The sequence below is a fragment of the Tasmannia lanceolata genome, unplaced genomic scaffold, assembly GCF_043159265.1.
Source record: "Tasmannia lanceolata isolate RefF3 unplaced genomic scaffold, GAP_Taslan_0.1 ptg000023l, whole genome shotgun sequence".
NCBI lineage: Eukaryota > Viridiplantae > Streptophyta > Magnoliopsida > Canellales > Winteraceae > Tasmannia > Tasmannia lanceolata.
The window spans coordinates 1803616-1918300 of record NW_027518700.1 but is presented as its reverse complement, the minus strand read 5'-3'; the positions used below and the strand labels follow the sequence as shown (position 1 = coordinate 1918300).

At 38.7% G+C, this 114685-nt stretch overlaps 7 protein-coding genes and 1 pseudogene across 12 annotated transcripts; 6 read left to right on the top strand and 2 right to left on the bottom strand.

Annotated features, from left to right (window-relative positions):
* The first annotated feature begins 845 nt into the window (after positions 1 to 845).
* On the top strand, positions 846 to 2234 carry LOC143856420 (ethylene-responsive transcription factor WIN1-like). 2 transcript variants are annotated; one of them, XM_077366627.1, is made up of 3 exons: positions 846 to 1075; positions 1183 to 1361; positions 1523 to 2234. In XM_077366627.1, the coding sequence occupies exons 2-3, from the start codon at positions 1282 to 1284 to the stop codon at positions 2055 to 2057; spliced, it is 615 nt and encodes a 204-aa protein (XP_077222742.1). In that variant the 5' UTR covers positions 846 to 1075; positions 1183 to 1281; the 3' UTR covers positions 2058 to 2234. The 2 variants fall into 2 exon arrangements, with proteins under 2 accessions (XP_077222742.1, XP_077222741.1); XM_077366626.1 differs by lacking the exon at positions 846 to 1075 and having other exon boundaries at positions 1114 to 1361.
* Positions 2235 to 15154: 12920 nt separating this feature from the next.
* Positions 15155 to 30984, top strand: LOC143856173 (long chain acyl-CoA synthetase 8-like). The gene is made up of 12 exons (XM_077366279.1): positions 15155 to 15244; positions 16393 to 17035; positions 19500 to 19580; positions 20191 to 20463; positions 21995 to 22126; positions 22220 to 22393; positions 22525 to 22754; positions 24669 to 24786; positions 28876 to 29007; positions 29085 to 29219; positions 29308 to 29514; positions 30654 to 30984. Exons 2-12 carry the CDS (start codon positions 16487 to 16489, stop codon positions 30810 to 30812), a joined length of 2190 nt encoding a protein of 729 aa, XP_077222394.1. The 5' UTR covers positions 15155 to 15244; positions 16393 to 16486; the 3' UTR covers positions 30813 to 30984.
* Positions 30985 to 32259: 1275 nt separating this feature from the next.
* Positions 32260 to 42207, top strand: LOC143855652 (indole-3-glycerol phosphate synthase, chloroplastic-like). Of its 2 annotated transcripts, none has more exons than XM_077365721.1 (10): positions 32260 to 32507; positions 33787 to 34007; positions 34102 to 34278; positions 35261 to 35335; positions 35440 to 35484; positions 35621 to 35785; positions 36506 to 36584; positions 37418 to 37500; positions 40656 to 40724; positions 41956 to 42207. In XM_077365721.1, the coding sequence occupies exons 1-10, from the start codon at positions 32411 to 32413 to the stop codon at positions 42037 to 42039; spliced, it is 1095 nt and encodes a 364-aa protein (XP_077221836.1). In that variant the 5' UTR covers positions 32260 to 32410; the 3' UTR covers positions 42040 to 42207. The 2 variants fall into 2 exon arrangements, with proteins under 2 accessions (XP_077221836.1, XP_077221835.1); XM_077365720.1 differs by having other exon boundaries at positions 32350 to 32507; positions 33807 to 34007.
* Positions 42208 to 44269: 2062 nt separating this feature from the next.
* Positions 44270 to 52171, top strand: LOC143856557 (SAWADEE protein). Of its 2 annotated transcripts, none has more exons than XM_077366808.1 (7): positions 44270 to 44666; positions 45499 to 45744; positions 46214 to 46256; positions 46339 to 46657; positions 47791 to 47869; positions 48150 to 48330; positions 51942 to 52171. In XM_077366808.1, exons 1-6 carry the CDS (start codon positions 44331 to 44333, stop codon positions 48327 to 48329), a joined length of 1203 nt encoding a protein of 400 aa, XP_077222923.1. In that variant the 5' UTR covers positions 44270 to 44330; the 3' UTR covers position 48330; positions 51942 to 52171. The 2 variants fall into 2 exon arrangements, with proteins under 2 accessions (XP_077222923.1, XP_077222924.1); XM_077366809.1 differs by lacking the exon at positions 51942 to 52171 and adding an exon at positions 47985 to 48028 and having other exon boundaries at positions 48150 to 48283.
* A 2574-nt stretch (positions 52172 to 54745) lies between these two features.
* Positions 54746 to 56427, top strand: LOC143856754 (stemmadenine O-acetyltransferase pseudogene; annotated as a pseudogene).
* Positions 56428 to 58824: 2397 nt separating this feature from the next.
* Positions 58825 to 67684, top strand: LOC143856283 (transmembrane emp24 domain-containing protein p24beta2-like). Its single transcript, XM_077366465.1, has 5 exons — positions 58825 to 58978; positions 60614 to 60823; positions 66349 to 66535; positions 66621 to 66728; positions 67380 to 67684. The coding sequence occupies exons 2-5, from the start codon at positions 60614 to 60616 to the stop codon at positions 67511 to 67513; spliced, it is 639 nt and encodes a 212-aa protein (XP_077222580.1). The 5' UTR covers positions 58825 to 58978; the 3' UTR covers positions 67514 to 67684.
* Positions 67685 to 70011: 2327 nt separating this feature from the next.
* LOC143856452 (protein NOI4-like) lies at positions 70012 to 75839 on the bottom strand. The gene is made up of 3 exons (XM_077366679.1): positions 75688 to 75839; positions 70975 to 71172; positions 70012 to 70413 (listed from the first exon to the last, which is right to left on the bottom strand). The coding sequence occupies exons 1-3, from the start codon at positions 75691 to 75693 to the stop codon at positions 70390 to 70392; spliced, it is 228 nt and encodes a 75-aa protein (XP_077222794.1). The 5' UTR covers positions 75694 to 75839; the 3' UTR covers positions 70012 to 70389.
* A 1428-nt stretch (positions 75840 to 77267) lies between these two features.
* UPL1 (LOW protein: E3 ubiquitin ligase-like protein) lies at positions 77268 to 107728 on the bottom strand. Of its 3 annotated transcripts, none has more exons than XM_077365782.1 (16): positions 107479 to 107728; positions 98534 to 98629; positions 98224 to 98430; positions 89825 to 97696; positions 88877 to 89194; positions 87203 to 87404; positions 86810 to 87096; positions 86434 to 86726; positions 84746 to 85883; positions 84495 to 84641; positions 84090 to 84170; positions 83667 to 83892; positions 83408 to 83547; positions 81691 to 81797; positions 81387 to 81557; positions 77268 to 77707 (listed from the first exon to the last, which is right to left on the bottom strand). In XM_077365782.1, the coding sequence occupies exons 1-15, from the start codon at positions 107509 to 107511 to the stop codon at positions 81455 to 81457; spliced, it is 11250 nt and encodes a 3749-aa protein (XP_077221897.1). In that variant the 5' UTR covers positions 107512 to 107728; the 3' UTR covers positions 77268 to 77707; positions 81387 to 81454. The 3 variants fall into 3 exon arrangements, with proteins under 3 accessions (XP_077221897.1, XP_077221898.1, XP_077221899.1); XM_077365783.1 differs by having other exon boundaries at positions 77268 to 77686; XM_077365784.1 differs by having other exon boundaries at positions 89825 to 97693.
* Between the last annotated feature and the right edge of the window lie 6957 nt (positions 107729 to 114685).

Genomic DNA, 114685 nt, shown 5'->3' with positions numbered 1-114685 from the left:
ATCAGAGCACTAGGATCATCCTACGGAAATGATTTTTTGGGCACAACCTATTTTCGTTATGGCCCATCACATGGACGGTTTGGATCATCCTATTATAGTGTGGGAATAAAAACAACAACAGAAATAAAAAAACTGGGTGGACCGCGGGCCGTACTGATGTGGTCCGGGTTCACCAAATTGTGACCTGTAAAATTCCGGTTCATTTTTTACCCGGCCCGTATGACCCATACCGGTATAGGATGGGTGAAACGCAGCCTGGCCTACCCCGTTTGCCGGGCCTAATGTAATTGCCGGGCCTAATGTAAGTTCACCATTTCCTCGTGCGACTTTACCTAATACAATGAGGTGTGGCCTTTATGGCATAACGGGTCCCACCATTGACATTAGCTTAGAAAGTCTTTTCTTTTGGCCCAATAATTACATTAATCATGCATTCCTAATAGCCATGTTTGCAGCTTGAGAATTCAAGTGAGCAATTTTCCAGTGTTTTCTGCAATTCATTGGGATTCAAGCTCACTAGCTTGTCTTCTTTGCCTTTTTTAAAAAATCTAAAAATCCTCCCCTCCTCATTTTCTTTACCTCTCGCCTGTTGGTGATCGCTTCCTTAGTAATTTAGTATAGCCACCTCTAATAGATATCCTATGTTAAACAACCCTAATACCTAATAAAGTTTACTTTTTGCAAGATTGACACATGTGTTGGCTGACCATGAAAAAAAAATCATGGAATATTTTCTCACCTAAGAGAGAGTCAGAGAGATGAGATGATGGCGTGGTGAGTGAGGGGAGCATGGGATGAGGAAAAACATGGAAAACAAAATTCCTATTGTAAACAATATAATTTTTTTTCCTTTTTAGGGGTTGAGCCTCTAGCTCATTGGTAAAAGAATTTGTTCCTCAGCCAAGAGGTCGGGGTTTGATCCCAGTTTACCTACCAAAGAAAAAACCATACCGCATGCTCTTAGGCTAGCAAGAGAGTGTAGCTAGGGAGGCTAGAATTTTCGATTCTCTTCCTCCTTGAATGGGGTCATGGGGATGTGTCATAGGCATGTACTGAGTTATCATGCTAGACTTAGGTGGTATTTTAATTACTCAAGTACTGAAGCTTTTATTTCACCGACAATATTTCTTTCTTGTATGACTTTTCAGACCCCTTCAGATTAATCTGTCCTCTTTGTTTCAGCTCTGCAACATTGTACTTTGTTTAAGATCCCGGAACAAAGCCAAATCGCTCTGGACCCTCTCTCTCTCTCTACTGATATTTTTAGTCTTTTCATACAACATGGTACAATCAAAGAAGTTCAGAGGGGTGAGGCAACGCCACTGGGGCTCTTGGGTATCAGAAATTCGCCACCCATTACTGTAAGTGCACTCTAAATATCCAACTATATGTACTTAAATTGAATTATCATAAGCTTTTGTATTTGTTAATTCTTTTCGAATTATCATAAGCTTGAAAATGTGAAGCCATTCTATATAATCCTAACCAACTTCATGTCATGTTCTTTTTAACTGTGTCATAGGAAGAGGAGGGTGTGGCTCGGCACGTTCAAGACCGCAGAGGAGGCCGCTCGAGCCTATGACGAGGCCGCCGTGCAAATGAGCGGTTGCAATGCAAAGACCAACTTCCCAATTGTTCGGAATCCTGCCGGAGAGACAATTTCCAGCGACAATTCCCCAACTTCTCCTGCGGGTCTATCTTCTATCCTCAATGCGAAGCTCCGGCGGTGTTGTATGGCCCCATCACCATCGCTCATGTGCCTGAGGCTGGATACTGAGAACTCCCACATAGGGATATGGCAGAAGCGTGCAGGGCCCCAATCGGATTCCAAATGGGTGATGAGGGTCGAGCTCGGGAAGAAGAGTGATCAAATTATGGCAATGTCGCATTCACCGGAGATAACGGCAACTCCGGCAAGTGGCGCCAGAGAGGGCGTGGAGGAGGAGGAGGAGAGAATTGCCTTACAAATGATAGAAGAGCTCTTGAATCGGAACTGTCCAAGTCCTCCTCCTTCTCCACCTGAATTGTTGGAAGGAGAGGGTTGCTTTCATATGTAGCCCCCATCATATAGCTTTTCTTATGCTGGGTAGTTCAGAGTAATAAGTGTTAATACAGTTGTTTGATGTTCTGTATACCTATGTAAAAGAACAAGCTAAGTTTCGAAATTATATACTATATAGTTTTTCCGTTGGGACACATGCAAGTAAGAAGTTATTGACCTTATCTTCTTTACATATCTCTATTTGTTCGCTTTCGTCTTCTTGTTTAATTTTCTAATTCACTTTTCCAATATGGCCTCTTTGCTTTTTTCGCGGGAACCCCAACAAACGGTAGCAACGTGGGAACTACAAGATTTTCCGAGGGATTTTCACAAGCTACTTGTTAACGAGATGGTGCCCAAGTCCTTATAAGCCCTTTCACATTCATTCACTTTTCCAATGTGAGATTTTTGCTTTTTTCGCGTCAACAGGTTTGGTCTCATCAACTTGAAAAAGGCTTGACAGTAGTCACCCCGAAAGAAGATTTAGGGCGTCTATGGTGGCATTGAAATAGGTCCTTACTTGCAAATAATTTTGTTTTAAATTAATCTCATTTGCAAATCGAACACAAAAGGCTATTTGGAAGCAATATATCACACACATTTGTCTGTTTGGGTGATGAATCACTACCAGAATATAAGAAATCTGCACAATAATAATAATTATTATATTTGACTAATTGATGATTTATATTCATTCCGTTAGATCTGCGGTCTTTATCATGGAGTGTTGGTTTAATCGATGTGCAACCAATTGCCTCTATGTTGCTGCTTCTAGATTTGATAAATGATTAGTTGCCTTCTTACGGGCAATTAGTCGATTCTTCAAAAGAGACCCAACAAATGACACAAAGCAAAGCATGATTGCTTTGAAATTCCTTTTCATAACCAGACATACCCATTTGTATAGCTCAAGTTACTCTAATTATAACTTCAATGGCTAATGAAGGAATGTTAATTGACACTAAAAATGGTTGGGGACTATCTTTGCTATGAAATCTTTCTAATAGTTTACAATATCATTGAGATTGATACAACACCTAGAATATAAACACATTCCCCAACCCCACATCCTAGATTCAATAGAAATTGATAGATAAGGGAAGGCTTTAATGTATGAGCCTCCTTGGTTGGAGTAGGGTTCCCATTTTTGCTCCAACATAGCTCATGTGAAGGGGATTCGGATCAGGGAGAGTGGACTCTTGACAAAGTGCTAGAAGACAAAATATGAGTGGGGACAACTTAGGTAGTTGGTTAATCATCAATGTGCTATATTTATTATTCAGAACGATGCCTTTTTAGTTCTATGCTCAGAAACATAATGCATCAACACTAAAAGGGTAATTTGCTAGTGTTGGTTGAGAGAAAAGTGGCACTTAATTTGGTTATCTTTAGGTGTACTGGCTAAGTAATTAATTACATAGTAGTAATAAAATTCAGCCGGTTTGGAGAGGCCAAAAGGGCATCCAAGACAGGTTTTTCCCATTCAATATTCACTTCCACGCCTCTATTATAGATCAAGCATTCATTATTTTAATTTTTACGATGAGTACATTGTAAAATTTAAAGTGTATTTTTGGAAACTTATTTCGTTTACTTCAAATTCTATTTTTTATTTTTAGGGATTTGCTAGCGTCCAATTCAGCTGGTCTGTTGCATGTCAGATGAGCCACCTCATGAATGAAGACAAAAGCTGCTGTAAAGTGAGCTTGTGTGGCTGGTCTGACATGCAACAGACCATTTGCGATGGACGCTAGCAAATCCCTTATTTTTATTAGGGAAATGATATATGCGCTAAGGTGTTTCGATAAACAGGCCCTCCACTTGTTTGTCGTGTAGTATTTAAAGCGATTTCAGAGGATATTACGGTTCTCAAAGAGCTCTTTAAACCCTTTAAATACTACACGACAAACAAGTGGAGTGCATGTTTATTGAAACACTTGGCGCATATATCATTTCCCTTTTAATATTGAGAGATGTAGTGAGGACAAAATTGTACAAAATTGTAATTTTGTGTGGACAAAATTGTAATTTTGTGTACATGGATATTTTGGTCATTTTGTTGGGCTAAATTGCACATGTTTGCTCCATCTTTTCCTCAGTCTTCCCACTTGCCTCTTATTTCAAATTCAAACTCTACTTGAAACTCCAAACCCGCCACCACTTCCCTAAGCAATTTAGTCTCCAGATTTTCAGACCCACCACTACTTCCCTATATGGGTGCAACTTGGGTCTGGTCGGGCTGAGCTTTTGTTGAAAAAATGAGTTGGAATCAACCCAAGCCTGACCAAATTTTACGGTAAAAACTCAACCCAAATTCCAAAGAGTCGACCTGAGTTGCACCCCTACTTCCCTAAGCCGTTAACTCTATTTTTCATTGACTAAGCTAATCTTCATTTACTTATTTTTGTTGGAATTTTTTGTAGAGATTCTCAACAAGGAAGACCTCCATTGAGGCTTGCTTGTGTGTAAGCTTGTGATTTGAAGCAAAGTGCCAAACTTACACCATTTCTTTATGTTTTGAAGGTTTCTTTTTCCTATTGTTCTTATCTTGTAGTGCTGTTATGCTATCATGCATATATTGGAGTGCATCTTGTTGATGTTTGTTCTTCTTCTACTTCTGGTGTGGATCTTGGGCTAGTGTAAACTTCAGTTTCACCATTTGAGAAGTGGATATTCCGATGTTGCGAAATCCATCTCTTTATATACATGTCAGGTATATTGTAGAAAACATATATGGGATTGAAACACATATTGTGTAATTTATTTATTTATTTTAGTAGAATCAATCACTCATGATATGGATGTGTAAATTTTTCTAATATATTATGTGTGCAAAACCAAAAGATCTCTTAATAAAAAAAATAGGATCAAATTTGATGTGCAAAAATGACAAGAAGAGGTCCAAGAAACACAAACGCGCATAACAAAACAAATACAAGAGTTAAGTAGTTCGGTTATGTGCTGTGAAAACAACCATTTACTCATTCACAACCAATTACTCGAAAAGCTTAAGCTGTTGGAGACCAGTCCCCCTGATGCGTGGCCCCTCATTTTAGGTTTGGCCTACATGTGGCACATGTCGCCCCTCTTTTGGGTTTGGCCATCACATGTGGAATTTTGTTGTTAAGGAGGTTTGAACTCAGGACCTTTGGCTCTGATACCATGTGAAACAACCAGTTACTCCAAAAGCTTAAGCTGTCGGAGAAGACGTTTTGTAATCTTTTATACTTTAACATGTGCCTAGGTCCACTTGAGAAGAGAGTCTCACTATCTCGATATCAAGGTTACAAAATCTTGTTTATACTTTTTCTCCGAGCTAAGAAAAATACCGAAACTTTACATCCCGCAACCAAAGCCTAATATGCGGCTTATATACGGGTGCAAGTTTGGCCCTGTCAGTGACCCGCACTGAGCCCGAACAGGGTCAGGGCTGGATTTTCCAATCCTGAGGACGGGTCAGGGTTCATTTTTTTAGACCTTGACTCAGGTCGGGTCGGGTTCTGGGTTAATGCCTCGGGTACCCTGACCCGGCCCGACCCTAAGTTTTCTATTATAGAATTGAACCATCTGTGCATTATTCTTTTGCTAATGTTTTCTATTATCTTGGATTGATGTTTCTTTAGATTATTATTATTAATTGTCTCTGTTGCCCGTCATGTTGTTGAATTCATATTGTCTTATTTTGTTCCCTTTCTCTGTTTATTGATCATTTTGTTCTATATGATAAGTGGTTGCTTTATTTTTGGCACTCTTAACAGGTATTTGCACTAGGGTCAATTAGGGCCGGCCCGGCCCAGTCATGCAATGCAACATTGTCCATGGCAAAGCATGTACCACTACTATTTTTTAGAAAAGGAACTAAATTGTTATAAGATATATGCGTAAAAAAAATTTTACACCCCATTTTAAAGTAGAAAATGGGTGTAAATTTTGTTTTATGCCCATTTTATTTTACGAAAGAAACGTGGCCTATAAATTGGATAAAAGATATGGAGTAATGTGTTAAGACAGAGTCCATAAAATAAATTAAATTGAAAATATTTCGTCACTATTAATTGGATAAAAAAGATTTGTAGTTGAGAGAGAAGAGTTATAGAGAAAGGGAATGCAGAGTACAAAAAAAAAGAGAGTAATGAGGGAGATATTTATGGGGAGAGGTGTGTTTACAAAGAGAGTAGGAGAGAGAGGTATACCGTACTCAGCAACCAATTAAAAAGAGAAGAAAAATAAGTGAAAAATTTATACATAAAACATTCACAAAGATAATAGAAGAAAAATAGGGGCACAAAGTGTTGAAGTATAAATGATTAAATAATATCAGCTCATAAAGCTTAAGCTTGGGAGATATTTATGGGGAGAGGTGTGTTTACAAAGAGAGTAGGAGAGAGAGGTATACCGTACTCAGCAACCAATTAAAAAGAGAAGAAAAATAAGTGAAAATTTTATACATAAAACATTCACAAAGATAATAGAAGAAAAATAGGGGCACAAAGTGTTGAAGTATAAATGATTAAATAATATCAGCTCATAAAGCTTAAGCTTCTGGAGTAACTGGTTGTTTCGATCTTCGAATGAAGTAAGCACAAGTAATTTTTTTTTTTTTTTTAAATACACTTTTTTATGGTGTTTACCTTCTCCGAAGATCTAAACCATTCATTGTTGGCTCCACTAAGGGTTCATGTTCAGAGAGAGAGAGAGAGAGAGAGAGAGAGAGAGAGAGAGAGTAGAGTATTGGTTGTCACAATAAGTATGGGTGAATAATTCAGGTGTTGGGCCCCACCTAGGCATCATGTTGAGAGAGAGAGAGAGAGAGAGAGAGAGAGAGAGAGAGAGAGTGAGTACTGGTTGTACCGATGTCGTATCAAAAGGAGGCAAATTTATCAACCCCCAAAACATATAACTTGAATAAATCGTATTCAGTTTTTATTTAGAGCGGCCCTTGATTTATGATAATATCCCTCTATATCAACCATAGTCCTTAATTTTTTACGAAATCATGAAAAGAAAAAAATCCCAAGAATATTTTTTCTTGCTATCTAAACAGGGCCGAGTGAGGAGAGGGTGGGAAAAGGCTGATAAACAAGGAAAACAAAAGCCCTACTCAAGCCATAAGGCGGGTATAAAATGTCTCTAGCTTCATAAAAAAAAAAATTTTATGCAGAGTACGGGGGAAGTCCAATATTTTTAAAAGAACTACCGTATGGGCCACTTCATAGGATGATTTGAACCATTCATTTGTTGGGCCACAAGGTAAATTGGTTGTACCCCAGAAAGCCATCTCCATATGATGATCCTAATCCTGCGATAGAAGTTTCCTCTCTACAAATCCAAGGATATATTACAAAGAAGTCAATCGGTGCTTATAAAGAGCACTTACATGATAAACATAGAATCAAATCTAGATAACTATGGAAAGATATTATTCCAACTCAATCTAGTTGCCTAATCTATCTAGATTACCCAAACTAACCAACTTGCCTAATCTACCTCCAAGATGATCCAATGGTTAGACTTTCTCATATCAGATCTGACAAATCTTAACACGCCCCCTCAAACGTATATAGATTGAAAATCAATATACGTTTGCTTACAATAAAAATTCCCAAATTGATTACAATAAAATGTCCCCAACACATTTAGTGGGCATAATGCCAAATCTTCTTGTGTAATGCACACCACGCAGATGAAGAAGGTCTTGATTGATGCTTCTTGCCAAATGTACGCCAAAGCTGGTTGCCGAAAGGAAGCCACAATGGGCTAGATGTGACTCAAGGCCTCGATGGGCGAGTCTACATAAAATGGGTCACTATGGACCGTACCAATGCCAAAATTGGCAAAATTCCTCTATGGGCAAGAAACCCTCTCAGGCACGCACTCCAAGGGTCCGAGAATACATCTCAATGGACTGAAGCACCTCAACTGAGTAGAGTAGCTACTATTTCAGGCACGTACCCTAAGGGTCCGAGGCATATTCCTCAATGGACTAAAGCACCTCAACTGAAATAGTTTGGAGAATGAAGAATTAGAAGAAAAAAGGAGGTAAAAAAAGGAACGGCAACTAAGCGGCTTAAGGAAACAATTATTGGCAAACATCAAAGTCATATGAAGAAATTGGACTATATGTAGAAAGAGGGGTGTAAATATCAAAATGAATAAAAAGGCAATGTGCTATTATCAACACAAGAGGTGGGCTTATTTCAAAGGATAAAACCAGGGATGTAGGTTTAGAATAGATGATCTAATCCAAAGGGAAAATGGAATAGAAAGCAGGCGTAGAGATCTAGACAGGATCCTATTTTGATTAAAAACAGAGGAAGGCTGACTTGCAAGATAGTGGGTTAAATAAATGCAAGGGAAATAAGAGAAAAGATTAGGTGTGCATGCATCAAAATAGAAGGTTGCACTTTCAGCCTTTTCTTTCCTCATTGAACGACGCAGTACCATAGCAAAAGCAGTTTTATGGTTCCAAGAATTCCCGCACCTGCAACTGCAAGCACGTCTCTTTCCAAAGCAAAGCTGCACGTCTCTGCAAGGAGTCGGGCACACTCCGGCTCAGCGGATCGGGATTACTTTGAACGGCAAAGGAAGCAGCGGCTAGGAATGGAGGATGAAGAGGCCGAAAGTCCAATAGAAGTGGAAGAGCACAGAAAGAGATGGGTGCCAAATGCCCACAAGCTGTTTGTGAGTAGGTCAAAGAGAGATACTGAAACATGGGTTGGATTTGCAGCAGAGGGAGTGGATGGTTACCTGGCGGATGGCTAGATCAGCCATCCGCCGGAGAACGGAAACACTTGTTAAGGTCAGGCCAGAATCGTAGGCTTTGATACAGTGATGATTTATGGGGTACAAACTATTTACTTTGTGGCCAAACAAATGAACTGTTTGGATCATCCCATGAAGTGGGACCCACTGTACTTTTGCTAGCGTCCATTGCAAAAGGCATTTTGCGGATGGTCTGTTGCATGTGACAGCAGCCACACAGGCTGCCTTTTCAGCAGATTTTGTCCTCATTAATGAGGTGGCTGCTGTCACATGCAACAGACCATCTACGGAATGCCTTTTGCGATGGACACTAGAAAATCCCTTAAAAAAAATTGGACTTCTAGCCATGGTTTAAAATTTCGGTTTCAGTACCGGTTTCGGACACTGAAAATTTGAAATTTCTACTAAAATTTCGACCGAAATTCTGAAATTTCGGAATTTCGGTCAAAATTTGGTAATAATTTAAAAAGCTTATTTAATTCATTCCAAAATTTCGGAACAAAATTTTGTAACATTTCTTTTTTTTTAAAATAACATTTTCTCGAAATTTCGGACTGAAATTCTCGAAATTCAAAATTTTTGAAATTTTGGCCGAAATTCGAAATTTCGCCAAATTTCGGTTTCGGTTTCGGTTTCAGTCCCCAAGTCAAAATTTAAAACCAAGCTTCTACCCAAGGTTTTTAAATTTCGGTTTCAGTACCTATTTTGGATGATTTCGGTCCGAAATTCGGTATAAAGCTTCGAAATTTGGGACTGAAATTTCAAATTTTTAGACTGAAATTCCGAAATTTAGGCCGAAATTTTGTAACATTTTTATTTTTTTTAAAAGCCATTTTCTCAAAATTTCAGTTCCGAAATTTAAAACCATGCTTCTAGCTCACACAACATATAAATTCTCGCACAAAAATACAGAGAAATCAAGATGGCTACTGATGTTGGCACAACCATGTTTTGATAATTGCAATAAGTCAGCTTGTCTTTTATTATTTAAACAGCTGACAAAAGGTTATTACAGTTCCCAAAAAGCTATCACAGCCCAATTAAAAACGAAAAGAGAAGCTGAGTTTGTGCAATTATAAAAACATAATAGTGCCAATATCAGTAGCCATAAGGATTTGTAACCAAAGTAATCTGAATGTTTTGCCACTTTCTTTAAATGTTTGGCATTGAGAAGATTTGGATCGAATTGAGTATCATGTCATTCAAATTTTGGCCACTCTGTAGAATACATTACCTAAATATGTAGAAACTTATAGTTTTCAATAATTCTAGTTTGATATGAGAATTGGATGCAGCATGCCATTGAGAATATAGAACTTGGTTTCTGTTGCCTTCTTCAAAAAAAAAGAATATAGAACTTGGTCACTATGAGTTGAGAAATTTGCATTGTTGTTAATTTTAGTTTGATATTAAGGATTTGAAATACTGAATTTCATGTGAATTGGATCACTGCAGAATTTCAAAGCATTTGATTGTTATGGATTTAGTACTTCTTTTTCTTCTTTCCTTAAATTCCTTTTCATTTTAGTTATTTTAATATTAGTATTCAAAATTTACATATCCCTGAAAATAGCATTATGCTGACTGTTGCATCATTGACATTGTCGAAATTGAATGCTTAGGGTTATTCCATGATACAATTATTTATTATTTCTGTTTTTTAATAAGTGCCCAGTTTTGATTTAGTCGAAAATCTGGCAAACTATTCAGAGGTTTTAAAACTGTTTGGACCCTTATCTTGAGGGCTGATTAAGATCTCTCTGCTTCCAAAAATGGCGTCCTTTTCGGTCGAGGAGTTTGTAGGGGATGGAGTTCTCAAAGAACTTGTTCCAAAGCTTTTGGCAGAAGGTTGGGATGATGTACCTACCTTGAAGATGATGAATTCACAAGATATGGATATGATGAAGATGACTCAGCACCAAAAGGTCATTTTGCACTCAAAACATTTGTTTGAATTTGGGCATTTGAATATGACCATCTTAACTTGATGGAACAGTTTCTTTAATTCCTTATCAAAATAGACTTTCCCCATTTGTTTTTGTCAAAGATGGTTTGTGATTTGTTCTATTATGATTTTTATTCTTCTGATTTTTTTTTTTCACTTTTCAAAGATGTCATATGAGGGTGATTTTATTCTTTGATGGGATGGTTTCTATCTATCACCTCCTTAGAATGAAAATGAAACTTTCCATGATTGATTTATCTTGGTATTATCCTATTTTGTTTCAGGCTTTCATCAGGGATAAAATGAATTTCTTTCTCAATTGTTATGTTGCTGCTTGTTTTCTCTTCTTTGCATTCATATGTTGAACATGATAGTCTTTCTTGATAAAAACAGTTTCAGCCTTCAACTTGTAGGTCAACACTGTTGAGAAAATCCGTTGGGCAAATTTTGATCCATGCACAAAGAAACAGAAAAGTAAAATAGAAACAAGCCACAAGATGCACACCAAGATTTTATGTGGTTTGAAGTATGCCCACATGTACGGGCGAGAAGATGATCTTCAACTATAAGAAAGAAAATAATACAAGGATTACAATGGATTATAGCCCCAAATCCACAAACCGCAAACCTTACTCTTTCTTCTCAACCAAAACCATACACAAGAGAAACCTGAGAATTTTCGATTCTCGGGTTATGGCCTATCACATGGACGCTTTGGATCATCCTATTATCATGTGGGAATAAAAAAAAAACGGGTGACGTGCAGGTCCACTTGGCTCGTACAGGTGGTGTCCGGGTTCACCAAATTGTGACCAATAAAATTCTGGGTCATTTATGACCCGGCCCGTACCACTCGTTTGCCGGGTCTAGTGCCTAGAAAATCTTCTTCATGGGATGATGCTGCCTCTTCCATCTGTAGAGGTTTAAAATGGACTACACTGCATAAAAAACCCTACTACTATTGAGAATTTTCTAGGCACGCCTATCGATGTTGGGGACCAACAAATGAATGGTTTGGATCACCCAAACAATTTGGCCCGGATGCATTAATTTTAGAAAATCTCGAGGGCTTGTGAGAGCTTTATTAATTTCTCTCGCCATCTTGCGGAGATTTTCCCGATTGCTGCCGAGAAAGTCTCGAGGTCAGTTCTTTAAATGCGAAAGCAACGGTTTTAACTAGGCCAACACGAAAGTCTGGAGCTCGTGCCGCGTGCCACTTCGAGAGTTGAAATACGAGATATCGTCCCCTCTTACAAGGCATCCGCTCACGTGACTATCACTACACTCTGACGTCACTCCTTCTCAAAGTAACGCGTGTTAGACCAAAGTGCTCGAGACGCGATTTGAACTAGAAAAGTGAGATATTCAGGTTACAAAGTTACAAACCTACAATTAGGGAAGTGATATATTCGCCCCTTTTTTCACTTGAGACAACCTCCTCTAGCCGAAAAAGGGGCGAATATATCATTTTCTTTATAATAAATGCCTCCACGGTTGGTCAAAAATAACGCAAACAAGAGAAAAGTACAGAATGGCGAGGAATTACGGATTTGGGGCACCTTTTCAAACAAGAATGAAACATGAGCGATTCTTCAAAACCGGGTGGTTAAAAGACCTTGATACCCTTTTAACATCATCAGGACCAAGAATGAGTCCTCGTATGTTGGTCCTCATCATTCACCTTTTCAGTATTTTACTATTTTCTTTTGGAGAGCAAATCTCTTGTATTTAATGCATGAGACCACATTTACGTTTGGCGCACTGCACAAGGCTTCTTTTCGTTCGTTTCAATGAGTATTTGAACAAAAAGAAGCTTGGGTTCGTTTGGATCATGGCTATCGAAAATACTGCAGACGGAGGGATGCTTGACATGTCGTAAAAAAACTTTTTCGAACTGTGGCGCCTTTATTGACAGCTGGTTTGGGTCGGATTTGAAATTTCCTTTTGAGCCCAGAGTCCCCTGGGTTCGTTTAAATCTTGGTCGTCACCAATATGCATAGATGGTCGGATCCACGACACGTGGACATCAATATGGAACAATGACGTCTTCTAATAATACCGCCTCTTTGTATGAGATTCCGTTGGCGTTCCCCATTATTTACGCCAGCGTACCCATTATTTTCGCCGACGTATCCCTGAATTCCGCCAGCGTACACCCTATTTCTGCTTACACCTTATTTCTGTCGGCGTACCCCTTAATATTCCGGAGGTGTACTCTAGAATCTGGCGACATACTCGATACGTTTGGAACACATGTTTGAACCTAGATAATCCGGTGGCGTACTTGATATCTTTGAATGATGGGTGTTTCTTGAATCCGGCGTACTTGATATTCCGGAGGCGTACTCTAGAATCCGGTTGCATTCTCAACCAAAAGAGACGTGAGAAATAATAAAATATTCAATAACGTCGCCATTCTAAGCCAAAAGAGATGTATTCAATAACGTTACCATTATAAGCCAAAGAGAAAGTAAGGACCAAAAGAAAAGTGAAAAGATTCTAAGTCAAAAGAGACGTATTCAATGACGTTACCGTTCTAAGCCAAAAGAGAAGTGAGAAAAGATTCTAATCCAAAAGAGACGTATTCAATAACGTTACCGTTATAAGCCAAAAGAGAAATGAGGAATACAAGAGAAATGAAAAGATTCTAAGCCAAAAGAGACGTATTTTAAGCCAAAAGAGAAGTGAGGACCAAAAGAGAAGTGAAAAGATTCTAAGCCAAAAGAAATGTATTCAATAATGTTACTGTTCTAAGCCAAAAGAGTAGTTAATTTAATAGGATTTGGCCATAACAATTAGATCATTCGAACATGATTAGAAATTATATTCTAAGATTTTAAATCGTGTCGGACAAAACTTACACATAGCCATAGAACATCCTAGATTAGATCGGGGACTGCTAATGGATAAAGCTTCGTATTACAAATAAAGAGCACTTATAGAGACTATTTTAATCCTATAAAATTCATAACCAAAACTATTTTCCCTCCTTTTGAACAAAAGCAGTGCCGTGTCACTCGAGTCTTTCTCTCTATCTTCTTTATTCTCTCTATCTTCTTTATTCTCTCTCAATTCTTTCCTTGATTGAACTATAATCAGTTAAATATTAACCTAACCCTAAAGGCAAGATGCTTTTATACAGTCCAAATTATTATTTTTATATATAAGAATTATTTTACTTATTCAAACTTTAGACTAGTCACAAATATGAGAGTGATTTGATAGAATAAAATGACAATATTTTGATAATGGCCCGAACTCTCCTTGTCTTTTATTATTTAACTGGCTGCCTAGAGTTTTTTGGGAATTGTAATAGCCTTTTTTTTATGGGTAATTGTAATAGCCTTTAACAACGGGTTAAACATTAAAAAACAAAACGAGTTCTGCGCATCATCAAAACAGTGCAGTCAGGTGCGGAGCCAGGAATTTACACTTGGAGGGGCCAGACTAATTTACACTGGCCTCCATTGGTCATTGGGGGGCCATGGCCATTAAACTAACCAGGTAGGCACGCATGCATGTATTCACCTGTCGTGAAGCATAAAAGGGATTTTGCAAGTCATTGGGCGCGGGGGCATAACCCCCCTCATGCTATATGTGCCTCCGCCCCTGAGTGCAGTGCCAATATCAATAGCCCACGATAATAGTGACACTGTATCCTATTTTTTTCCTCAAATTTTTATTGATAACGTAGTTAGAAACGTACAACACTTTGATTAAGGGAGATGATATTTTCACCCTAGTACGCATTCAGCCGAGGGCGATGGCACTTGAAAGGAAAGGAGAACAATCGCCCCCCTTAATTTTTTGGGGAAAAAAAATATACCTTTATTTTTTAATATTTTTTTATACTTACCCCCTTTTAAAATAATATGCCCCCGTTTCCAATCATCCCTAAGATAAAAAAAATTACTATAATTTTTGCTCCCCTTGTGCAAAATTTATGGCATCCCCCCTGCATTCAGCCCCTTATAACAAGAACGGTGGGCAACTTTAACTCTTTTTGACGTCAAATCATGTAAAAAGGGGGCGAATGCGTACTGCAGAGGGGTGAAAAAATCATCTACCTTGATTAATGATTTAATGGTATAAGTCCTGAACCAGACACTTAAAGTGGATCCGATAACGCTATGATAAATGATCCGACTGATGAGAGGATCCGAATAATCATGACCCAAACTCAGGTAAATCCGATAGGTGCAATTTTCTGGTATTTTTCTTATAGGGGAAGTGATAAATTCGCACCCCATGTGAGATAATTCGCACCCCTTAAAACATGAAATGTGGCGGATAAGGCTCCCGCTTTTATTATTGTGACGAGGGTTTTTTCGTAGTTCTGAGTTGAAATCAGGGCATTTTAACTTTCAACATAACATAACTCGTTTTTTGTATAAAGCATCCTACGCCACCTTTCGTCTTCTTTACACTCTGAGTCCCTTCTTATTAATCAAAGGAAGTAGAGATCACATAATTACTCAATCTCCGTTTTTCCAAAGGTAAAACCCTAATCTCATTTTCGCTTCTCCAGATCTTTTCCAAACCTCAAATTTTGAATTTTGCTCCATCTTTTTCTCTTCTTTCTCTCCCGATTCGGCTAAGAAATAGTTAGAATTCGTTCATTTTGGTAATTAGGGTTGATTTTACTTTCATATGGTACTTTCCGAGGTTCTGAATGAGTTCTATTTAGCTTGAAATCTTTTGATTTTTCTAGGAGGGCTAACAGGAAAAAATTTCATCTTTTTAAATAGTTTAGTTAATTAATAAGGCTTTTCTATCCTCATTATTTCTGTAATGTTTTTGAGATTGCTATTCATTTGATCCTTAACAAAATGCAAAGTTAATGACTTAAGCTAGTATCAAAATGTTATACAGGTGATTCTTACTCCTTATTTCATTATATGTGAGATGGATCAAAATATTCAGGAATATCAAACTTATTTTGGTTCATCTTGAGAAAATAGTAACACACCAATTCAAGTATTTTTGTTTTTGGACATAGCCTCATGGGTCTGATCAAAATTTTTTTTTTGGGGGTGAGTGGGTGGGGGTGATGGGATTGATACAACTCCTAAAAAGCTATCAACAGCCTATCAGAAAGTGTCTAATGAGATAGGGAGTGTCATTATCAAAACAAGTGTGTAGAAATATCATTTCTCAGTTCAGTTTCTGTTATTCAGTTTATGGTCACTTTACATTCTGCGAGTTTTTCTTGAGACGACGTCTGGTTTCAATGTATTCAGTATATACACAAATTGTATGTTGTGTAGCGACCATAAACGATTAGTTTCAGTGATTGATTAGCTTCGCTGACTTAAAATTGATCTTTATCACTTGCTTCCTAAATAATGTCATTGTAGTGTTCTTTAATGAATTACTCCCTCTGTCTATTTGCAGTTGCTAGCATGTCAATTGTGCGAATGATTTCCAATCTTTATGGTCATAATATAATCCATTTCCATAAATTTCATGATGAAACTCACTTTGTTAGGCCTCTCATAGGATAGATTGTTCCTGATTGTTTTAATCAATTATGATTCTTTTGACTTATTGAATTAAAGTTTAGCAATTCATTTCATGAAGGTATATGGATTTAGTGTTTCTAATATGTTATTAATTGATGTTTGTGTGAATTGGATTGAAACAGGGACTCATTTATAGTAAATTCTGATCGGTCATCAGAATTCTATTTGGTGGCCATTTGGAAAGATATGGTCTTTGAGAATTTGTAACTGTACACAATGGGAGATTGTGATGGAAACCATTTGAACTCACCGTTGCTGAAAAGCTTGGATGAAGGAAATTACATATTTTCCGGGAAAGGCTATGGGTTGTATGGGATCGTCGGTGCAATTATTCTTGGCCTTAGTATACCTTTATTTCTGTCCTCAGTATTCAGCAGTAAGAAAAAGGTTAAACAAAGAGGAGTGCCAGTAGAGGTTGGTGGTGAGGAAGGTTTTACAGTGCGTAATGCGAGATTTCCCACATTGGTTGAATTTCCTTGGGAAGGGGTTACAACTATGGCTGCTCTTTTTGAGCAGTCTTGCAGAAAACATGCAGAGGATCGTTTTCTTGGATCAAGGAAGCTCATTAGCAGGGAACTATTGACAGCTAGCGATGGGAGGAACCTTGAGAAGCTGCACCTGGGGGAGTATGAGTGGCAAACTTATGGAGAAACATTTGTGCGTGCTTGCAACTTCATTTCTGGTCTAGTCAAGCTGGGTCATAATGTGGATAGCCGCTCTGCAATTTTTGCTGAAACCAGGGCAGAGTGGTTCACTGCTCTTCAGGTGGTCTTGTCGATCTTTCTATTGGATTAAAATAACATTCTTGTTTATGTTTGTTTTTTGAATCTGTTTGATATGTATAAAGATGTTAGTTTTGTTTAAGTGACATGCTTAGTTATTTGTTTATGTACGTTTGTGCCAAATGACAGATTATGTCGCTTGAATAGTTTTTGTTGCAACCTTTTCTCCCTCCTATTTTGTTGGATGCTTTAATGACGATCTCGTATAGACTGAAACTATCAATTACTCCAAAAGCTTAAGCTGTTGGAGATGGCGTTACTTAATCTTTTATACCTTAGCACTCCCCTTCACGTGTGGCCCCTCTTTTTAGGGTTGGCCTACACGTGGCACATGTGGCCCCTCTTTTGGGTTGGCCATTACATGTGAATTTTTAATATCAAGGAGTTTTGAACTCAGGACCTTTTGCTCTGATACCATGTGAAACAACCAATTACTCCAAAAGCTTAAGCTGTTGGAGAAGGTGTTATTTGATCTTTCATACTTTAACAGACTGACAGCAAGAAGAAACAGTTGCAACAGAAACTATTCAAGCAACATAATCCTGATATAGGTGAAGGATTGCTGTCAGTCTTATACTGCACATTATACTGATGATATTTGTTTTCCAACCTCTAGCATTGGTTTCTAGTGTTTTTTAGTTGCATCCAATGTTTAAAAAATCAAATCTAGGACATGTACTATACACGATATTTGCATCAAATGCAATGCACAGTTCTGGGAGATTGTATCAGCAATATGCTATGCTATCTGTAGGGTATGATGACCTGCTGATATGTTGCATATTCAGTGGATAATGATCATTTGATCTAGATCCACATTTTACAGTATGTTTTTTACCATCATATTGTGATGTTAAGGATAAAGTTCTCACACGTGAATCTTTCTTGTTAAAATTAGGAGTTCAAAACAGTATTTACAATGGCTTTTGAGGCATAGCTTTGCCTCATGCCTCAAGGTGAGATGCGCCTCACTTACGCAGCTTGCTTACAAAATGTCGTGTAGTAGGTGGGTGATAAGATTTGTATCCTTTCTGAGAGACGGAATACCCAAGGAAAACACATGAAAGCTTTGGGATCTAGCTTAGTATGGGAAGGACCAAGAATATTAACATAACATGTGCATCCAAATACCTCCGGGGAACAAGAAAAAGAGAACGATCAGAAAATCTTGAGGAGATTCATTCCAATTAGAAGAGCCCACTCCATCTCCAACAAATGTTTGTTCTTTCTCTCGGCCACCACATTTTGTTGAGAAGTTCTAGCATGATGTATGATTTTCTTTCCCATTTTCATCACAAATGGATTTCAATCCAAAGCAATATTCCTCTTCATTGTCCGAACTAAGAACTTTGATTCCTTGAGAAACTAAGGATCATAGCATGATTTGTTTTCAAAAATGGAATATACTTCATCGTTATTACACATCAAAGAAACCCATGTACTTCTAGTGCAAATGTAATCATCCACAAATGTGATGAAGTAACTATATCTCATTCCAAAAGTAATAGGAATGGGTCCCAACACATCAGAATACACAAAAGAAAAAGGGAGCAGAGTTTTTGTTAGCATGTTATCGGCCCCATGTTGGTCTCATCGGTCCCATATCAATCGTATCGGCTGATATACCTTGCATATCGGTTGTATCAACCAATATACTAAGATTTTCTGTGAGCCCTTATACAGGGATTCATATTGTATCAGACCCTCCTAATACGGATCTGTATTGGCTGATACCATGCCGCAAAATTTCAAACCAGATGAGGATGCATCTGCGTATTTTAGGTGCTTATGTAAACTTTGAATCTTCAGGTAGCACTGTTGAATCCATGAATCCTAATTTTTAAGATTCTCAAGTTTGACAGTACATGTTCATATTGCATTCTGACAGCCCTACCTGTACCTGTTCAAAATAGATTTGATATCGCGTTACAGATTGACCAAAGAAGGATGTCACAGCCCTTTCTAATAAAGGTGGTGGGTGTTTTTTTTAGGGTGTGTGTTTGGGGGTGGGGGGGATGGCAGATTGTATTGAATCAAACTGCAATTGTATCATTTTTCTCCTCACATTTTATGATGTGATGGATGAATGGTACCATATAGAGCTGTATTTCATATTTCTAACTATAATATTTAGTTTTAAAAATCATAGTTACTGTTTATTCATGCTAACTAATTTCTTTTTATCCACTTGCTATGGTTTAACTAATTTCTTATAGGGTATCCTTCAGGGCCTCATCTCCAACTATGGCTTTTCTCATTCATCTGGAAATGTATAAGAGAGTGCTAAGTCTCATCTTTTTGTAAATGAGTAGGAATTTGTACATGCCAAGTTAACAGATTTGTTTCCTTGATTTCGTTTTCTTGAAGAAGATAATGATTTAGTAAGAAAAAATATTACAGATTTACATCAAACAGCAGAGATTTATGTACTTGTTTTCTGATGTCAGGGATGTTTCCGTCAAAACATTACAGTTGTTACAATCTATGCTTCTCTCGGAGAGGATGCTCTTGTTCACTCACTCAACGAGGTGGGAACTTCTATCCATGTCCAATTATATTGCTTGTATGTTTCAATTTGGTATGCTATCCTTGAACTTTGGTATTACTTAGGATGTTACTGCAGAACCAATCACTTTTCTATTCAAAACTATAGAAAGCATTTCTATTTGTATTTATACATAAGAATGAGTGATCTAGACCTCTGTAATATTGCGGGCAACTTGTTTCAATAGTTTAGTATGTCACTCATTTTAACCGAAATTTCCTGGCTTTCCTTTGTCGTTCTCTGCAAATGCTAGAAACAGCTCTCCACAGTACAGATATTGTAGTTTTCTCTCTTGCCCTCGAGAATGATAGCCTTTTGGCTGCAAAAAAGGTCTGTATGTTTTCTATGTTTATCATGTAATCGAATACAGCATACCTCTCGTGTATGGGTTTCAGCTTGTTTAGTGGTACGTACAACCCAAGGGGTGCACATAACCATGCTAACTGTACCTCTATGTCCTGGTTTTGTGTAACATATTTTTTTCTGTTCTAAATTAGATTCATTAATTTGATGAATCACTGCATGTGAAGTATTTCATTATCCTGTTTTTCCTTATGCCATGGCTAATCTGATCCATAACTCTTATTTGGCAGACCAAAGTATCTACTTTGATCTGTGATTCCAAGCAATTGAAAAGAATAGCTGGAATAAGCTCAAGATTAGAGACAGTAAAGCAGCTTGTTTACTTTGAAGATGATGGAATTACAATTGATCCTGATTTCTCCTCTAATATGAGCCATTGGAAAATAGCTTCTTTTTCTGAAGTCGAAAGGCTTGGGAAAGAAAATCCTGCTCATCCAAGACTACCTGCCAAAGATGATATTGCTGTCATTATGTATACCAGTGGCAGCACTGGGCTACCTAAGGTCTGCTCCATTTGTTTCTTCCCTTATCTTTCACAAACTATTGTTTATTGATCTCTAGCACATATAAATGGCCCAGAAACTTGGCTAGTTACATTTTTTTTTCCTTTTCTTTCTTCTTTCTTCTTTTTCTTTTTTCCTCTTTTTTTTTTTTTTTTGGGGGGGGGGGGGGAGAGGTCGCTATTCGTCAAGGGGCCCAGCATATGAATGGTTTGGGTCATCAAATTGATTGGTGGCACCCATTACTGTTTCTTGTTGAAACTTTTCCAAGGAAAAATACTTGTGGACACCATCTAAGGGTCGCATGGTGCTTCCATGAGGTCCTTTCCAGGTTGAGTGTCGGACCTTATTGCTTGGATCCTATTTCACTGTTAAGTTGTCCAAGAGAATTACATTATCATTATTTCAATTGTTACATTTGCAGGCCTCTAATAAGGAAAAGGGGGACGTGTGTGGTTGTTAAACATATTTTCACCTATGGCATTATGTCCATGGTTTTAAATTTCGGTTTCGGCTAAAATTTCGGACTTATTAGAAACCGAAATTTCAGCCGAAATCCTGAAATTTCGGGCAAAATTTGGTATTAACGTACGAAATCCCGTATTTTTTGGGATGTTGAAATTCTTTAAGGGAATAAAAAATTAATATTCTATTATAAATTTCGACGAAATTCCCGAAATTTTTGAAAATTCGAACGAAATTTGGTAAATTTCTGGAATTTCGATTTCTGTACGTTTCGGTTTCGTTCCCCACCGAAATCTCGGATTTTGGTCGAAATTTAAAACCATGATTTTGTCTTCATATGAACACGAACACACACTTGCAATTCCACTGATGTTTAGTTATATCTCTTTGCTTGTCTACTTAATAGTTCCCGTTTGTTGCTGGTGAGCTTGCATTTTGCAAGCTTTTTGTGCACATTATAATTTTTTGCCTTGGCTGGCATGCCCGAGCTCAGATCAAACCCGTTTGGTTGCACAAAAACTTGGCAGGCGTTGGACTTTGGCTTGGATGCTCACAATCCATTCCATGTTTGGTTGCCAAAATACTAATAGCATTGTGCTCCCCTTTGACTCCCTTGGATGTCTCCCATGCAATAATTACATGTCCGGTGAGGTGGCTTCCTTGTCCCCTCCTTATGACTTTTAAACCAAATTCTTCCAAGAGCAAGGAATCTTGCTTGAATTTTCTAGGGAATGATGCTCTCTCTCTCTCTCTCTTCTCTCCCTATATTGGTAATGACACCTCCTACTTATTCTCCTACTCTCCGAGTGTATGTCGCGCAACCAAACACTACTCACACTATTCTCCGAGGTTTTTTCAGACAAATCAAATGCTTGTCTCCTCCCTTTTAAATTCTTATTCCACTACTCTCCGAGCCACCCCCACACAACCAAACATAGCCTGAAAATGTGCTTTGCTTTCTTTGTCTCTTTCCATTCTTTAAGGACAAGTAGATATGTTTTCATACTTTCATGGCTCAAGTTGCATGCTTCCTCCCACTCCCTAATATGTGTCATTGTTTATTCTGCAGGGAGTCCTTATGACTCATGGAAACATTGTGGCAACTGCAGCCGCAGTTATGACTATCATTCCTGGCTTAGGCAGCAATGATGTTTACTTGGCATACTTGCCCCTAGCTCATGTTTTAGAACTAGCAGCGGAGGTTATCTTACTCGAACCCTTCTTGTACTAATTTAAAAGCATAAACATTTATTTCTAAATAAATTCAGTGAATGAATATTCTTTGGTTGTCCAGTCTATTATGTTATCCTCAGGTTGTGCAATAGGTTATGGTTCGCCTTTGACTTTATCTGATTCATCAAATAAGATCAAGAAAGGAACCCAAGGAGATGCTCCTGTGTTAAAGCCAACCCTTATGGCAGCTGTTCCGGCTATTATGGATCGTGTTCGAGATGGTGTGATGAAAAAGGTTTGAATTGGCATGCCATAGATTAATGAGCTTCACATTTGCTTTTAGTACCTTTCTACTTTGAATATAAGTATAAATGAGCGTGGATGTTATCCGTTCACTCTGTCAGAACTTATTTTCTTAATCTGTAGGTTGAGGAGAAGGGTGGAATATCCAAGAAGCTTTTTAATATTGGATATAAACGTAGACTTGCAGCTATTGAAGGAAGTTGGTTTGGAGCGTGGGGGCTAGAATCAACTTTATGGGATGCAATTGTTTTCAGGAGGATACGCTCTGTTCTTGGAGGACATATACGTTTCATTCTTAGTGGCGGAGCTCCTTTATCTAGAGACACACAAAGGTTCATCAATATATGCATGGGGTAATCATTTATTTTTATTATTTTATGAAGATACTCGTGAATATTCAACTTTGTTAGACTTTATTTTGATAATACTGAGTTATGTTGGAGTGTTTCTGAGGTCAATAAGGCATGTTAGGTTCTAATGACTTAGCTGTGTGGAACTATGAATTATAGTGTTACATGCATTCACCTTCATCACTGGTGTCACATTTAGAGCATTCCCCATTTTTCAACATACTGAAATTCCAGTTTCCAGGCTCTGGAAATGTTTGTAAAGAATAGTGGCAAAATAGTAAAAAAAATTAAAAATATGAATACTGCACATTCTTTTTTATGAGAAGTTTCAAAACTTTTAGAATTGTAATCAAGCTCCATAAATTCAATTAGAGATTATCTCTGAAAGAGGTATGGTTAAGCTCACATGAACAGCATTAGATATCACACCCCCGCCCCCCCACCAAAAAAAAAAAAAAAAAAAAAAAAAAAAAACACCACCACAGAGAGAGAGAGAGAGAGACCCACGGCCAAAAGAGTCCCTCGATTGATCTGCTCTGAAACCTTAAACTTGAAATCTGGGGGAAAATTGAAGAATTCTACTATTATCCTTGTTAGACAAATATAAACAATAGAAACACTTGGAAACATTTGTGAAGGTGATGATATGAACCATTACAATAACAAAGAGATGAATATTTATGAATGGAAGTGTTAAAGTTGGGTTGAGCCTCTAGCTCAGTTGGTTAAGGCTTTGTCCTCCGACCTTGAGGTCAGAGGTTCAATCCAGCTTACCTACCAAAAAAACTTAAAGTTGAGGGTAGATCACCCAACACACTTCGTATGGAGAGATTAGAGAATATGAGAGAAAAAAGAAAAAAAGGGAGGAAAAGTAGGAGAAATGGAAATGTTGAGAGTGAATACTCCAACCCCATGTCCCACTCATTCATTTATAATAATCACTTGACAGTAATTACATAACATACCATTAGGGTCATCCAATGGTGGGTCTTGTTATACTAAAGTAAAAGGCAAACAATAACGCTGACATATAAATATGATGAGGCTTATGCTAAATTAACTCTCTAACAAAAAAAAAAAAAAACAACTGGACATTATTACAATGAACTTGAGGTTTCAGTTGCTGACTCAAGACCTAAATAGTGTGGCCTACTACACTCTTCAGATGAGAGGAATGAGAATGAAACAATGTATGCTCTGGTTATAGCCACATATGATAAACACATTGAACAAAACTTGATGGTAATCAAACCTTTAAACATTTCGGCTTTGACATTCGAGCAACTACTAGTGTCTATGTATGTGCCATATAATTGGACTTGATATAACCAGGAAGGGTGTTCTGAGATCATCAAAGAATTCCTACAGGCATGAAGAGCGTTAGGATAAACAACGTAGCATATTGTGAAATCAAAAGATGCAAATCACATTCCAGCATGTTAGGTTTTCCAACTCTGACGGGATCGCTTAGCACGAGCAGGTGTTGATAGAGATATTTGGAGATCTTTGACTACCTCCCCCCTTGAGTTTTTCTTTGGTTTTGCTTAGCTTTGTTCTTTAGTTGCTTGGTTTTCCCTTTGTAGTGAGCATCTCGGTCATGCTTTTGCTTTCTTTTTCATTAATAAAATATTCTATCATTCAAAAAAAAAGAGATGTGTATCATATACTTGAGCTACAAACATGAAAACCTTAAGTGAACAATAGAAAGCTGATTGTGAAGTCCAAACTGCGTACCACTAGTTGTTAAAATGTTCATAAATTGATACAGGGCCAAACAATTCGACAGTTGGCAGTACATAATGAGCAATCATATTACTAAATTAACTAGATTTAGTCAGAAATTAAATTCATTTATTTTATTGAAATAATTGACGCAAGTTTTTTCACCAAACTTTGGTATGACATTCCATCCTTCAGTTCTCGAATAGGTCAAGGATATGGCTTAACTGAGACATGTGCTGGGGCAGCTTTCACTGAGTGGGATGACATGACTGTGGGTCGTGTGGGCCCACCTCTTCCCTGTTGCTACATCAAGGTATCCCCTCTTTTACCATTAAAAACAAGGTATCTCCTCTTTTTTGGGGGGAAATTGTTACATTTATAATTATATGTTGGTGGCTGATATGGTTCTAGCAAGTAAAATAATCAGTCTCTCTTTTCGTAGAGAATCAGGTGATGTTATATTGCTTATCTAGAATGTAACACTCATGTTACATTTCTCTTTATATGTTGGTGGTTGATATGGTTCTAGCAAGTAAAAACTTCAGTCTCTCTTTTAAGCGAGAATCAGGTGATGTTATATTGCTTATCTTGGATGTGGTTGAGGGCCTTCTCCTCAGTAATCAGCTTACTCCAAGAGAAATGCTTGTTTTCAAATGTTCTTCTATTTTTCTTGCTCCATAATCGTAGGATTTTATGATTGGAAGACCTTACCAATCTTGAATCAACAAAATTCAGCAGTTGTTAATCGATCTGTTTTTTTTTTTTTTTTAATATTGATGTAATTTTGTTTTAATTGCACATAATATGGCTGCTATTTGGATTATTAAATTTTGAGGAATTTGGAAATTTGTTCCCATCGTTAATTAGTCTCAGTGGCATCAATGTTAGATATTGTGTTTACATGATTTGTTATTTGAGCATCCATAATAGGATTTGCCCTTCAGTATTTGGTATCAGAGTATCCTTGTAGGATTTTTGTCCTCCATCATTCGGTATCAGAGCCCTGTTAAATTTTTTGTTTTGATTAAAGAATAAATACTGAGTTTTGGTATATCAAACCCTCGTAGTGTATTGGTTCTTGGTTACGATTTTTTTTGGGGGAATAGTTAAATTATAAATATAAGAGCATCCATAGTAGGATCTGTCTTGCATAATCTGGTGTCAGAGTATCCATAGGAGGATTCGTCGTACATTATTTGGTATCTGAGTCATGCCTCCAAGAAAGGCATCTAATCTAAGGCAATTGAAGATGGTCCACAAAGTTCTACCTTTGATGTGTTTAGGAAAGTTATATGACAGCAAGAGGAATTGATCAGACAACGTCTCGACAGAAAGGAAGGCTAGTTCGACAAATTGGGGAGGTTTTTGGCCACCACAATGTAGCCAAGAATTACTGTGGATGCTAGGCATGCCCAAATATATAATGTCTATGATTGCATGCCACATACTACTTGAGAGACCATGGCAGTTTGGCAAGAGTGTTATTCATTATGGGAGAAGCAACGTTTACAAACTTAGCATGAATGGTAGAAATTTACTTTGATGCCATCTGAGAGTGACTCCAATGCAGAAAAGGGAAACATTATGTGCCTTTCCAGGCATTAGTTCAAAGATGGGCTAAAAGAGGACTTAGTAGTCCTAGTGCTTGTCTCTAAGGGTGGAATTTTAGGATAACGAAACACATCATATCTGCCTGCACATGTACAGAGTGTTGGAGGAATACCGTAATGTATTTCCAGAGTTTGTCTTCATTTCTACTAGCCATGTGCATGCGCAGTGTACAACATCATATTGACTTAACGCATGATGCTAACTTACTAAACCACTCATACCAGGATGTTGCCTTAGGAGCGTGAGGAGTTGAGGATGTTAGGATAATCCCTAATCATAGATGTGGCCATGCAAGATCAATGGTCCAGATCACATGGTGGAGTGATCAGGGTTGGCAGTTGGCATGAGAAGGTATTTACTACCAATAGTGATTTGGGAATGGGTTGGGCAGTGGATAGGCTTGATGAGGTGTCTCATCCCCTCACCCATTCCCTTCATAAATAGAACACATTGGTCCCCTGTTCATGCACACTCTCTTGAATTGAGTTTTGGTTCGGTTGTGCAATCCACGACGAAATACCGGTGAAACTCTCCGGTCCCCATCAGCGGTGAGCGTGAAGTGAGGAGAGAAGGCTGAAGGGCAGTCCTCTAGCTCGTGTCCCTGGAACACATACTTACCGCAAGCCCAAGCCTCCACCGCCAATGGCATCCGATACGTATCCCGTTAAGTTTCAAAATTAAAGAAACTAAGGAATTGCTTCGATTTTCTCCAAGTTTGATCACCAAAGATCTATTAGAGATGCCCCTAAGGACCATGGAAATCTCACATGTGGTATCTTTGGCCTTCTCTCCTCACTTTACCCTCACCGGTGATGGGGACCAGAGAGTTTCGCTGGTATATCACCATGGATTGCACAACCAAATCAAAACTCAACTCAAGGAGTGTGCATGAGCGGGGGGACCAATGGGTTCTATTTATAGAGGGAATGGGGGAGAGAATGAGACCCCTCATCAAGCCTATCCACTGCCCAACCCATTCCCAAATTACTATTGGTAGTAAATACCTTCCCATGCCAACTGCCATTCACCTTATCACTCCACTATGTGATCTGGACCATTGATCGTGCATGACCACATCTATGATTAGGGATTATCCTAACAGAGGAGACATGTGAAAAAGTTGTTAGCAAAAGGTCGCATTAAAGGGGGTGCTAGCCCTTGTGCATCCCCAGCCTTACCAGTCTCAAAGAAAGATAGTTTGTGGCGTATGTGCATATATAGCGAGGCTATAAATAGGATAACGATGAAGAATTGTTTTCCTATATTGAGGTTGTATGACCTATTGACTTGTTGGATCAAGTTAGCCGAAACTCCGTGTTCTCTAAGATTGATCTTAAGAGCGATTATCATCATATTCACATATGATCTAAGGATGAGTTGCAAACAACCTGCAAAACCAAAGTAGGTTGGTCATACCGTTCAGATTTTCAAATGCACCCTGTGAGAGTGATGAATGAAGTGTTGTGACGCTTCGTAGCCATGTTTTTCGATGACATGCTCATCTACAGTACGAGGATGGAAGCTTTAGGATTTATTGGAGGTTTTGGAGGAACTACAAAGAGAAATTTTTCGCTAACCTTAAGGCACTCATGACGTCTAAGGCAATATGTCTGGTGAAGTGTCTAGTGATGGAATCAAGTTGGATGTTTCAAAAGTGCAAGCAATTGAAAAGTGGCCAGCACCTACGTCTGCTCGTGGGGTAAGATCTTTCCACAGAATCCCTAGTTTTATTAGAGATTTAGAAAAGGATTTAGTACTGTTATGGCTCCCATCACAGATTTGTTGAACATGGGACCATTTGCATGGACTCCTCAAGCTCAAGTCTCTCAAGGAGATCAAGGTGTGCCTCACCAGTGCACCTTGCTTAATTCTTTCTGTCTTTAACAAATTATCTGTGCTTGACTGTGAAGCATCATGTATTGGCGCTGGGATTGTTCTATGCCAAGAAGCCAGACCCTTTAAGAATTTTAGTGAGAAGCTATTGGGCAATGACATCATATTATTAGGCAGTGACGTAATTGTATGTATTTATTTTAATTATATTTCAACTTTGTAGTAATTTCTAATAATTTTCAGGGCATGTGAAATCCCAAATAATAAGCATACATGAGGCAGTTGTTTGTTCTTCACTATTGCGATGCATATAAAATTTTGACTCTGAAGTAATGATGATAGCCAATGAGAACCTAGAGTTTGTGGCTTTTTGCATGATATTAGAGCAGAAAAAAAGGGGGGGTATTGGAGTAACCTTTTTCCTGAGGTCTCTACATAATTTTGTTAAAGATAAGTTGACATCTTTTCAAAATTCAAACCCTTGTATTATCTTAGTGTCCTAAGATTGAGTTAGAACCTTCAGGAAATTTCATTCTCTTTCAGTTGAAACCTTAGTCATCTGGGATTTGCCTAATTACTTTGTTTATGAGTTCATCCATAACAAGTTTGCAAATTAACAACTTACGCTCCTGGTTATTTTAAAAATAAGCTCGCAGAGTGTGCTTGGAGTTTAACTAAAACCTGCTGGCTCAATACTTTCATGTTACATGAGCTGTCTAACTGTAATGAATTTTGGAACTTGGCATTTGTACAAGTTGAGGAATCCTTACAATGTTCTTCTTTTAACTCATTTTATTTTACTCTAATTACTCTCTCATATCGATTGAATTTGTCCCTCCAGTATAAAATGGTTAAATGGCTCTCTCATTTCCATTTCTTCAAAGTGCTGAGAGGATTTAACTTTATGAAGATGATGTACTGTTATTATCATAATACATGTTTTCGTCTGAATTTACAGCTTGTGTCTTGGGGAGAAGGTGGTTATATGACTTCTGACAAACCAATGCCTCGAGGAGAGATTGTAGTTGGAGGATACAGTGTAACTCCGGGTTATTTTAACAATGAAGAGAAAACGAATGAGGTGTACAAAGTAAGACTACCATCTATTTCATAACCTTAATCCTTGATTATGCCCATTACAATCCTTCACGAGTCTGTATGATATAGGTGGATGAGTGGGGGGTTCGATGGTTTTATACTGGTGACATAGGACAATTTCACCCCGATGGATGTCTTGAAATTATTGATAGAAAGAAGGATATAGTAAAACTTCAACATGGAGAGTACATTTCCCTTGGAAAGGTATATGAAACTACCCATTAATACGCAATCAAAGCTATGCATATTTTATGGAAATATTTGAATGGTTTAGTCTCCTATGCTACTACAGGTTGAGGCAGCACTGGTGACAAGCAAGTATGTGGAGAATATCATGGCTTATGCGGATCCGTTCCACAGTTATTCTGTGGCCTTGGTCGCCCCTTCACACCAGGTCCTTGAAAACTGGGCTAAAGCTAATGGGATCGAGTACAAAGATTTTGCAGATTTATGCCAGGAGGATGAAACAGTTCGTGAAGTCCAACAATCTCTTCTGAAGGTTAGTTTGGATAAAGCTTTTTTACCTTTTAATCTATGAGCAGCCTTATACAATGGAACTCTCCGCATATTATTCTGCATTTTGGCGCCTTGATTCTTTTGCCACAAAATTCTCTGTTTTGCTCAAGCTATTGTAGATAAATTCCAATCATGCATTAGATTTATAACTGAATCCCTGGTTCTCATGTATAGTACAATTTCTTGTTAAGACCATTCCAAGAACATCAGAGCTGGGATTAAAAAGCATGATATGTATTTGATTTATCAAAAAATTATTCATCGTATACTATGCATTGAGCATGATTGATGAACTTCTCTGATAAACTGATTATATGACATGTGTAGCATGTATTTTCTTTGAAAGGTTTTAGACTTGTAACTGCCTCCTTATCGTCCACAATTTTACTTGGTAGTGTACTTACATGACCATATTTTGTATTTTTGGAAGTTTGTAAGATGATTTTATGAAACGTGACATGTGCAGTCTGATATAAAATTTGATGCAATCATTTTTATGATGTAGCTTCTACAAGACAACTACCCTGTTTGTTTTAGATTATGACAACCGATTGTGGAGTCCCCAACCGATTATTGGACCGAAAATTGCACTAAATTTGAGTCCAATCGCTGGTTGGGGACTCCACAATTGGTTGTCATAATCTAAAACAAACAGGCCCTAATTCTGCAAGTAGTAAGTCTACAAATTATCAAGGATTAAAGATTCTAGTGTTCAACTAAAAGTCTGCAACACTAACACACAGTCGAGTCAAAAGCTCAAAAGCACAATTCCAAGTTACCTTAAATACGCAGAGCTGTGATTCGACTCCAATTCATCATCATCATCATCTTCGTCTTCTTATCCATCTCTTTCTCTATTGATTTCCACATCCATATCCGTATCTATATCCATGATCTAATGGGAAAAGAGTAAGGAAAAACCCAATGGGATACGACTCATAAACCATCTTAAAAAGCTTGTATAATCTATCTGTCAAGTTTTTCAAATGCTGAACTGGGTTTTTCCAGTACTCAACCTGAATTCTCGGCTTTCTAGCAGGATTTCTTGTAGCGTAGTTTTTTCTCCAGATCTATTTCTGAAGTTGTTGTGTGTGTGTGCGCGCGCGCGCGCGTGTGGTACAGGCAGCAAAAGAAGCAAAGCTTGACAAGTTTGAAATTCCAGCAAAAATCAAGTTAATGCCGGATCCATGGACACCTGAATCAGGATTGGTTACTGCCGCTTTCAAGATAAAGAGGGAGCAGTTGAAGACAAGGTTCAAAGATGAGCTCTCAAAACTCTAGAAGTGAAAGGTTCTTTGCTTCCATTCCACAACTAATCCTTGTTGAATAAATGTTTTGTAATATGTTTGGATCTGAATCACGCTAACTTCATCAAGTTGGGGCCTATACATAGGCCAGAGTTTTCATTAAAAATAATAATAATGGGGCCCACACAATTCAATGATCGAAGCCATTCATTTGTTGGGCGGATGGGCCCCTCCTTAGATAGGACCAGCCCCGAAAATCATCTACATAGGATAGGGCCCACCATTTTACACCCAATTTTGATGGGGTGGGGCCACCATCTCCACGATATCTTAACCATGCATTGGATAGGGCCCACCTTTTTTACACCTCAATGTGTGGTCCCACCCTCTCCATCAGAACCCATGCATAGGGTGGGGCCCACCACTTTACACTATCCCAAGAGAATATCACACACGGATCAGCATCTATATCCCAAGAAACTGCATAAGGAAATATCATATCCTAAGAAAATATCTGCATCTACATCCCAAGAACTCCGATAGGGATGTGTCTATGTTCTGTCTATCCGAGAGCTTCGTGAGACCACTCTTGGTGGGGCCCCACCCACATAATTTCGACAAATCTCTTATCGTAACCGTCCGTTTGTTAGACTGGAAATGAATTACTATAAGCAGCATCCCAATCTCAATGTGTAGATTGAATGGTTGGGATTGTGTGGTTAATACAATTTGTAGGCCATTCCATCTCTTTGGCCCCATCAAAGTTTGTGATTTGATTTGCCTCAATATCCATCACAAAAATGGATGTGGGCCCCACAATGAAAGGGCCACCCTCTTCTACTGTAATTTATGAAAACTCCCGGGTAAGAAAAATAGGACAAATATATCATTTTCCAAAGGTACAAAACTTCCCCCGGGCCACCCCTCTTCTACTATAAAATGGTTGTGGGTCCCACTATGGAGGGCTCACATTCTTGTAGATCATTAAGCAAGTGGACTTCTTTGGGAAAATTTTCTTGAACTTATCTCAAACTACTGATATTGGCACGACCATGTTTTGATACTCACACTAACTCACCTTGTCTTTTCTTTCTTAAGTAGGTAATTCTGTTACTATTTTTTCTTGGATTTTAGCGAGTTTCCATCAACAAATCAGTAGTCCTCATTCCACCGATCCCTGTTTTTTCTTTCTTTTAATTTTGAAAAGGGCAGTGATAAATTCACCCCATTCTATGATGAATTCACCCCGTATTTTTTCAAAATGGACTGTACTGCCCACACCGTAGGATGATCCAAACCGCCCATTTGATGGAAACTTATATAGATCGGACGGTTGGGATCATCCTTTGGAAATGATTATTGGGGCACTACCTACTTACGGTGTGGTCCCTCAAATGGACGGTTTGGATCATCCTATGATGTGGCATTTTTACAAAGAGGGGGTGAATTCATCATAGAAGGGGTGAATTTATCACCTCCCTTTTGAAAAACCCTCAGTGATGGCAAAGATTTTTAGCATACAGGGCACGTTCGTTTCTTCAGTGTCTCCTCTCTCTGTTCTTCTCTGAGCATGGAAGGAACTTGGATTCGGACATCACCTAGGGTTTCTTTTTCGACCGTTTCAACCCTAAAATGCAGACGAGATTTCTTACGTATGATTTCAATTCCAGCAAATTTAATGGAGAACAAACTGCACAAACCTTCTCTATGCTTAATCAGAGCTCACCAGGTTAATAATTCTCAATAATTCTCTTACAATTCAGGGTTTTCTTTTACCACCTACAGAGAAATATGTTTTTGTTTTTCCGTTCTTTTGTTCTCGCGCTATTGATTTTGTTTTATTATAGGATTTGGATTTTCAAGCATGATTTTTAAGGGGTGGATTTGCTTGTATTTTGTCTGGATTTTAGTCTTGGATTATGTTTCAATTGTTTGGGTTGGGTATCTGGATAGGGTTTGGATTTTTTAGGTTTATTTTAGGATGTTGATATTGGCACTACCACTTTTCAATAATTGCACAAACTCAGCTTGTCTTTTCCTTTTAAATTGGCTTCTAATAGAGGTTTATTTTTAAGTCTATTGATATTGGCACTACATGTTTCAATAATTGCACAAACTTAGCTTGTCTTTTCTTTTTAAACTGGCTTCTGATAGTTTTTTGGGAACTGTAATAACTTTTGGCAGCTGTTTAAATAGTAAAAGGCTAGGAGTTAGTGCAATTATCAAAACATGGTAGTGCCAACATCAGTAGCCTTATTTTATTGTTCGAGAACAAGGGAAAATTTTAAAAATCACTTAGAAGTTAGTAAATGTAATGGTAGAATTCGTAAGATTTTTCAGAGATACTGGATGGGTTGTTTCTAAAATAAAATTACCTGTTTCATTATTAATTATAAATGGATTTCAATGAATTCTTTGGATTGATTACCTTCAAATGCAGTTTTGAGAAGTTCGTGGGTATTCATCGATATGTTCACGAATTCATGGTTGCAAATGGCCTGGATCGAAAATGCCTTCTATATTGATCGCATCAAAAGAGAAAAATCAGATTGAATATTCTATTCAGATGAAGATTTGAAATAGTTCTTGATGCTATAATCACAGAAGAAACTCCCTTTAAAGATTCTACAGCTGTTCTTTATTTCTAATTCCATAGCATAAAAGATCCAAGCTTGACCGAACCATATTTTGTCTAACTGCTAAGATTGATAGTCACTTAGGAAATCATGATAGATGATTTCAGGGACCAACCCAGTTCAAAACAAATTCAGCTTCTAACGTATGATATGAGTAAGAAAGATATAGCAAACTTAGGTCCAAACTATGAACAAAAACTAAAGATTGACAGTCTTTTGAGTTTTGACATCTCCCAAAAGCAAAACTCTTGCAGATATAAAGCTGTTTCTAGCAACATAGATGGCACAAAATCTGCCAAAAAATGAACAATTAAGTAAATTGTGTGAGTAGTTATAAACTCATGTCTCATGACAATGATTGACACTGCTCAGTTTTTATGACATCTATCAAGGATGGATCTTCTATACTTTCTCCTTCAAGTGATTCTGATGAATTAGCTGCCAGCAAGGATATTAAAATTAGAAGACGCCCCTTGACAGGGCCTGCTTTGCATTACGTGGGCCCTTTTCAGTTCCGCTCACAGAATGAAGGCAACACTCCTCGCAACATTCTAGAGGAAATACTCTGGAACAAGGATGTTGAAATTGCACAGGTACCCAAATTGAATTTTATCAGTTATAATTTTCATTTACCATCTGTGATGGGTTTTGCGTAATACTTTTATTATATCTTTTCACATTTTCCAGCTGAGAGAGAGAAAACCTTTGTCGATGTTGAGAAAGGCTCTTGACAATGCTCCTCCTGTTCGAGATTTTGTTGGATCCTTGAAGGCTTCCTACCTACGAACCGGGATGCCGGCTTTAATAGCCGAAGTTAAGAAGGCTTCTCCAAGTAGAGGAGTGTTGCGAGAGGATTTTGATCCGGTAAATTTGTTGCTTAGGCTCCTGGTTAGATTACTTGGTTTACTGCTATTGGATTTTCCTGTGAGAAGTTAGTTCTTGAATGGTATCTTTCCCTATTAAATGGCCGCTTTTCTTCTTTTGATAACTTGCATTTGGACAGCATAAATAAACTCACAGATATGTTATTTATTATTCTTCTTTTAGTAGATTATCTATAAACCATGGTCCTGGAAAAAGAATGTCATACCATGAAGATGTACTTTTGGGATATATTTCTTTTCGGATCAATCCCTCTCACTTCCCTTGGATGTTAGAACTTAAGGCGTTCTCTTGAGTGCTTATATTGAGTTTCGCTGAACTGCTTTACCTCACAAATGAAATCTCTTGAAGAACTTATCGGTACTCAGCTACCTGATTTTAAGAGGTAAGGGCTATAATCTCCGAAAGTTATGTAAGTTGATGGGTATTGCATTCACCTTAGTTGCACTAACCTGACAAAAGGCAGTGATTGCTTTCGTCTGTATCTCTTAAACACTAAGACAATAGTTGTGTCAATTTTTCTTGTTTTTTTGTGGAACTACCTCCATTCTTACCACTAAAGATCTAACAAACAAGTAAAAGTGCTGATCAGTAATTTTTAGTTTCCCTGTTGGGAGGGTAATGTACTCCAAGTTCTAGTCTCTTCTTTCCAAAGGAACCAACTAGCATTTGGTCCAAACTCCAAACTGCATTGTATCCCTCCGCTTCCCACCTCCATTTTCCTTCATACCCATAAATCAAAACAATCTTTGATTATGAGGCACAGTCATTTAAAACCTATTTCAAAGCATGAACGATTTGTTGACGGGAATTGCCTTTTCAGTTTCTCCTGCTGCCCAAAAATAAACAAGCCTGCTATCGATGTACTCAGGAGCAAGCTTTATATTCTCACATTACTGTCTTTTACAATTCATTTCCTTCATTTTGAAAGCTTTGCATTCATCCATGAATTGTCAAATAATAGGTTCAAATAGCTCAAGCTTATGAGAAGGGTGGAGCGTCATGCATCAGTGTTCTGACAGATGAAAAATATTTCCAGGTAAATGTTCTTTGTTTGATTTGATTGCAGTATAGGTGATTGGAGCTGAGCCATTCGACATATTCATTTTGCTAATCAAATGTTTTGCTTTCTTACTAATTTAGGGAAGCTTTGACAATCTGGAGGCCGTACGTAGCGCAGGAGTAAAGGTTTACCTGCTTAAATAAATTGCTGTGTTGCTTCTCCTATAGTTAGTATATTAGCTATAATTTAATGGACCCAAATTCCCTTTTCAATTTATTGTTTGTTTTCCAGTAAGTTTTTAACTTGAGTGAGAAAATGCAGTGCCCTCTTCTTTGCAAAGAATTCATTGTTGATGCATGGCAAATTTACTATGCTCGGACAAAAGGTGCAGATGCGATTCTGTTAATTGCCGCTGTGTTACCGGATTCTGACATCCAATATATGACTAAGATCTGCAAAATTCTTGGCATGGTGACATTGGTTGAGGTTTGTAAAATGTTCTCTTGATTCTGCTAGGAGAAGACGTCCATGTCTCAACTTTTAAAGACTATTGTCCTGCATTACTTTCTTCAGTTCATGACCTGTAGTTTTTTTTTGGCAATAAAAGGAAATGAGGTGGTTGATAGTTCATGACCTATAGTTATTTACCTTCTATCATATATCAGGGTATAGGAACTTGATAAAAATATGAAATTCAGGATTTGACTCCAATCGAAGTGGTCCAGAGTCTAGTCCCACCTGGTGAAATCTTGAATTGGGTTGACTGCATATTTATTCTCAAAAAATTTTGGGTTTTATCTTGGTATTTTTCAGTTTTAAATCTCATTGATCAGTTTCTAGCTAGTTAATGCAAGTTTCAGCTAAGTCCTAAGTTAGTTATAGAAGACTTGGTTGACCCTTGGCTTGTCAAGTTTTAACAGCAGACACAATATTATATAAACTTATGCTTTATCTTGTCTTTTCTTTCAAAGATTTTTGAATAGCTCACTAAATGAAGGTTTAATGTGTGGTTTAGCCATGAGGAAGTGGCCGCTTGATTGTCAGAAGATTTAAGGATTGGAACTAAAATTCATCTAATTATTTTTTTATTTTGTCTCCCTACTTTTCCTTCATGTTCAATGAAAATCTATTACTGTTTCTGATTAAAGAGGAATAAATTGTTGCTGTTTGAAATTAATGAATGCTCTTTTACTCTATCTTTTCAAGGTGCATAATAAAATAGAAATGGACCGTGTTCTTGGAATAGATGGCATCCAACTCATTGGCATCAATAACCGGGACCTTGGTAAGCTGTTGATTGCAGGGTATTAAAAAGAAATTTGTATATGCATCTTGCTTGCCACTTTTGTAGAACTGCTGACTTTCTGAAAGTCCATTCCTAGACAGTGTTTTCTTTAAATTAAAATTGGTGGATTAATCGTCTCTTTTCTTTTCTTCAGTTGTCCAATATGTGATTAGTTGTTCCATGGAATTGTTTGTTAACCTCTGATATTAGTGTTGTTATTTGCTTTGCAGAATTGGATATCTATACTATTGGTTCAAAATGTTTTGAGGTTTCACTGAATTCCTATAAAATGACCAATGATAGAAATAACTCCTATAATGTCCAAATCATCGGTTCTGAAATAAGTTTAATTGCAGTTTTGGTATTATTATTTGAAATCTTCCAATCTAAAAGTATCTGATAAATTCCATTTCTCCTAGTGTCAACTCCAGATCAGAGACCAAGGTTTCAAATTCTGATATGTGTGTATATTCCTAGAACTAGCAAAGGAAAATGCAGTGGTGGCATGCCTGAACTTTGTTTAATTTGTTACAGAAACTATGGGCATTCCAAGCAATGTATATCCCTATTTAAAGACACATAAATACCTCCATATTTTAACCAGGAAGTGAGCACTACGCTCTTTATTATGATGAAGTGAACTATAAATGAGCATTATTTATTTTTGAATGGTAAAAACTCCTATTTCTTCATGTATTCTATATTATATACTCATAGTACATGCTTAAGCTATTATGAATGAGCCGCAACAGCAAATCCAAAACTCTTAATGACATGCATTGGGAGCTTTTCTATATATTTTGTACTGAAAATTTGTTTCTCATGTTCCACAGAAACATTTGAACTTGATATCAGTAACACAAAGAAGCTTCTTGAGGGAGAGCGTGGCCAAGCTATACGTGACAGAGACATAATTGTAAGTTGTCTTTATGCCTCCCACAAAGAAACCATTGCCCACTTAATCTGAAGTGTTTGGTGTTAAGAAATTGAATTTTCTTCCTGAGATAATGATCATCATGAATGTTGCTTAGTAACGTACGTTTTGCATGTATTTCGGTCCTTCAAGCTGAGATTAATATTCTAGCTAGGTGTTTGGCGACCAGCAATCCCATAATTTAAGTGCATCTGATTTCAATAAAAAATGCATTTCGTTCTTCCAATTTAATTAGGGAGAGTTCCAATTTTCTGGTAACTAAAGCTTCCTTTGGATCAATAATTCTTTCGTAATTGCTTAGTATCATAAAGAAAAAGAGAAAGGGGGAAAATAAACTGTGAATTCAGGTAACTAAACCACTAGTAATATAAGGTTTTAGTATCTTTCAATTTTGGCACAGCCTCTGCCTTTCAAAAAAATAAAATGGATGAAAGTGCTAAACTGACAATTATATTCGGACAATATTTTAATGTTTCTTTAGCCCTTTTCTGTTTGAATTGTATACACCTAGTCTTTACCAGTTACTGGCACAGCCTCTACCTTTCAAAGTAATAAAATGGAAGAAAGTGCTAAGCTGACAATTATATTCGGAAAATAGTGTAATGTTTCTTTAACCTTTTTCCGAACGAATTCTATACACCTGCAATTCACCCCTCTTGTCCTAATCATCTGTCTCGCTCAATCTCCTAGATTTACTTTTCAATTAATTGCACCTAGCCATCTCATCTCGACTCTTCTAAAATTTCTTCTCAAGTACTTGCATTCGGAAAGAGCTTCAGAAACCAGGTCAGCAACATGCAGAAGAAATGCCAAACTATTCATAAAATGAGGCCTAAAACTTGTTCTTGAATTTTTAAAGGACCCCATTGCACCTTTCTATGGCCTATAGAATTTTTTTTTATAAAAAGGTGACAAATGCATTCAAATCAAAATAGTATAGAGGGACAAGGCATCCCGCAGAGGGCAAATGCCAATACAATAGCTTGAAGGCAAAAGCCCACAAGGAGAAAAAAGAAAAAATTACACCATAGGAATGTCAACCAGAATAGAATCACGGTCCACCCCAAGCTTGGCCAACTCATCGGCAAGAAAATTAGCCGTTCGCCGTCTATGGGTCAGCACAGGATGGGTTGTGTGCACTAAGTCCCTTACCTCATCAATTTTAGACGCAAGCCGCCAAGGCCCACAGCTCTTCTCCCTAGCCCAATCCACAGTATTGGACGAGTCGCCTTCGACAATGAGAGGTCCAAAACCATGATCAACATACCACCGTAGCCCATAAAGAAGAGCTGACACCTCGGCCTCATTCGCGTCACAAATGCCCATTGGTCCAGAGAAGGTCATACGAATAACCCCATTGTGGTCTCGGATTACACCTCCTATGCCTGCCTTTCCCGGATTGCCCTTGGAGCTCTCATCAAAATTAAATTTAAACCACCCCTCCGGTGGTGGTTTCCAAATAGGAGATGGCCGGGTAACGGCCCTCTTTTCCTTAATCACAGCAAGCCAATTCCGGAGGAGCATTCCGGCAGAGTACGGAATACTACCTTTGGTCGAACACCATTTAATGAGAGCAAGTTTAATATCAAGAATGACGTTGTACCAGCTCCTCTCCTTTTCTCTAAAAATCCGATGATTACGCTCGTTCCATATGTGCCATACAATCGCGTATGGGATAGCTTACCATATAGATTCGCCAAGACAACCAAAATAAGCTCCACGCCAATCAATAATAGTATTGTAGATAGATCTCTGTAGCACCCATGAAAACCCAAAAATTTAATAATGCCCATCCAAATATGATGGGAGAACTGGCAGTGAAGGAAAAGATGATCCAGGTTCTCATGCTCTTTTTTGCAAAGGATACACCAGCTTGCCATATGGAAGCCTCGCGACTTTAATCTATCACATGTGTTTATCCTTTATGGAATCCCAAAAGCCGCACAATGGGATCCGGTAATCGAGAGAGTTGAACGGAAGCTAGCATCATGGAAGAAGCGTTACTTATCATTTGGAGGGCACATAACCCTTCTCAAAGCTGCTTTAGCAAACATGCATGTGTATTACATGTCCGTCTTCAAGATTCCTGCCTCTGTAGCCACGAGAATTGAAAAAATGCAGAGAGACTTCCTCTGGGAGCGTAGGGACAATGGGACGAGGCTCAAACATCTGACTGGTTGGAAAAAGGTATGTTGCTCCAAAAGGAATGGCGGACTGGGGATTGGTAGATTGCGACCAAAAGGAGTGGCGGACTGGGGATTGGTAGATTACGACTTCGCAATAAGGCGCTGCTTGGCAAATGGTTCTGGAGGTTTGGCACGGAGAAAGATGCCTTGTGGCACAATGTTATTGGTGGAAAGTATGGTAGCGGATGGGGCGAATGGATTTGTAATGGCGTCTCCAATCGTGGTGGCTCCGGAGTATGGAAATCCATTTCATCCTCTAGGGATGCTTTTTTGCTTTTGGTACGTTTCAAACCTGGTATTGGCAGTTCGGTTCGCTTCTGGATGGATGTGTGGACCGGTGATTGCACTCTGGCTGAGGCGTATCCAGCTTTATTTAGATTGGCTGTGAATCCATCGTCCACAATATCTGAAAATGTTGTTAGAGCCTCGGATGGTAGAAACATTGTATGAGATATTCGTCTTCGACGACATCTAAAAGACTCTGAGATAACTAACTTTGGGGACCTCTTGGCAAAGCTATCTGTAGTGTATTTATCCTCATCGCTTGATGATCGATGGATCTGGACCCCTGACTCTCAGGGTCATTTTTCAGTTAAATCTTTTGTCATGAAGCTCAGTGATGATTGTGATCCTCCCTCCCCAATTGCGAAAATCTGGAAATGCATCGCACCACCTCGTGTTATTGCCTTCGTGTGGTCACTACTACATATGGCCTATAAAATTTTATATCATTGAAACGTCAATTATTTACTTGAGCTTCTTGAGCAACTCATTCTTAAATTCCTCTCTTAGCAGTCTTCTCTAAATATCTAACTTATATAGAAAGTTTAGGCTTCAGATTTTTTTTCTGCCAGTTAGCATAAATAGGGGTTTCTCGCATTTAGTTGTCATCTCTTTCCTGGTATTGGTAACATGCAATTATCCAATTCATTTCTTCTTCTACTTTTTCAGGTGGTTGGGGAATCTGGGTTGTTTACTCCCCATGATATTGCTTATGTGCAAGAAGCTGGAGTTAAAGCGGTAAGCCTTGTGATTGCATTTAGGTATCCTGCATAGATAAATGGTTGTATGTGCCTTCATATAATATATGTGCACATAGGTGCTTGTCGACGTAAGTATACACACACAAGATGTGCATTCATGTACATGCACATGGTTATGCATACTAATTGCTGTTAATTAGGATTAAAAACTTGAAACTCTCATTTAAACTTGCTGAGGGCCTCACTTCAAATTGACTTGGAACTTTGTTGGGTTTTGATCAAGTTTCCCGTGTTTAAGATCCTTATCTTATTTCTGTTTTTCTGAGATTTTCAAAACCTTAGGTATACGGTTCTATGGTGCTTTTGACCATAGTTGCCTGTGGGAAGCGAGTGCTAGAAGTGATGCGAGAAGCACGGGGTCTAGAAAAGAAAGAAAATACGGGGAGCAACAAGCTCCAAAAAAAGAAGATATGTGTACGGAATGTCATCCAAAGGCATGCAATAAGCCTAATTGGAAGTGAACAAGAAGCCCATAGAAAGAAATAGGGTTATAGTAGGTCGAGGAAGGGTTAACATAGGTTAGGGGTTTACAAGTAGTAAAGAGTACTTTGCGGCTAATTATATTACAATTTTTAGGGATTTATAATTTTACATGTTTTATTCATGTAGATTTAATGTTAGGTTTTCAGAAAAAAAATCACCAAATTTTTATTTAGAATTTAAGACGTGTTTTTAAATTTTAAATACACTCAGTTTTTAAACACACCCCTTCAACAGTATTAAAAGGAGAAAATACTCTTTTAAGGAAAAAACAATCACGTAAGCACTCTTAATCATAAGCTTCCCTTAAATTTGAGAAGTGAGAAGAATTTAGCTTTTGAAGCGAGCTTCCACCCAACTAGGAAGCATCCCAACTAAAAAGCTTCCAGGAACTATGCTTTTGAGTTCCGAATATTCAATTGAGTTTTTTATTCAGAAGTTTTTTGAGTAGGCAATTGAATTCTCTCATTGTTTATGGATCTGAGTTAGCCACATAATTTGACTGTTGCCTTGTGTGGATTCTAATGCTATTGGAGTACCCAATTCAGGCTTGAAGACTTTGGCATTGGAAGTTATGATATGGTCACACTTTATTTATCAAATTCATCACTTTCATCTTCTACTTCTGTTTGTTCCTTTGATTTGATCTTGTCATTTATCTTTTGGATCGCCTACAAACTGCAGTCATTTGTGCTAATTTTAAGACAAATCTGTAATAATGTATGCAGGTTTTGGTCGGGGAATCGATCGTGAAACAGACCGATCCCACAATAGGAATCACAGGACTCTTCGGCAAAGATATTTCTCTATGATCTCGAGTTCCGATTTTCACACAAATATCCCAGAAATGAATAAATACGGTTTCTTATTATATGTTTAATCTGTAATAATGTATGCAGGTTTTGGTCGGGGAATCGATCGTGAAACAGACCGATCCCACAATAGGAATCATAGGACTCTTCGGCAAAGATATTTCTCTATGATCTCGAGTTCCGATTTTCACATTTTACATTTTATTATTAGTCAAAGGTTTTGAAATAATAGTATGATTGGAAACACTTGGGGCCGTTTGGATATGCAGATTTTAGAATCTTGGATTTCCTCAATTGTAGATGGGAGATGAGAGAAGAAGGAGACCGGCCGTCGTTTTCTGATTTCCCGCCCTTCTTTCCGACATCAAGAGAGCAGGAGATCATCCTATGTTTCTAGGTTTTAGAAATCTCAAGATGGGGGAGAGATTTCGAAAACTTGGATTTCTTATTTAAAATCCAAGAAACGCTGTCAGGACACCGTACAACGGCTTGATCATGAACCCTCTTTTACACTTTTCAAACTGAAACCTGGATTCTAAAATCTTCGTATCCAAACTGCCCCTGGTTATTCTTAACAGCTCTGGTATCGTTGGAAAATTTTACTGCAATTTTTTCAATAGTAGATTTTTGCATGCCCTATGCATAGTATGGGTAGAACACACTTGTTTTGTTTGATAAGCCCCGTCATTTTAATTATGCATAGCATGGGTGGGATCCATCATTTTACAGCACATGTTTTGATTAGATGGGGCCCATCATTTTACTTATGCATAGCATGGGTGGGATCCACCATTCTACATGTCAGGTTTTGATATGGAAGAGCCCACCATCTCTAACTAAATCCATGCATGTGGTGGGGCTCATCATATTACACCCATGAGTGGGCCTACCATCTCCACCCAAATCATGCATCAAGTCGGATACAAAAAATTTTCTCATGTTTTGATGGGATTGGTCCCAAAATTATAAAAGGGGGATGCTTTTATTAAGGAAATGATAAATGCGCCCCTTTTCATCAATTGGGACACCCAGCTACGGTGTATCTATGACCAAGGTTTTAAATTTCGGTTTCGGAATGCGTATCAGTCCTCTCTGAGACCGCAGATGAAATTTTGAAGTTTCGGACGAAATCTAACGAAATCAAATTATGGGTAAAATCCAGATTTTTTGGGTGAAATCCCTTAAATTTTGGACGAAATTTTAGGATAGACGAAATTTCAGCAGGAATAAGCTAAGGTTTCGAGCATAATGAATTTCGATTTCGTTCTCGGCTCAAAGCTGAAATTCGGTCGAAATTTAAAACCTTGTCTATGGTTTCACATTTGAAAGAGTGAATGGACCTGTCCTGTGTATCTATGACTTCACATTTTGAAGGAGTGAATGGACCTGATTGCCACTTACAATGCAGCTGGGTGTCCCAAGTGATGAACAAGGACACATTTATCATTTCCCTTTTATTATTTCCCAGGTCAATTCAAGGTAATTTTGGACTTTTCACATCAAGGTTGTATGTGTGTGTGTGTGTGTGAGAGAGAGAGAGAGAGAGAGAGGCATGACTGGTTTTGCAAAATTCACTCAAATGTGATGAGTCAATGTAAATTGTGAAACTAGAAGAGTGGTGCTTTTGTAGTTAATGCAAAGTAAGAGACTTAGTTTTCTTCTTTCAAGGGGGTGAATTTATCACTGCCCTTTTGGGAATTGTAATAGCCTTTTGGGAGCTGGTTAATATCAAAACCTGGTCTCCTTGATCAAAACCTTTCACCACTTTTTTACAAGGGCTCCCTTCAATTTAGACTTACTCCTAAAATCCATCTCGGCCAAAATTATTTGTGAGATTTGCTAGGGTCCATTGCAGAAGGTATTTCGTAGTCGGGTATAGGCTTACTTTTCAACATATTTTGTCTCATTCATAAGGTGGCTGCTATCTCGTCCAACAGCCAGGCCGCAAAATGCCTTCCGCTATGGTTACTAGCTAACCACTTTTCAAAAAGTACGGTTGGCCTTCCCTTTCTTCAAAAAATACGCGCGAAATCATATCAAATCTCCCATATTTGGTCCTTTTTCTCCAAATCCAATCCTGCAAAAAAATAAAAAATAAAGGGAAATAATATCCCAAAGAAAAACGTTAAAGGTGGTGAATTTATCCCATTCTCACAGAAACCATTAAAGGGGGGGATTTTATCCATTTAGGGGGGGGGGGGGGCGGGGAGGGAATAAAACAAAAAAAAGAAGTAAACCTCAAACAAACACTGCAAAACCTCCATTTCTAAGCACTCCTACTACTCTCAAAGATGACCACGAAAAAAGGAAAATCATCCAAAACTCGATCATTCCCACTCGATTTCCGATCATCCTCCGATGATGCTTGGTACGCCGTCCGATTAATATTTGAAAACGATATTTTGACGGTAAAATACTCCAATTTATCAGACAAGTGGGACGAACGATTCAAAACGGGAGAATTCAAAGATCTCAAAACCCTAGAGGATTTCAAAGAAAGATTTCGCCCTACTTCGATCCAATTACAGGATAAAGATTGTGTGAAAATGAATAAAGGGAGAATCGTATGTGTTTCTTATGTTTTTGGAGATAACGATCTTAGGTTTTATGATGCTGTTATTGATTCGGTGAGCGCTTGTTTTTTTTTTTTTTTTTCATTGCTTTGTTTATCTGATTTCTTTTAGGCTACTGGTGTTCATACTGCCTTTTTCTTTTTTTTTATTATAGTTGCACGAACTCACCTCGTCTTTTGTTTTTAAAATTGGCTTTCAAGGGCTTTTGGGGAATTGTAATAACCTTTGATGGCTCATTAAATAATGAAAGGCAAGGTGGGTTAGTGCAATTAATGAAATACACCTGAGCTGGTCGACCTGATCATGATATTTCACTCATGATCTGGCCTGGTCGACCCATGATATTGAAGATAGTGCATAATCGAATCCTGCGCGCTACGGTTTCGTTGAAAAAGATTGAACCTTGGTTCGGGAAGGATTAGAGTCGAACCTGTTCGATGACCGGGTCTTTCTTTGTAGTAACCCACAGAAACAACATTGCTTGTAAGGTCATGGTGATTTTCAGTTCAAAACCGTGATATCTTTGGCCAGGTATACTATGGCCCTGTTCAATTTTGAGTCCAATAATCAGTTTTGGATTCAAACTCAATTCTAAAAACCCAAAACAAACAGGGATATAACAGTAGATTGAGCCATGCTTCCACTACTTTCTTTGTTTTCATACATCTCTGAGTGGTTTGTTATGCAAAATTGATTTCTTCTCAAAGTTCTATATAATCTTCCTAGGGAATGCTAAAGACAATCATGGTAGCTGTTTATATCTTCTGCATTAAAGAAGTTTATTTACCCAACTTTATGTCAGATAAGAGAACACTATCCTTAACACAGATTTATAACTTCTCTGTGTTAGATATCTCTAACTGGTCTGATAGATTTGTTATGACAGGTATCCTTTTCAACTCATGAATTGATCAAAGGAAAAGAAGAGGTGTGCAAGTGCAACTTTATCGTTTTATGGCAACATGGTCCAAATGCTGGCACAAAAACATCTACTACTATTGAACATATTTGCCTGCTACAATCTGAAGATGCAAAAAATTCGATTTTGGACTCTTTTCTGGAAGTATCGAGAAGGAAACTTGAGCTGAATTCACAAAGTGCTTGTTTCATCTCTGAGGGTGAAAATTCTAAGGTAAGCTGATCTTTAGAAGCTTTCATACAGCCAAGGTAATAAATCTAGCACTAAATCTAGCGATATATGGCACATCTTAACAAGTTTCATATTGGAAATTAGGGACCTAGTTCAGATAATCAAGCCACAATTTCAGCATATTCTGAGTTCTGCGAATGAAAAAGCTGATAAGTTGGCAAAGGATGGGGTGGTGGAGATAGTCAATAGACATCTAGAGGTAGAGGGTGTAGATTTGTAGTTATGGGGAGGGTCTTTGCCTCTCTGGGTTGTGCTGTAAGTACTGAGGGGGACACCTTGTCCCTATGCTCACTGCTGTATTTTCTGGGTACTTACTGTAATGTTTTGGATTTTCAAATAAATCGTTATCTTTAAAAAAAAATGACATGTCATATGGCTCAGGCTCTCTGTCCAGGAGTTTGAAGGGTCAGGTTCTAGAGTTGATGCATTTTTTTTACTTTATTTTTTGTAGGAAATGAAGAGTCGGAATCAGCTTGGTCGTTCTGATTTTAATGGTCTGCATCTATTTGCTGTTGATTGGTTACTAATTATGGGATGATAACATGTCATAATACTTTTTTAATTTTCGTGAGGCAGGGAAGAGTCCTGATGGTCAGGGAAGCATTGGACAGGATACAGACTTGGGAGGTGGATACTTTGCTTCAAAGTATCTTGAAGTAACAGGAAATTGCTATTTTATCTTGATTGGGAACTTGGAAAAAGACCTGTCCCCATCGATTATTAGTGACTTTATATATCAGCAAACATCTATTTTGTCACAATCATATGTATCCCCAAGTTTATTATCAGAATCACATACAATGGGGGCCATCTTTGTAGAGAGTCAAGAGAAGCTTGCGAAGTTGGTCAGCTTTCTAGATAGTCCTGTTCATCTGATCATGTCCTCAAGGGGAAGGTATCTATCTATCTTCATCTTGCCTTCTGCTACATTATAAGAACTGACACCCACTACATTACAGAGTCGTTTTCTTTCAATTGGTCATTGCTTTCGGTTCTTTGATGCCTAACATTTTCTGAATGATGTAACTCACAGATAGGGTGGATTTGACCGTTCATTTTGATTTTGATGCCTGATTCTCAGCCACAGAGTTCAAAATTTGAAGTTGTACTTTGTCTATAAGGCATTCTTTGAACTTGGTTACGTCAGAGACATTTGAAAATAATATAACTCGAAAGAGGCTAGTCTAAGCTTACTTGTGGTTTAGCTCCAAATGTATTGACCAAGCCAAAGATCCTGTTAATGATGCCATTGATGACTTTATTAGATAGCTCAAGCCCTCCGCTTGTTCATGCCATGGTTTCTAGGAATTCTAGAGAACACACTACTGTGATGGGTGTACTGGTAGTTATACTCCACCTGTCCGAAGAGCCCTCTACCTGCTGGAAGAACCTGGTATGCTGGGGTAGGATAATTATTTAACTCGTCATAGTAAACACACATGAGTGAGAAAGCTATAAATGATACATACCTGCTGGAGAAACTTGGTGGAGTGGGTATCCAACTACCTGATTTGTGGTAATCTACAGTTTAGGAGTGGTTTGCAATTCTGGGGTTCATGATATAAACTGCTACAAATTACAATCCCCAGGGAACCTGTTTTGGATGACATTCCATCCTAGCTATTGAATTTATGTTAGGGTAACCACAAAGGAGCATTTCTTGCTGAATAAAGTTCAATCATTTTATGCCTTTTATACCTTTTCCTTTAGTGTTTGTGAGGCTTCGAGTACTTATCCTGAATACATGTGTAAAATAGCAGAGTTTCACCTTCAATATAAATTTCTGTTCATTGTAACCAATATAACAGTGAAAATTAGTTGTTGGGATGGCATCTTCTTTTGCCTAACAGTGAAAATTTCTGTTCACCATCAATCCCATCTTACCTAACAGTGAAAATTATGTGCTATTTTACAGATGGAATGACATGTTCTTATGCTTTCAGTCCTATATGGTCATATTTTAAAATTTTAAATATTATAATATGCTGAGTGACCATAGGCATTGGATTTTCTTGTCGTTTTTTGCAGGCCATGGGTTATAACTGAACAGAAATGGAGGTCTGGAACATTTGGTGCATACTTTGGAGGGTTGATGCTAAAGTTTGAGGTCAGTTTTGGTATACTCTATTATAATATGCCTACAACTATCTTCTTTCATGCGTTAATGTTTCATACTTTTACGGCCGTAAGTCTCTCTCTGAAACATTCATTACAACATTTAGGTGCTTGAAGCCTGAATCCCGGACTAGTTTTGGCGTACCAGATTGTAATACTGATCTATTTATTTCAAAAATCTTCTTTCTGATAGCTCAAAGCTATTCTGCCATATTAGAAAATCGTTTTTTTTTCTCCTCAAATTGAACTACAATTGTTTGCCTGATATGCAGAACAAACCAAGGAGCAGAAATGAAGGCCTTTCTGATAATCTCAAGGTTGTCCACAAGGGAACTGAAGACTACGAGAAAGGCATGCTATTCAGGAAATTATTTATGGACTTCCATGAACATCTACAACGCCTCCACAAAAGAATTACATTGGAGGAGAGAAAGCTCCTACAGTCATCCTAAGGTGAGGTTTAAATAGTGAAAGAAACTCCAAGTTACCTATATGAATATCCTACCTATTCCGACTTTAAGTACTGTTCAGTTCTCATTTATTTCCTGTCATCTGTCTTTAAAGTTACTGTTAACTACTAATTCACTCGTATGTGAAGTATAAAGTCTGTTCTGTGATACAAAAATCTTGGGTCTGGGTCAAGTGGCCATTGCCATTTAAGGCTTCAGTTTCCTTGAATGTTTCTAATAAGCACTAATCTTATTTTCTCTATGGTTTTGGATCTTGATTTTATTGCTGGTATGATATTTGAGACCTCATGTTGTCTGGGTATGAAAGCTGAGACAGAATAAGAGGCTTCCGTTAGTATCGAATAGAGCGAAGGCTGGAAACCTGGAAAAGAAACCTTGTTTCAAAGGGTGGTAGACTGGTTTTAGTCAAAGCAGTTTTGGCTAACATACCCATTTACTATCTGTCTCTATTTAACTGTCCGGTGAGTGTAGTCTTGAGAATTGAACAGATCCAAAGAAGATTTTTGTGGGGTGGGTCAAGCAATAAAGGAGGCACTCCGTTAGTAAATGGGATAAGGTTTGTGTCCCTATCAAGAATGGAAGGTTAGGGATCCGGAGATTGAAAGAGTTCAACGATGCTCTCCTGGGGAAATGGTTTTGTCGTTTTGGTGTGGAACATTCTTCTTTATGGGTAAAAGTCATTGGGAGTAAGTATGGGTTCCTACATGGTAACTAGTGTTCGGATGATAAGTATGGTAACAAAGGAGGGACCATTTGGCGTAATATTTTGAGGTTCAAGCAAAGCTTTGAGGCGGGGATTCAGTTTAAAGTATATAAAAGAGATCGTAAAAAATTTTGGTTGGATCCATGGTGCTCTGTTGATCCGCTGTCAGTGCTTTTTCCTGTTTTGTTCTCAATGGATTTGGACAAAGAAGTGATGGTGTGTGATTGCTTCGAGAGAATTAACAATAAGGTGGTTTGGAATCCTTCTTTCAGAAGAAATTTCTTTGAGAGAGAACTTCCGTTCATCACTCAAATGCTTAATCTCCTTGAGGGGTGCTATATAAAAAAAAAGTGGTCTGGACAAAAGGATATGGAAATGGGATTCATCTGGGTTTTTTCTGTAAAATCCTTCTACTGCCAGTTGCTCCCTGCTGTTAGATCACATATCTCTGCTGAAGTTTGGAAGTTTCATGGCCCCCCATCGGTATCTTTCTTCAGCTGGGCCGTGTGTAATGGGAGGATTCAGACCATAGAGTTTCTAAGAAAAAGGGGTATGTGTCTAGTGGACCATTGTTCGCTTTGTCTGGAAGATGGAGAATCGATTGATCACCTTTTTATCCATTGCAAGGTAACAAGGGAGGTTTGAGGTTTCATTCTAGAAAGGTTTGGTATTTTTTGGGTCTTTCCAAGTCTCTAGCAGATCTATTCTCGAGTTGGGATTTCGCGCCCTTGAAAAAGAAAAGAAAGGTGCTGTGGAGATTATGTTTAATCGCTTTGTGGTGGGTTATATGGAAGGAAAGAAATTCAAGAGTTTTCGAAGGAGTGGCAAAGTCATCGTATTGGCTATTTAACAAAATTATCGCCATGGTTATTTATTGGGTGAAGAGCATCCCTCTGTTCAAATTTGTATCAGCATTCGATCTGTGGGAGGGGTGGAGCATTGTGTGCGCTGAAGGACTGAGGCGAGAGAAGAGAAGTAAAAAATGGGAAGCTCCTCCTGAGGGTTTCAGTAAAGTAAATTTTGATGGGTCCTGCTTGGGTAATCCGGGCCCAGCTGAGGTTGGAGGACTATGCCGGGATTCTCGAGGGGTGGTTTCGTGGGCTTTTGCAGGTCCAACTGGAATGAGTGACTCATCTGAAGCTGAAGTTCGGGCGGCATATCAGGGAATAAAGCACCTGAGTGCTGAAGCTTATGACAGAGTGATTGTGGAAGGGGACTCTTCAAATGTAATTAGCTGGTTATCGGGGAAAGTGGTTCCCCCATGGAGATTCCTTAGTTACTTTGAGGAAATTTCTGATCTCATTTCAGGGTCGTCTATGGTGTTTAAGCATGTTAGACGTGAAGCAAATGGTGAGGCGGACTCCCTCACTCGATCTGGAGTACATAAAGAGGGGTTGGAGTGGTTTGATTTCCTTCCCCCGTGAGAAGTTTTTGTTCTGTTTTCCATTGTATTTTGATATCCTTTGCTGTTTTTCCTATTTGTATTTCTGGTGACCTTCTCGGTTCCCTTTTTCAATATATTGCCATTTCAAAAAAAAAAAAAAAGGAGGCTTCTATGCTGTACCTTTTAATCCTTAACCTCCTACTTTTCCAAGAGGCTGGACCGAAACCATGATAAATCTATGTTTATTGCCCAAGTATAATCCTCTTTTCGTACCCAATATTTGTTGTTATTTTGTACTTTTAAAAGAGTACCACTTGTACTAAAATTTTCCTTGTTTCAATTATATGGCTTGGATTGAAAATATATATTCAATAAAAAATCACCACTATGCAAAAGAATGAAACGGCCACACTAATTTAACAACCATATTCCACTTGTATTCTTTGAATTATTGAATGTTTAAACTTTAAACAACTAAAATATCTTTGGTTTGATAATAGCACTTCTCTAATTAGCTTTAAAGGCAATTACAATTTCCTAAAAACTATCAACAGCCACTTAGAAAAGCATTTAATAAGGAGACGAGTACCATTATGAACAAGGGATTGCCAATTTCATTTCCCTGTCTAAAAATATTTCTATCATGGACACATGGAAACTTGGAATGCCCCTTTATAAACCCAATCCCATCAACCTTGCATCAGCTGGGACTTATTTTTTTCATACGCTTCATCATGTTCAATACTCGACCCAAGTCTCGCTTATTTACAATTTAATCATTAACCGAATTAGGCTTCATTTTTTTCTCAAGGAGTTCTGTGGAACTTTTCTTTTGGTCTGTATATGTGACAGTCACATTATGTGAGATTGGAGTTGCTATTGCTCCATTTCAAATTCCATAATGCTTGTTTACCATGATCACCACCTGAATTATGGTGCTGTAATCAACCTTGTTTGATTACCTAGCTTTAATGCCAAAAGTTGGAATTTTTTCTATGTTCTGGCAACACTCTTAGGAAACATCTCTGACTGAATGTCATTACTGATGAATTAAAAATCCACTGACCTGAAAAAACAAAGAGTTATCATGAGAAGCTCCACAGAAATTCTATGAAACAACCTTTAGTATGCACAGCGATGAGACATGGAAAGTCCTGTTTGAGCTATATAGATTTTTACTGATCTGAGACTGTAGCACTGTAATTTATCCTAAAATTACTTAGTTTGCATCTGGGCATACACCAATTGCAGCTTTATTGCTGTTTATGGGTGAACTGCAATCTTAAAAGGATCCAAATTTACAAATTTGGATGTACATGGAACGCACACTAATGCATGAGACTTGTACTAACTTGTGATTTGCACTTTTAATACTAATTGGGCTTTTGAGTTTTGATTTATTGCCTGTAGTACTCTTTTTCATTCATGTTTTGGGCCTCTTATTTTAGTGGTTCTTACTTCTTAGTCAGTTTCCACTTTTATTTATTTGTTTATTTATTTCTTGCAGAGTTCCTAAGTTGCTGTATCAGCTGATTTTGGGAAGATTACACAGCTGAATTTTGTGAAATGACTTGAATACAACACAGGAAAGATACCCCAACCTCTTTTTGTGGAAATTTTGGAATTAGTAATCTTTAAGTAGATCCTGTAAATATCCAGCTTGTATGATTGTATATGTCTGTACAGATAGGGATAGTCTATTTATACAATTGTAATTCTCTTTTTTTCTTGTTTGAATTACTCTTGCCATTTTGTGTACAGATATGTAGTGTGAGCCTCATGAGGGATGGTTCATGCCCTAAAAACTTCCCATGTCTGGAGGATGATAACTTTCATTAGGGACCCTGAAAGATGTAGGAACTTAAAAGACAATAGCCAACAACCTAGGGTGTGTTTGGGTTGGTGGAATCAGCATCCTATTATGATTCTACCTGATTCCGGAATTGGGTTCAAAAAATTGAACAGAATCAAGGGGTGAAATAGGAATCGAAATATGATGCCAATTCCGATTCCTTGTTTCAGCAATCCAAATCCACCCATGAAGAAGATTTTTGTGGCAGATACCAAAAGTAGGCGCATTATCCTACAGTGGGGTGAAAAAAGCATGTACCTTTTTTGTATCGATTAGGTGTAGCTTTTGCCTTTTGGCTACTTTCTCTGAATCTCTGTAATATTTTGGTTCTTCAAAGGGGCAGTGATGAATTCACCCCATTCTATGATGAATTCACCCCCTCTTTTTCAAAATGGACTGTACAAGTACAACCCACATCATAGGATGATCCAAACCATCCATTCATGGGCCATAACATAAATAGGCTGTGCCCCAAAAATCATTACCATAGGATGATTCTAACCCTTTGATCTAATGAGGGACTCGCGTTATGGAAACTTTCTATAGATTGGACGGTTGGGATCATCCAATGGAAATGATTTTAGGGGCACAACCTATTTACATTGTGGCCCATCAAATGGACTGTTTGGATCATCCTATGGTGTGGGGCTGTGCCGTCCATTTTGAAAGATAGGGGTTGAATTCATCTGTTCAAAGGGGAATTTACTGTGTTATATTTCTGATTGGATCTTCTCTCCTCTGGAGGCGCTTGAAATTTCCCTTGGAAAAGACCAAAAATAATGGTTTGAGAAGAGACCCAAATTGAGAAAAAAGAAAAAGAAAAAGAAACTAAAAACCAAAGGGAAATGTTACCAGCACTACTTTATTTTGACGAGGGCACTCCTCGCTTTATTAAAAGTACGGTATGACCCGCACCTTAGGATGATCCAAACCGTCCATTAGACATTTAGACGGGCCATAGCCTAAATAGGTTGTGCCCCATAAATTATTTTCATAGGTTGATCCTAACCCTCTGAACACAACATATTTAGACTGCAGCCCGTACCGTACTTTTAATAAAGTGAGGAGTGCCCTCATCAAAATACGGTAGTGCTGATAACATTTTCCAAACTGAAAAGGCTAAAATTCCCCTGAGGCCTTTTTTTTTTTTTTTTTTTTTTTACCTCGTTCACCGTTTCATCTCTCATTTCTCACTCTTCTAATTTTTCTCTCACCAACCTCAATCTTGCTTTTTCTTATCTTGGTAAAAAACCTCGAGTTAGACCGTTTTAACCCAGTCTAATGTAAATAGCACCGAGTTACACCTGATAATACAGATTCTGACCCAGATAAAATGGCAAAGGGTGCAAGAAACATATTTTTCTATATGGTTGGTAACAAAACAGGAATCACGTCTGGAAAATAAAAAGACTTAAATATCATACGCCACATGTCAAATCATATATTAATTGCTATTTTTTGAAAAAGATGATTTTTTACAGAGAAAACGGTTCCTACACATATGTGTAGAGAGTTCTCTACACACTAGCTTAAAATACAGTGGGGGCCCACATTGTTTGGGTGATCCAAGCCATCCATTTTAAAGGCCCTCACATAAATAGGATGTCTACAAAAAATCAAATCCATAGGATCATCCCAACCCAACGATTTGTGGAGGTAAAATGGATGTCTTTAAACCTTCACAAATTAGTCCATTTTTTGCCTCCACAGTTCGAATGGTTAGGATGATCCTATGGATCTGATTTTTTGTTGACACCCTATCTATGTGAGAGCCTTAAAAATGAATGGCTTGGATCACCCAAACAATGTGGCCCCCACTGTATTTTAAGCTAGTGTGTAGATAACTTATCTACACATATGTGTAGGAACCGTTTTCTCTTTTTTACAAAGTGATTTTGCGGAAATGCAGGTGTAGAAAAATAAGACCTCTATCGATTGGAGGGCTAGGATCAACCTATGGAAATAATTTTATGGGCAAAATCGATTGATGTTGTGTTCCATCACATGGACGGTTTGGATCAACCTGTAACCCTCGACAGCCTCCCTCAACACACGTGCGAATGAAGACAAATAAGGGGGCATAAAATTCCCTCAAAAGCCAAAAATCAATTTGAAATTGGTCAATTTCACCACCTCCTTTATTTTCTAAACGGGTTCCCGTTTTCCAAGTATTTTCCTACTATCTATTTCTTTATTTCTTTCTCTAGGTTCACCAAACTCACCCGCTATGAATTGCTTATAATATAGAAGCAGCAAGCTTCCAAGTTTTACAATTTCTTTATTGGATTTAAGTAAAATAGCCTTTTCAAATTCCACAAATAACATTAAAAAAGAAACCTCTATTAATTAAATTGATTTCCAATTTGGAAAAATCTTCCATATGCAGAGACCAGTTTTCAGAAAACAATAAAAATTCGACCTATCAAAGAAAAAAAAGTTATATATTTCAAGACAATAGACGAATAGAATAGCCTAGAAACCACTTTCATCAGCTTTCTGCAAATGGGTGATGGAGAAAAATCTGAGCTGCATTCCCATTAAAAAAAATGAAGGAACTGGGATTTGCAAATTGTATAAGAAGGCAAAGCCCTCATGTTCGGTTAGAGAAACCCAAACCTCTAAAACAAATTTCTTCTTGTTGTTGGCCAAAATATGGAGGGAAAGATGTGGAATAATGTGGAAATAATCTCCACAGAGACCATCAAACCATCCTCTTCAACACCCCATAATCTTCGTAGCTTCAAGATCTCCTTACTAGACCAGCTCTCTCCTCCAACATTCGTGCTTCTCATTCTCTACTACTCCCCCAACAAAGCCTCAAACGTTCACCATCTAAAGAAATCTCTATCGGAGACCTTAGTCCGCTTCTACCCATTAGCTGGAAGGATTAAAGAAGATGACACAATAGATTGCAACGACGAGGGAGTTGAATTCTCAGTAGCTCGAGTCCATGGTCAGCTCTCAGACCTTCTCAAACAATCTGAAGTAGAAGTATTAAATCAGCTTATCCCTTGCGACACATATCGCACTAGATCGGGCAAGGATGTACTTCTCACCATCCAATCAAACATCTTTGACTGTGGGGGAATGGCCATTGGTTTAGGAATCCTGCACAAGATAGCCGATGCGGCCACATTGGGCACTTTTTTCAACAGTTGGAGTGCCACAACATGTGGGTCGAGTGAAGCCATAATTGGGCCAAGTTTCGATTCGGTCTCGCTCTTCCCACCGAGAAAAGTATCGAGGGCGGTACTGAGCTTAGTAAAACCAGAAGAGAAGATAGTGACTAAGAGGTTCTTGTTTTCGAAATCCAGTATAGCTGCACTCAAAATTCAAGCCAACGGCACTGACCCCTCGTCTATGGGGTTCGCTAATACGAGAATTGAGGCAATTTCAGCCCTTCTTTGGCGGTGTTATATAAGAGCTCGAGGGTTGAAGGGTTCGAAAAGAGCTTCTGCTGCAGTACATGCGGTGAACTTACGTTCGAAAATGAACCCACCATTGCCTGAATATTCCTTTGGGAACATTTATGTGGCTGCAATTTCGTGTGAGACAGTATTGGAGAGAGACTGGGATGGAAAGTACACAAAACCCAATTTGTTAGAGGGGCTGATTAGAGATGCATTTAGGGGAATAGATAGTAACTTCATAAGAGAATTGCAGGGACCAGAAGGGGCTGCAATTGCGCATAAAGCTATGATGGATTTAGCTGAGAAATACTCTGAAAATGGTATAGATTTTTTCATGTTTACTAGTTGGTGGCGTTTCCCATTCTATGAGGTGGATTTTGGTTGGGGGAAGCCTATTTGGGTAAGTAGCTGCAATATTTACGTTAAGAATGTTGTTCATTTGATTGGGACGAGGTCTGGTGATGGAATAGAAGCTTGGGTGTGTATGGGGGAGGAAGAGATGACTAAATTCGAACAAGATGAAGAGCTTCTTTCCTTTGTTTCTCCACCAACCATTGCTTAAAACTTGGTGTGTGATGTTTTCACTTATAGATCATTTGATCCTTTTTTTAGTTAATAAGTGTTGGACTTTTACAAGCCTTAAATGCAATTACTTGTAGAGTCTTGTTTCCTCATTTCTCCTTGTTTTATTGTAATCAATCCAAGTGCAAATATTCTATGACATTTTGCAACGTCACACCATCTATTGCCTTTTATTAGTATTTCATATGTTTTGCACTTTTATTTGTTTATTAGCTTCTATGCACATTTTTTATATTTATTATGTTTTGCACTATTATTTGTTTATTAGATTTTATTCTTTAGCAAGTTTTACATATGATGACTCTTTGCGAATGCGAATGTAAATACCCAAAATACCCCCATTAAAATTTCGTCCCCCTATATTAAAAAGGGACATTTTTGTCAATTGGGAATTTGGCTTTAATTAGGGCTTCTTAAGAAGGCCTATAAATATATCGTTTTGAGGCTTAAACAAACCCTAAATGTTTTGTTCAGCCCTAGAGAAAGAAATCAGAGAAAGAGAAGAAGAAGACCGAGGAGATCACGATTTCGAAGTCGAAGTCGTGAACCAAGATAAGATTTATGAACTATGAACAATTTGGAATATTAGAAACCCTAAAACAAGAAGTAGAAAGAAAGAATAATTGTGATTAATATGGATTAGAAATAATAAATCTTTGGATTGATCTTGAGTTCTTAGACCTAATATTATTTTACGGTTCCAACGAACTCAAAGACGATTGGTAAGAATCTGAATTTAGAAATTAGAGTTTTGGAGATTCAAATAAGAATATTTAGCGATTTTTCTTTGGTAAAGCTTTAAGTAGATCCTTTAAATATCCAATCTGCATGCTTGAATGTCTGTACGGAGAGGGATAGTCTATTTATACAATTCTAATTTTATTAGCCTTCCTCACTCTTTTGTAATACTCTTGCCATTGTATGCAAAGATATGCTGGAATATGTTTCCTATCCCAAGAGATTGTATACTGATTCCACCAGGGTCAGAATGATTTTTTCTATTGGAATTTTTCTGAATTAAACTTTTTTATTTCAATTTTTTTTTCAATCAGTTTAAAGGGAATGAGAATAAGACTCCAATTCTGATTCCTAAAGCCCGTTATCCAAACTCAGCCTAATGCAATGAGAAGAATAGCAACCTGATGGTTAGTATGACCCGTTAGATTAAATTCTTGGCTCATCACCCGTCAACTTGCGGCCCACCGCCAAATGATCAACGGTGTGGATCAATCAGTTAATGAATTTGGGACAATTGGGTGTGTCCTAAGAAGTGGGGCTCACTGTACTTTCCGTGAAATACTAGACTTCACGCACACTCAACATATAAAAGTACTACGCATCAAAAAAAAATATAAAAGTACTAACATGTTGTCTCGGATTGGATTGGATTGGATTGGCCTGTGTGGTCCAGCATTTTTTCTGGGGAAATGACTTCTGGGCTTAATGTTTTGATAAACATGCACTCCATTTTTTGTCGTGTAGTATTTAAAGGCTGTCAGAGGAATATTACGGTTCTCAGAAAGCTCTTAAAGCCGTTTAAATACTACACGAGAGCGCATGTTTATCAAAACATTGGAGTGCTGAAATCATTTCCCTTTTTATGGTGTAAGCTCGTATATAGGGTTGCAACCCGACCCGAAAATAGCATGGGTCGGGTTTAGAAGTCATGGGTCTTGGGTAGGGTCGGGTTTTAAATTGGAAAACCCGACTCAATCTTGCATAGGGCTGGGTTTAAAGAAAAAAAACCCAAAACCCGACCGGACTCATATGGGTGCGTTGTGAATTGTGACTTTCTTAAATATCTCTTAAATAACATAGAAAATTATTTTCCAATATATTGATACAATTGTTTTGATTGAGGTGATTATGTATGTTATGTGAAAAATATAGTGTCCTTCTTAAAGTTATACACTTGATGACATACATTTAGAAATTTTTTGTATGAAGATTAGTTTTTTTTCCTACAGTCTTTAAAATTAGTCACTACCCTACGCTAAAAAATAAAAACCAGACTCGACCTGACTTGACCCTACCCGACCCGAGAAACTATCTTGGGTAGGGTCGGGTTTAGGAATCTCGGATTTTTCTGTAAAAAAATTAGACCCGACCCGAGATAATTCTCGGGTAGCGTAGGGTTTTGGAAAGCCCGACCCGCCCGACCTGAGTTGCACCCCTCGTATAGTCCATATTTTTCCAAAATGGTACTGTACGGTTACACTATAGTGTTATCAAAACAGCCCATTTGATGGACCACACCTTAAATAGGTTGTGCCCAAAAAATCATTTCCAAAGGATGATCTTAGCCATCCGATCTACAGATGAACTACATATTAAGAAAATCATAATAGATCAGAGGGTTGGGATCATCCTATGGAAATGATTTTGTGAGCACAACTTATTTACAGGTTGGCCCATCAAATGGACGGTTTAGATCATCCTACAGTGTAAGCCGTACAATACTTTTTCAAAAAAATACTGCAGCATACGGGCATACACCGTATAAAATCTCCTAACTTTGGTAGTCCTCGGTCTACCCTACAAATTCTACAAAAACCCCCAAAGTCGTCCGAAAACCTAAAAACTCGTTTTGGATTTCGATTGTTTCATTGGGCCTCTAACCGAAGATTTCTCCGAAGATTTCTCCCAAATTTTCTCTCGTCTTAAACCCTAATTCTTTTGAAAGCTCTCCAAACCAAAAAGGTAATTTATTTCTTTCTTTGTTTTTTTTAATTCTTTCGATTAGGTTAATGGAATCCGATCGGATGAACAGCCGTTTTATCGAATTGCTTAGATTTTCCTGAGTCAAATTGACTGTTAATCAAGCTAGATATTATTGAATTTCTTAACTGTTGGAGTAAAAACCCTAACATTGATGAATTTCTGTTGAGATGAAGTTGATTGTAGAGGACATGCTGTATTGGATGTGGATTTTTTTCAGCTTTTTTTCATCTCTAATTTTGAAAACCTAATGATGATATAGTATATATCAAGCTAGATACTGTTGAATTTCTTAACTATTGGAGTAAAAACCCTAACATCGATTATCTTGTGGTGATCATGAATTTCTGTTGAGATGAAGTTGCTTGTAGATGTGGATTTTTTTATGCCTTTTTCATCTCTAATTTTGCAAACCTAATGCTGATATAGTATATATCAAGCTAGATATTGTTGAATTTCTTAACTATTGGAGTAAAAACCCTGACATCGATTATCTTGTGGTGATCATGAATTTCTGTTGAGATGAAGTTGCTTGTAGATGTGGATTTTTTCAGCCTTTTTTATCTCTAATTTTGCAAACCTAATGCTGATATTGTATATATCAAGCTAGATATTGTTGAATTTCTTAACTATTATTGGAGTACAAAACCTAACATCGATGATCGTGTGGTGGTCATGAATTTCTGTTGAGATGAAGTTGCTTGTAGAGGACATACTCTCTTGGATGTGGATTTTTTCAGCCTTTTCATCTCTAGTTTTGAAAACCTAATGCTGATATAGTATATATGGTGATGTCTTTTGGTCTTTCTGAAACTTTTTACCGATCAAATTATTCTTCAGAATGTCATTGTTGATTTTTATTTTTTTTTTCCGTTTTTAATTTGCGTAGCAGAAACTGCAATTTCAACAATCATAATTGTGAAACAACCAATTCCCCCAAAAGATTAAGCTATTAGAGTTGGTGTTATTTAATCAGTTATACTTCAACACTTACCCTCACATGTGGCCCCTCTTTTTTTTGGATTGACCGCAGATGTGCCCTCTCTGTTGGGTTTTCTATAAACATTGAATTTTTAATATCAAGGAGGAGTTGTTCCGTGAGGCAATAGCTCTGGTACCATGTGAAACAATCAGTTACTCCAAAAGCTTAGGACCTGTTCGTTTGATATTGTGACAACCTATTGTAAGCCCCTCAGCTGATTATTGGACTCAAAATTCATGTAATCTTGACTCCAATAATAGGTAGGGGGCTTACAATCTGTGGTCACAATCTCAAACGAACAGGGCCTTAATCTATTAGAGTTGGTGTTATTTAATCATATATACTTCAGCAATAATGTTGAATTTAGAGGCAGATGAAGTTGATTTTCTGTGCATTAGTTTCTTTAATATGATTTTGTCAATCTATACTTTGGGGCCTAGATTCTCTAGCCAGAGCATTTATTTATTTTTGTTTTCCATTTACTGTTGAATTTTGGGTTGAAGTATCCCGTTCTCATATGGCTTGTTTGATTCTGTTGGCTCGACAATTCGTATATTTCCCACTGTGTTCTGGTTTACTGTGGCAGGCTGGTTGGTTTGCCTAACTTATAGTTTCTGCCTGTCACAAATGTGCAGATGACGTTTTTTTCTTCAAGATTTATTCTTGTTGGAGTCTTAGGCCTTCTATCAATTCTGCATTCTGCTTTTGGGATTAGATTCGTGATTGATAGGGAAGAATGTTTCTCACATTCTGTCGAGTATGAAGGGGATACTGTTCACGTCTCCTTTGTTGTGATCAAAGCTGATACACCATGGCACAATAATAATGATGGTGTGGATCTCGTGGTAAGCTTTCTCAGGCCTAGGGGCTCAAACATGACTGCCATGGAACTTATTTTTTTGGGTCATACTATATTATGAGGAATGCTGAACCGAAGGGCTCCCTTGCAAAAACCAGGTACAAGGGTGGCCCTATTGGTCCATCTCACCAACGTGCATTCATAATGGCGTGGAAAAATATAAATCTAATAGAATAATAAATTCACTTCTGTTAGATGCTCCAATGGGGGCGCCCTTGTAGCTTCTTTTTTTTGCAAGGGCACCCTTCAGTTTAGCATTCCTCTTATATTATATACATTTTCATTCAGTCATTGACTCATTTGTATTTCGCCGTCAATTTTTCTACTCTTCCAATTTTAAGTGCTGCCACTTCCTTGTTTATATTGGTGACTGATATGATATTACAAGATTTTGCATCCTTGTGGCTAACCGATAGTTGCTGGTTGGTAGATATCCAGACTCCTATGGAAAGCATACTTTTTTTTTGAGACGGTAAAATGAGAATATATTAAAAGGCGAACCGAGAAGGTTCAAAACAAATTACAGAAGGAGAAAGAAACGAAAATACAAAATCATGGTGGGGGATAATCAAACCGCTCCAGACTAGACCTAAAAACACCACCCCTTGCTAGGGAGTCAGCATCTGAATTAGCAGATCTCCTCACATGCGTAAACAATATGGAAATCATACTTAAAAACTTGATTCAATGCCATGTACAAAACATTCAAGTTTTATTTTCTATGAATTGAATTTTTCTTCACCATGGTTTTTGTTTGGTAGATGAAAAGCATTATCCTCGGAGTTGGCACTTCGGCTAGCGTCGTGGGTTTGCTCCCCACAGACGCGAGTTCGAGTCCCCTCGGAGTTACTCGATGCACGTGGTTTTTAGGTGATTGCGTGCATCCATCGGGATTAGTCCCGCTCTAAAAATGGGGTGGGGGTACCCAATGTCAGAAAAAAAATTCATTATCCTCGCTAAAACTCAAGGATTACGTATGCGACTGAATAAATTTATCCTTCAGTTGAAAACATCCAAATGTCCTGATTTTGTTATCTTCAGAGGCAATCATTGTCTGTTAAAGTGAATGAGAGGTTAATCCTAGGTGCATTTAGTTGCATAAAGATTTATAAATATGAAATATGACATAAATCCTCAATGTGCATGAAATAATCAATGATAAATCAAGAAAGAGACAAATCTTTATGAGGAATTGGAACAAATGATTAAGGAATCAACCCTCAATGTTGAGCTTCTCAATCAAGGAAGGATGTCATTTTTTACTCCGGTCATTTTTTTTTAAATGTCTATTAGCTAGGCTTTTTTGTTTTAGTTTTTTAGTGATTAAGGAAAAAATTGTTGAGAAGGAAAAAGGGAAACACACATTGACTGAGATGATCAAGGCAAAACAAGAGCGCAAAATGCTACAAAAATGCTAAAAACAAATTAGAGATGATCCTCAAAGGGTCAATAATTCCGAAACACTAGTCACTCCACAACAAGCCAATAAATCTGCTTCCCCGTTTTTCGACCTGTATGTATTCTGAAAAATAAATTCATGCCCCTCTATATGGTCTGAAACCTCCTCCAAGTCATGCATGCCCCTTTATATGGTCTGAAACCTCCTCCAAGGCATGCATGCCCCTCTGTATGTGTCCAAAACCTCCTCCAAGGCGTTGGTAGATTTCCAAGGGAAGCCTTTCTCCGGCGGACAGCCAAATCAGTAGTTCACCTGGGGTCAGCACCTCTCTCTGGCGAACGGCCAGATAGTAGCCATCCGCCGGGCCTCTAGTAACTCTCATCTTGTTCGTTCTTTGAAGGAGAAGAGACAAGGTTGTCTTTCTCTCCCTTCCTTTGATTCTCTCCTACTTTCTCTGTAATCTCTCCCCCCATTTTGTGTTGGGAACCCTCTCTCTTTCGCAGATCTCTCTATTTTGGGATTTCTGAGAGAGAACCCAAGTGGGTGTGCACTGGATTTTATGGGTTCTGGATGATAAGCTATTTTGTGCTTGGAGGTGGTTTTCTATGGTTTTTGGTCTGCTCATTCTCTAACCATTATACTTGGATTTGATGCGGTCCCGCTCATGCATCATGCACTCGTCCATTTTTTTATAGGGTTTGCAAGTGTTTTGAGTCAGCACACCATCTGTTTGACGAAATGCTTGAACCAAATGTTGTGGCTTGGACGACTCTCCTTTCTGTGTATGCAAAATTGGGGGCTTTGGGTGTGGCTCGCTAGTTGTTTGATATTAAGCCGGAGAGGATTTTGGTTTCTTGGAGTGCCATGATCGCCAGATATTTGAGTCCGTTGAGGCCGGATTTGGAACGCCGCCAGTAGGATCCGGAAGGACGTTGAGGCCGGATTTGGAACGCCGCCAGTTGGATCCGGAAGGCCGTTGAGGCTGTGGTTGTCGGATCTGGAGGCCATGGAGATTGCGGGAGGCCGTGGGCTGCCGGATATAGCAATGGGGTTGCCGGATCTGGAAGGCCGTGGAGGTCGTGGGTTACTGGATCTTGAGGCCCTGGAGATTGTGGGAGGCCGTGGGTTACCAGATATAGCAATGGGGTCACCGGGTTTGGTTATAGGAGTGGGTTCCTGATTCAAGATCGTGGAAGGTGGCTTGAGGTCAGGGCTTGGAGGCCAATGCTAATGGAGGTCGCTGGATTCAGTTCCGTACGATAGAATAACCGGTTATCGTGCATGGTTAAGGGCGCACAATAGCTCTAGGTCTTCGGGCGGGATTTTTGAAACTCGAAATCGTTGGATGGAATGAGTAGTCTGCGTGGCATGTCGGCACATATCATGACTTGGTGGGGCCCTCAAATATGGCACTTCTTGTTGGATTCGATAATTTTGGCTATTGGGTAATGTAATGGGGAATGTGAATGGATATCATATAACGATATGTAACCTTGTCCTACTGTATGTAGGGGGCGGTATTGTTGTAGCCTGTTAGGGGACAACTTGTACCTTATTTGGCACTTTTTGGAATAATAAATGTCAATTTTAAAAAAAAAGGCGGGGAAGCCCTTTTTCTTTCTCACTTGGCAAATGACATTCAAAGAATCACCCTTCACAACAAGTGAATCCAATGAATCTTGATCAATAAGGAGAATGCCAATTATGAGAACAAGGGCTTCTGCCTCGTTAGAGTGTTTCACTCCCAATCAGCCCTACAACACCCACCTCACTCCGCTATCATGAATTAGCTAGGCGTATTTAGTTGCAAAGAGATTTATTAGTTTGAAGCGAATTGCTAGCGTCCATCGCAAAAGGGTTTTCGTGGCTGGTCTGTCGCACGTCAGACCAGCCACCTCGTGAATGGAGACAAAAGCTGTTGTCTTCATTAATGAGGTGGCTGGTCTGACGTGCGACAGACCATGCGCGAAAACCCTTTTGTGATGGACGCTAGCAAATCATATTACATAAATTCAAAATATGTATTAAGTTATAAATGGTAAAACAAGAAAGATACAGATAGACGTGAGGGCTTTAGAACAAATTATTAAGTACATCAACCCTCAATAGCAGAAAGATCTATAAGTATGAGGTATTGCATAGATACTTTATGCATGAATCTATCAATGGTAAATCAAGAAAGATACAGGCAATTTTGATGGCTCATAACAAATGATTAAGTACATCAACCCTCAATATTCCTGACCTTCTCAACGAAGAAAAGATGTCACTCTGGAATCTCGAGTCATTAATTTTTCTGAAAATGCGTACTAGTCGTAGTTGTCAATTTCGTTTTGATCATGACGATATTTCCATAACATTCTGTTTCAAAATGGATTCCAAAACAGAATTGCAAATGTAACTTTCTAGCCGAAATTTGAAAAAAATTTGGTGTGTTGCAATCGGATTCCAATTTTCTAAAAAATCCGATCAGAAGATCCCCTTTCCGGACGGAATCATGCAAAAATTATTTGGTCTGAGATACATATGAAAATAGTGATGTGTTACACAGGATCGCTTGGTGGAGTTGAAGAAAATTCACAGACAGTAGTCTTGCTTTGGTACTGTGTTAGATTGAGTGTCTGGTGTGGAAAATTATGACAGCATTAAGCAAATTAAAGGAGGTAGTCTCTTTATGTACATAGTCATACAAAGAATAATAGGAATGGAATATGACATGAGTTCTTCAAATACAACTGCACAAGAAACAAGGAACTAATCAAAACTAAAGAAACTAGGCATAAATACCCTTGAGAGCATTCAATAAATGATAAATAAGTATTATTGAACACACTTTTCCTTGAAGCAACAAAAGAGCCAATTCACGAAAATTCACTGAATGGGTATATTTGTTTTGTTTCTTTGTTTTGTTTCTGATGCAATATTGAATTTATCTATTTTAGTCAATGTTCTAAAAAGCCCTGGGCGGCTGACTGACCTCCCAGCGCCCAGGCGGCCCAGGCGGCGCCCAGGCGTTTTGAGGCGTTTTTCATTTTGTTTAGATATTAATATATTTTCATAATATCTTGCATTTTTTTATATAAAATACAAATACTTGAATACATAACAATCCAAACCATTTTATGCATAAGCACGAAACATTAAATAATAACAAAAAGTCAAAAACGCCCAGGGCCTGGACAGCCGCCTAATAACGCTCAAGCGGTGAGACCGCTTTTTTAAACTCTCAGGGCCTGGGTGATGCATTTTTTCTGCGCCCAGCACCTAAGTGGCACCTAGGCGGCCGCCTTTTAGAACAGAGATTTTAGTATTCCATAAAAAAATGTCAAATGAGATTTCCTTTAATAACTGTGTTCTTGCAATTTAATGCAACAAGTATAGTTGGAAAGCACACTAGATTTTATAATATTATGTCAAAAAGTTCTTGGGATATTTGCATCATGTTATGCTATCATGGATGTTTTAGAGGAATCTATTGAGTTGGTGGACTTTTATATCATGATGTGTCCAATTGGCAGGGGTAGCATGCTTCATTATAAGGTGCCCATTTGATGTAGCTCCCATGCAAAGATCCAGCATTGTTCTGTTCCTTTTTCTGGGAAACATGTCATTAATGATTTTCTTTTAGGGAAATGATATCAGCACAACCATGTTTTAATAATTGTACAAACACAGCTTTTCTTTTATTATTTAATTGGCTTGTGAGCAGTGTTTAAAAACTCCTTGACTCGACAAGGAACTCCCCCGAGTCGACTCCTTTTTGCCTTGGCCGCGTTCCGCATTGCACCACATCCGCATTCCGCGTTTTGCCCTACATAGTCATTAAACTCCTTCGACTCTCCCAAGTTATGACCGCGTCAACCGCGTTGTTGGCCGCGTCCGCGCCGAGTCGACAAGGATTTTTCCTGGCCGCGTTCCGCGTCAAATCCGCGTTTTTAAACACTGCTTGTGAGAGCTTTCTGGGAACTGTAATTACCTTTGACAGCTCTGTCAGTACTTAAAAGACAAGATGAGTTAGTGAAAATATCAAAACATGGTTGTGCTGATATCATTTCCACTCTTTTATTGTCTACTGATTCTTCTTCGTCCATTATTTATCCCACAATTATCAGGTGAAGGGTCCCACCGGTGATCAAATTCACGATTTACGTGACAAGATAAGCGAGAAGTTTGAATTTGTTGTTCACAACAAAGGTCTTCACCGCTTTTGCTTCACTAACAAGTCCCCTTACCATGAAACCATAGACTTTGATATACATGCTGGCCACTTTCAATTCTTTGATCAGCATGCGAAAGATGGTTAGTGTACTTCCCTCGTTATTCATTTCAACCCCCTTTTATTGCTGAAAATAAAGCTCTTATAACTTTTGTGAAATGTCTTCAGAGCATTTCAACCCTTTGTTAGAACAGATCGCGAAGTTAGAAGAAGCTCTTTACAATGTGCAGTTTGAGCAGCACTGGCTTGAGGCTCAAACCGATCGCCAAGCTCTGGGTATGTCTAAAATCCCTAATTTCTTTTTTTTTTCTTGAAAAAATGAATGGTTAATTAATGGGTAAAATAACGGTTGAACCATGGAAAGCTCAACTTTAGCATGTTCTTCAGAAACTATTTATTGAATTCTATGGTTTTTTATGACAAAATATTGCTCAAGAAACAGTATGATTTTTTTATTTTTTATTCTTGAAAATGAACCAGTATGATTTGTTAAGAAATGAAATATAATAAGGTTCATGATTACTTAGGAAATCATTGTTAATTTAGTCTTATGAACTGAAGAATGATGAAATAGAATCAAAGGTAACTTGCTGAATCAACTTTTCCTTTTCTGATTGATCTGGATGATATATACAGTTTGTTATCATTGAATGTGTTAAAAGATTTATTAATTTGTCCCTCTACTTTCTTCCATATGTACGGTATTCTTTATATTTTTTTTAAGAACTTATAGATTTACAATCCTGATTTTAGTTTTTTTTTCTAAGCTGGGTTGAAATACAAAAGCTCAACCAATTGAGCCACAGCCCCAACCCCTGTTTTTCGATCCTATTCAGTTCAAATGTTATATGTTTTCAAGAACCAAATCAATTGGTTGTATAACTAGCTTGCTTCTATTTTTTTAAATCGAGTTTGTTATGGTTGCAGTGAACGAAGGGATGAGCAGGAGGGCGATTCACAAGGCCCTCTTTGAATCGGCGGCTCTTATTGGGGCCAGTGTCCTCCAAGTCTATCTCCTGCGCCGGCTTTTCGAGCGAAAGCTTAGGACCTCCCGAGTCTAGATCTGTTACTCTTGGCTAGTTTTACTGGTGTGGTTTACAGAGGCCGAAGTGTTAACCTGAGGTATATTCATTCAGTTAATCCATTAGTACCTTGTAAACTCATGTACTTCTATGGTGAATTTCTCAACAGGATAAACTTGTATAATAGAGGTATGGGGATTTTCAGAATTACATACTTTCAGTTGTAGTTTTCCAATTTTTTCTTCAGAGAGTTCTAAAATGAAGGGCGCCCCCATCTGTTGAAAATCACCAAAGTGCATTTAATGTTCTTCGACTTTTCATCCCATTTAATGCACCTGGTTGATTTTCAACCAATGGGGGCACCCTTCCGCCCTCTTTTGCAAGGGCGCCCTTCATTTTAGAACCCCTCTTTTTTCTCTTTATCCTTTTGTCTCTCTTGTGCTTTCCTACCCTGTCTGAGGAATTTTTTTTCTGTTTCCACAATTTAGAGGGAAATGATTTCAAAAAAAAGAAGAAGAAGAAGATGGAAATGATAAATTTTAGGGATACCCCTATAAACTACTGGTCCCTGTAAATAAACTTTGAAGTATGGTTGTTCAAATTACTTTTTTTTGTTCATTTGTAATCAAACAATGGAAAGGCTTGAAGTTTTGGAAATAATTTTCTTTTCCAGAAAACACCTGCAATCCAAATAGGGCCTAAATGCATTGAATTTTGCTATGAAGAAGTGCCTAGAAAACCTCTCACCATCTCAATGTTATGGAGATGAGAATCCAGTCGACAATTGTTAGTTTCATCAGTGGGAGCTGACTCTGGCTAAAGATGAAAGAGATTTTGTACGGTGCCCAATCGGGCATGTGCACTAGTGGGGCATCCACCCTTGATAGATATTTCATCCAACATCAGCGAGGCTGCTGTTGGATCAAATATGAAGGGCCGATGCTCATATAGTGTATGTGCCCGAGCGGGCACCATATAATTCCTCTTAAATAGCTTTGCCCACAAAGGACAAGTTCCCCTTTTTAATTTCGAACCATACATAAAGGATAGCTGTTGTTTTTTAGGTTTATATGAGGGTAAAATTTAGAAAATAAAGTGCTAAAATATAAAATTGAAGAACAAAATTAGGGCTGGAGATGGTTTGTTAGGAACACCTTATCTATGCCAATGGGTTGGATGAGTCAAACATCATCTGGTAGATGATGTATTTATAGTGGCTTGCTTCGATAAGCTATCTGTATACCTCATAAATCTCGCCCCCTTTTTTCTAATGGTTAAGACAATAATATCATTAATAATTTATTGTGGCATTTTTGCGGTGAAAATATCTCAAATGAATTTTTAGAATTTCGAGAAAATTTTAACCAACGAACTACAAACATCGGGTGCACCACCTATGCCACACGAAAGCCAAATTTAAGATGGGAAATGATATATTTGCTCCTTTTTTTTACTTTAGACAGCCCCCTCTAGTTTATAAGAGTAGTCATAGAAACACTACAAACACTACAGGGTGTTAGGTCCTAAGTGGGGGCCCGCCTAGGTATGACAAGTTTAAAGCGCCTTGCGTAATGCGTTCCATCAGCTCTGGAGCTTTTGGCGTATCGGTAAGGTACCTAACATTTGATATAAGAGCAACCACCACGTCCCGTGTTCGAGTCACGAAAGGGGCGACTTGTGGTGAAGCCTACCTGGAAAGGGCTACCTAGTAAAAAAAAAACCTAGAGTAAAAGCCGCCAGAGTGCAGTTGCCACAGAGTGGGTCGCCGCGGAAAGGGCAACCTATGGAAAGGTCTACCTGAAAATGAGGCCAGAGTGAAAGCCATCACAGAGTGGACCGCCGAGGACAGCAGATTCAAAAGCGTACTAGTATGTTACGGTCCTAAGTGGGGACCCTCCTAGGTATGGAACTGGGTGGAACCCAGCCTAGTATGGGACAAGGTTTATAGGGCCTTTGCCTAACGCGTTCCATCAGCTATGGAGCTTTTGGCGTATTGGTAAGGTACCTATCACAGGGGACTGTACGAAGTAAGAAAAGGGTGGGAATATATCACATCTAAAGACTTATCTTGGGCAAGAGTTCTGCAAAGTACGCCTCTCTCTCTCTCTCTCTCTCTCTCTCTCTCTCTCTCTCTCTCTCTCTCTCTCTCTCTCTCTCCTGTTTTGAATGTCGGGAAAAAAGAATTTTCCAGTACTTGGTAAACTCATTTTCTATTATTTTTTTCCAAAATCGTAAAACTTTTCCCTCCTTTTCAAAGGAAAATTTACAACCTCAGAACTTTTTTTCCATAAAATACCTTTTCCATTGGAAGCATTATTTTTCATAATTTTCTTTGGGAAGTGATACATCCACCCCTTTATTTTTTTTTTACTCGGGTCAGCTTCAGTCATCCAGTGTATGTATGTATATATATGAGTTGAGAGGGTGATGTAGTTAAGAATGAGGTGCCCTCAATAATCTTCCAGGGGAAACTACAATCCTGGATTATAAAATCCTTGTGTCCAAACACAGACGGTTTTCATGAAAAGAAGTGTGTATCAGATGCAAAAAAACAAATCCACTCTCTATTAATACACTAGAGATAAAAATATGTCACAAACAAAAGGTAGAGCTTCAAGAGGGAAATGAGAGGAGAAAAGCAAGATTCTAATAGTCCCACAATAAAATACATGTCTGAAAATTACTCTCATTTACTTTTCACCCATCCCCACTTCTCTCATCAACCCACTTTCACCACACCAAACGATTCCAAACAGATCACACACCATACCTTTCTATAACTAAGCTTTAGTCTTCCCAAAAATATGGCAAAATTCTACCCAGGCTCTTACAAGGCGAGAGAGAGAGAGAGAGAGAGAGAGAGAGAGAGAGAGAGAGAGAGAGAGAGCCTCATTCTCAAGACGAGAGAACTGGCTTTACATGCAGCAAAGCCATTTTTTCTGCAATCCAATCACCTCCACCATTAAAAACAATTCAAGCAAGAGCATACACACACAATATGAGATGAATCTCTCTGCGACATTTGAAAATATATTGGAAACAGAGGAGATCCGAGAGTTAGAAATTGAGGAATAATAAATGCACTTTGATGATGTGGATCCAATGAGGGCGGCGCTCTTGCGGTTGGTTTTTGCAAGGGCGCCATTCAGTCTAGCATTCCCCAATTAAAAAAAAGGTCAACACTTGAAAGTTATTTCCCCATCCAATTATTTGACTATGCTCACACAATTGGGGGGAAAGGAAAGAAAGGATCTATCTGCCACTGTAATTTTTTGTAAAGATGAATTAATTCATTGATGCTAAAAACATGAGCAAAATGGTAAACATCGACCCTCGGTCCCACTGAAGATTCTACAAGGTGGCATTTGGGTGAGGGAGGATAATGATGAATAGATGGTATATAGGCTGGATTAGTTATCTAATGTCTTGTTCATGCTATGATGATAACCTATCTAATTAAAAACAAATGCTGAGAGGAGAACAAGCATGAGAGAACTTACAGCATTAGGCTTGCTAGCATAAGTTCCCTGTTTATTATAGGTGGAATCATCCTTCCCAGGTGACTCAGTTTCGCGGGAATTTCCACCTGTCTTCTTCTCATCTCTGGCCTTGTTGAAGATCACTGTGAATCCCTCAGCTGAAGCAGGGTCATTAACATCCCATTCACCAAACTTCGGTAATGGCTGACCCTTATCCTGCTGGAATTCATAATACAATTTTAAGGTGTAAGAACAGCAATAAAATTCACATCAGTCGAATACTATTTCATGAATGTATCCATTTATGCAGAAGTTGCAGAAAAGATATACAGTAGAGAAGGTGACAACTACAAATAGGTTTGTGAAAGATTCACAACAATCAATGTCCTTCATCCTCATGTTCAATATAAGATTTCATTGACAGGGCTGAAACTTCATAAAACTGACGAGCTTTCACAATTCAGTTGAGTCGAGCATGGAAATTTTGAGACCATTTCACAACTAGAGCCCAGGTTTGTTGAACATTGGTGCATATCACAAACAAGTATACATAATACAACTATACCAATAAAAAAATACAACCATAATATTAACACACCAAAGCTATATAGTATACAACAGACGCACGTACTAGGGATATCACACTACATGGTACATATAACATTGAAAAGATGCACTTCTTATTATAAAGATACTGTATTTGACTTAATACTACAAAAAAATAAAAATAAAAATCACTATGCTGTCACAAGTATACAATTTGAAGTCTTACATTAGGTGACAGAAATGAAAGACCAGTGGTGAATGGCTAATGGTACATCGAAATGTGCATGCATGACAACTTGCCTTCAAGAAAAAACTACCATTTCCTGGAACAACCAATGGAGTCTGCAGACTTTTGAGTTCGAGTGGCACAAGTAAATGGAAGACTTGGACAAGACTAGCTTATATTTTTGAGAGGACCAGTTTGTTGACTCAGGGAAATGCCCCAAAATGTGGCCAAGCCTGATATCTAAGCTACAGACGACATGTACAATTGGAAAACAAAGTGTTGACCACAGCATGAATGCACCATGGGCCAAAAACATAACTAGAAATCCAAACCTTGATCCCCAGATTGTGTCCAGTCACTGTATAAAATTGGGCAGAACCCCCATCCATGGTGAGGCCAATCTCTTACCAGATCTGATCAGTGTATGTGTGCTGACGAGTGACGAGATTGGGACAAGCCATGATTCGGGGAGGTCCCACAGACCACCCGTCTCTTCATATACTGCTAACTAATTGTTTTTCAATCCAGAATCTCAATACAAATATAGTTTTTGGGAAAAGGCACGCATAATGCCGGGGCTCATGGTTTTATAAATTCGCTACTGTCATTGACAGTGAGTACATCTTTCATTGTCAAAATGCCTCGGAAAGAGGGGAAGAGAAAATCGGCATGGGAAACAAATAAAGGAGATCCAACACTGGATTTTTTTTATGAGAGAGAGGGGTCGCCTGCAACCGTGATCAAACCTTGTTCTCTTGACAGTTGATACTAATCATCACTTATTTGGAAGCTTCCATAACTCCATGCAACAGGCAAAGAAACCGTCAAGCAAACCGAGCGAACATATATCAAGAAGACATAGTTGAAGGGGTGTGATGATTTCCCTTTCTTTTTAGATGAGCAGCAAGCCAAACATGACACCTTTATTAGCACAAAAGAAGAGTGCATTTGACATGAGATTCTAAACAAAGAGGAATTATCTGAAGTTTCAGTTCCTTAATACCTTTTCAACATTTTTACTTCAAGGGAACGTAAATGGTTAAATTTAGTTTCTCACGTCATAAACGAACACACAGGGTACAGCTATGTCAGATTTCAGAATATTACACGCCACATGCTAAGGAAAAGTCTGCAATTTGCAGAGAAACAATGACCAATCTCTGTTGTCAATGAATATTAAAAAAAAAAAATTCCATTGCCATTGAAAAGTAACTATTTTGAATAAGATTTGATGACAGATTGTCAAAAATCTTAAATTCCCTATCTTATCTACCTTCTTGAAAGTTGAAAACGTACTGACAAAAAAATATGATCCATATATATTTGAAAACTTAATGGATGGGATGCCTTTGCCGCAGAATATACTAGTAATATACATTGAATAACAATAATCTAAAAAAAATAGCATATCAAATTATCAGATTTTTTTATGGTAGACGGCCCCAACTAGTTTGGGACAAAGGATTTGTTGAGTTGAGTTGCTACAACATTCATTTGTGAGTCCCTAACATAGATAATCTGTGCCCCGAAAATCTTCTGCATAGGATGATCCTAACCCTCCACAATCTGTGGAGGTTTCTATACCGCACCGTCCATTTTAAACCTCCACAAATCAGAAGGTTTAGGATCATCCTATGAAGAAGATTTTTGGGAAAAGCCTAACTACACTGGGGCCCAATAAATGAATTGTTTAGATCACCCAATAATTTGGGCCCCACTATATATATTTTTTATACACATGCATGCACGACCATTCACCTAAGAACTCCAAGTTATCAAGAGTAGTATTGAAGGCAGAAACACCAAACTCGGTAACATAAAAGCTCCATAGACATACTTTTAACCATTCAAAAAAAAAACACCAAAGACAGCTGAAAAGTAGATTATCTTGGCTTAAAATTTTCAAATTTATTTTCTTTTTTTTTTTTTTTTAATGGCTTCAAATTTATTTTCTTGGAAGTTGGAATGGAAGATGAGGATTAATCAGACTGAATAACTATGAAACCAACAATATGACACCTACTTTTTTTAAGTGGCATGATGTCTAACTATTGTAACTGGACAAACAATAAGCGATGAGCCTTAAAATAAATAAACTAAATACAGGTAACAGGAGCGACATCGTGTTAAAAATATTCATGCACGAATCTGCATGGAAAGGCTGGTTGATAAGTACTACAGTAATTATATATAAATTCTGGTAATCCAGTTTTCAGAAGAAGCAACAGAGGCAAACTGGCATATAAGCCAAAATATTGGACTGTCTATCCAAATATCCACCAAATAGACAAGAGGTCACAGGCACCTTTATTAGGTTTTTAATCTCTGCCATTTTAATTTCGCATATCCAAAACACCAATCACCAAACTAACAAATTTCTGTAGTAGGATTGTTGTTGTCCCAACTTCCCAACTGACAAACAGCAATCTGCCACTGATATCCAACTGATCATAGAGGCAGACACCAAGACAAAAAGAAGTTCATGTTTAGCTACAAATCATTGAAATAGGGCTGGATAAGGAAGGAATCTCACTGTGAATTATCTATAACTAGCAATGAAAGGTTATTATTTATCAAACAATCAATGTGGTCACGAGGTTAAGTAAATAAACAAAGACATGAAAAGAGCACATCATGAACAGAGAAGCATATAAGAAATTAGAACAAAAAGGACATAACATGAAAAAAAGCATCATTGAAACGCAATCTGATGAATGGATTACTAAAAGAAAGCACGTACAAGATAGTTATTAAACCTCTGAAAACATTAGATCAAAGCGTCACAGACTCACTGGAATCAATCAAAAACAAACAAAACAGATGCAAAATGGAAGAAAACACAATCCATTACAAATTACATGAAAACACACACCATGAGATCAGCCAAACTGCAAGAGGAAATCAAAAAAATATCCATTCATTCATTCAAACAACAAACAATAAAGATAAAAATGACAATCATCAGAAAATGAAAGAAGAAAAAACTACCAAAATCCACAACAAATAACCTAACAACGCCTCACTTCCTACAGACTCAAAGAATCGAGAAGAAAATCGAACAAAAACCACATATAATAAGAAAAATCGACAAGAAATCGCATAAAACCCCTCCCCTTGTATCATCCAATGAAGAAATTCAATACAAAACACATCGAATCTGAGAAGAAATTGCATCAAACTACATCAAATCCACCAAATCTGTCACAAATTAAAATCATAGGAAGAACAAAAAATATCATCATATAAGGCTCTAACATAAAAATACACCAAAACGCACCAATTCCATTCATTCAAAATACAAACAATAAAGATAAAAAGGAATATCATCAGAAAAGGAAAGGAAAAAAATCTAACAAAAACCACAACAAATAACCCTAACAACGCCTCACTTCCTATGGACTCAAAAAACTGCGAAGAAAATCGGGAAAAAAAAAAAAACCCACATCAAAGAACCAAAATCTACAAGAAATCACATAAAATCCCTCCCTTAGATCATTCAACGAAAAAACTCGATACAAAACACATCGAATCCGAGAAGAAATTGCATCAAATCCACCGAATCGCCAATCCAAACGATCAAACAGTTGACGCAAAAACATCAGAAAATGTTTCCTTCAAAGTACAAGCAATAAAGATAAAAATGACAATCACAAGAAAAGAAAAGAAAAAAAAAAGTTCTAACAAAATCCACAACAACTAACCCTAACAAGGCCTCAATTCCTTCGGACTCAAACAACTGCAGAGAAAATCGAACAAAAACTACATCAAAGAAGCAAAATCAACATGAGATCGCATAAAATCCCTCCCTTATATCATTCAAGGAAGAAATTCAATAGAAAACACATCGAATCCGAGAATAAATTGAATCAAACTAGATCTAATCCACCGAATCCGATCGATCAAACAGTTGACAAAAAAATCATCTGAAAATGTAAAGAGTTTCTAGATTTGGAAATTCTTACCGACATGAATTCCTTGAGAGAGAGAGAGAAGAAAATGCAAGACGAAGATTCTCACGCAGAAATGAAAAGGGAAGACAAAGGAAGAGAAAGAGGAAAAAGATATTTTATACTGTTACACAAACAAACTCAGCTCAGCTTGGAAATTCCAAGCACGGCTAAACGGAGGGCGTTAGGAATGACGGTAACGGACGTTGGGTTCCGTTAATGATTTGACAAGAAAAAGCGAGACAGGCCAGTGCTACTGCGACACGCGCGACTGATTTGTCAGCTGGGGACAAAAGCTAGCAAATATATCCTTTTGCTTAAATTTTTGCCATTTGCCTTCATAGATACACCCCTCTTTTTTGTCATTAAACAAGCAGTTAGTTGTCTTTCGTAAAGGGGTGCAATTATCAAAACAAGGAGACTTTTTACTCTTTTTCTCTTCTATTTCTATTTTGTGTAGCTGCAAATTTGAAGGAAAAGGAGGAGAAACTCGAGTCTTGAGAGGATGAGAGCGAGGTGAGCATTGAATTACCGATTTTTCCACCGCTCAGACTTTTCTACAAAAGCTTAAGCTTTTAGAGAAAGGCGTTATTTATCTTTTACACTCTAACACTCCCCGCACGTGTGGCCCTCTTAGCAAACACGTGGCACATGTGGTCCCACTTTGGGCCGACCATCGCATGTGGATTTTCGCTATCCGGGAGGTTTGAACTCGAGACCTTTGCTCTGATACCATGTTAAACATGTCCAAGGGAGAGATGATCTGTCGTACCAAAGACAATATACGGCTGTGATTACATCATCTGATGAGGAAAAATGAGTACAATTTCTCCATACTAGCCTTTAGATTCTTTTTCGATTTTCTGATTATAGAGTATAGACTAATGTTTTAACATTTTGGAACTAGGAATTTAATAACTGTAACACTTTTGACAGAGAAAAGGTCCAGCAGCATACAGATTCAAGCTTTGTTAATGGAAAATAAGGGTTTTAGCTAGAAAATCATGCCAGTTCATCTTGTACTGAGGAATTTCTGAAAAAATGTACTGCCTCACTCTGAAAATTTCAAGCTTTGATCTTTGAATTTCCGAAGGAGGTTTTTAACTAGAATAGAATATAAAGTAAGATTCTGAAAGGATACAATGAGAGAGGATGATGGGACGTGGTTAAAAAACAAGGAAAAAATTAATCATATTTTGGGTTTTGTTTCCTTGTTTTTCAAGCCTCTTCTTCTCCTCTCTCCACTCACTACCTGTCAATCCCTCTCGCATTCTCCCCTGCCCAAAGAAAAAACATACATGGTAGCCTAACATGCCTTGCCGTCTTTCAAGGGGCATGGGGAAAGTCCATAGCAAATCCCATAAATAAATATATGAATGAAATAAATGTCTAGTTTATTGGTTAGAATAGGGGCACCCATCCATATCAGTCAACAACTTATAGTTTGGGCATGACCCATCGCTTTTCTTCAATATATACTTCACTTCTAGCTGAGAGAAAGAAAGGGTATTCTGCTCATTTTCAAAAATAAATGAATAAAAGAAGAAGAAGAAGAAAAGGTTTAATTCATTGGCTAAACTAAAAAACAACAAACAAACAAAAATTAAAAATTATATAAACCCACCATTTATTTATTTCACCAGTTGCTAAATAGGTCTCCAAAAAAAGAGGTATAAAAAAACCCAACAATGGGGTTTTCATGGTAAGGCAAATTCGAATTAAAAAGGAAAAAGAATAATAAAAAGCAGGAAGAAATTCGACTTCTATTATTATGTATACTGCATTTAAAAAAGAAAAAGAATACTATTCTTGAGCGCTGCCGCTGCCGCTGCCGCTGTCACTTCCGCCAATCAAGTGCAATCCTCTTCATGTCTTAAAAAGCTTCATCCACACAGGTTAGGGGTTTACAGAAGCTTGGAAGCTCATAGAATCTTCTACTATTCACATTTTGCTGGCTATGAACACCTCCAGATTGTCCAGACATTTCTTAAGTACAAACCCATTTATCAGCGACCTGGATCGATCATCGACACATCTGATGAACCATCAGTAATAATCAGATCATGATGCATTATATGGAAACCCAAGTAAGAAATTTGGATACAGAACTGATGGAGCCATTAGTAACAATCAGATCATGATGCATTTATATAGATCATCAACATAACTGATGCACCATTAGTAATAATCAGATCATGATGTCATAGAAACTGAAGTAAGAAATCACACAGAATGATGCTCTCACTTAACATGTGTGAATGAACATACTCACTATAATTTGGGGAAGGGATTTGCTAGCATCCATCGCAGAAGGCATTTCGCAGATGGTCTGTTGCATGTGAGAGCAGCCACACAACAGATTTTGTCTTCATTAATGAGGTGGCTGCTCTCACATTCAACAGACCATCTGCGAAATGCCTTCTGCGACGGACACTAGCAAATACCTTTGGGGAAACCATGAGTTATTACAGAGTATAGTGAATTAGACAAACTATAGCACGTTGGAAGAAAATGCAAGACTATTTATTCAAATCTTCAAAGGGAATGTCCCTTCATTTAAAAAAAGAGAAAAAAAATCAGAGAAATGGTTCTTGCCCGTTTAAATGATATCAAAATCAACTAATTATAAACTTGTGTTGGTATTTCCTCAAAAAAAATTGTTTTTTTTTAATGATGAAAAATTATTAATGAAAAGGGCCAAGAGCCCAATGAACCTCCTCATTTGCTCCGAAGGAAGTTTCTCTAGGAGAGAATCCAGCCTACGAATCCCCAACATGAACTGTGAGCCCCCAGAACCCCGTCCACTTTTTTTTTTCAAAGATAACGATTTATTAAAACCCAAGAGAAAGGTACAACAGAAGCATGGGGACAAGGTGTCCCAAGCAAAATACATCATACACAAAATCAGAGACCTAAACTCTACATTGTTGCCCCCTCTAATTCTGTACTAAACACCACAGTTTCCACTTCTTCTTTCTGAACTCCATCCTTAGGTAATGAATCAGCCTTATGGTAGGCTGAACTCCATCCTTTGCTAATGAATCAGCCTTATGGTAGGCCGAACGCAACATATGCTGAAATTTAGAACCCTGTCCACTTTCATTGCAAGAAATGTAACCTCAATCTCTTTCTCCGCATATTCCATTTCTATTCTCCCCATCAAAGGACCCAAACTCCAATCCAAATAATTGAGACCTAAAGTGCAAGTCCGACACATGTAGATCTCTAAAGAAAGGAAAGATCTCATCTACAACGGCTAAAGGATTCTCACTTCTTACCAACCATCAACAAGCTAGTGATACAGCTGTGCCTACTCTTGGCACTTGCAATGTTACAGAAAAATGTAGTGTTTGTATCACTTTATTTTAACCATCTAACTTTTGCCCTCTACTGCCATTTATCTCTTCCTAAATAGTGATTCCCCTCAATCATCTTTCTCCAATTTCCTTATTTGAATCTTTCTCTCTTCCTTTCCCTTCCCCCCTTCTTCTCTTCCTGATTTCTATCAAAGTGTTCAATCTACCATAAAAGTTACATTTTGCTTGCTTCAATTCTCCGCATGGACGGTTGGTCCCGTCCTTTACCTTTTCTTTCACCCTTCATAACTTTCTTGCAAGATTTTATCCACCACCACTCATTGATTTTGTCCATTGTATGTTCCTCTAATCACCATAGTTTAGATCAGAGCTAAATCAAGCCACGTGACCTTAAATTAGATTCAAATAAAATAGGGCAGTGATTATGCTAGTCCCGGTAATACTTTCAAAATTATCCCTGGGAAATGTAATCATTTATCTACTAGAAATCTGTCAATTCTACTGGTTTTGGTTATAACCATTTCAAAAAAAAAGGAAATCTGTCAATTCAACCCAAGATTGGCTCATACTGATGATTAGACCATGTGAATTGTGCCCCACTTCGTGGCAAATCAATTAGCAGATTCCTTCCCGCACAATCTAAGAAGGTCAACATACTTGGAATGATTTTGGATCCGCCTTTCTTCTCATGGATGAACCTTATGACACTGAAATAACTAACTAAACACCAAGGGATGGACCGTGCTGTTTTAATTTCTTCAACTCCCTTCCATGTCTCTCCCATTAAGGATATACCATTTGGTCCATACACTACTGAGAATGTCCATAAGTAAGGTTGCAAGTTGCAACTTGGGTCGGGTTTTACCCGACCTGCATCGACCCGGCCCAAAAATAACCTGGGTCAGTTTAGAAATCATGGGTCTTGGGTTGGGTTGGGTTTAAGGTTGAAAAACGAAGTTCCTACTCCACAAGGATCTGAGGACATGCTGATTTCCTGGTGACCTATTCCAGAGAATCAAATCACAATAACTACAATGAAGTGGGGGCTTCTGCTCTGATTTGTGGTTTTTGAATCTATGTAACGCGTTTGGAAAACTGTTATGGTTGGAGGTGGCACAAGCAACTTGGTCACTTCAGCACTTTGGAGGAGTCCAGGTCCATGGAGATTTTAGATCATTTAGCGAATGAGCTTCATGACATACGTAGAGAGAGAGAGAGAGAGAGAGAGAGAAGTTTGGCTTTTTCATGTCTGAAGGAAGCCGCCAACGTCTCAGATGCTTTAGCTAAAGGTGTAAATGGATTCTTGTGTAGGGAATCTCTACCTCTAATGTAATTTTCTTCATCTCTGATGAAGTTATTGTTACCTTACAAAAGACTATATAATATATCTTCTCATCCTATATTTCATGAAAAGACTAAGCACATTTAAGTCAGTTGTTGTTTTGTTCATGAAAAGGTGATAACAAGGGCGGTAAAAGTTCCGTATGCGAGCTTAAAAATCAATTTCCAGATGGTTTCACACAAGCTATTTAAAGAAAATCCAACTGCATGAGAAGATTCTCGAGCTAAACATGGTAGGTTAGATCTAGCGCCAGCTTGAAGGATAGTACCAAGAACTGGAAGATTTTACTCAGTGTGCAGGTTATTGCCATCATTCTCTCTTTGTTATTTTTCTAATTCCATTTTCTGAGGAATATATTTACAGTCTAGATAATTTCGTTGGCTATCAATAAAATACATAGGAGAGAAGGGCAACCAATACGAATCATCTCCTAAAAATCCATTTTTTCCATTCAAAAAAATAAAATGCATAAAAGAAGGGCTGCCCAGACGATTTATCCCCTAAAACTTAATTTCCAACATTTTCTTAATTTCTTCAAATACTGTGAGATGCCCGCATGATTAGTGCATTCAGGTGAAAAGACAATAGCTGGGCCATGCTGAAATGTGTCAATAATGAGACATCTACAAAGGCATCTCTTGAATTTGCTTCTGATAGTATCCTTCTCTTGAAGTAGGGTGGGAAGTGGAACAGGAGAATTAGTGCAAAAAAGGGGGTGCATCCTTCCAAGGAGCAATTCTTTTAAACAGAGAAAAAGTTGTTACTGCTCAAAAAAAAAGAGAGAAGAAACATTGTCAAAACACCAAGAAAAATGGAAAACGTGGTCAGTTCAAAAGGGAACTCCCCCCTAAAAGGACACTTCATATGTACAAGAAAAGGTCTCGAGGAAGGAGCAACAAGAATCATCTGCCAGTAAATAAGCAAGCAAACTGATATTCTGAGTACCCACATTTAGAATTTTAGAACACCAATGCTGAAGTTATAAAAGCAAGAATGAACTTGAAAAAAAAAACCTCATAAGTACAATAATGGCGGAAAAGGATGTGTAGCTGTACCTGTACATGGCAACTTGAAGAGAGCTAGCTTGCTTCACTGGTGTAGAGCCATTATCAAGGAAGTTTTCTTAACCAAAGCCAAAACCTTCACTAGCTTCATGGATGGCAAGCAGCAAGCGTTCTTGAAGCTGCACTTTCGAGGAATACTCAGGAAGGTCTAGTTGGTTAAAACTGCACAGATAATCATTAAGGAGTTACAATTAGGTTCCATTATTAGTATCCAGCAAGCAACTCATTGAGATGAAAGCAGTCGAGAATCCATTTAAAATTATATTGGTGGAGCGTGCTAACAGAATATACTAACCAGGTATGAGCTGATGGAAGTCTTTCTGGAGCTCCATACGCCCTATGGATCTGAAACCGTTGAGGACCGGAGATACCCTGCAGGGCTTTGAAACCATCCAATGGTACCTGCAATTTCCATTGAAAAATTAGCTTACCTAAATACCTAAATTTTATGATAATGGGATGATTATTGTAACTAATAATTTATTAAGGGAAATGATATCTTAACTGCCTTGTTTTGATAATGGCACTCACTTTATTAAACACATTTCATACTGGCTGCTCATATCTTTAAGGAGTTGTAATACCCTTCAACAGCGAATTAGAAATGCGCGAGATGAAAAGAGGGGTACCATTATTAAAACAAGTATGTGGGGGGGACATCATTTTACTTTGCTTATTATAGATCCAGTCCCTTAAACCAAAATTTTCCTTCCATCAAAATAGATACAGCTGATTAAAGGATTCAAACCTTTTATATTGAAAAGATGTGTGTATATTTTACTTCATAGCGTGCATAGTCATTACTCTGAGCTTGTTGTCCAGCTTAAAGCATTATAGCTTCGCACACTTGTTCACGAGATGACACAAAAAAACATTTAAAAAATTGCATAAGAGTCACTATCTGTAGTTTTCAATCTTGTATGTTCTCAAATTCCTTTAGTAGTTCTCAGGAGACCTCATGTACATGTTCACAGTAACACAAGCAGAAAGCATGGATTCATCACGTAACATGCGACATAGACATGTCTATTATTGCATACATGTTTTTAACAGCTTTATCGGCTATACCTTAAGGTGTTTAAAGACTAATATTTTGTGTAGTTCCAATAGCAAATCAATTACCCCAAACAACAAGCACCTAATGACACCAAATCTTTCTTTATATAAGACATCAATTTAGAAGCACGAGCTTCTAGATCAATGTTTAAGAATGGCAAGTGGGTTCAGGAATCTCCCAAGTCAACTCAGGCAGGCGGAGGCAGGTAACTCTCAATGTTAACTCCAACACAGGCATCGTCACACATCCAGTTAAGCACTAAGGCCCCGTTTGGATTGCAGGGATTTTGTTGAAAAGTTGAGAGGAAAAATATTGAGAAAATTTTCTTACCTTTTTACACACAGAGAGTTTACCTGAACCAACCCTCTTCAATTTTTACTTGGACATTCAATTTATGTAATATTCCTCTAAATTAACCATATTCATTTCATTTCCCTCTAAATAGTAGAAAGAACAAACATTCCTAAGAAAAAAATCCCCGTCAGAAATGTTTTTCTTGCAATCCAAAAATTTTTCCCTCTAAATGACTTAACGACTCATCGAATGCCATTTTCATTTGATTATGACGGATCTTGGTCAACCCTGCTGGCTCCATTGCAAATTCAAAAGCCAATAAGACCACATTTGCTCTAGAAATGCACTTCCAATAGACAACCAGAACAAAGTGCTAGCAACTCTGATGCAGTTGCATACCCACTACCAGCCCCATTTCCTTACCAAGATAAAAAGGGGTTTGAAACGCAAATAATAACTAATTATTTCATTGTGACCTGGTGGTCACGGGTTCGAGTCACGGAAACAGCCCCTCTCCAAAGCAGGGGTAAGGCTGCGTACATCTAGCCCTCCCCAGACCCCACAATGAGGGAGCCTCGTGCACTGGGACGCCCTTTTATTTCACATTTCATAAATTAAAGAACCTAATGGAAGATTAATCCAGGAGGCAACTCATGCTCACCTTTGAAGTTCCAGTGACAAACTGAAGCAACCTTGCCATGTCCTCCTTGTTGAAAGCTTTCACAACCTCCCAGAACCATTGAACAACACTAGAGGCAGCTGTATAGCCAGTATAATCTGTATTGGCCTTCAGGTCATCGACTACAAACACCAAGAAAAATCATAAGAAAAAACACAGGCAAACAATGTAAAAAACCGACGCAAAGGGCTGACCAACAAAAAAAAAAAAAAATTTGAATGGCGAGGGCAGACCAACTTACGATCGATTTCTGGAAGCCCGCTGATCAGAAGCTCAAGCTCTTTATCATTAAATATAGAGATGAGATCTCGAGGAACCAATTCATTAAAACCTTCCATGAAGCTATTAATTTGAGGTCGGATGGCTGTTGTCAAAATGTGTTCAGCCACGAGGTCTACATACTCGTGTTTTGTTTCTTCTGTGACTCTGATGTTTCTTCCCCCAGGTATAAGCTCATAGTCCGTAACCTTTTTCAAAATTAAGCATACAAAGGAAATAAATACAAACCACTAAAGGAGGTTAAGAGGTACAAATGATTGAACATCAAAGATATTACAAATGCATCAACGGTGTAGGATAGTTTTAACAGGACATATGCTGGCATATTTAAGGTTTTGCACAAGCTAAGTTCATATTCAAATGGCTAAAATGCTTGATAGTTCACCTCAGTTTTCTCATAAAGGATGTGCTTCTCCTCATCCGGATCCATGCTAAATATCAGGTCAGGAATGTCACTCACATCATTCTGATAAAAATAGAAACTAAAGCGTTAATATGCCAATCTATAAAGTATAAATATGCAAGAAGATGATATATGGGCTCCCTTGTTCCAATATTTGCACTCCTCCCTTAATTTCTTCTGTTCTCGTTAGCTTTCACAAGTTCCAACAAGCTATCAATAGCTAAGAATAGACTTGTTGGGATTTATAACAGCCAATGACAAATGAGGAAAATAAAGAGAGTACCAATATCAAAAGTTCAAAACAAAAGAGGGTTCACATCATCTCCTATCTATACATGTATAATATTACACACAAAATATGAATCTTCTACTACTCAAACCGCTAACCTCTAACATCCACTTCAGATTCTTGTAATAGTCGGGATCAACAGCCTCTATATCATGGTAAGTCACTTTCACACCAAGGATGTGCTTGTAAAAGGAGCGAGTGAAATAAACATCCAAAAGCTGGCCATCAAAGAGTGCTTTCGCAACCTGCAAAGGGGTTCCAGAAAGAAAGATAAAGCAGCTTGAAAACATTGGTAAGAACAAACAAAAATCCAAGCCCAAGAATGGTCAAAGAGTTCGGCAAAAATTACCACACGACCAACGAATTTGAAGTATGAAAGATGCTCAGTTTGGTAAACAGAATTGGGGTTAGGTTGAAATGTTGAATTGTTTCCTACTGTAGTAAAAAGCAAAGCTCCTTTGTCGAATATGACCCTTGACAAAAGCTGGTACCATTCCCTTGTCAGTCCACCGGCATCAATCCCCTCTTCCCCTTGAAACTGGACAGACAACCGTCCCTTAAGGTCCTGAGTGGGACGCATCCGAAGCTGATTGTAGGAATCCTCCAAGACATAAGCCCTACGGACACTTATGCGAAGAGGAGCCGAAGGGTGTTGCTCATGTTGTTGCCTAATTCTTGAGCGGAAATATGCCCTCTTGTTGTCAAAATCAATAAGCCTTGGCGCCTTAAGCATCATAGAAAGTGACTTCTCCAATAAGCTTGGATTCTGTCTTATGAAAGCATTTAAAAGGCGCCGGTGCTTGTCTGCAAACCTTGCAAATGTCATAGCACTTTCAATCCACCTCAGCCCACTTCCACCACCCTTTACATTCGATACTAATGAACTCCCAGCAGACTCTTTGACTTCTCTGGCAGTCGCATTGATAAGATCTTGCTGTGTGATGGAATGATTTGCTTGTAACTTCTCGCACAAAACAAAGAAAGCCTCTATAAATGGCAAAAGCCTCTGGGTGCCCGGAGGAAGAGGTGGAGACATAGAAGAGGAGCTTCCTCCTAAAAGGTCACCAGCATTAGAATTTGATGTCGGAGAAGAGAAGGACGAGCTCTGTCCAAGCTTTGTTTCTGTCACACTTATACAGTCACTCAATTCTTGCCACAATGGTTCAAGTGCAACATTTAACTTCCACATGATTGTTTGTTCCTCCTGTTCCCCATCATTCTCTTGACCCTTGCCCCCATCAACAATCACTGAAGTCAGTGTGCTGAGTGCCTCTAGCACGCGCAAGATTGCAGCCCCAGCCATGGAGCCCGCGCTCAAGCCCAGCATTTGTGTACTCCTCAGAGTTACAAGCTCACCCATAGCAGAACCACTCAAGCCATGTGCTAAACCTGCTAGCTCAGAAGTAAAGAATTTCCGATGGGGAGCAGCAACACAGGCCAATTTCCTCAGTACCTCAGCGGCAAGCGAATAGACTTTATCTGAGAGTCTAACAAAATAATAGTTGAAGTTAGTCTTCCTACTTGTTGCAGAAAAGCCAGAAAGTAATACAGATTGTACAGCATAAAAATTATATGACACTAATACTTTTGACCATGGTTTTAAATTTCGGCCGAAATACCGAAATTTCAGATTTCGGTCCAAGACCGAAACTGAAACCACCTGAAACTGAAACTGAAACTTCAGCCAGTCTCCCAAATTTCAGAAATTTCGGTAATTTCGGCCAAATTTTCTAGAAATTGTATTATTTTTTTTTAATTCTGAGATTTCGGCCGAAATTACCAAGATTTCAGTAATTTCGGCACATTAATGAAATGTCCTTTGCTTTACCGAAACAAATTTCAATGAAATTTCGGTTTCGGCTATCTCCAAAACTGGAACCGAAACCGAAATTTTAAACCTTGCTTTTGACTACACAAAGTTACCAACAACACCAATGTATAAGTCAGTATATAGCAAGGAGCACACCCAAACGATAAGTACATCCAGGAATAAGGATCAGCTCATGAAAGGAATAAGGATAAGCTCATGAAAGTTACCCTTCATGAGCAATAAGGCTGCAAAGATTGCTTAAGTCGGACTCAGGGAGTTGCAGGAGGATGTCATATGGATTAATAGTTTTCTTTCCGCCGGAAGGAGATGCCTCAGAGCTCGAACTTTTATTTAATTCCTGCTCCGCATTCTGTTCGGATGTAGGAGGATCTTTTTGAGTATCGGAGGAAGCTCCTTTGTCGGGTAGAGTTTGGGAATTGGCTACAGACTGTCCAGAGAGAAGGTGACTATCAACCTTTGATGCAGCATTATTAACTACCACTTGGAGCAGACCCATGACCTGCACAACAGATTTACGACCAGCCGTTCATAAAAACTACTTTATAAAGCAGGAAAAAAAATACTCCAGAAGCTAATAAATACCTTTTCAAGATGAGCACTACTGCGCAAAAATAGTGGTCTCTTCAGGAGCTTTAGGAATAATATAAGAGGTACATCCCCATTCTGAGATGTTTCCAGCAGACTTGGAAAAGCCATTCCCTCGGCAATTTTCTCTTTTCCTTTATCTTTTTTGGCTTCAGAATGTGGCAGGCTTGGAGGTACAGTGACGGGAATATCAAAGTAGAAAAGAATATTTGCAACAGCTAAATGATTTGTTGCCAGATATGTCAAAACCTCAAGAATGCGACGAGAGACGAGGGGAGGAAGACCTAAAATTAAGAACAAAGACACTCTAAGCTAAAGCCATGTTCAATCAATACAAAAAGGGTGGCAAAAGAAATGAGAGAGGAGAGAGGACGTTAGATAAGATAGTACCATCTAACTGCTGTGATCGACCATAAACAACGTTCCATTGACAACCATAAAGCCTCTGAGAAGTAACCATTGCCGATCCACTAACATAACCCTCAGCTTCTGGTTTAATCATATCTAGCAAAAGGCGAACCAGAATTGCCCGTGTAACACTATGTGCGCATAGGTTTAGCAGAAGTCTCTGAAGAAGACCTTTTCCAAGGGGCTACACACAAAAAGACCAAAAAATAAATAAATAGAGATCACGGTCTGAACTAGATATTGTAAAACAGAGATGAAAACGATGATATCATTCATAAGTAACACAAAAAGAACAAGAAGTAAAAAAAGACTTCGCTGTCAGATATCATTCACAAGTAGACTAAGACAGCAGCTATAAGCAAATCCACGCAAAATCAATTAGGCCCTATGATATCCTACATCCATATGGGGATCCCAAATGAGTTTATTTCTTCGCAGTTAAGAACGCCGTAAGTGAATTTGCCATTTCAACTCCGGAAAAGGGCCCTCAATTCAGAGAATGCTCGAAGAATTTAATAAGAGTATGCTGACCTGGACTGGATCCTCTCACGGTTCTAATTGGTCTGATTTTATCTGACTATATATCGACCGTACAGAGATTTTTTTTCCCCCATTTTTAGCAGAAGTCTCGTGCATTTATCATTTTTTGGTATCAATATCCTATTTCTCCCATTTTTTTCTAAATGTTGTCTGCTTGCATCTACAGTCTTCTATATTTTCTGAATGTGTTTCTGAGCGGGCTAGAAAACTAAGGCCATGTTTGGGTGTCACAATTTTTGAAAAGGCAGACATATGCATCCACCACATCCGCAAAATAAGATGAAAACAACTTTCATGTTTTGAAATGTATGAAAAGTGACCTTCCACCTCATATTTTTGCAGACATCCAAAGAAGTTGGATTCAAAACACTAAAAACAACTCCATTCTCAAAAGGCCCATCCTTGATATTGAACACATCCAAACAGAAATTTGTCAATTCCATGTATGGAGTGTTCTTAAACTGAAAGGGTATGCCTCAACATTCCATTTCGAAAATGATGCAAAGAAGAAAGGGAAAACTATTCTTTGAACTACTTAAGAGAAACTTGGAGAATTTGTCTCTAGCTCGAACACAGTATTAGAAGAAATTAGCAAGAGTGGAAAATGCTAGAATATGATGCATTTTATTTTAAGGTTTGGGTTAATAAACCCAAAAATAATTAGAAATAGCATGAAAACATCTACACATTAATAAACCCTGTCTTTCCAAAAAAGACGGGAATTTTTGGTATGTTTTCTTGTTCAGTTTCCAAACTGGAATGGAACGAAATTGGCAACCTAGCCAGAAATTGGTAACTGCGCAAACGAAAGTGAACATCAAGTCTTACGACTGTAACCACTTTCTTTGTATTTTTTGAATGGTAACGAACAAAGAAGAAATAGTTGATTAATCTGCTTACCGCAATAATCAGGATACACCACACAATCAGTCCTTAAAAAAATAACCTATACGCAAAATATTATAATATTCTCAAAAGTGGCTTGTGGTAGAGAAAATAGTACACATGTAATGCTACCTTCACATATCCGTATTGACTAAACCTTGTACAAGCAGGAAGTAGCAAAAAACATTCATCAGGTACCAGAACCATTCTTGTGATGGAAAAGAAATTAACCTGGGCTAATCTTAAGAGCCGGATCAATGCTTTCAAAGCATTTGCATCTAAAAGAGGTGTCCCTTCAATTTCTTTAACCTTCAAACTGTTTGCAGTAGCGGAAACAGACCTTCGACCTATTGTAACTCCAACACCTCTATCCACCACTGTCTGCCTGTCAAGTCCGATACTATTCCTCCTAACACCAAGTCGGTGACCGCCCCCAAAAAGGCTACGAGCCTGATAATGGCTCATTGCTCTGTCCCTTAGCATTTGTGCCTCAGCAAGTAAAGGTGATGGTAATGCTGACAAAACTGCTTCTGAGGAGGTCAAAAGCACCTAGAATGGAAGCAGAAGATTAAGGTTATGATCAAAGTTGTCAACCCATGACTCGATTTCGTAATTTTATAACTCGTGACTCGTAAGAGTTTTTTACAATAATAGAAATTTAGTTGAAAAAATATAGGGTGATGATAAATTCGCACCCCTTTTAACGTGAATTGACGTCAAAAAGTCTGCTACATAAACGTTAAGGGGGTTGCGAATTAGCCTACAGGGCGTGCGAATTTATCATCGCCCAAAATATAATTTTATATTAAAAGATGAAGCATGTAAAAAATATAACCCAATAGCACATACATAAAGCACTAAGCCAAAAATATAAAGCTTGTAACTTGCATGCACAAAAAAAAAGTTCTAAGCTCTAACTTCCAAGTTTTCAACCATCAAAACAAGAAAGCCCAAGCCCAACGGACTCGGCTCAACTCGTAAGAGTCTTATTTTTTCGAGTAGACTCGTATGACTCGTAAGAGTTTGACAATCTGTGAGTCACCCATGCAACTCGCCTCGAAAGCCCAACAAATTGAATCGACTCAAGATTTGACTCGTACGAGTCGTAGGAGTTTGACAACTATGGTTATGATGATTCAAGCTGGAAGAGGTAAAAAATAGAGTTCAAAATATAAATACCTCTTCGCGCAAATCAGCTGGAAAAGTAGCTATAATTGATGCATTATCCATGTCAACTGGCTGCCCTTCAGCTTGCTGAGACTGTGCAACTCTTTGTGCTCGCTGCTGTGCTAAAACCTCTGCTTGGATATCTGGAGGGAGAGCAGCTAAAAATTCTGGGTCAATGTCTTCTGCAGAAGGTGGTGTGTACGTCGCAACTGGAACAGATCGGGCCTGCTGGGAAGCTAGAACTTCGGCCCGTAGATCCTCAGGCAACGCCTCCAAAAAGGTCGGATCGATAGTGTTTGTGGTAGAAGCCTCATTATTAATGTTGAGATTAGCATCTGGAGCAGCAACAGTATTATTTGTAGCAGATGGCTCATCTGCTCCATTACTAGAAACCAGTACTGTGTGCTCAGTTTGATTCCCAACAGTGTCTACACTGTCCATATCAACATCCACGCTTGCATCTGGCATTTCTGAACCTGAATGAATAAGTGCATGAGTACTAGACTGGCTCTCTGTCCGTGTAACAAACTCGGGAATAGTCTCCAGAGATCCGAGTGATGTTCTGGGTCCCTCCCCTATTTGCATGCTTTCAATCCCATTTGGAGTACTGTTCAAACCATCGGGATGTATTGGCATAGGCTCCTGTTCTGATAATCCTTCTGCTTCTCTGACAAGAGACCCTACATTTGTCTGTTCATGGGACAAATTAGGAAGAGAAGAGCCACTTTCGAGAGTGGGAATCTCTTGAGAATGTGCGGAACTGATCCCTAATTCTTCCGGCTGAGTGTCACTCTGCAGGGTACCAACATTATTGTCAGCTACCAATGGTTGACCAACATTTGATGGTGGCACATCAGATTGTTGCCGTTCCTCTGGCCCACAATTCTCTGATTGCCTCTGAGCTGAAGGGCTATTAGAAGGAGCCACACTGCGTAGTTGGGACACAAAATGCTCCTCTACCGCTTGTGCAATAGCGGTGGCTTGACTACCTGATTGTGGCAGACCATCATCGGTCCATCGACCATCACCCGGCCCCCTCCTTCCTGCTAAATGCATAGGATTCATCCCAAGTGAAAAGTCAATCAAAGGTGCGGGTGCAGCACCGACCAAGCGGTCACCAAAAAGAGTAGCTGCTGCATGCTCAGGTGGAAGACCAGGAGCATCGAACATGTAGAAATGGGCCCCCTCAAAACTTCCAATCGATAAAGCTTCCAAATCCAGGGATGTGTTGGAGGACCACGAAATATTTGGATCCCCTGACTGTGATGGTCTCAGGAGGAGTGGATGTTGAAAACCACTTCCTTCCGGACCAGATCGCTCAGCCAAAGTCCTACTACCAGTTTGGCGGCGGCGCTCCACACCTAAAGGTCTGCGGAGGCCAAAAATGTCATCAACATTTACACCTTGGAATGGCTCTGATGCAACATCAATGAGACCACTTGCAGCACCGGGTCTCCCCAAAACCTGTAGATGATCTAAACCATCTAGGCCGCCTTCCCTCCACCTTACTTCTATAACAGGGTTCTCGTGGAAATCATCATTGTCTTCGTCAATCATGTCATCATTGTACTCATCTCCCATACCATTATCATCATGGTCCTCGACATCCGTATCAGCAAGAGACATCAAAGCAGCCCCCTCTTCTGCTATATCCTCATCCTCATCATCATCATCCTCATCATCATCATCCTCATCTTCATCACCATCATCACCCATGTCCTCATCATCTTCATCGCCCATATCATCATCTGTCCTATGCTCAACCCGAAAATTCATACCGACACGATTAGTATCGGGCAAAACCCCACCTTCCCCTATCTCTTCATGCATAAACTCCACACCATGATCCATAGGTGGACGAGTATTAATAGTTTCTTCCATTTCTATTCTCATTTCTTGCTCCATAGACTGATTTGAATTTGCATCCTGGCCCCTTTCATTCTGCAAAGTTCCCTCAAGCTGTTGTTCAGTTTGCACTGTATCAGTGGATTGATGTTGTGTGTTTGTATTTTGATCATGCGGCACAACTTCACTCCTCGAGAAAGTGTTTTCCTGATCTTCTGTTCTTCCATTTGTACCAGTAGATTTTTTCTTATTTAACCCATCTAGCTTGAACACTTGATCACTAGCATTAGCAGCCCTTGTTAAGCTCTCCAAAGCCTTAAGTATAAGATTCACAACTTTAGGAGCATCGGGATGATCAAGATCAATCACTTGAAGAACACTAGTTAGAGACTGGACCATTCCTCCATCTATCATGGTCTTTGCAATATCTGGTGAGCATACAGGACCAGGTAAGTTGCTGGAAGATGAATTTTTCGATAAAATAGAATTCACCAACTCGGCAAAAGCTGTAACCTTTTTACTTGGCAACAGAACACTCGTAGAAGAATTGCTTTCCAAGTTAGAGAATGAATGCAAGGCCCTCACAATTTCAGTAATCACTCTTCTACGCCCTTCACTGGAACGACCGCATAGCACTACCAAAAACCATGAAGCTTTCTCAGACAACTTCTCTCTCAATTCATTAGCAGCTTCACCAGTTTTATCCAACGATAATGGGAGTAGCTGGTGCAAAATACGGTGCAATATCCCACCATGTACAGCGCCATCTACTTGACTGGATCCCCGAAGTTGAGAAATCTCTGAATCCCGCTTTAGAACAACCCCGACCGCATGCACATACATGAGAAGAATATCAATCATCAACTTGAGAACAAAGGTCACCTTTGCTAGCTCTGTGGATCGTTCAGAGAGGCCATCACACTCCACCTTCCTTGTCTCATTAACCTTTGATTTACCCTTTTCCTTTGTAACAGGTTCATCAACTTCCATAGGGGCCAACGAACTAGTACACTCTTCAACTCTTTTTGGTGATGGATAGCTCATAACAATTTCCAATAGCTGGTCTATTACTTGACTAAGATTAGGAGGAATCCTTTTGTGACCTTTAGAACATTTACCTGGTCCATCATGTAGCTTATTTTCGGGCATCCGAATGCCCTCATTAGAAGAAATTCCAACTTCAACTCCAGAAGCCCTTGATTTGTCCTTCTCCTTCTCTTTCTCCTTTGATAAGACAACATTAATCCTCCCTCCTGAAGACTCCAACTGACAAATCGCCGATGCAGCTCTCATGAAAATGTCTGGATCTCTAGAGATAACAGGTGCCATTGAGGTCAAAAATGTCCGAGGAGAAAGACGACCCGCATGGCGACCTAGAATGCCAGTAAGGGTTTGTCGTATCTCTAACTCCATTGCAGTTTGTAGGGTTTGAGGATCTTCAAGAAGATGCCGAATAATAGAAGATGCTAGACTATCATACCCAGGAAAAAAACAACTTCTTGGAAGGCTAAAGAGTGCCTCCAAACCTCCATTCTCAAGGAATTGCATAGCAATAGCATGTGTTTTCGTTAAGCGCGCACATAATTGGAAAACCGCCTGCATGACCATCACTGGAACATGTTGCTTTATAAACTCACAAGCAATTTCAAGTACCTTGTGACTCTCTTCAAGAGTTAGGTACCCAGTAGACTTCCCCAAGATATTCTGAAACACATTGGCGGGTTCTTTGCCATTGCCATCTGAAGCGGATTTACTCTCTGTAACAGACAAGACAGCATCCTCCCCAGAAGAGTCAGCTAAAGATCCCGAAGGATTTCCATCGTTATTTTCGGAAGAAGCTTTGGGTTTGGAATGTAACATAGTATCCAGTATAAGCAATAAAGCACTTACGCATTTAGGGACGGAAGCCTCTTCTCTCGACTCATTCCTCAACTTGAAGTCCATCAAGATACCTAGCGCAACAGAGACAATACCATTCTCCGAAGCAATTTCTCGTGTACTGCTGTCTTCGCTAAGCAGTAAGGCCAAAATATGTGAGATTGCATTTAATGCGACTGTATCCTTAGAGAAATCTGATGGACATAGCTTTAGTTGCTGAATAAGATAGGAAGCCACCCTCGGACGATCCTTCCCTTTTTTCCTATTGCAAAGAGTCACAAGCAAATCCATCAACGGAAAGGCCATTGAATCACTACTTTGAAACAACTTCATAGATGCGGCAAGAATATCATCAATTGGGGGAGCCTCTATCACTTTTTCCTCCGTCAGCACATCTCTCGTCTTATTGCCATCATCCTCTTTAGATGTTTCAGACGAATTACCCAATGACAAAGCAAGTGCCCGGGCAAGCTCGTCATCCTCTTGCACGGGATCTTCTGCATGGCTAAACAACCACTCCATGGCCATCTCAACACTATTTGTTTCCACACGTCTCAGAGCTTCCTCTGCCCTGGCCCTAGTAAAACCCATCTCAGATATAGTAGCAATAGTAGATTCATCAGGAGGAGGCCCCATCAATCGTTGGGTAGTACTTCCTGTGATGCCATTGCGACTCGGCTTTACATCTCCAACGCCAGAGTATATATGAGTAACAACAGAAACCATGGGAGTGATGAAATTCGGACTGCAGTTAGGGAACATGGGATGGTTCCATACGGGAAGTATCACATCCAGAACCTGAGATTGCAACATTCGAACAAAAACCTCGGGATCCCTTGGGACATGGAACAGCCCAATCGACAATCCAGCGGCAACAGGCTGCACAAGCAACTGAGCCTGAGATGCGGATGTTGGAGAAAGAAGTAGAGTGGAATTAACAAAATACTCCATTATGCGGCAATAGCTTTGTAATGTGTCCAGTAACCACGAGTTATGAGACAACTTGTTCCCTTCAACGGCCTTGATCTGATCTGATCCGGGAGTTGGAATAGAGTAAGGGAGGGTCCACAACAACTGGCTCGTCGCCTCAAATGTAGTCAGAAGCTCCTTGAATGTTCCATGCACATAAAAGTTATTTACCAATGCTGTATTACACGCACGTCGTCTGCTATCAAATGTAAGTGCCGCCATATCATCTACAACCTTCCCAAGATACCTGCACTTCACTGACAGTGACATTTCAAGGGCGGTAGAAGTAGAATGTCCTGAATAACTAAGTGCCTCGTGAAAAAATTTAGCGAGAGCAGTTGCAATACTCCTAGAAGCAGAAATCGATGAATTAGAATCAGCTCTACGGCGATTTGGACCTGTGAATCCTTTCACCACAGTTGCATGAAATGAGCGCAAAGTAAAAGAAAGTTTATTCAAAATTTCTGAGACGAGAACATCGGGGCTTTTCTTTTTAACATCTTGGCCGAAAGATGTTTCTGACACACTGGTAGAACCTTCTGAATCAATCTGTAAAGCCTCCAGATGTCGACCAGTCCTTCCACCACGTGTCCGTGCTAACCGATACCGGCCATGCCGATGCACACCTTCACCAGAACGTACCACTGACAGGAACTCATGGTCTCTACGCCAGTGAGATGCCGACCCATTTCTTACGGAGACAGGATTCATATATCTGACAACTGGAACAAGGTTTCCATCATCATCACTCTCTCTTCCAGCATTATTTGGTAGTGCGGCATCTGATGTTCCAATTTCTTGATCAACATCTTGCTTCTCATCAGCCTTTGAATCACAACATAGAGAAATTTGCCAAAGTATTTCCTTGTAAGCCTTCCCTAGATCCTTCAACATTTCAGCATCTGCAGCGCCTAATTCAGTTACCATAGTGGTGGTCCCCTTCAACAAAAAATTGGCAACTGATAGAAGACCTTCAAGACTAGAAAGACATCTCAAGACTTTAGTTTGCTTTGAAACTTCGAGTTCAGCAAGCCGGCCCCCATGGGCCAAAGATAATAATTCATTAGTCAACTTCAGATGTTCTCTTAAAAATGTGCACACGGCTCGAGCTAGAGCAGCAGAATGATGAGGTGAGAAGTTTTTAAAAGCAACAGATATAGTCTGACCAACTGAGACAGAAAGGGGAATTGATGGCAAAGTAAGCAACCGAAGAACCGCTTCAATGCCCTTTTTCTCAATAAATATACGGCATGTGTCGGCATTCTGGAGAACAGTTTCGAGAAGGCATGCGGCATTATTAATACATTCTGGGAGAAAAGACTCGACATTCGCTGGCAAACCATCAGAAGGCACCTCGATTGTCTGATCAGAACTTTCCATTTTGGATGATTCCCCATCCAAATTCTTCTCCTCTAAGTCAGTTTCCATGGGGACAGGAGGGGAATTGCTCGGAATGTCAGTGGAAGAGGACGGAGCTTCTACCCCAGACCCGATCTTCGAAATGGTATTCAAGATCTCAATCAGCACATCCACTCCGGGACCCCGTAATGATGATGCGTGGCGCATTAGTTCATCTAATCCAGTAGACAAGGATCCTGGAGTATCCCCTGTAAGAGCACGCAAATATGTTTTGGAAGTAAATATTTTCACAAAGCACCTCAAAGCATTACGATCCTTCACGGCTTGAAGACCAGTGTTATTCAGGCACAAAGCATCCAAGCATTGTGGTATGCATGTTAGAGCCTCTGCAGAGCAAAGAACACCGCCCATAATAGCATCCAGAAATTCATGAGGCAAACCAGCCGAATCTAAGACAGGAAAACAGGTAGGATCTTTGTGAATAAGGTCACTCATGACAGTCGCCGCAAGTGAAAATACCCCACCACCAAAGTCTTTCGCTCTTCTGAAAATAATGCATAAGCACTGAGGCAACAAACTCTCTTCCGAACCATAAATGCGGGCCGTAGTGCCAGGGGCATATGTTCCAAGTGATATGGCACGCAACAACGCTTTCATAAGCAACCTTCGGTGATATGAAACCAACGCTTCCGGATAGAGAGGCTGTGTATCAAGCTCACCCGAACTTCCAACAACTTGTTTTCCTTTCCTATTACATTGAGAGTCCTCTTTTGGATCCTTCTCTACATAAGAGACTTCTACCTTCAAGCGACAAATAGTATCATCTAAACCCCCCAAGTCTCTGAACAATGCGGCAGCTGGGTTACTGTAGTCCATGAAAGCCTCCAAAACATGAACTGCACTACTGACCAAGTGCAAGTGTTGGGAGTTTGTATCTTTAAGAAGAGGCAGAAGAGTAGGAATAAACCCAGCTTCTCGCAGAGCTGAACAACCGGAAGATGATGAGACCAAAACAGTGACGAGTGATAGTAGGGCTTCGGAAAAGACAACCGACCATTTTGAGGAATCACTGGTAATAGATTCAATGGCCTTCTGCATTAAACTGGGTAAGATTCCACGATGCCCCCCAGATGTCACAGCAGTCAATACTGTTGGCTGGTGGGCCCGATCTTGGCAAAGAGCAACCAATGATAGAATGCCCAGTATGCGAATTTTTTCAGGAACTGCATCTTCATAGCTTGATAAGGATACCAGTTCATTGATAAACTCAGGTTCATTGTTAAAGAATGCCGCCAAGTCATCAGCATCATTACTCGCTTGAACAAGAACTACAAAGGCGTATAAGCAAATACAAATATACTGCTGCCGAGCAGCAAATGACCCAAAAGCCCTCGCAAATCGCAATCTTGTCAGAAGTGAAAACCTCAAACTAGGCGGTATTTTGTAGTCGGTCACTAACTTATTCAAAAGCTCAAGATCACTTTCATGAAAAGAACTAACATTAGGCAAATGAATGACTTGTAACCCTCTGTTCAATTTTTCTGCATCACAGGTTTCCTTTGATGAATCGTCAACTGCATAGAACTCAAAATGGAGGGTGTTTCCTAACTCATAAGCAACTGGATCGCACCCATTCTGTACAGAGCATGCAATCAATCCTAGGCCCTCTTCCTTGCCACCCCAACCTTGTGAAAATGAAAATAACTTTGAACTCAAAGAGGCATCTCGTATAGAGCACTTCCCGATAGTTTTCTTAAAAAATGCAGCCAATGTCTGTAGGCTAGCCTCGACTACATCCGCATCGGTGGAAGCAAGAAGGGATGAAAGATGCTGCTGCATTAACAATAATAAAATAATAAGAATGGACAACCAATCCCCAATGTGTGAGATAATAATCGAGTACCCATAAAAAGATATTACACTAAGGCCACGTCTGGCAGCCAGGAATTTATTTTCATGAAAAATCGGTGTCTCCAAGAGGTGAGAGAGGGGCAGGGCGGGTAGGAGGAGATAGATTTGAGAATGCCGATTGAAATGAGGGTGAAAAGTGGCTAACAATCAGAAAAAAGTGGATCGGATTTTGAGTAGAGTTTTTTGTTTCCTGATTTATAGCCACTTCGACCCTAGTTTCCTGTATTTTGTTTCCTGATTTTTAGCCACTTCACCCGCCTAACCCCTCTCTCACCACTTAGGAGAGACAAGTCTATCATAAAAAAAATTCATGGCAGCCAAAGGTGCCCAAAGCAATTCATCATAAGTAACCAGCAACAATGGCAATGCAATTTAGGAGAAGACAACATATATAAAGACCAATTAGAAAGTTGGATCTGATAGACAAGAAAAGGTAACTCCAGACATACTTCATACGAACTATAAAAGTGCTTGTTTGTACAATTCTCCAAGATGATCCTTATAACACGAAGAATTTGAAGAACTGCTTCCCTTGGAAAGGGAGGATCTGCTTCCAAAAAATTATCCTCAAACTGCAAGTCCTTCCTTGGTTTTGTGTGCTTCTCAAAGAATGAATCAAAATGATTAAAAAGATCAACCCAGTGATGAAAATCTCCCTGCACATATTGAGATGAAATAAGCATCAATCACAATACATGGCATTGGCAGCCTAAAATCGAGTGTACGGAAAAGTAGTAGACAATAAATAAAAAGAGGTACCTTATCGAATTCCCACAAGAAACCTTTTAGGGGCTCTTCTATGTTCTCGAGAGGAACAGCAGTAACACTATTGATGAAGTTGCTTATTTTTGGAGGCTGAAACAAAAAATAAATAACTAAATAGTTATTATTTTGCCCCATTGCAGATGTCTGACACACATACACACGCTGACACACACCCACACCCCACACACACAAAATATAGACATGAGGGTCAAAAACACAACAGGAGATAAAAATAAGTGAAGCCAACAGATAAAACTGAACGTGAGGTTGAGCTCATATAGCTTATATGAGCTAGAGTGCCACAAAAACATGGGTCCCGCATTTTTTGGGGTGATCCAAAGCATTCATTTGGAAGGACTTTACATAGATAGGGTGTGTACCAAAAATAAGGTCCATAGGATCATCCTAACCCATCCAAAAGTGGAGGGACAGACACCTAAGTTATCAATTCCGTTCCATTCCGGCCGGAACGCACCAGAATTCCGGAACGGAATGCCTATATTTTCCGTTCCGGTCCGTTCCAGTCATTCTGGCCGGAATTCCAGCTGAATCCGGAATTCCGGGCGGAATGGGCGAAACCCCCTATTCCGGCCGGAAAGTGCTGGAAAGTTGGAAAAAAAAAATCAAAAAAATTACAGACATGCCCTTATGGCTGTTGAGGAGTGTATTTTACATATTTACCCTAGTTTTATGACCGTGGGGGTACTGTTGGGAGGGCTATTTTCGTGTTTTTGCAAAAAATTCCAAAAAAAAATCAAAAATTCCAAAAAATTCCCCTCACCGGAGCGGAACAAAAAATTCCAAAAAATTCACTATACCCACCAGATTTTTTTCATATTTTTAACTTTTTTTTTTTTTAAATTCCCCTCGCCGGAGCGGAACGAAAAGTTTCGAACGAAACGGCCAAAACACCAAAACGTTCCATTCCAGTAGCCAAAACAGAACGGCGACCGGAACGGAATTTATAACTTAGACAGACACTGTTTGTCATCAAATCTGCCCATTTTTGCCCTCCACTTTTGGAGGGATTAGGATAATCCAATGGACCTGATTTTTGGCACACACCCAATCTATGACAGGACCTTGCAAATGAATGGTTTGGATCACCACAAAAAATGTGGGACCCATGTGTTTGGGCACTCAAGCTCACGAACAGTTTTCCCATATATGTATGTATGTATGTATTTCAAAAAAAAAAACAATTATATACATTTATGTATATATAAATATATAATTAAACAAATATAAACATGAACGTCAAAACCACAACAAGAGAAAAAAAATAAGTGAATCCAACAGATAAAGTTGAGAAGGAAATAATCAGCATAGCGACAGAGTATGAACGAAATCGAACTCCTAAAAATGTACAATCCATGACTGTTCTCATAAATTACAATTTACCATGATATACAACACCAAACAAGTGCCTGAGCTATACATAACTAATTAAACAACACTTAAAGCAGATAGCAGTCACGTCTAACTCCTAACTCCTTCCCAGTTCCCACCAACTTCAAACACACTGCATTGTCCTCTTCAGCAGCACTGCCACTTCATCCACTCGCACAAACTTGTTTATCAGGGCACTGTTGTGAGCTCCAACAGAAATTTCCACAACATTAAAAATGTTGAACACTGCCCCACTCCCAATGCAAAATTTTCATATGATAGGTATGTTAATCAATGTTCAAAATAAGGCACCCTCAAACCAGATGCACTAGAACCAGAAACAGGGAATTGGGTTGAAAACCCATCCATTAATAACAATGCTATAGGATAATTGGTTAAATCTAGAACAATAATGCTTGACCATGCAAGTACATTCATCATAAATATCTTCAGCTGTGAAAGAAGTAATAGTATTCATCAAACATCAGAGATCAGGAAAGTTGGAAAAGGATTTATGAATGACATGAAACTAAATCAGTACATAGAAACGGGAGAATAAGCGCAACACAAATATCAAGCTAACCTAAGAAGTAACGTAACTGTGGAGCAAATTTTAGACCCATAGACATTAAAATTCATTTTTTTTTAATGGCCGGACATTAAAATTCATATGCCCCAGAAACAGGACAGCAGTCTATTTGCAAAACAAAACTACAATATCCTAATCTAATAGAATTTTATTTTATTTTTTTGAAAAATTACAATTATATTCATATCAAACAATTACATTGGGGGCAAAGAAGTCCCAGCTTGCAATTACAAGACATGAGAAACAAAGATAAGCCCAAAGGGGCAGTCAAAAAAAGAACTACATAAAGAAATGTTTTCCTTAGGCATTACAATGATTCTCCTATCAGCAAAATGTAACCACTCCAAAGCCCAAAAAATTCCTTAAGACTCCCAAAGGTGATCCTCTCAGCAAGAGAACAATGAGGTTTACTGGTCACCAAACACATGAACACTTTTAGGCCACATTTAACCAAGAAATGACGGAATCCAGCCCACCGACTTAAACCAAGATAACCCAATCCCAAATACTACCTCAAACATACGGAGAAAAGGATAAAGGAAGCCTGAATTTAATCAGGCAATTAGATGGAGACTTTTACACACCTTCGGATGTTACGGACTCAAATATAGGAGAAAGAATCAAGGGAATAGTACCCTAAGCAGCGAAGAACAAAGTTCCTCAAGCATACTTGGATGTAGCATTAGCGTTCTCCCAATCGCAAACCATGTTGAGTCTAACCGCTAGAAGCCCATGCTCTACAGAGCAAGCCACAAACAAGATGAAGATCACCAAAAAGTACCCTCTAAAAGCCACAACATCCATAGTGATTGCACTCTACCAATGCCTTGCTTTCCAAGACGACACCCGATTTCCAGGATGATTCTTAAAAACCAAAAAACATTTTGAAACTCCAAACTCCGCGAAGGAGGGACATACACTACTTAAACCACAACTAAGAAGGAGGACTAAACACAAAAGAAAAGTCAAGCACCAAAACCTACACAACAGCTAGTTACATCAAAACAAGCTACCCTCTAGATTTCAGAAGACAAAGGCTCCCGCTTCCCTTTTACTTTTTCCTTCTCTTTCTCCCTTTTCTCCTTTAAATCTCTTTCCGCTAACACCACAAACAGATTCTTGGCCCCATTGCCATCCCCAAACCCTACCGCAAAACATCTCCTATTGACATCAATTCATCACGTTCTTCAGAAACAATCCCTTCTTCCATAGCTACCCCTGAAAACTCTTCCACGGCTTTTCCTTTACCTTTGTTTTCTTCTCCCTTTCCCAAAAATTGTCCAATCAAACAGCTCTTTTCCAGGTCCTTCAAATCTCGAGAGTTGACATAGCCCTTATCCAAACTCACTACCAACTGGTCCAACCGCTTTATCTCTGCCACTTTCTCCTCTTCCTGAGATGCCAAACTCGCCTTTCCTCAGCCAAAGCTTCCTTGAAATGGGGGAGTTTATAAAGAAGAAAAAATAATTCCTTGGTAGTTTTTTTCCCGGTGATCCTGAAAAACTCTTCTGCATTATCACTTGCGTCCTTTTTAAATTGCTCCATTGTCTTTTCCAGAATCTCATTGAGCTTTCTCTCGGCGTAGGAGCTTCCTCAGAAGCCAATCGCTCATCATATTCCAGTTCCTTCAGCAGTTTTAGATCATCTTCTGTGAATGGAAAATCCTGCTCACCCTTCCATTTCTTTCCTCGGACATTTCGTGACTAGATTGGATATCACAGCCTTTCTTTGAGGTGAATATTTCATATGCAGCTTTTTTCCTCCTGCTTTCCTCTTTACAGAAAAGACCTTGGGGCATTCTTTTAAAGAAGGAGAGGCCACCCTCTTTACAGAAAAAACCTACTAGCCAGTACTTTCGCCTCGAGCCACGAGATTCGATGCGTGGCACCTCTCTTCCCATCACAAGGACGCTTGATCTGCCAAGGAAGATTACAGCTATTTCCTCGGTTTTGAACCCTCCAACTCTTCAGATTCCTCAATTTCCTTTATTCTTTTTGCTCCCATTATTAAGTATATTTTTTTAAATTGAGAGTCCTTCTTACTTCCGCCGACTGTGAATCAATGTTGTCAGCATTATCTTTTGGAAAAGTTTTCCCCTTAGGGCCGAGCGCCTTACCCTTTAATGCATGATTTGCCCCTTTTCCACTCCAACTCGACTTTCCTCGTAAGGATATCTTTTTGCTCAGAGCACTCCACGACAGATTTTCAAAACACTTTGGGGGCCCTTCTAACGACTCCTTGTTATTGACCGTTTTGTCCCTGAGAGATTCCTTAGGAATTCCTCCTTTTTCCAGGAAAATGTTTTTCCTCCGGCGACTTTTCACCAGGGTCAGGACATACAGATCCCTCATGTGAGAAACAATGTTCTTTGGCCCAAAATTCTCCCACCGTTGGGCGTTCTTTACTAATTTTATATTCCTCCTCTACCGCCTTCACTCCCACGAGATAAGTGCATGAATCTACCATGACGATGATAAAAGGGGAAGGGAATTCCACTGTGATGTAAGCAAGCTTTTAAATTTCGACCGAAATCCGAAATTTCGGGTTTCGGTCGATAACGAAACCGAAATCGATGAAACCCGAAATTGTAGTTTATTTCGGGATATCAAAATTTCGAAATTTTGATATCCCGAAATTTTGTCAGAAATTTTAGGGATTTCACCCAAAAATTTGGATTTTTTACAATTATTTAATCTCATCTCGAAATTTTGAAATTTTGGAGATTTCGATCAAAATAAAGTAAGAGAAAAAATGGTCGTGGAATAGATTTTGACGGATTTCGTTCAAAATTTCGGTTTCGGTGAGGACAGAAACGCATTCCGAAACCAAAATTTGAAACCTTGGATGTAAGAACCTTGGCAAATGCAAAAGCTAAACAATGGTCGTGCTTACCCCGAAAACTGAAATTCCAAAACCTAACCAAATTGCTGACCAAGGGCCTCCACAGTAGAGACAGACCAGGCACGTAAGGGGATATCATAGAATCTAGCTCTTAGAACCCTAGCACCCGCAATAAAAGCAGGGTAGCAGGGATGAAGAGATAGAAGATACTCATCCAGGGCATCTCCTCCACCCTTCAAAGATGGATGCAGCTTGAGATTCAGATTCGAAGCAAAACAAAATGGTTGACGGGTTAATGGAGAAAGGTTTCTTAAGCTGCGGAAGGGCCCAACAATACTTAGCCCAGCTCCAGACCTCCTCCAGTGGTTTTGCGTTGTTCTTCAAGGTGCCAACAAGACAGCAGTTAAGAGTCCACTTGCGGTCCGCCACCAGATTCGATGGCACCGATATCACCGAAAAATCATCTTTGTTTTCCGGACGATGGGGTTTCCAAATCTTTGGATTCCAGACCTTTGCCACTGCAATTTTCACCTTTAGTCCATATCACATTCTGCATGAGGTTCGCTTGCCAAAATTTTTATAGCCACAATACGAGCACCTCCAGATGATACCTCTTAGATGCAAGGGGGGAGGATTTTTTTATTGTAACGTCCGTTTAGCATTAGGTCCATCTCCAAATCTCCACAAAGAAGCAAACTTGTCCTCTAGACTCCCCCGGGATCTGAAATGGGAATAGGGAGAAGACCAATCAAGTCCAAAAGGCCTAATACCTTGATCCAGCAAGATCAAAGACCTTCGGCAATAAGTGTTAAAAAATCCGAGCAATTGAAATGCCTCCTGGGCAGAATACCCACACTCAACAGCTTCTAGGAAGGATCCGGCCAGTCGATCGAGATTGATGCCGCAACTATAAGTAATCTTACCCGATAAATTATCCACCGGGGGGTTCTCCCAGCGGCGACTGTTATACCCCTTTCTCCAGAGCACCATTCTTGCCACCCGTTGTACACACCACTCACTTTGGAAATCTAATAGAATTTTAAAACAAGGGTTTTAAATTTCCACCGAAACCGACACAAAACGAAACGACCAAAAATGAAAAAATGGTGATTATGTTGATTAATAGAATCATTGTAACTCCAGTATGATAAATCTTCAAAAGGAGAAATGTGTTTTTCAATCATTTCGGGCATAGCAAAGAAAATGAGTTTTTCTACGGTTTAGCACATTGATACATCCACCAACCCTACTCAGGTTTTCCCTTATTAAAGAAGAAAGTATCATTTTAACCCTCATAAGGTAATCAGTTTTGCCCTTAAATGTGAGTAGTCATTGGTCACTAAGGCCCCAAGCGATTACATATAAAGATAGGCACCCACCTAGGACACTTAGAAACACCCTACACACCCCCACCACCACCCACCAAAAAAATAGAAAAGGAACTCATACACACAAAAAAGAAAAAAGAAATATTCTTTTTTTGGCAACATGCACTACTGTATTTGCCAAAGAGTATTTTGCAAACTAATTGTGTGAAAACAATTGAGTGGATTGGAATACAGTACTTAAGAATGCCAGAGTTTTTCATTTCGATTGAGAAAGAGTTCTAGCATTGACTAAAAAGTGAAGTTCATGATCAAAATAATAATGTCAAACGGTCAATAAGAATTGGAGAGAAGAAAGTCAATTAGAGCCACACGATCCTAACCCAACTGGCAACTGCAAGGTTGACAATAAAGTGAGAAGTTCTTGATCAAAGGATAGGTCAATGAGGCTGGGAAACCAAGAAACAAAGATTTTCAAATGAACCTACACAATCCCAGGGCAACTCTATTTTGAAGTGCTAGTCTAGCAAATATCAGCTAGAATGTAAGCTCAACCCTTGCTACATAGATATACATATACTTTTTTCTTTTTTTTACTGGTAAAATTTCATTAAAGAATGGGTACTGAGATGGTCAAATACAAGAAAAATAGCGTCGAAAGCATCCGGCAATTACAAAAAATCAAGGAGGAAGAAAATCATATTCTACTAATGCCCGCTTTTCGCTCCTCTCCCGTTGGTCGAGCCCCCCCGCTCCTCTCTTCCAGCTAAACCATCCGCTTCCCCGTTTGCCAATCTTCTAACATGACGAAAAGAAATAGTTGAGGAACCAACTATGTCCTGAATTTCCTCGAAGGGCTGAGCGAAGCGCCAAGGATAGATTTGAGAAACGCATAGCCCACGTATAACATTACTAGAGTCTCCCCCGACCACCACCTTGTTAAGATCCTCACCCACCAAAAGTTTCATACCATGGAAAACCGTCCTGACCTCCGCCTCAGTCGAAATACTTATACAAATCTATATCTTCTTTTTGACCAATAATGAAAGGGATTACATTAAAGAAAGCATAACAGCGCAGAAAAGGATGAGATGTCCAACAGAAACCAAAAAGGATATACAACTTAACCCTCACCCAAAAAGTGCAAATGCTTGACTAGACAAATTTCAGTCTAGTCAACTCCTCTAGCTAAAGCATCCCTCATGGCACCAAGTCATTACACTGGAAGAATGTGTTTAAAAGGAGACAGTTTCCTACAAGAACTAACACTGTAACACTAGCCAATATCCACACTACTGGACTCGATCTCTTGGTCCATGCTATCATATTCAACAAATATCCCTCCACCCGTGGAAAATAATTCCTCCTCGACCATACATAGACTCGTATAGCATGCCCTCACTTACCACTTCATTTGAGTTTGGGATCTCAATAGGTCTAGAAAAAGCTTTTGCATTCTCCCCCAACTCATTTATAGAAACCCTTCCACTAATAGTAAGTCCCAATTACCACATGAAGTTCCACCAAAATTTAGGTTAATGCTGTTGGAAGGAGGAGGGTTCCGCCTTGCCTCAATACTATCCACCCAAGGGACACGCATAGACCCCATGAATGCAAACCCATGTCGTCAACGACCAAACAAATGAAATACCAAATAAACATGTAACATTATGAATACTGTTGAAAGTTTCAATTTTTTTATTTCCAAATAAAATATGAGGAATTTTAAAAGGAGATTTTATATGGTGTAAGGCCAACAATACGGTAGGGGTACCGCCCTTGATATTTGATCCAACAGCAGCTCACTTTTTGAGCTTTTTGAGGAGCTGCTGTTGGATCAAATGTCAAGGGTGGTACTTCCACCATACAAAGGCCTTATTGTTGTAAGGCCTTACACCATATAATTTCTCTTTTAAAAGTACAGAAGAACAATAAAGAAAACCTAGGCTTCACTTATGGTGGTCCAAGCCCAGCTCAAGTCCCACAAACCTCGTGGGTTTTTGTGGCGAGAGCCTCAAGACAGACTAGACATCTAACCAAATATAGCCTACCAATTAAAAAACTTGATAAGGCCCATATAGAACCCAATTATAGTAATTTCATCCCACAGCCACCGTAGAACTTTCATACTTACAAAAAAAATGTAAGTAAGATATCCTAAATTATACTTCTAGACACCAATCAAATTGTATCAAAATTCAGTAAAGTACTAAAGCCCAACAAAAACTAGTTCTCCCACTAATACATGCGCATAATCTCAACAAAACCGATCTGTTGAAATTGAATGAATCAAAGGAACCTACAGAGACACCAACTCTAACCTCTATGCTCAAGAAACACAATTTATCATTGTCATGCAATAAGCACAACGCAGAATGCCGCTGGTTTCTATTAGCAAGAAAAAACCCAAATTCAGTTTCATATTTCTCCAGTGCTGAACCTACCCAATCTCAAAAAAAAAAAAAAAAAAAAAAAAAACTCAATAAAACCAAATAACCTGATCATCATTGGAAAAAAAGAGGAAAAGAAAATAAAGTTTTATAAAAGCGAAAAAGGAGGATTTTTCTAAAAATCATTCGCATTCTCCTCCTAACCGATCAAAGTTTCAATTCAACAATCAAAGGTAAGTAAAAAAATACATATATAAAGGTGTGCACAACAGAACAATTAACCTAGTGATGAGAACGTCATAAACCCTAACAAATATATTTTTGTGCGAATCCAGAAAATTCCGATGAAATTAAAACAACAAGATGATAAAATCGAGAACAAAGATAAGATAGAAATTCACATACCACTTCCAAAACTCTCCTCCTCTTTAACTTCATCTTGAATTATACGGAAAAGAGCATTGCTGGAATAAATAAAAAAAGGAGATAATTCGATCGGAATATGAACTCCAATCGAAGGGGAGAATTAGATTGAGATGGAGATAAAGTAGAGTGGGGATTGAGATGAAAGTGGAGATTATCTTCTTTGAAAAGAGAGTGTCAGGGTTTTGGAATTAGGGTTTCGTTTTCTGATCTGATCGCAGAGAGAGAGAGAGAGAGAGAGAGAATCCTAACTGAGACGAGAAGCTATCTGGCGTTTATAGAAAATAGAAAAGAAGAGCCGGTGATATTGGCACTGCCTAGCTTTTATAATTGCACAAATTAATCTTGTCTTTTATTATAAAAAGGGTCGGTTCGAGTGATCTACTTTCCCTCTGCAATAGTTTATCTCCTTGAACTATTTCGATTTGTACCGACGTGCAGGGTAAAATAAAAAGGAAATTTTATCTGCTGCCCGAGCGGGCACGATCGTGTGAGAGGCACAGCCCTTGATATTTACTTGGAGCACATGTTTTTAATGTGCTGGGGTTGGATCAAATGATTTCTCCTAAAAAAGTATTCGATTTGAGATTTTTTACAGTGCAAGACCTTATAGTCCCTTATTTTTTAAAAAGTATTGTACGGACCACACTATAGGATGATCCAAACCGTCCATGTGATGGGCCATAACGTAAATAGATTTAGCCCGAAAATTTATTTCGATAGGATGATCCTAGCCCTCCGATCAATTGAGCTTTCCGTAATATGCAGTTCAGCTATGAATCGGACGGTTGGGATCATCCTATAAGGATGTTTTTTGGGGCACAACCTATTTACGTTATGGCCCATCATATGGACGGTTTAGATCAAATGGCTATGATTATTTTAACGGTTTAGATCATCAAAATAAGTGGGCTCTGCTTCATTTGATATGTTCATACAGTTGCTTATCCCGTGCAGGTCCAAAGAAAGATGGCACACTCACATGTAACTCACCTTTTAGACTCCATCACCATCAAAATCTACCCCAAGTTTTGGATATAAAGATTTTTTTTTTGTAGAAGCCATTTTCCATGGCTACTTCCTGTTGGAAAATTGATTGTGGAGATCACTGGCAGAGCCAGGAATTTACACTTGGGTGGGGGTGACTAATTTACACTTTGCCTGCACTGATAGTTGGGGTCATTGGGCTAGGGAGTAGCGCGTTGCGTATGTGCGAAGTGCTTAGAGCCATGTAGCGCGTATGTGCGAGGTTCACCAAAATGAGTCCTACGGGCCACGTAGAGCGTTGCAATGTCCCTTCGTCCCACCACTTCCAGGACATTTGAATTTCAAAACAAGACTGAAGAGCGAAGCGATATCTATTAACCCTTCTCTACTACTCACTAGCTTTCTAATGTGGAACTAAACATCTAGTCTTCCACTTACACTCACCTTTATCATTAAGAAGGACACATGAGGCACCAGGTCCTCTTGGGTTTCCAGAGGCTGCTCCATCAACATTGAATTTACATTAACCTTACTTATATAGAGAGCAAATTGTTAGAACTAGCTTCGGAACATATTGTTTCATATTCTCACAGCATCAAGTTGATTTGAGAAGCCACCTGTTAAAAATCGTTTTGGAGTCATCCTCACCGATCATTACAAAGGGCAACTTTCTCACCATTTTTGTTGAACTTCTCATCAGGCTTAATAAAATCTCCTCTCATGCCTTCTCATAAACCATGCATTCTCCATCTGCTCTCATCCCATCAACTTATATCCTTACTTAAATCTATTAACTCGTCTAGATAATATTTTTGCTTGTTCACTAATAAATCGACTAATTAAACTCATATTTCTATAATCAATTTGATCCCCCGATCCAATTTGCGGTAGGGATAGTCAGTAGGCGAGGCAGGTAAACGGTTCCGAGAGGGGCTACACAAGCAGTTGATTTCAAGTCAGCGGTTACAGGTACTCGAGGGAATGACAGATTTGGAAGAGAGAAGGTAGAAAAAATTTAGGGATTTTTGCTTATTAGTCCCTACATGGCAAAATAATTGCTTATTAGTCCCTAAGAAAAGCATATTAGCTTAACAGTCCTACTTTTACAAAATATTTGCTAAAAGGTCCCTAAAACTCACGAACTTCAATTTTCTCCGTTAAAAGTTTTTAAATGGCAAATTTACCGCCAACCCATTTAATCAGTTTTAGCGTTTTTTTATTTCCGTTCCAATATTTTAGGAAATAAGCAACAATATTATCTCTTTCAATATTCTCGTAAAAAAACCTTCAACAAAAAAATCATTTTAGGAATTAAATAAATTGAAAATCCCTCTAAAATAAATTAAATAAGGTATCTTTTCTTCATAGATAAATCAAATAAGAAATTTTAGAAATTTTGTTCGTTTCTAACTTTTCTAGGAAATTCCTATCGTGGTTGGATTGCAAGAAAATATCTTTGTTGGAAAATTATTTAACATCATAAACCAAAGGTTCCTAACTGAAAAATAGAATAGGGTTGGTTTACCTTATCTTTTTTTTTTTAAATGAATTGGGGGAAGAAGAAGGGAGAATGTCAAAGGGAAGTCAATTTTGGAAGAGATAATATTGTTTCTTGTTTCTTAGTTTTTTTCGTAAAATATTGGAAGGGAAATCAAAAAATGTTAAAACGGATTAAATGGATGGGGCGGGGGAGTAAATTTGCCATTTTAAAATTTTTAACGGAGAAATTGAAGTTCTCGAGTTTTAGGGACCATTTAGCAAATATTTTCTAAAAGTAGGATTGTTCAGCTAATATGGTTTTCTTAGGGACTAATAAGGAATTATTTTGCCATGTAGGGACTAATCAGCAAAAATCCCTTTTATTAATCCGCCCTTTTGTAAATCCCTGTCTCCTTTGATTCTCCCTTATTTAGCTATTGCATCTGCAGGCCCCCCATCTCTTCTTTCCTCTTTCTTCTCGCTCGACATTGTTGATGAACTTTTCACCAGATCTCCTCCCATCCCCTTCGCAAGCCTATCAAAAGCCATGTATTCTCTGTTAAAGAATAAAAGATTAAATAATCCCTTTCTCCAACAGCTTAAGCTTTTGGAGTAATTGGTAGTTTCACATGGTATCAAAGCCAAAGGTCCTAAGTTCAAACCTCCTGGATAGCAAAAATCCACATGCAATGGCGAAAATAAATCAGAATTCTCATGGAGAATGGCAGGATATATGAAATTCCAATGACCATTGGATATGATTCGAGCAGGTCCTGAATAATCAAGAATCTTTCCCTCTTTTTTACCGGAAGGATCTGAACTAAACAATATGTGTCTTACCCAATCATTAGTCTCTCTCTCTCTCTCTCTCTCTCTCTCTCTCTCTCTCTCTCTCTCTCTCTCTCTCTCTCTCTCTCTCTCTCTCTCTCTCAGTTCGACATAAAGGGAATGAATGTTCATTTGATCTTGATCCTTGTCGAGCGAAAAAGGCACTATACTAGATCTGCACGGACCCCCTGATAGTATCCATAAAGGAATTGTTTTAGGTAAGAGATGAACATTACCATATGTATATTCAGGTGCATGGTACACATCGGTCCTCCAGTGCATTTCTCCCTCCGAGTCAGAATAAATATGTTTTTGTAATTGGTAGTTTCACATGGTATCAAAGCCAAAGGTCCCGAGTTCAAACCTTTTGGATAGCAAAAATCCACATGCAATGGTGAAACCTAAGAGAGGGGACACATGTGCCACGTGTAGGCCACACCCAAAAGTGGGGCCACACGTGAGGGGAAGTGTTAAAGAATGAAAGATTAAATAACGCCTTTCTCCAACTGCTTAAGCTTTTGGAGTAATTAGTAGATTCACATTCTCCATGTCCTCATTAGTTTATCTATCCTCCTCTCATCTTGTATCCTCATTTTGATTTTCTATCTTGTATCCTCATTTTGCTCCCTATCTTGTATTCTCCATATTCTCATTAATTTAACCATCATCCTTTCATCTTGTATTCTCGGTTAAAGAATAAAAGATTAAATAATCCCTTTCTCCAACAGCTTAAGCTTTTGGAGTAATTGGTAGTTTCACATGGTATCAAAGCCAAAGGTCCTAAGTTCAAACCTCCTGGATAGCAAAAATCCACATGCAATGGCGAAAATAAATCAGAATTCTCATGGAGAATGGCAAGATATATGAAATTCCAATGACCATTGGATATGATTCGAGCAGGTCCTGAATAATCAAGAATCTTTCCCTCTTTTTTACCGGAAGGATCTGAACTAAACAATATGTGTCTTACCCAATCATTAGTCTCTCTCTCTCTCTCTCTCTCTCTCTCTCTCTCTCTCTCTCAGTTCGACATAAAGGGAATGAATGTTCATTTGATCTTGATCCTTGTCGAGCGAAAAAGGCACTATACTAGATCTGCACGGACCCCCTGATAGTATCCATAAATGAATTGTTTTAGGTAAGAGATGAACATTACCATATGTATATTCAGGTGCATGGTACACATCGGTCCTCCAGTGCATTTCTCCCTCCGAGTCAGAATAAATATGTTTTTGTAATTGGTAGTTTCACATGGTATCAAAGCCAAAGGTCCCGAGTTCAAACCTTTTGGATAGCAAAAATCCACATGCAATGGTGAAACCTAAGAGAGGGGACACATGTGCCATGTGTAGGCCACACCCAAAAGTGGGGCCACACGTGAGGGGAAGTGTTAAAGAATGAAAGATTAAATAACGCCTTTCTCCAACTGCTTAAGCTTTTGGAGTAATTGGTAGATTCACATTCTCCATGTCCTCATTAGTTTATCTATCCTCCTCTCATCTTGTATCCTCATTTTGATTTTCTATCTTGTATCCTCATTTTGCTCCCTATCTTGTATTCTCCATATTCTCATTAATTTAACCATCATCCTTTCATCTTGTATTCTCTGTTAAAGAATAAAAGATTAAATAATCCCTTTCTCCAACAGCTTAAGCTTTTGGAGTAATTGGTAGTTTCACATGGTATCAAAGCCAAAGGTCCTAAGTTCAAACCTCCTGGATAGCAAAAATCCACATGCAATGGCGAAAATAAATCAGAATTCTCATGGAGAATGGCAGGATATATGAAATTCCAATGACCATTGGATATGATTCGAGCAGGTCCTGAATAATCAAGAATCTTTCCCTCTTTTTTACCGGAAGGATCTGAACTAAACAATATGTGTCTTACCCAATCATTAGTCTCTCTCTCTCTCTCTCTCTCTCTCTCTCTCTCTCTCTCTCTCTCTCAGTTCGACATAAAGGGAATGAATGTTCATTTGATCTTGATCCTTGTCGAGCGAAAAAGGCACTATACTAGATCTGCACGGACCCCCTGATAGTATCCATAAATGAATTGTTTTAGGTAAGAGATGAACATTACCATATGTATATTCAGGTGCATGGTACACATCGGTACTCCAGTGCATTTCTCCCTCCGAGTCAGAATAAATATGTTTTTGTAATTGGTAGTTTCACATGGTATCAAAGCCAAAGGTCCCGAGTTCAAACCTTTTGGATAGCAAAAATCCACATGCAATGGTGAAACCTAAGAGAGGGGACACATGTGCCACGTGTAGGCCACACCCAAAAGTGGGGCCACACGTGAGGGGAAGTGTTAAAGAATAAAAGATTAAATAACGCCTTTCTCCAACTGCTTAAGCTTTTGGAGTAATTGGTAGATTCACATTCTCCATGTCCTCATTAGTTTATCTATCCTCCTCTCATCTTGTATCCTCATTTTGATTTTCTATCTTGTATCCTCATTTTGCTCCCTATCTTGTATTCTCCATATTCTCATTAATTTAACCATCATCCTTTCATATTGTATCCTCAGTCTGCTTCTGTATACTCCAGAAGTCCCCCCTCCCTTTCTTCTCCTTCTCCCATCTTTCTATTTTTGTACTCTTATATAGATATTACGTCGTACTATCTATATTTTTAATTGCTTCCTTCGTAACCTGAAGTCTCGTCTTTTGCTGAATATACTTTTTCATTCAATGCTAATGTTGGAAACTTTGTTTCCATCAAACTTACTCAAACCAACTTTCTCCTCTAGGAAAATCCAAGTCATGGACCTCAGCGACAGCCAGTCGTGATGGGGTTTCTTATGGTATACGGTTTCTAACTTCCTCACCTTTTGTTGCTATTGAAGGAATTGGGTTCTGATTTGGGTCGACTCAAAAAAATTTTTAACAAAAGCTCACATAGAGTCAACCCAAATTGCGCCTCTACTTATGCCCTCATTTTATATTACTTTTTAAAATATTTAAAATAAAAACATACATTCCTTTGAGGCTATCTCGCCCCTATGAAATTCAGCCTTTTCAACGGCTGAGATCAATCACACTAAAAATATGTGTTTTTTAATCTCAGCCCTTCACATAAAAGTGAAAAGGCTTATTATGGGCGAAGCAATTAGACTTGACCATGGTTTTAAATTTCGTTTCCGGTCTCAAATTCAGCCTAAAACTGAAATTTCAACCGAAATCCGATAGTAGAAAAAAAGTAATATTTTATTATATCCAAAATTTCAGCCGAAAATACCCAAATTTTGAAATAATACTATATTTAAAAAAAGAGAAATGATAGATACAAGGGAGCCCTTGCATAAAGAGCCACAAAAGTGCTTTTCATTGGATCCACGTCATTTTCAGTTACATTTTAAAATAGGTTGAAAAAGTAAAATCAGTTACATTTGATGAGGTGGATCCAATCAGGAGCACTTGTTTGGTTCTTTATGTAAGGGCTCCCTTGTATCTATCATTTATCTTAAAAAAATCAATTTTCTAAAATTTAGACCGAAATTTGGTAATCCCGAAATTTCAAATCTTCAGTTTCAACCGAATTTCGGATTTCGGATTTCGGCCGAAATTTAAAACCATGTATTCTTGACAGAGATGAAACATTCTATCTTCCTTGGGATGTAATAAATTCGCCCCCTGTTCTTAATTGGAACTGCCCCCTCTAGTGCATATACGCTTGCACTTTTACACTAGAGGGGTAATGAGGTAGACTCGTCTTGTCGTTTATTGTGTAACCAACTGTCAAAAGCTAGTACAACTCCCAAAAAATCAGCAGCCCATTTAAAAGGAAAAGACAAGATGAGTTAATCTCATTATCAAAACATGGTAGTGCAAATATTAGTAGGCTATAACAAATCCTTCCAAATAGACCACCGAGCTAGAACATGTCGA

What these genes read in the sequence shown, in the direction of transcription:
- LOC143856420 (XM_077366627.1), top strand. Translation starts at nt 1,282, where the DNA reads ATGGTACAATCAAAGAAGTTCAGAGGGGTGAGGCAACGCCACTGGGGC. An exon ending in GAAATTCGCCACCCATTACT is followed by an intron (nt 1,362 to 1,522) that starts GTAAGTGCACTC and finishes ACTGTGTCATAG; the next exon opens with GAAGAGGAGGGTGTGGCTCG.
- UPL1 (XM_077365782.1), bottom strand. Translation starts at nt 107,511, where the DNA reads ATGAAGTTAAAGAGGAGGAGAGTTTTGGAAGTG. An exon ending in TCTTGTGGGAATTCGATAAG is followed by an intron (nt 98,431 to 98,533) that starts GTACCTCTTTTT and finishes CAATATGTGCAG; the next exon opens with GGAGATTTTCATCACTGGGT. An exon ending in ACTTTTATAGTTCGTATGAA is followed by an intron (nt 97,697 to 98,223) that starts GTATGTCTGGAG and finishes TTGTTAATGCAG; the next exon opens with CAGCATCTTTCATCCCTTCT.
- LOC143856173 (XM_077366279.1), top strand. Translation starts at nt 16,487, where the DNA reads ATGGGAGATTGTGATGGAAACCATTTGAACTCACCGTTGCTGAAAAGC. An exon ending in GAGATGGTGTGATGAAAAAG is followed by an intron (nt 22,394 to 22,524) that starts GTTTGAATTGGC and finishes CTTAATCTGTAG; the next exon opens with GTTGAGGAGAAGGGTGGAAT. An exon ending in AGTACATTTCCCTTGGAAAG is followed by an intron (nt 29,220 to 29,307) that starts GTATATGAAACT and finishes ATGCTACTACAG; the next exon opens with GTTGAGGCAGCACTGGTGAC.
- LOC143856452 (XM_077366679.1), bottom strand. An exon ending in ATGCTAGCAAGCCTAATGCT is followed by an intron (nt 70,414 to 70,974) that starts GTAAGTTCTCTC and finishes ATTGGATTGCAG; the next exon opens with AAAAAATGGCTTTGCTGCAT.
- LOC143856283 (XM_077366465.1), top strand. Translation starts at nt 60,614, where the DNA reads ATGACGTTTTTTTCTTCAAGATTTATTCTTGTTGGAGTCTTAGGCCTT. An exon ending in ATGATGGTGTGGATCTCGTG is followed by an intron (nt 60,824 to 66,348) that starts GTAAGCTTTCTC and finishes CACAATTATCAG; the next exon opens with GTGAAGGGTCCCACCGGTGA. An exon ending in AACCGATCGCCAAGCTCTGG is followed by an intron (nt 66,729 to 67,379) that starts GTATGTCTAAAA and finishes TTATGGTTGCAG; the next exon opens with TGAACGAAGGGATGAGCAGG.
- LOC143855652 (XM_077365721.1), top strand. Translation starts at nt 32,411, where the DNA reads ATGCAGACGAGATTTCTTACGTATGATTTCAATTCCAGCAAATTTAAT. An exon ending in CAGATGAAAAATATTTCCAG is followed by an intron (nt 35,336 to 35,439) that starts GTAAATGTTCTT and finishes TTACTAATTTAG; the next exon opens with GGAAGCTTTGACAATCTGGA. An exon ending in TACGTGACAGAGACATAATT is followed by an intron (nt 37,501 to 40,655) that starts GTAAGTTGTCTT and finishes CTACTTTTTCAG; the next exon opens with GTGGTTGGGGAATCTGGGTT.
- LOC143856557 (XM_077366808.1), top strand. Translation starts at nt 44,331, where the DNA reads ATGACCACGAAAAAAGGAAAATCATCCAAAACTCGATCATTCCCACTC. An exon ending in ATGATGCTGTTATTGATTCG is followed by an intron (nt 44,667 to 45,498) that starts GTGAGCGCTTGT and finishes TTGTTATGACAG; the next exon opens with GTATCCTTTTCAACTCATGA. An exon ending in GGTTGATGCTAAAGTTTGAG is followed by an intron (nt 47,870 to 48,149) that starts GTCAGTTTTGGT and finishes CCTGATATGCAG; the next exon opens with AACAAACCAAGGAGCAGAAA.